Below are 144,179 nucleotides of genomic sequence, written 5' to 3'. Positions count from 1 at the left end.
GTTTCAACTGTATAAATTTTGATAAAAAACGACTTTTAGTAAAGAAATTGTTTTGCATCAGTCCAATGAAAGGTATCAATAATAAAACGAAGATTCTCTGTAGAAAAGCTCTTTCCAAAAAAACTCTATTATTGTCGTCCAGAGCCATCTTAAGGAAACAATGACTTCCTCCCCACCTAGGAAGCTACAACATTCAGGGAATGATCCAATGATACACTTTAAACTTAAAGAATAAGAGGTCTCATCACGAGCCGACTTATCATGATCATAGATATTATAGCTTGCTGACTTTGCCAATACTGCATACCACAACAGGGCAATGACTCAAGATTGTTGCAATCAAAAGACAAGGGGTATCATCACAAGCCAGCTTGTTCAGCAAAGTTATAAATCAGTGAATGACTGTGTCATAAATTGGCTATCAAACCAAGACATTGTTCTTTAAGGATAAAAAACAAAATGAAAGCGATAAGTGTGGATATGGATTTATCTTTGAAAATTGTAAATTTCTCTAAGTAGGATACAAGATCATTGCTGGGTAACAGGTAACCCTGTCGAGCCTATAAATGCTTGCTGGCAACAGAGGCTCTACCTACGACAAATGAGCATATTCAAAACTAATTTATAGAGAAGGCTTTGTTTTTATCTTTATAAACTAAGTAATAGCTGATGTAGATACAAGGACTAGCTTGAGGGAGTAAATAATCAAAGTTGAAAATAGAAGAAACAAAATATCATTGATAGGTAAAAGCATATTGCACTTTGTCTTTCTATAATAAAGTTTAATTTCCTGGAAAATTTTCTGTTTTGGAAGTTTAGAAAATTCAAAAGAAAAACAGAGATAACTGGTTCTTCCAAGTGAATCGCCAATTGTTGTGGCCAGCAACAACCCCCCTTCTTATTTGGTGTTATTACTAATACTAAATAAGTGGGGACCCTTAGTCAAAAATTTAAAACTCAACGAGTGCTTATATTTCCTTTTTCAATAAAAATTACCATCTTAAACTTAGGAGAAAACCCTTAAAAAATCAAAAAGCCTAAGTTTTATGGTAAAGTAGCATTATTCCTTGGGAAATATCGCATCGCAAAAGGATCATGAATACCCCCTTGCAAGCCAAATTCTAAAAATGTGAAATCGCGATATGGGACTACGGACATATATCGCATCGCATGCGTCAAACACCGCTTCCATTGAAAAACTTTAAACTGCTGATATGCGACGGTGCATATCACAAATCGCAGGAAATAGATTAATGAAAATTTTCATATGCCACGCTCCCGCGATATCGCGATATTGCGATATTGCGATAGAGAAATTCTGCGATATTGCAATAAAAGCGGGAATGCGATAGCACGATTATGCGATAAAGTGATATTGTAAGTTTGCGATATAGAAAGAAAGCGATGTCATGATTCTGCGATCTGTGATATTGCGAAGCTGTTAATGTCAGTCTTTGCAGCCTTCCTCCAGTGATCAAACATGCTCTTACAAAGTGATTTTGAAGTGTCAAGGTCAAATTTTGTCATTTCAGTGAGTCTTCAAGCAAAATTTGGTCACTAGGCATTAGGTCTAGGGTTTGCTTTTACTCCTTCCAAAGTTTCCCAAATGTCGGTCCATGTCACCATTCAGCTGAGTGTACCATCATTCAGAGGTTGTCATTATCATGTCAAGTTCCAATGGGTCATTTTACACCTTGTTCATGCTTCAGTTGCGCCTAGCTACGGTCATTTCCCTCTCCTAGGGTTTTGAAGGAAATTTCTCTTGGATGGTCAAATCATCAACAAAACTTGTATAGGGGAAGGTGTATGAACATCAGGATACAAGTTTTGTTGATGATTTGACCATCCAAGAGAAATTGCCTTCAAAACCCTAGGAGAGGGAAATGACCAGTTGGGTTGGAAAGTAAACGGGTAGGGCTTTCCAAAAATAACACTTGGGCTCAATTTGGACTTTAGGACGTGCCTCAAACTCAGCCTCAAAGTGGCACGACGCACAGAGAAATTGGCGCGGCGCACAGAGGATTTTTGCTCAATTTTTCACCTTCCAGCTCAGCAATTCGCCCAATTTTGACCAGTTTTGCTTCTTGAAGTTATTCTTGACTTTTCATGATGTAATTTGAAAACCATGATGTAATATTGGCACATTTTTACTTTTTCTAGAAGATTCATTCACCAAAAGGTGAAATGTGAGTGAATGAATCAGTTTCCTAGCATATAGGGGTAAGTTGTTTGACTACCTAGTTTTCAGTTCCTTGTTTAGAATTGGTTCAAACAACTCCTAGAATGATGAGCTCAACCCCTAGAGGCAAGGGAATGGGTTGGGCTAGTCTATATCATGTAATTTCTAAGTCATTTTCATGGTTGGACACTTGGGATTGCTTTGGCATATCATTGTACATTCTATCTCTGCATTTTTGGCTAAGGAAAGACCAGGGTTTTGCAGCACTATTTGGGATCCATGTGGCTTTATGTTTTGATGGTGTTCTTCTATAAGTAATTGTAAGTTCATTAGTGTTATGTGTATCATTTTCCTGTCTCTTCTTCTGAATTTGAACAAATGAGTGATTAAGGTGGAATCCATTAACTGTTATGCTCTGCCTTTGAATTTGTTTAAATTTCCATGTTTTCATCTGTTTAAGGAGAATTCTTGAGACTCTCTTGCTCTCCTTAGCTCCTCACCAGTCTGATATATTCATTCACTCAATTTAAAGCATCAAAACGATTGCCTTCCTTGCCCCAATCAGAACTCTGCAAAAACTGTGCCTCATCCCCGAGCCCAATTTGCTTTTCCCTGTTTCCAACACAAAACCCCCAAAAACTCAAATCAAATCCTTTGTACTTCCTACCTATCCTAAAATTAGTTTTTTACTCAGTCATCTCAAGCCCCGTTGATTATCTTTCGCTGAGATTGACCCGGAGAGAGCCCTCTCCTGTCCTCATAGGGCTAGCTACGAGGCTGAGCATGGTTTGATGTGGACCTAGAACCTTGTCTTTTCAACCTGAGGAAAATCTAGGCTCTAACAAAAGAAAATCACAAAATCGCTTCATTGTAGATCTTGTGGGCTCGTGGTTCAAAAAAGTAGTTTCCATAAACTGAGACCTAGTTGTGTGCTTTAATTCCAATTAATGAGGTAGTTGCCAGTAATTAATGGAATAAGGTTTCATGCTTATCAAAAAATTATTTCACGTAAGGTGGTGTATTTTATATGTCTTTGGCATTTAAAGCTTTCCCATCACCTTTCCTTATCATTATTCTCACTTCACTTGTAAATTACAGGAACGAAGAACAGAGAACGATACAAAGTAGTACACAGGATACTATGGGAAAGAAAGGCAAAGCCCCAAGCTCTGAAGAGAAGGAAATGGCGCCCTTGTATACAGACACCGCCTGCAACCAAGATGCTGGTATTGCTACCTGGGAAGGCATGTACAATCTACTTGAGGAAGAGAATCCCAGAATAATGGAGGTAGAGGCTACTACAGGTTCACATAGTTCCTCCGAAGCATCCCTTACAGAGCTAGCTTGTTCGTTCTTACACCGAATAGCGGCAAGGCCCAAAATTCCTCCATACACAGAATGGTTAAATGGATACTAGAGAGTGTGGATATCAGAAACAGACAGTTTAAGACTCAGGGTCAAGAGCTTGCAAAATCATGATTTTTACAAAAGCTTTATATCCCCTGAAAGAAAAAGCGCAAAAGGCGAAAAGCGCACCAAGGAAGCTCGGATCGAGAAATGGAGGCAGTTTCTGATGCGCGATTAGCACCTAGCGCTAATCGTGCATCGCTAAGAAAAACTTCTTGAAAAGGAAAGCTTCTAATTGCTCAGTCACCTACAAGCCCAAGAATTTGCAAGAAAGCAACGATAGAGGTAAAAAGTAAAACTTGAATCCTAGACCACTGGTATTTGTTAGAAATATCTTCAAAATGGTATAAACATAGGCACAGTAACTACAGACAGACTGGAGGCAGAAGGCTCAAGAAAAGGCAGAATCAATCCAAAGGTTAACCAAGTTGAATTGGGATTCTTACTGGATGTACTTGGTAAAACCACACAGCCAGTGGATGACTCTCAAGTGTATCATCAATTCTGCCGAGAAAATGGTGCCAGCGCTCACCAATTCTGTTTTCTCAGCACAGCTGAAATCGGAAGTCATCCAGCCGACTCTGCTCAAACAGATGTTGAACGCGTGCAATTTCAAGGATCAGATACACAGTTAGTTGGTAATTTTAGTATTTTTAGTTTTAATTTAGTTTTATTTTTCGCCCAAAGTAAGGACGATCATTTAAACCGCATCCTACATTTTTGTAATAAGTTATTTTTAGGTTTAGTTAAGTAGTATTTAAACCCTTCTCATGCATTTAGAGAAGGGCCCTGAAATTTGTCAAAAAATTATCCCCAAAACATGCACTTTTGTACCCTCTGAGGAGGTTTTGATGAACGAATGGAACAGGATTTATTGATATCTGCATTTAATATCTGCTACTGATGTTGCACTTCTGTACTCTTAGTGGATGTTGGATTAAGAAGAGATAAATCATTATCACTTGAAGCTCATGAGTAGGACTAGTTATAAATGGTACTTCTATCTCTTAACTATTTCTGCCTTTTGTGTTAAAAGTGATATTCAAGTTCAGTTGTTTATATATTGATGTGTGAATGCTTGAGTTATCATTTGGCACTTTTGTATGGTGATAGCTATTTATTTATGCTTAATGTATGAATAGCTTATTATGCAATATGTTTTTCACAACTGTTTCGTCTAACTTGTTATACGAAGTGGTTCATCTTTATTGAATTCTTTTCTCATAGTAGTTGAATGATCTTTATTACCAATTGTTATTTGAAATCATTTTAGATCGCATAACAGAAGGATTACACCCTGGGTTAGTGTAGAATTAGATGTTTCTATTTATTAGAATAAAATTTGCATGTTATTAGTTAGATTAGAATTAGAGCATCTCACTTAGGAACTTTTAGAAGGGAAATATCAATTCTTCACACACACACACACATAAATTGGGAAACTGGTCCCATATCCCCAGTCGGACCCACTACACCAAACGTAAAAGGAGCTGCTAACCAAGGTCCGGACCGGGTGGGTATCCCCCTTGTTGTAAACCCGATTTTTGGGGCTTCAACACGGTCTACCGAAGGCTTCTTCCCTTATGGGTTGCTTTCCTCTTCAGCTGCCCCAGGTTTCACAATCAGTCAACATGCTTTCATCAATTCCTCATGAATTGACTGATCCTTGGATCCTAACGGCTCCTTCAGACCTTGACACATTCGAAGACCAGATGCCACTGTCACCAGCTGAATCGGCCTACCAAGGCATTCAATCCACATCCACATCTCCGATCATGTTGGTTATCTCCAACAGTACCACTGCCCATCCCATAACTACTCCTCCTTTAGATCCGTTCAATCAACTCATAACTATGGACGAAGCCGTTCAAGAAATTATGAGTTTTGGAGAGCAACCTTGGGAGGATTGGCACCATCGTGTCCCGATATCTGATTCGGACATGACACCTCTTCAAATCCTGTCCTCTGAGTTACCAAAAATTGTTTCCTCACCATACGCAACCATCCAAACTTTGGATGGAGGAGGAAACATGGGCGACACTTCCAGGTCATTGCCCATAGATATTTCAGCCACAATAGGCATCGTGGAAAACACCCAGATGCGAGAAAATTGCAGCCCTGAGGAAATGGCGAGCTCCACCTGCCTATAGGAGGAATTCCACAATGAATTTGTTTGGTCTCACGAGGAAATTTCCGACTTTAATTCGTCATTCGTTGCGCATGAGATCCAACTTTACGACAAAGCAAAACAAATTGGGTGGCCAATCCCTTCCCTAGAAATAGCCGTTGAACCCATGCTCAACCCTTCTACCAAAGAAGAACGCCTACTATGCCTTAAACAGCTAGATAAAACCCATTGAGATGCCGATTTGGCACTCGCAGCTCATAAGGAGTGGGTACAATCCCAATTTGCGAAAGAAGTTAGGTTTTGTTCTTTCCAAGAGGGCGACTTCGTATCGCTCTATCATTCAAAAGATAACCTCTTGGAGGCATGCACATTTCAACCCATTTGGCTAGGTCCCTATGTCATAACGAAAGTCCTCCCCATGGGGGCATATGAACTATAGGACCGGGATGGAATCCCACTCAAGGAGCCTCGATATGGCCTCGATCTGAAAAAGTATTATGTCTAGTATTTCACTAGGCATGTACTTTATAATTTTATGTATTCATAAGTTTTGCTTCCCTTTTTTGATGTGATCGGATTGTTTTGTTATTTAGTGGAGTACTTGTCTCATGCATTCTTCTCGCAATGCAAATGTCGTCATTGCCCTTAGCATACGTAGGATATGTGGATGGTGCCAGTTGTCACACACGGCACATTGCATCAGCTGCTTGGGTCATCTACACACCCGAGTTGGAACTATTTTGCTCTGAGGGGGGTCTTTCTTGGTACCGCCACCAACAATATTGCCGAGTACATGTCTATCATTTCGCTTCTCACGGAAGTTTCGTCAAGGGGCATCTCCAATCTGGTGGTCAGGTTAGACTCCCAACTAGTCGTTATGCAATTGAAAAACCATTATCACGTTCGTAATCTAGCCTTGTTACGTAACTATCTAAGGGTGCGACTCTTGGAATGTCGATTTGAGATAATCACATATGAGCATGTTCCTAGAGAATTAAATACAATTGCTGATTCGTTAGCTAACTATGTATTGGATTGGCATTTGTCTCATTCTTTATAGCAACATGCATGAGAAGTAGAACATTTACTAAAGTTAAAAATTTGTTACAAAAAGAATTTAAAAACACATTTACACCACCAAAATACCAAAAATATCTGTATATATATATATATATATAGATATCAAAATCCAGTTTTTTTACATCAAAATATTCCAAAAGTTGGACGATTTAAGTACAAAATGGCTCAAAGCCCAGCTACAAGCACTCATATGGCTACGCCAAAACACCTGCTAAAAAGAGCCTATTGCTCCAGAAAAGCTAAAACAGCTCTAGCTACCCTCCGAAGAGGAACCAGAAACCGCTCAGGTACACCAACGGTGTGCCGCTGCATATGAGTGGGAATCTCCCTCATAGGAAGGGGGGGGGCACCCATAGTTAAACCCTCTAGGTTCCTCAGAACCTCGTGGAGACTATCGGTATTGGCCCCTCCAACAAGTAGTTGGCTGCCTCGTCGTACATGGCAAGGTTCACCTGCAAGTCGAACTGGCGCCACATCTGTGTTAAGAATAAAAGTTTCATGCCAGTTCTTATTTCACCTTTAAAAAACATTACATATACATTCAAAAGTGCAAAAATACTTAATTACTGTCAAAATTATTCTCACCTTGAGGACCACGTTGGTCCCAGGCAGTAGCATCAAGTCTGGGTCGCCAGTAAAGTCCATGCCTTCATAGGCATAGTCATCAACAATCACAATTTGGCCACGGAGCCACTGGAAGAAGTCTTCGTCAAAGAAATGTCAGAGTGATCCTCCTCCTGTGCAAGGATCGAGTGATGACTAGTGACCCTGCCTTGGCTCCCTCAGATCAAAGGGACCTAAGCTCATCCATGGGCACATGACAGGTACCCTCTCAAGGAAAAATGAGACTATGATAGTACCGTACCCAAAACTATGTTGGGTACGAGTCTTGCATGCTGTTAATTCTGCCTTCAATTGGCGAAGCACTGCTTCACACCAATTGAACATCTGTGGCTGGACACAGTCAACCGCAAGCAACAGTTGGGCCTTTGTCACTACGTGGGGACCTTTTGACCCTGCCAACCGCATAATCAACCATAAAACTGCCCTCATAGACCGAGATTGAATCCTATCTATAGGGACTCTGTTGCTGACTAGTCCACTCTCAGGGATGTAGTAGATCTGTACCAGCTTTGAGGTAGATCGTGGATCTGACCTGCCACTGGTGAGGTTTTCTTGTGCCCCACGGCATGAAAAACCAGTCAAAAAGTAAATGTCATCTTGGTCAATCGCCAGCACCTGATCTCCAATCCTGAACACTTGCTTGTATTCATCCCAGCGCTGGATGATCCATCTCAGTAAATCCTCATGTCCTTTCATCAGCACTAGCTTTGCATACTTCAATAAACCACAATAGCACAATGCAAGTATGCATGCTGGATAATTTCGCATCATCAATTCCTCATTGTCATGGGCCCGTTCTCTCCATAGGTGAGTCATTTTGGCCTGAAACCTACACAAAATAACCCTAAAAACAGTTAAAATGGGGAAAAAACACTTAAGGAATCCATGCATGAGGGTTTTAACTATGCCCTACAGCCCTAACGCTACCCTGGGTGCTGCACAAGGAGGATTAACGCCCTCCAGTGGCTTGTACAGAGTGTTTAATGCTCCCTACTAGCCACCTGGAGGGTGTTAGTGCGCAAATAAGGCTTTAGTGCACCTCAGATCTGCAAAATTCCACCAATAAAATTGCTAAGAAAGGTTTAGTAAGGCATAGAGCAAGGTTTTAGCTCTCACCTGGGACTGATAGCACGTCGAATGGTTGCCCGGATCTCCTGCAATGGTCCGCGGAAAATCTGCTCCTCTTTAGCTCCAGCAAGCTCTCACAAACTTCAAAATAGTGAAAATGATGCATGTGAAAGCTCAAAGCATCTCCTTATATAAATTTGAGAGACATGATTTTTTGAAAATCATTAAAGAGGAAGTAGTCCATTCTCCATGATTTTTTATCATGCATGAACCTAGATAATAGGAATTTCTACTTTTTTATACTTTTTACCACTTTTGATGAAAGTACTTTCAGGAATGAAAAGCAGTAAAAGCTGCATGCAATTCTCAATAGAGCACTTTTTGAGATATTTTATTGCTCTTTAAAAAATATAAACATCTCCGAGTTTTCATCGTTGCACTCGTTAAATCTGTACGACGATGGTTAGAGCACTTTTAGGGATATTTTATTGCTCTTTAAAAAATATAAACATCTCCGAGTTTTTATCATTGAGCTTGTTAAATCTATGCAATGATAGTCAGAGCAATTTTTGTGATATTTTATTGCTCTTTAAAAAATATAAATATCTCCGAGTTTTCATCGTTACGCTCATTAAATACATGTAACGATGCTCTGAGCAACTCTTTTTTGATCTTTTTCCAGCTCAAAAACTGAAAAAGACCAAAGGAGCATTCTTTTTAGGAACTTTTTTCTTTCGGCTCGTTAAACTCGATAAAGATGACCCGAGCATTCTTTTAGGTACTTTTTTGCTCATTAAAACTGAAAAATCCCGAGTTTTTGTTACTGGGCTCGTTAAAAATAGACGACAACAGCAAGAGCACTTTCTTTTTTGGGACCGTTTCTCGCTCTTAAATAGAAAAATACCCAAGTTTTTCCCCTCCTTCGAGCTCATAAAACTATGAAGAAAGGATGAGCTGTTCTTTTCCCTCTTTTTTTTGCTCATTAAACTGAAAAAGATACCCTAAGTTTTCTTCATCTAACTCATTAAACATTTTTGACGAAAGTATTGAGTTTGTCATCGCATGATTCATTAAAAATTAATGATGAAACATGAGTTTAGTCCATCGCCTCATACTCGTAACAAAATGAGGTAGACATCTATTGGAAAAATGTTTCTCTTTATCCGGGTTCAATAGATTAAAAGACGGAAAAGTAACTGATCCGGGTATACTATTAACCTTTTGTCACACCTGGTTAACAACTATGAAAAAGGGACCACCATGGAGTCTCTCTTTACGATCTTTTCAAACTCTCTAAATATGAAAAGACCACTAAGTTGTCTAGTTTGGACTCTTTAAATTACATAGACAAGATATAGAGTCGTTCTTTTTACGATACTTTTCAGACTCTTAAAACATGAAAAAATCGACGAGCTTGCTTGTCTGGACTCATTAAACTAATCAGATAGGGCAAAGAGTCATTCTTTTTGCGATCCTTTTCGAACTATTTAAAAATGAAAAGATCGATGAGTTTACCCATCTGGACTCATTAAATTAATCAGACAGGGAAAGTGGACAAAAAAATTGTATTCCATATTTGAAAGCTTGATTTAGCAGCAATCGTTCCCTTGAACATGGCACTCCCTCAGATAAACCTTCATTTTGATGGCCTCTCAACACTAACGCTCCCTGCACACTGCTAACCTACTTTATAAAGCTTGTTACCAAGCATAGAGGAGCATTAGTCACCCTACTAACTCAAGTTGTTAGACCAGGGGGAGCATTAGTGAAACTAGGAGATGTTCAGTGGGTCAAGCAAATGAATTTGCTCACAAATATCTAGATATTTATCCCTAACTTTGCCTAAGAAAAGTAGGGGAAAGTCCCAAAAATCGAATTATTTGGGGAAATTCCAATATGAGAATGAAGGAAAATGGGAAAAATCTTGAAAACAGGGCAGGTTCATGGCTTTTTCCCTAATGAACTCTAGGAGGAGCTTGGCAGCCCTAACTCGATTGCTACATAAGCAGGGAGAGGGCCATTGTGAAAGGGGTCAGAGCATTTGGAAGGATAGCCCATTAAGATGTTGTGAACTGTCATATACTTGAAGAAGTGAGATGAAAGAGAGAGAGAGAGAGGAAGAAGGGACAAGGGAAGGCCGATACAATGGATGGTTGTAATCACTCTTCCATTAAAAATACAAAACTGCAGTTGTGTTTCCTACTCCATAGTGTCGGTAACATTGTTCATTGAGTTGTTCATTTCGATATTTGTCGAGTTGAGTAGTTTAAGTTGTATACAAATATATGTTCATTGTGCATTCTTATATTAGTTTTCTAGATTATATGCTGTGATTTTGTTTGCCTTTCCTTTATGCAGGAATTGTCTTGGAGCCGGCTTTGGAGGAGTTCTACTTGGCTGCATTGAGATCTCAAAACAAATCTAGAAGGAGATTTTAGGTAAACAATCTTTCCATACTTGGTTAACTAATATTTGATAGATGAACATGTGTATAAATTGGTAGCTTCTGCAGATAATCTTACAGTCTGTCAAAGGTCTTGAAAAGGCTTTTGAGGGTAGTTTTCATTCTCCATACACCTTGAATTTTACCCCATAGCACTTACTTGAGTGGAACTACTTCTACCCATTTGGTAAAGTAATCGATAGCTGTAAGTATGTACTTATGTTGTTTAGAAGAGTGAGGAACGATCTCACCTATTATATCTAATCCCCATTGTTCAAATGGTTGATTGATGTTGACCGACTGTAATGGAAATGATGGTTTTCTCTGTCTTCTAGCAGCAGTTTGACAAATTTGACATCTTCTTACATAGCTATGTGCATCCTTAAATAATGTTGGCCAGTAGTAGCCTGCGCGCAAGATTTTGTGTGCTGTCACATCTCCTGCATAGTGTCTGCCCGCTGGTCCATCATGAAGTTCCTGCAATACTTTTTCAGCTTCAGATTTCTCAAGGCATCTAAGAAGAATAGAATCATAATTCATCCTAAAGAGTACATCATTTACAATTATATATTGTTTAGCTTTTAGCCTCAGGGCTCTTCTCTTTGTATGATTCAAATGTGAAGGAGCATATCCATTTTTTAAGTAAAACATGATATCCGCATATCTTGATTCAGTGTCATTTAGGCTTACCTCATACACTTGTACCTCACTATCTGGGGACTGTGTTTCTGATATGTGTGATGCTCCAGCCAACATCCTGCAAAAACCTTGACCTTTTACAATATTTTCTGGTTTGATTTCAGCGTCATATTCTTGCAGGGTTGTGACCCAATTTGCCCTCTTTTCACCCACGTCCTTCTGTACCAAAATATTTCTTACCGCTGGGAATGGTACTATTATTTTTGTATGAGTCTTGAGAAGGAAGGGTCTAAAGTGTTTGATTGCTTTGAATATAGCATAAGCCTGTTTCTCAACGTTGAAGTAATTTAATTTAGCTCCTTACAAGTTTGAACTGAAGAAGGCAATTGGGGCTTCGACTTTATCTTGATTGGCTTGTGTGAGTATTGCAGCATACGATTTCTCAGAGGCAAATGTATACAAAATGAAAGGATCGGAAAAGTTTGGAGTCGCTAGAGATGGGGCATTTATAATTTCTTGTTTTATCAGGTTGAACGCTTCATGTTCTATCTGACCCGAGTTTTTATTTATCATGGCTTGGAGAGATGACACGATTCTTGAGAATTCGGGGACAAATATTTTAATGAAATTGATCTAACCAAGGAAGGATTGCATCGCTTTTTTGTTATGGGGTAAGGATATCTCAGAAATATCCTTAATCCTATTTGGATCAATATGGGTCCCAGATTTAGACACTATGAATCCGAGAAGCTTTCCTTCACTTAATGCAAAAAAAGTCTTTTTTGGATTAAGTGAGATCCCATACTTTTGACATCATTGGAAGATTTGTTTTAAGTCTCTGAGGTGACTACTGCATTTTCTAGAATACACTGTTGTGTCATCCAAGTAAATCATCACTAACTTATTCACTAATCCTTTAAACGCAATGTCCATGGCCCTTTGAAACATGGCACTGACATTAATCAACCCAAATGACATCTTTTGATATGCATACGTGCCCCATTTCGTTCTAAATGTAGTCTTCAATTAATCATCTGGGTGGACTAATATTTGGTTATACCCTGAGAAGCCATGTAAAAAGGACATCATTTCAGACCCTACAACCAATTATAATATCTGTTCCATAGGGGGTAGTGGAAAATTATCCTTTTGGCAAGCCTTATTGAGATTTCAAAATTCAATACAAATCTGGATATCTCCGTTTTTCTTTCTGACTAGTACCAGGTTGGAAACCCATCTAGAATGTCTAACAAGAAAAATAGTTTTGGCTTTCAGTAATTTGTTCAACTCAGACTTAATCTAGTTTTCCAAATTAGGATGGATTTTCCTCAATTTCTGTTGGACTGCTTTTTCATTAGCGATTATCAGAATTGTATGCTGTAAGATTGAAGTGTCGTAAGTTTTGAGGTCATCGTAATTCCAGGTAAAGACATTTTTATATTGTTTCAACAGTCGAATGAAAGCTGATTTTTCCTCAAGAGTTAGACCAAGACCTAAGTTGATATTCTGTGGTTTTATGTCAGTCCCTAGATTCACTAATTCATATCTTAGAGTTGAACTCTGAAGTTTTGAATTGGTGGACCTTTTGAATCTGTCCTTTAAATCATATAGGTCTTCCAACTTGACTACAGATTTGGGTATAGCATTATTGCTGCTTCCTTGTTCCAGCTACTTGTCATGTTGGTCTTCATCAATTATCTGATTATTGTAAGAGCCTTCTGAAGTCAGAAAACTTACAATATCAGGGTCATCGTTGAAAACTCTCCAGTTGGTAACATTATCAGGAATGGAGGGTCTAAAGATTAATTCAATTGAGAATCTGTCTGGACTATAGTGTTCTGATGGAATGAGCTTGGAAGCTACATTAGCAAGGAGATCAACACTAGCATTTTGGAGTCTAGGAATAGATGAAATATTAAATGCTATAAAGTGTGAAGTCAGGTCTTGTACTAACGATTGATAATGCTTCAAGTGTCCTGATAGACAATGTATAGTATTTCTTACCTGCTTGATAACAATCTCAGAATCTCCAAATACTTGTAGATATTTGATATCAAGCCTGATTGCCTTGTATAACCCTTGAAGTAATGCTTCATATTCAGCAGTATTGTTTGTGCAATCGAACTCGAGTCTACAAGTTAGCATGGTTTTCTCTCCTTTTGGACTAATTAATATACAACCTGCTCCTACTCCATCATTAGACTTAGAACCATCAAAAAATAATTTCCAAAACAAAGATTTATTTATAGGTCTATCTACAAAATTAATGCATCTAGAAGTATCTGTTTGAGAAAAAATTTCTATCTGAGATAAAACTGAATTTTCTAAAAAAGGTGAAGTATGAGCATTGAAATTCCCTAAGAACAAATCAACAGAATAGTTTCCAATTATATTATTGTTGTACGCTATAGGTTCATTTTCTCCTTCTAACTCCGTTACTATATACTTTTGGTGTCTTTCTCGCTCAACCTTTATCTGATTTGGTTTACCGTTGTAAGGGAGCCACATATGAGACCAGTTGGTCGCAAAGTAACCGTGGAGCTTCTCTAACCAATCCCTGCTAAGAATTAGTCCATAAAATTCAGGAATATCTGCAACAAGTATATCAATGACTTGACATACCTTTGGATTTGATGAAAGCCTTATGGTCACTTGATTAAGCTCATCGATAACCTCGACTTGAGACCGATCTAGTTGTACTATGCGTACTGCAGATTTTTGAGGTTGGACATTTAACTTTGCGCAAACTGTCTTAGGCAAAATATTAGATGAAGCACCAGAATCTACCAGATAGTTATGCAAATTTTTATTGAAAACTTCAAAGGTAAGGAGAAATGGAGGAGTATGGGATTTTGACCTTCCTCCAATTAAAGCAATGTCATTTGGATCGACTTTATTTGACATACTAGTCGGAGGTCTTCCCATTTCATGAGTAGCTTGTGAGATTACAGTGGCAGGTAGAGGCGCAATAGGTACTGCATGCAACTCTTTCAAGAGCAGTTTTTGTTGATGCTTTAATTTTCTTAGCTCATGAAAAGTAATATTAGCCCTAGTCTTATTCATGTCTTCAACAATGTTATACTCCATTTCATCGGAGATGATAAGCATTTTAGATGGAGTTGTTGAATCAGACTGCACTAGGTTTGTCTCAGTAGCCTTTGGTGAGGATTTTTTACCTGCGATTTTATCCTTAGGAGCCGGGCTCGAAATTTTTTGTTTAGAACTGGATTGTGGAGGATCAAGTTGATTTCTACTTCTTGTAGCAACAGGCAATACATCTTGATCTTCTTCATCTGGAAGAATGAAGTCCCACATTCCTTGTAGTTCCACGACTTCATCATCATCAGTTTGTTCCTCATTCGAAACCTCCTCTTCTTCCCCTTCTGATTCTGCATTTGTTATAGCATTTTGAGGTTTCAGATCGGTTGAAGGATTCCTCCTGAAGGGTTTAAAAGGTTTCTTGGAAGAGGTTTCTGCTACTTGTTTCTTAATATCAACCATTTCGTTGGACATGGTTTTTAAAACTTTTTGTAACCCTTCCAGGTTGAATGGGTCCTTTGATTGTTTTTTCTTAGGATCATCTCTAAAAGTGACCTTTTTAGACTTTCTTTCATCTACATCGTTTTTCTTTTCTACGGCTAGGATACATTTTTCCATAGCTATTGCCTCTTTCATATTTTCAGCCAACGTTGGCTTGGCAGCCCTATCTACAAAGATGGTTGAATTTGAAGGCAAAGCGGAGATATACCATTCACTTTGGACTTCGTTGCTAGGCTTCGACGCTGCTAGTATTTTGTTTAATAATTTATTGAAGTGAGAATTGAAATCCTTAATTGGTTCTCTTGGTTCGGCTTTCAAATTGGAGAGGTCATTGATTAAAGTTGTTGTAGATCAGTCATCTCCAAATTTAGTTAAAAACTGATCTTGAAATGTGTCCCAACTATTAATGGAGCCTGATGGTAATGAAAAATACCATGATCTTGCTGCTCATTTTAAAGTATAAGGGAATAATCGTACAACTGCATCCTCTTCTGTTACTCCATTTAAATTGATGGACAACATGAAATTATTTATGTGCTCTTCAGCTGATAGGCCATTGTCAGGGTTGAACTTGGGGAGCCATTTTTCAGGATGAGCTGGTAATTGCGATAAGGGTGCGGGCATTCTCACAGCTCCTGGATTGGCCCATGGCCTTGGTGGAGGATTTCCTGCCATCGTTGGGGTATGAGTAGGAGGAGGTGTTGCAGTAATTGAAGGTGGTTGGGTAGAGGAGGATGTCGCTCCTGTACCAGTGTGAACCATGATCTGAAGTTGTGGGATGGATGAATGAACTTGTGATGATATGGATGGGATGGTAGATGAAGATGATGATAAAACCTCACTCTGAGATTCTACTGGTGTTTTCCTAGATTTCTTACGACTCAGTAAAGGAAACTTAACCAGTGGGATTCCTAACTTTTCACTTTGTGCTCTAGTCAGTCGTTGAGTTGGGGTCGAATGAGAAGAGACACTACCTTGGGAAAACTTAGATTCCTCTTTAGATAAAGAAATTCCCTGTAACTTATGAATTAAAGTTTGTCACTCAGGGGGTTCTGAAGAGGAATGATCTAGCTTGTTTGGGATTTCAGTAATGTGCTCTGTATTTTTCTTTTCAACTTCTGGTTCAGTGATGGAAGATTCGTAATGTGAACGAGAAGTTGAGGGTGATGGTGAGTGAGTTTTACTCTTAGAATGGTGTGAAGATGTAGATTTACTTGTCATTCATAGTCAAGCCCTCCTTCTAGCACCAAATATGTTGAAGGCTCAAAAATCAGGTCTACAACAAGGAGGATAACCACCTGGTCTTGACCTTAAAGTAGCTCCTTTTCCGTTTGGAATAGTGGCTCCGACTAGGGATGATGGGACCAGTATCCCAATCTTCTTATGATGGGAGTCCTAACGGGATGATGTTTTTCTTTTTGGGTTTATGGGGTGAATGCTTGTTCTAAATCTAGTCTATCTTTTAACTAACATATGTAATCTATTCTAATGAAAGAAAACATCTAACTTTAAACTGTCCTGGGAGTAACGTTTCACTTATGCAATCTAAAATAATTTCTAACAACAATTGATAATGAAAATCATTTAATCACTACGAGAAAAGAATCCATTAAAGATGATTGTTTCGTATAAAATGTTAGTTGAAACAATTATGAGAAACATATCACATAAGAGTTATTCATATACTCAACATAAAAAGTAAGTTATCACCATACAGAAGTGCAATAATGACAACTGAATATTCAGACTTTCATATATCAATAACTGAAAATAATTTATCACTTGGCACATAAGTAAAAATTATTAGGAGATAAAAATATCATTGGTAATAAGTTCTACTCATGAGCTGCAGCAATATAGATTTATCTTCAAATCACTCAACATCCACCAAGAGTACAAAAGTGCATTTCAGTAGCAGACATCAAACTCATATAAAAATAAATCTCGTTCCATTCATTTTATCAAAACCTCCTTAGTGGGGCACAAACTACACATTCTGAAGAATTGTTTTTTATAAAACTCTGGACCCCTCTCCAAATGCAATGAGAGGGGTTAAATACTACTCTATGAAATCTAAAAATAAATATTACAAAAATAGATGAGGAGGTTTAAATGACCTGCCTCATTTTAAGCAAAAATAAACTAAAAATAAAACTAAACTGTATCTATGATAAATCCTACATCTCCTCCTTTAAATTGAAAATATCCAACATCGGTTTCAAAAGCATCGGTTGGCTGACTTCAGCTTTTAACTGTCCTGCAAATACGGCATTGGCAAGAGCTGGCACTATCTTCTCGGCAGAGGTTATGAGGCATTTCAGGGTCATCCATTGGCTATGTGGCTTTACCAGGTACTGCCAGTATGTGTCCCAGTTTAACCTGTTTACCTGTTTAATCAACTCTGCCTTTTCTTCTGCTATTTGTTTCCACTTTGTTTGAAGTTGTTGTGCCTTTGGAAGGAAGCCCAGGGTAGTCTCTGATATCAAATTGGCCTTGTGCAGATTTTCATTTATGCACTCAATGACACTGTTTGTTGCTGTAGTTGCCTCTTCCATTGCCTGTTCTGCTTTTTTATGTTAGGAATCCCATTTCGCAAATAACATTTCTTTGTGTGATTCGTCGATTCTGGGCAATTCCACTCTTTTCCCTTCTTCTGATCTCTGCCAATTCAAGAAGTCTAAAATCTTCTTAAGAATTGAATCATAATCAAGTCATAAATCTACGACTTGATTTGTAATATTATCACTTATTTCACAATGGGAATTCCATTGCGAGATCTTCTGACAGAGTAATTCTTCCTGTTGCAAGAGCTGGGAATTAAGAGCGAGTGATTCTGTGATAAACTCCCCAATCTTAGGATCATTCTTATGCAGTTCTATCATAGCTTGTAACTGTTCTTCTTTATTGGCCAATTTTCTTTGATGATCCAATTGCATCTGCTGGAAGTCCTGTTGGAGTTTTGCCAATTGTATCTCTGCTTCTTGACTGATGCTGAGCTGCTGTAGTTGTTGTTCTAAAAACAAAATCCTATCCTCTTTCTCTTTTAGTAGCATTTGAACTTCTGTTGCTTTATCAATTATTTCCAAAGTGTACGCTCCTGCGATCTGAGAGAGCCTAGTTAGATTTTCCGATGGGTCTGTAGTTGGATCCTTCTAAAGAACATCCAGAGGTTCATCCTCTGGAGCAAGCATGTCATCTATTTTTCATTTCTTCCTTTGTCTCCTGACAATAGCCTTATGTTGAGGGCTATAAAATACATCTAGAGGAGGAATCTCCTCTATCTTTAGTACAATTTCAGATGACGGAGCAACAAGAATATGCTCTGTTTCCTAAGTATTGATAGTCCCTTCTACCACCATTTCTGTGGCTATCTCTCTTAGGTTTTTTAGTGGCTCTGCGCTCTGTTCCTCAGTGTTTATCAACTTATTAAAATTCTCCCATTCACCTTCTAGATCCACTACAAGTGACTTTGTTGACTTTGTAAGGGGAGTGGGAATTTCAGCTTGTTTCGGGGAAAAAACCTGCTGGTCATGCTTCTCTGTAGATTGAGTTGTGTCTCTAATTGACCCCTCACTTCTATTGTGTTTACTCTTGGACTGATCATCGAAATTTTTAGCTGATTATTTTTCATAATTTGATTTAGACTTCTCTTCTTTTGAACTACCACTTATGCTAACACTAGGAGTAGGCTCCCTTATTGGCTCAATGAGCAATTGGTCCAATGGGACCTTTGTTAACCTCTACTTTCTATAATTGTCAAACTTTTGGAGTTTTTCTTGGTCAAACTAAATTCGTGCCATATGTAGAACCTCTATAAAAGTGTTATTGTACAGAAAGAAATCGTCAAAGGGATCTTCTTCATTGGTAAACACTTTTATTTTAACCGTTGTAGTAAAATTACTTACAACACCAAAGGGATCATACTGCATCCCCAGGAACTTTGGTAGTTGTAAACATAGCATATTATCAACCTATTTAAAAGCATGGCCTATGTCAAATAATGCAAAAGCTCCACATACTATAGGAAATTGAAGTCAAATGGCCTTCTTAGAATCTTTCAGTACTTTGCTCATTCCCCCAACACCATAGGTTTGGTAGGCTATTTCCCTAGCCATTAGTTTGTCAGGGACATATAAAGGAAGCACGTGGGGTGAAGCAATGCTTCCAAACACCCTGATGTATGTGAACAACTCCTCCCCAAACCACCTTCCCACAGGGAGAATGTCAACTTCAGCTTCTGGGGAAAATCTTGGTGCGTCTCTGTTGTAGAGCATTTTATGGATAGGGAGCATAACTCCATGACAAATCTTGTAAAAATGTGGGATGAAATTGGATTCCCAATACTTTGTGATAAACCTGAATGGGAAGAGGGTTTTGCACTATGCACTTCCATCCCATGATAGGAAAATCGAAGACAAAACAAATGGCTTCCATGATGTAGGCACTTAAAAATAATGGGGGGTAAACCCTTGAAGTAAAACTTCTTTTAGTTCGATCTCCTAAAATAGTAGAGGCTAAATTATCTAATAAAATTTGGGCCCAATCCATTATGGTGGCATTGGTAGCCGCATCCAATATAGGCAACCACTCTAATGAAAACTTATTGATGTTTGGTCTCATAAATAGTCTACACAACATTGCAGCGGCAAAACAATAAGGAGAAGAAAGAGAGCCAATGGCGTACATACCATATTTATCCTTCTTCAATATTTCCTATTTTTTTAACCAATGCTTTGTGCAATCTACCAAGTCTTCGTTCTCCTTGGCAAATTTTTCTACAAACTGCTTGTTGTAGCTAGCCTGGGGTTCTAGCAAGTGATACATGCGTCTCAAATTGCTTGGGGTAAATGACCCCATGACTTGTTGACTGGCCGTCTTGAACTCTCTATCAGATATATCTGCGTGATCTATAACCCATTTCACCATATCAGTGTAGGGGAGTATCTTCGGCCTCACAACAATACAGTGTAGAAACGAGCATGCAAGCTTAGTTAGGGACACTTCAGAAGAGCTACGTCCATCTACTATAACTGTAACCTTCATAATCCTTGGGTTTTCCTCTTCTAACAATTGGTACATGGCTTCCCAAGTAGATATCCCTACGTCCCTAGTACAAGTGGTGTCTATGAATAATGGAGTCATTTCTGTTTTCTCAGATGTGGGTGCCTTGCCTTTCTTCCCCATTTCGTCGTGTATTACGTTCTATGTACATTTCCTGAAAATTGCAAGCAGAGAGTGAGAATATGATCAAGATGCTAGTGGATACAGGAAATATCAATAGAAAGACAAAAATAAGGTGACAGGAGAGCTTTAATTCTTAAATCATATCAAAGATATCACCTTGCGTCAAATGGTCCTTTACCCTGATCCGAACCATTTTTTAATAAATGACCACTAATGGACCATCAAGCTAAAATTTAATGTTCATAAATTTGCATTGAACGACGGAAAGTACTGTCATAGAACTCTGAGCCCTTAGATCTGCGATAAAAGTGATTTTGCGATTTGCTTCGCAATATCGTAGATCGCAATATCGCAAAACCTATTATCGTTAAAAACCATTGTTTCATCAAGATGCTGCGATATGCGATTTGCAAGAGGCTATCACATTTTGTGATATTTGGGTGTTTTATATAAAGTAGCATCGCGGAATTTGGAATTTGCGATGCGATAAGATTGTGAGACCTTGTGATCTCGCATTCTCACGAATCGCATTTTCAAGGAGTTATTTTTATACGAGATGCCCATTGTAATCTTTTGCGATGCGATAATATCGTTTTAAAAGTGGGTTTTTCAAAGCTTCTCTTAATATTCGAGACTTTCCGCTTATAAAGCTTTTCATAGGTCTCGTGATCATATAGCACTTTTTTATAAAGCAACACATTGTTTGTGATGTTTTATGTGCTTAGAGTATGGAAAAGGTAAATTTACATGTTTTAGCAAGTTCCACTTTGATATCTTGTTTTATTCTAAAAACAAAAAGGCAACATTAAACGCTAAGATTTGTTTTTTTTGGAAGGGTCCCCATTTATTAATGTTATTTCTAACACTAATAAAAAAAGGGGGGGTTGTTGATGGTCACAACAGAACCATGAAAATCAGAGAGAGGGACTAGGGTTTTAGGATATTGCTTTGGGGATGAAGGAATAAGGGATATGGAGGGATATGTAAGAGGGGTTAGGGTTTTGAGAATAGGTGAAAGGAGATATGGGAGGGTTAGAAAGGGTTTTTAGGATTGAGTGATGGGAGGTATAGAAAGGGTTAGGGTTTTAAGGCATAAGTAGAGGAAATTCTAGGGTTTCACATTTAGCATAGAAAATTAACCTCAAATGAATTAATTGAGTGCCAAGGGTGAAGTTCAGGGGCAACACTTACTTGTTTGAGGACCAAACTAAGCAAATTTGGTGTTTTTTGGTGGCAGGAGGGCGTTTTGGCCCTTGCTGGCCCTATGCGCAGCGCCACCTACAGGTGCATAGTGCCTCTTTCTATGCGCAGAGCCTTTTATTTTTGCACTGGGAAAACCTACTCTATGCACAACGCTCCCTTCCTACATGCAGCGCTCCAACCTCCGTGCGCAATGCCACCTACAACTGCCTTGTGGGTAGTGCCTTTTTGTAGGCCACTTTTGGAGGCTTTCCCGGTGTCCGAATTAAGCCCATGATAGCTCGTTGGAAATATATTCCTACCTACTTTCCATAGCATCTTGAATTTTTCAATTTGGAGCTCATTTTCCCTATCGAAATATCAATCTCCCAAGACTTGTCAAAATGTGCAGAATGGGGCTGCCAAAATGCAGAGTGCTGTACAAGTCAACTTTTTGAGGTCTTCCTCAACTCCAAATTGAGCTCACAATAGCTCATTGGAAATATCTCTGTGTCTAGTATCATTTGAATCATCAAGAAAGTCTTTTGGACATTCCATCTAGGAGAAAAATTGTTTTTCCCAAGGTCATTTCAGAAGTGCATCAACTCTCCTGAGGAAAATGATGTTTTGGACATTTCTCATAAACCATGAGACCTGTGTAAAAAATGAAGGATTTTGTTATTCTTTGGTCCATGATAGACAACAACCTCTCTCACTTTTTTCAAATTCATATTTTCTTGGTCAGAAACATCATTTGAATAAAAACTATCCCGATATGTGGAACAGGGGATTCGTAGAAATGAAGGGAAATGAGGGGATGAGGGGCTTCTAAATTCTTGAGAAAATTTTTCGGATGGATGTTAGGAAGCATGGGAAAGTGGAATTTCAAGGATTGAGTGAGGGGAAGGGGTCCAAAAGGGAAAAACAGAGGCCTAGCCTAGAAAAGTGTCAAATTGTAGCAATATGCTAGGTTTTGTGGGAAAATGATGAATTTGAGGTATATCAGTAATGGGAAGTGTTTAAGAAGGTATATTAAGGATAGGGGAAGGTGTATGAGCATCAGGATACAAGTTTTGTTGACGATTTGACCATCCAAGAAAAATTACCTTCAAAACCCTAGGAGAGGGAAACGAGCCTTACCTAAGCACAACTGAAGCATAAGCAAGGTGTAAAATGACCCATTGGAACCTAAAATAATGATGACAACTCTTTGAATGATGGTACACTCAGCCGAATGGTGACATGGACCAATACTTGGAAAACTTTGGAAGGAGTGAAAACAATCCTAGACCTAATACCTAGTGACCAAATTTTACTTGAATACTCATTCAAATGACGAAAATTTGACTTTGACACCCCAAGACCACTTTATAAGAGCATATTTTATCACTGGTGGAAGGCTACAAAGACTGACACTAACACATACAACGGATGTACCTGATATGAGGTCTCAATTAGACCTTACACTGTTTTATGTATGAGTCCCATCTGGAATACGACCTGACTGTTGTTTACTTAAATATATGCCTTGGCTTTAGCTGTCAGCACGAGTGTTATGAAACCAACTCACAAAAAGATAGAAAAGATAGATCAATGCCTTAGAATTCAACCTCTTCGAGGGGGCAACCTCCTTTACATTACACAAATGAACAATTCTTGAATCATCCAAATGAAAAAACCTCCTTTCTATATATAGGAGTCTAAGGAGTCACAATATAACCCAGCTAACCTAACAATAATAATATAAAGGCACAAAAATAAAAATAGAGGGATTCTATGGGGCACAGTAATAACAATATGGGGACAATAGGGGCACAACAATATTAATAAGGGATACAACTACAATACTAATGGGGTAATCACTAGTATTATAGGGACCTAACATGCCCCTCTCCTTCAAAAAAGTGTTGTCCTCAATGCTTGAGTAGTTCTAGATGCTTCTGTATAAAATTCTCATCCTCCCATGTGGAATCTTCAGTTGATAAGTTCTTCCACTTGATGAGATACTCTGAAATTGATCGATTTTGTAGTTGTCAAGTTCTTGTTTCTATGACTGCTTTCGGTTCCAATATAATTTCTCCTTCCTTGTGAAGTTCTGGCAATATTGTTTGAATTGGGAGCTTGTTGCCTATAACCTTCTTTAAACATGAAACATGGAAAACTGGGTGCACTCGAGAAGCTGCGGGAAGCTCCAATTTGTATGCCATAGTACCAATCTTTTGCAACACCTTGTATGGACCATAATACTTTGGTGATAATTTATTATCCTTCTTAGCTTGCTCGAGGGACATTTGTTTATATGGTTGTAGCCGTAGGAATACCCAATCACCAACATCAAAACTTCTTTCGCTGCAATGTTGATCTACCTGTTGTTTCATTCTATTCTACGCCAATGCGAGGTTATTCTTTAAGAGTTGGAGGACTTGTTGTTGATGCTCGATGTGATGTTCCACTGCTTGAACCTTAGAATTTTCTCTTAAATATGATGTGATGGATGGTGGCTGATATCCATAAAGTGCCATGAATGGGGTCAACTTTGTTGTTGTATGGAAGGAATTGTTATACCACCATTCAGCCAGAGGCAACCATTTGACCCATTGTGTCTATTTATCAAATACAAAGCAACAAAGATATCCTTCCAAACATTTGTTTACTATCTCAGTTTTCCCATCAGATTGAGGATGATAAGATGAGCTATGAGCTAACTGAGTACCGAGACAAGAAAATAATTATGTCCAAAAATTTCTAGTGAAAATGGGATCTCTGTCACTTACAATAATCTTTGGGTTTCCATGTGGATTTTGAATTGTTTCCATAAATGCAGTAGAAACTGTACTGGCTTTAAATGGATGTGATAATGCACAAAAGTGTGCATACTTGGTAGGTCTGTCAACTACCACCATGATGACACTCTTTCCCTTAGACTTGGGTAAACCTGTGATGAAATCCATTGAAACCTCCTCCCAGCGTTGGCTTGGAATGGATAAAGGTTGTAATAGACCCGGGGTCTTAATTGTTTCAACTTTATTTTGTTGGCAAACCAAACATTCCACCACAAAATTTTGAATATCTGATTTAAGGCCATCCCAAAAAAATTCCTTCTTAACCCTGTGGTAAGTTATTAAAAATTCTGAGTGCCCTCCTAAGGGAGAAGTGTGCAATTCCATAAGAATCTTTTGTTTGAGTTGGGAATTCTTACAGAGGTATAAGCGATCTTTATACCATAATGAATCATTTTGCCAGCTAAATGTATCCAATGTACTGGAATCTTGTTGTAACTTTCAAATAAGTGCCCACACTTATTCATCATTCTTCCATTCCTCCCTCGCTTCGTTTATCCAATCTGGTTGGATAATAGAAATGGCGCACAACAATGCTTCCACATCCTCATCCTTTCTTGAGAGTGCATCTGCCACCACATTTTGCTTCCCTTTTTTGTAGATAATTTCAAAGTCATAACCCAACATCTTTGTGATCCACTTTTGTTTCTCTTCAAAGGATAATCTTCTAAAAAGTATTTAAGGTTATCATGATCTGTTTTTACCTTGAAGTGTCTTCCCATTAGGTAGGGTTGCCATTTCTTAAGTGCATGTAGTATTGCCAACATTTCCTTCTCATAAATAGCTTTGTGTAAAAACTTTCTCTTGATTGGACGACTTTCAAAAGTAATGAGTCTTTCATCTTGCATTAAAACAACACCAATTCCATTTCCTAAAGCATCACATTCCACAATAAAGGTTTTTGTGAAGTCCGGTGTAGCTAAGACCAGTGCTTGGCACATTGCCTCTTTAAGATGTTCGAAGGCCTTTGTTGCTTCCAGAGTCCATGAAAATGCATCTTTCTTCAATAATGTTGTTATAGGTGCTGCTATTCTCCCATAATTCTTAACAAACTTGCAATAATACCCTGTCAACCCGAGAAATCCTCGCAGATGCTTTATGGATGTGGGGATTTTCCATTTCTTAATGGCTTTAATTTTGCTAGGGTCTACCTTAACTCCTTCATGAGATACAATATGACCCAGATATTCCACCTCTTGTACTCCAAAGAAACATTTAGATCTTTTTGCATATAATTGTTTCTCCTCCAATAGTTGTAGCACCCTGTCAACATGTTCAACATGATCCTTCCAAGACTTGCTGTAGATTAGTATATCATCAAAAAATACTAACACAAATTTTCTAAGGAAGTGTTTGAAAATGGAATTCATCAAACCTTGAAATGTAGAAGGTGCATTGATAAGGCCAAAAGGCATGACCAAAAATTCATAATGACCCTCATGAGTTCTAAATGTTGTTTTCAGAATGTCTTCAGTCTTCATTTTGATTTGATGATATCCTGAATGAAGATCCAACTTGGTGAAGTAAATTGATCCATGTAATTGATCCAATAATTCATCAATCACAGGAATGGGAAACTTATCTTTAATAGTGAGCTTGTTGAGCTCCCTATAATCCGGACACATGCACCATGATCCATCCTTCTTGTGCACCAATACTACTGGAGTAGAGAAAGAACTTTGACTAGGTTGAATAATACCAGCCTCTAGCATTTCTGCAACCATACGTTCAATTTCACTCTTTTGGGCATAGGGATATCTGTACGGCCTGATGTTTGGAGGAACACTTCCTGGAATCAAATGAATAGCATGATCATGATCACGAATAGGTGGGAGACCTTTTGGAGTCTCAAATACCTTGGAATGATTGTCCAAGACTTTTTGGAGATCTGGAGAAATAGATGATTTCGATGTGGAAACATCTAGCTAACATAATTGTGCAATTACACTTCTTTGTTCCTTTTTTAAAAGCTTTGTCATACCGTTAGAGTTGATTATCTTTCCCAGTTTCCCTGCAATACCCCTTAATTCAACTTCCTTTCCTTCTGCAAAAAATTGAATGAAAAGTCCTTAAAAACTGAAAGCTATTGTACCCAAGGATTGTAGCCATTAGACTCCTAGTACAACATCAGCAACTCCCATTTGAATGGAAAGCATTGGGCTAGTCAATACATATTCTCCCATGGATAGCTTAATATTATGGCAGTTTCCAGAGCAATTTATTGTTCCTCCATTTGCAACCATCACTTGACTGATCTGAATCAGATCCACAAAAGACTGTCAAGAACCTTGACTGTATCGAGTTGAACAAATCCTTGAAAATCCCAAAACAGTGATCGAAAACACCCTGAACCAGTGGCCATGGCAGCCGGCGTGGAACGATGAGGACCTCGGTCAAAGCGCACTGACCGAGGCCCATGGAGACTACACGGGATGCCAAAATAGCCCCTGGGAGCCCCGGATCGGGAAAAGGAGCTGATTTTTGATGCGCGATTACGAACAGGGCCAAAATGGGAAAGCCTGAGCACCCGATCACGTGGCGGGGGACCAAAGGACCGTGGGTGGAGAAACGAAAAGTGCCAACGTACAAAGGTGGGACCCATGACCTAGAAACTAGCGGTTTTGATCGAGGCGCCCTTGAACGGTAAGAGGTTTTGGAGGAGATTGGAGCAATCCCACTCAGCGATCGACGTGTGGCAGCGAAGGTGAGAGAAAAACCGCCGTGATCGCGCACTATCGGTCGAGCAAGTCAACTGCGCTCGACGTGTGTATGACGTTGGATCTGGAGGAGCCCAAATCGTACGGCTGAGATTGCGCCCGATGGAGGAAGCGGAATCGATCGGGAATTAAGCCGTAATTTAAGGGGATTTGGAATCCATTTGACCGCCATGATGGAGAAAGAACGTATCCACGACATAACCGAAGAAACGAATCGACGAGTGTCGAGTCGTAAAAAGGGTCTTTTTCACCTCTAATTACCTCACATTATCTTGTCAATCCAGGAACGATTTGTTATCTCAAAGAGTGTACTCAGTCTAAGGTGGTCATTTGTCAGAGTAATGCTAGTAGTATAGTGCTCAAGAAAATACAAGAGTAAACGGATGCTTAAAAGAAAATCTACTTACAACAAAATACCTTGAAGCCTAAATTATTCATTCAGAAAACTAAGCAATTTAACAGTCAAGGGTCCAGTAAAAATAACTCATCCCTTTGGAAACTGATGTAACTAAAAGTAATCAAGGAACAGATCATCACTCTGGGGACTAGACAGCAAATGCCAATGCCCACTACAGTTTCAGATCGTTCTACACACCGAAGCAATCAGTAACGCAAATAACCACAAATGGAACAACAACTAGAAAATATAACAGCAACTAAGTCTGAGGAATAGAAACACCTTAATCTACATAAATGAGTATAACAACCTTATCCTATAGGAATCAAATATCAATCTTTACTCAAAGGATAAATTGGACAGCAGATATAAATGGAACGGCAACCAAATACCAATGAATTATAGAATAACATATAGTACCAATCGTAGATACACGGTGCCGGAATAGACAATACACACAACACACAGAAATATTAGGGAAAACAGTAATCTGAGTCTGATACCACAAGTATTGATCTTAGCTATCAGGAATAACAATTGTAATTCGTAATGGAATGACAATGTCAATTGAATCGCAATCGCAATCAAATGTAAACCATATATGAATGCAACGATATAAATGTTACAACACAGTTACTCTGTAGTTGAACAGCAACAATATTCTGTAAAGACCAGCAATATCGTATCAACAATTAAAGGAACAACAATGCGTTATAGAGTCGATATGACGTTTCTGTATCGGAAAATGATATTACCCAGTCTAACATAAATCAAATGTAACAGAGCTGTAATGTAAAATAACAGAACATATCAGATTACCAGACAAAGCTGATAAGTAAAACCACGCACAAAACAAAACTAATAGTATAGGAGCAAGTGTTCCACCAGGGCCAGGCCCTTAGCCTCCAGGGATACACCGCTTGAGATTACTCCAGGATCAAGGATGAAACAGTAACCAAGTTTGTATTAATGCATTAAATAGAATTACAACAGATCACTTCTCAACGAGAGTCGATGATCAAAGTCTCAAATTCAAGAAAAGTTACATAGAAAGATGACCATCTATCCCCCAGGCTAACGGAGCTGCCCCTTTTTATAACAGCTAAGGCGGAGATGTCTAGAATTCAAAAATAGTTAAAGCAGTGATCCCTCAAGATCAAAGGATCCTGAGGGATTCGCCAAATCGTTAACTCTCATTTATCCATTTACTTTCTTGTGCCAAGTCGAGATCTCCATTTCCTTCCCCTGGCTGATATGCTTTAATTTGGATCGCCTTGTTTGCATATGGTTCCCCACGAAAGGGACAACAGTTAATTTGGCCCTGTCTGTTTCCTTGGAACGACAATTTTTTGTTTTTCCCTTTTTCTGCATGAAAGATGACAATTATTAGTATTTTCGTATTGCACCTTAATCTTACAGATTTTGTCATAATTTCCTATTATCTACCTAGTTCATGATACAAAGATGTTACGAGTTCTAAAGAAAGGATGACAAAATGATCAACAAAAACATACCTTCTTCAGTACTCCACACACCCCCCTGCTTACCCTTTTTCATGCCCTCATGAAAACATTGTAGTTGACGTGTAAGGCAGTGAGAGAGTAGGCTGGAGATGGGATTTCATTTGGTGGTCTACAGCCATGATGCCTAACTAGGTGTTCAAAAAAATGGCCGGTCTGACCCTCAGGCATCTCGTACAGGGCTTGGTACCCAGGTGCAGGGTGCCAAATAATTGGACTCCGGAACCTATATCCTAACCAAGATGGCCCTGCTCTCAGGATAAATTCGCCATAGAGGTGCAAGCGATCAGCGGCTAACTTAAATTTTTCATAGTTAAATGGTTCCCTGAGTTGGATATTTGGATTAGAGATCTAATATCGAAATTTAGCTACATCAATGGCAAGGTCTTTAATAGAGAGAAAGTATTATATTCCCTGCCGATTGATTTATGTATGAATGGGTCCTAATGCTTCAATCATGCCTGGAGTCCCCATGAGGTTCCTATGTTCCCTCCACAACTGCACTGGATTCCTAGGCTCAGCTCTTACCCATAAGTCTAATCCATTTTCTTGTCTTTGGAAAGCATTATAGGCTTTAAGCCACTTAATTTGATTAACCCCAAACGAAATAAATGCCTGCAATTGGATATCCCCAACAAAAGGGCCGAGGTTCTGCTCTGTCTCCTGGTCTAACACAAGGTTATGTAAATAGAATTCACACAGTAATCTTTGAACCTTTACCCCGTAGTGTTTACAACAATTTATAAAATCATCAATGGTATTAATTTGTATAGGGGCGCCTGCTCTGACAGCCTTTATTTTCAATTGCAAATATTGTTCCATTAAAAACAAGACGTAATTCTTAGTAGGGGCTCTACATGCTAGGACGTCAGTGTACAAAGAGCATAAGGTATCCATCTGCTTGATAACTATATCTAACCTACGAGTTACCTTTGCGACTTTTTCTTCTTCCTTTTGCCATCCTTCAAAGGCCTGGCTTTTGGATAAATTGACGTTCCTTAGCTATTGCTGTAATTCTTCATACCTTTCCCGAGGAACCGTTTGTTCTGCGAGTTTTTCTACTGCTTGCTGAGCTTGCATCAAACCCTCTCGTAGGGTTACTGTCCTCGGATCATTATCCCACATGGTAGTGGTGAGCGGGAGGTTCACTTGAATCTTCTTATTGCATCGTCTCGTGTTTGTGATTCGCATTCCTTCAGAGGGCTGTGCCTCTGTCTACATTTCTTTGTCACAGGCCAATATAGCATCTATTTGGACTTCAACATGGGTAACAGTTGAATGCTGTTCCTTTTGATTTTGAATAGCAGACTGCTCCTCAATGAGGTTTAGAACAACAGACTGCTCTTCAACCAAATTTTGAACGGCAAACTGCTCCTCCGCAAGGTTTGGAACAATAGACTGCTTCTCGACAGGGTTTGGAACAACAGGGTGCTCTTCAACAGGGTTTTGAACAACAGGATGGACTCGAGTCCTCCGAACCTTTTTCTTGAGGGGTCGTGCTAGAGTGGTTGCATGTCTCCCTCCCAAAGTCCTTTTTACCTTCTTCCTCATTTTCAAAATCCTGATCTGTTGTCGAAGTCGAACTATCACATTCAGTAGTCTTTGTTGTTCTTTCCATAATCTCTTAATTTCTTCCATTTCCTTAGAAGGAACAACTGTCTGTTTACTCGGGCCTGGACTGTGATCTCGGTCAATTCCCTGGTTTTCTCCTTGGGGTGCTCCTTCATTGCTCTGCTCGGGTTGCTCAGGGGCAAGAACCCTAGCTAGTTCTGTTATTTCCTGGGTGACTTCTTTTTCCACCTCCTCTTCTTCTTGGACTTCCTCCAGTGTAGTTTGGCTACGAACCGATTGTTCCTCCTCTATACCACTTTTCTCTCCTATCACACTTTCATCATGAACAGGCTGACTCCCTTTTTCTACCTCCTCGTCATGTAATTCTTCAAGTGCACTTTTATCCTGAGCAGAGTGTTCTTTTGGTTCCTCTTCAACATGGAGGTATGGTGGGCTGAGAGGTTGGGCATATTCACTCATATTGGCCAAAATTTTGGCCAATTCATCTTCATGCAATGGATTCTGCATGGGGCTGTCTTCACATTGCTCTGTTTCCTCCTCCTGCTCAGGTTGCTCGGTTTCTTCCTCCATTTCTCCTTCCTCATTTCCTTGCATTCCTTTCTCATTTTCTTCTCCTTTTAATTGTGGGGCTTGCTCATCCCCTGAATCGTTTATCTCTACTGGTTGGCTAGTATCCCCTTGGACATTCTCCAACCTCCCTTTAATCCGTGCTAATCGGACTAATTTCCTACGTTTCGGTGGCCATTCTAGTGTACTAGCGGCATGCTTACATTTTGGTGATGGCATAGTTGATCCTCCGTCTATCATGGCAATTAGCTCTTTGCAGCTGCTCTGCTGCTGGGTGAGGCTATGGCTAACTATTAACCATATCAATCCATGGTGACTTACAACTGATTCTACATGCTGTGCCTTTTTCATGCTTCGAGCAACATCATGAAGTAATGAATTTAAAAATGCAGGTAAGTTTACAGAGCATTTCTGCTTTAATATAGCTAAAAGTTTAAGGTGTCGTGTGTTGTGGGGAAAAGTATCCGACTCGGAATGACCCTATCCCTACTCTAAGGGTGATAGTTCCTTAGCAACAACTGAAAGTAAAGCTTTGATATTTTTCCTTTATGAAAGTACAGAGAAGGAAGAAAAGATTGACCAACCGGTGTCTTTCGCTTTTGTCGATCCTGTCTTCTCTCTTTGCCTCTTGTTCCCAGCTCCTTGCTCCTTTTGCCGGCCCAGCTACACAAAGATCCTGCAAAAACAAGAGAGGGAAACTACAAGAAACATGTACTCATAACTGATGCATGGATTAGAATGAATCAAATATACAGATAAAAACAATACATCATTGCAATACAAGTATATAGGAGAACATCAAAGCTTTATTGATAGAAGAAAAAGGTTCTGAGAAGGTTACAACCATAAATGGCTCCAATCCAGCAGCACCTCCCCAGGAGCAAGAAATCTCCTCTTCTCCTCTATAAAAGCAATCACCCAATAGCTCTAACTGTAAACCAACAGCACTTCCTTGCTTTGCACAAAATTCCAGCCCCCTTAGACCTCATAGAAGAGCTCTATATATAGGAGATTTGGAGAAAGGATGAGTCAGCTTGAGGCTGGCTTCAAGCTGACTAGTGTCCTCTCCCACTTCAGTTATACTTTAGTTCTTGAGTCCACTTGGAGATCCTTGCTTCCACTTGGAGTTTAAGAACCTCTTACTCATCACTGGGCGAATTCCCTGATCCAAGTGTCATTTTGGAAGCTTCCTGGGCATTGACACCTTGAGAAATGAGCCTGCCACTTGTCCAAACACGTTCAGCGCAGGTAGCTAGTGTTGGAGTTGACATTCAGCGCAGGTAGCCAGTGTAGCAGTTGACATTCAGTGCAGGTAGCCAGTGTAGCAGTTGAGATTCAGTGCAGGTAGCCAGTGTAGCAGTTGACATGATCCAGAATTGCCTTGTTTTTTAGCGTTTTCAGGTGGAGAACTGATTTGAAGTGCTGTGGTTTGCTGACCTTGTTCCTCTAGGGGTAAGAACAACATGTTTAGGGACTTTGGATCCCTTTGATTATGGACATTTCATGCTTCATGCTGTAAGGCACAAAAATGTCTATAACATCGTGGTCTTACCACGTCTTTCCTGCCTTCGCAGGTGATGTAGCTCTGAATGGTCTTCGCCAATTATGCCCATGGCTCTCCTAATGCTGCTGGTAGAACCCCCTTTCCTCTGACTGTTAGGTTTTGGCCTTCGTGCTGGAAGGTTTCTATGATCTTTTGCAGTCTCTCCTTCTTTAACGTCCACATAGGTCCAGCAGCTAGCAGTCCCGAGACCTCTGCAATTATGTCATCGGTAACTGCTATGTGTCTCCCCCTTACTGTGGAGTGATCTTCTTGCAAGTTCTGCAAGAATTCTATTGCTATGGTCTCATTGGACTCCTGTAAACGATTGAGATAAGTTAACCATCCTCCTCTTGCCAGGATTTCCCATGCAGCATCTGAGACTATCAATACCTGTGGTTCTCTTCAAATCGATCTTCCTCCCATGCTCTTGGTTTCCTTGTAAAATCTCAGAAATGGCAGTGGAACAACAAGCTGTTCAAACTGTTAGAACACAAAGAAACTAAGAAAACAGTAGGGCTCAATCAAATCCTAAAGAACTTTACTGATTGCCGCAGAGCATACTATGGAAGTGGCTTAGGAACAACAAGCCATGCAAAATGAATAATAAAAAAAATAATATACCATTGAGCCCTGCTATTCCCAAGTACACAATTTCCCGAATAGTAGTCTGACACGTATACCGGCGAATGATGAGGTTAACCTCCCCCCCGTAATGTGATAGGCCGTCCGCGGTCATCAAATAAGGGACCGACATGCCGATCGACCCTGGGACAGAGTCATAAAGGAACAGCATATGGAAACATGCCATGTTTACAAAAGTAGTAGGTTACCGAAATCGACGTGTATAGTCTAATCGCTTAACAAGTAAGAGACTGTTGTGATATGATGCAAGGTTTGGAGGATAGGACAGTTGTCGTGCACACAGGGTATAATGCGGTCATTGTCAACTTTTCTGTCATGATTGGTGATAATAGATTTACATGCGTTTAATGGTTCGGGAAATAATACACATAATCTTATGTGATTTATTACAAAGGTATAAGAGACCGAAGGGTGTGGATGATTACCTATTGGTGTATAAGTAATGTGACTTCAATACCATTAACAGAGCTCTGCGGCCGACAGGTGTCCATAACCTTGGCAGAGTTGTTTGTTTCACCCCTGGAACCATTATCCTTTGTGTATGCTTAGGAAGTGCTGTGGATGCCAAAATGTAGGCTATTATGCTGGTTTGGTGACCAGTTAGCCATAATGCCATTCACCAGGAAGGAGTGAAAGGTGGGCAGGCCGACTCGTGATGAGACCTCCTATTCCAAGGGCTCTTTATTTTTTTTGATGTACCTCTTGGACCATATCCCTGGTGTGGTGACCCTAGTGGGGATGCCACTTCTTTCTTCCTTATGATCATGGTAGGCTGGCTCTTGATGAGACCCCTTATCCTGCATTTGACAACTTATATAAACAAGTCATAAAAACATCATGTTTCTCTTCTTTCTTCTTTCTTTGTAAAGTACTTTGCCAATTATACACAAAGGGTGGTTCAACACTTCTTAAGAGCAGGAATGGCGGAAGAAGTATTAACATCTCAATAGAAAAATATGGACCCTTTGTTCTTATTCCTGAATAATAATCAAAGAAGATTATGAGAATTTAAAAGGAACCAACATGATAAAGATAACCAATCAGATCAGAATTAGTAGAATAATTATAGCAAAAATAATAGGTAACTGTGTCCTTCCCTCTTTCCTCTTACCAATTTAGAGAAATTCTTTGTAAAAATAGCGATTTTATATAATTCACTGATTTCAGTATGGTGTCGTTTTGTATTCATTGCATAAGTGCATAGCTGTGTTCCAAAAGACTTGAACTAACAGGGACAGCAGGCATCCTTAAATTGGAACAGCAAGGGGAACAAGCATAAGTATAAGGAATACGAGGATGTTGTTGTTTGAAAAAGGAAGGGCAAAGGAATTCAAGTGTTGTTCCATTGAAAAAGGAACAACAAAAATTGAAAGTTTCGTTCCTTTAAAAAAGGAACAGCAAAAACCGAACATGTCGTTCCTTTGAAAAAGGAACAGTAGAAACACAAGTGCTGAAAAAGTGTCGTTCCTTTGAAAAAGGAACAGCAAAAAACTCACGAGTGTTGTGCCTTTGGAAAAGGGACAGCAAAAATCACAAGTGTTGTTCCTTTGGAAAAAGGAACAGCAAAAATCACAAGTGTTGTTCCTTTGGAAAAGGAACAGCAAAAATCACAAGTGGTATTCCTTTGGAAAAGGAACAACAAAAATCGAAAGTGTTGTTCCTTTGGAAAAGGAACAGCGGAAATCAAAGGTGTTGTTCCTTTGGAAAAGGAACAACAAAACACTCAAATATTGTTCCTTTGGAAAAGGAACAACAGACCACGCAAATACTATTCCTTTAGAAAAGGAACAGCAAAGATCAAAAGTGTTGTTCCTTTGGAAGAGGAAAAGCAAAACACTCAAATGCCGTTCTTTTTAGAAAAGGAACAGCAAAATGAAAAAGAAAAAGAAATGGCTAAAACAAAGGTGCTGTTCTTTTGAAAAAGGAACAACAAACGAAAATGTTGTCTCTGTAGGGAAGGAACGGCAAAAGTGACAAAAGTGCACACAAATGGTGTTTCTTCAGAAAAAGAATAGCAGGAAAAACAATGGAAATACCAAAATATATACAGAACAAAGAAATTATGTACAAAGTATAAAAAGAGTGAATCACTTAATGAATCACAGGTGAGGAAGATTGCTCTTCCCCCTGTAGAATTTGCATATCGGAGTCCTCATGTAGCTGCTGACAGAAGGATTCTCGAGTAAGTGGTTTGCTGTATAATCGAACTCGGTGGCCATTTACTTTAAAGGTATGTCCAGATCTGTCAATAGTGACTAGAGTTAAGGTGCCATTATCATGTACCTTCTAGATTTCATATGGCCCCAACCAACGAGTCTGAAGTTTCCCAGGAAAATCCTGAAACCTGGAATCGTATAAGAGTGCCCAGTCCCCCTCATGGAAGACTTTGTTTTTAATGAGAGCGTCATGCCATTTAGCTTGCTGTTGTTGGATTAATGTAGTTTGTTGAAGGGCAGAGAGACTGATTTCATCTAACTCATTGATCTACTGTAGTCTATTAATCTGTGCCTCGTTTAGATCTAGGCCGACTTTTTGTGTTGTTTGTAGTGTTTGGATTTCGAATTCTATAGGGAAGATGGGTTCTTTTCCAAAGACCAATTGGTATGGTGAATAGCCAGTAGTGCTTCTCCATGTTGTTCTGTAAGCCCACAAGGCTTCTGATAGTCTTGCAGCCCAATCGCGTCTATGTGATGCAATGGTTTTTGTCAGGATTGCTTCTATTATTTTATTGCTGCTTTCTACTTGGCCATTTGCTTGTGGGTGGTATGGAGTAGTAATTTTATGCTGGATATGATAGTTTTTAAGTGTTGCAGCAATCTTATTACGAGCAAACTGTGGTCCACCGTTTGTAATTATGTCTCTTGGAAGGCCATATCGCACAAATATATGAAACGGGAATTGTATGACAAAATCCTCTGTAGCTCTCGATAATGCTTCTGCTTCAACCCATTTGGTGACATATTCTGTTGCCACCAAAATATAAGTTTCCTTGTTCGAGGATGGGTTAATTGGTCCAACGAAATCAAGGGCCCATCGCTCGAATGGTTCAATAACCAGTTGTGGGTTCAGGGGCATTTCATCGGCTTGACCAGGGCATCCTGCTCTTTGACAACTGTCACAAGCTTGAACGAACTTCTTTGCGTCTTTGAAGATCGTGGGCCAATAATACCCTATTTGCAGCACCTTATGTCCAGTTCTCTTATCGGCAAAGTGTCCGCCACATGGCCCGTCGTGACAAGCTTTCAAAATATCAAAAATTTCATCCTCCTGGACACATCTCCTGATGTGCATATCTGCTCTTGTATGGAACAGGTAGCCCCCAATCCAAGAAAATCGAGCACTTCTCTGGACAATCTGTTTTCGTTCATTGGGGGTCAGATGTCTTGGTAATTTACCTACTGCTAAGTAATTCGCAACATCAGCATACCAGGGTGTTTTAACAGTGACAGAAAACAAATTCTCATCTGGGAATTGATCTTCAACTGCTGCTGCATCCACTGGTTTTGTTATTTGTGAGAGAAAGTCATCTACAGGATTTTCTTTTCTGGGTCTATCCTTGATTGTAATATCAAATTCCTGCAACAAAATCAGCCATCTAGTTATTCTGCCAGTTGTGATTGGTTTATTTGCTAAATATTTTATGGCAGAGTGATCTGTATATAAAATAACAGGATATCCAGTAATGTAATGCCTGAACTTATTGATAGCATGTATTACAGCTAGAAATTCTTTTTCAGTAACAGTATAATTCAATTCAGCAGGGGATAAATTCTTACTAATGTAATAAATTACGTATGGTTTTTTGTCTTCTTCCTGCCCAAGGACTGCTCCAATAGCTGTATCTGAGGCATTTGACGAAATCTGGAATGGTAGGTTCCAATTTGGTCCATGAAGGACTGGAGCTGTGGAGACAAGATTCTTCAGATCTTGAAAAGCACGGTCACATTTTTCTATCCAAAGAAAGTCAACATTACCTGTTAGTGCATATAGAGGTGCAGCAATATGTGAATAATGTTCTATAAACCTTCTATAATAACCAGAGAATCCAAGAAAACTACGTACCTCTGTTTGAGTGGTAGGGGTGGGAATTAGCAAAATTATTTGAATTTTGGCTGGGTCTACTTGTATGCCAGCTGCTGAGATATAATGGCCTAGAATAAGTCCTTCAGTCATCATCATATAGCATTTTTCATGGCTTAAACAAAGCCTAGTGGCAATGCAGCGTTGCAGGACTTTTTCCAGTGTGTCCAATGCTGGATCAAAGTCATCTCCGTATGGTGTAAAATCATCCATATAGACTTCGAGCCCTTCATTTATTAGGTCTGAAAAAATGCTGAGGATAGCTCTTTGAAATGTGGCAGGAGCATTGCATAAGCCAAAAGGTAAAACTCTGTAGGAAAATGTTCCCCAAGGACAAGTAAAAGTAGTTTTGTCTTGGTCTTCAGGGGCAATCTGAATCTGATTGTATCCACTGAAACCATCTAAGAAAGAAAAGAATTTCTTTCCTACCAACGTGTCTAATACCTGATCGATGAATGGAAGGGGAAAGTGGTCTTTTTGTGTTGCTTTATTTAATTCTCTAAGGTCTACACAAATTCTCCACTTCCCATTCTTCTTCGGTACCACAACAAGTGGAGAGACCCATTTACTATTGGAAATAGGGTAGATGAAATTAACATCTAAAAGTTTTTGGAGTTCAGATTTTACAACGTCTTTTAGATGAGGATTAAGTCTCCTTTGTGGTTAGCGAACAGGTCTCGCATCCTTTTCTATATAAATGTGGTGTGTACATAACTGGGGATCAATTCCTTTCATATCAGGGTAGTCCCATCCAAATGCCTCTTTATGTTTCCTCAGTAACTGAATGAGTTTCTTTTCTTGTTCTAAAGTCAGGTTGGCATTGATGTTTAAAGTTTTTCCTGGCTCAATTTCCACAATTTTTCTATTTGAGACAGAGGTAGTAGGTATTGGCTGATCATGTGTGTCTTTAAGAAGGTCCTCTTCTAATTCATTATCAAATGCCGCTTCTATCATGTGACATTGTATGTGGGATCTGGGTTCGTCTTGGCTAATGAAATTATTAATGGCATCGTCTTCTGTTTGGTCCTTGAAATCGAGGGCCTCTTGTATGGTTAATGGAGATCTAATATTTTCTGTAAGGTATGATACGGGGTGCTTGTTAGATTTTATTATGGTGACACTTGGCTGCGCTGGGGGGTATAAAGCTAGATTCTTAATATTTGTCCCCCTAGAAATGGTCATATTTCCTTGTTGACATCGAATATAAGCATCGGCAGTTGTGAGCCAAGGTCTGCCTAAGACCAATGCGTGTCCATCAAGTCGGTTTTTGGGGTTTATTATCAGAAAATCGGTCAGATATTCCCAGGAATCAACAGATACCATGACATCATGTAGTGTGCCCTCTGGCCTAACTACAGATCGATCAGCTAGTTCTAATAAAGTGGAGGTTGGTTCTACTGAGGTAATGCCTAGTTTTTGGCAAGTACGGTTGTTAAGATGTTAATTGCAGCTCCTAGATCAACTAAGGCTTTTGAGAAGGTTTGGCCATAAATTTTCACTGTTACTATTGGATTTCCTGGGTCTTCGTATTTAACAGGTGTTTCTTTTCCTGATAGTAAGTCAGATAAAGTGCCAACTACTTGGACTCTTGGATTATTTGTTATATTCCTCCTGGATTTATTTATACATAGTTCTTTAATAGTTTTTGCATATATCGGGATGTCTTGAATGGCTTGGAGGAATGGAATTTTTATGTACAAGTTTTTTAATTCTCCCAGAATGTAAAAATCAGGATATTGTATAGGTCGAGGTATAATTAAGCATGCTGGCAATGGAGGAGAGGATGTGGTTGCTTGATCATGAATTTGTTGTCTGGGTGCGCCGTCTTCTTGTAATGGTTGTTCTATAGGTAACTGATTTTCAACTTGAACTATTTTATCTCCCTCTGTTTCAATAATACGCCCCGATCTTAATTGAAGGTCATCACACTCCTTTAGATCGGTTCCTGTCTCTGGTGTTTCTACTCTTTGGACAGATTGGACCGGTCTGTTATTTGGATTAGGGTTGGGTTGGGCTGGGAGTTGCGGCCTTAAATTAGACTGGAGATTTTATTTTAGAGTTGGCAGTGTAGGTTGAGGGAGCGAGATAGTTCCAACTGGCTAATTCAGAGGTCTTTGCCAGTTTGTCTGCCAGGCTTGACTTTGCGAGGTATAAGGGGTCCATTGTGCTGGATATAAATTGTTTTGCCAATATGGTGGGGTATAAGGAAAATTTGGCCAATTGGGTTGGCTTGGTTGATTCGGCCATGGAGATGATGAAGGGAATGACTGTTGTGACCAATTCGGGAATGGAGGTTGATTTTGCCACATTGTATTATATTGTTGAGCATGATATTGTGGAGGCTGAAAAGAAGAAGCCGGATCTGAAAACATACCTGATTGTCGTGGCTGCCATTGACGGCGTTGATTGAGTAAATACACTAATTCTGGCTCTTCTTCCGCTTCCTTATATACTACCTTCAATCCGGGAAGTGAGGGACAGCTTTCCGTAGCATGATCTTTCGTACAAATGGCGCAAACTTGGATTGCATCTAATGGACACTCCTTATGGCTGTGTTTCCTCCTACACCGGGGACAGAAGATTGCCAAATTATGTTCTGCCTCCACTTGCTTTTGTTTAGCCTGCATAATATCAAATTATGTTGTCAGTGTCCCTAATATATCAGTTTTGAAATTTTCTAATAAATTTCCAATTTCCACACACGCTAATCCTTCTGCCGAAATTCTATTATCTCTTACAAACCGATCATGTTCTGCCGGTTTTAGTCTTGTGCTGCCTCTAGAACTCCTGATACATAAATCAATAATGTCAGCAAAATTTTCTTGATAAATATCTCCTTTTCCCATAATGTTTAATGTCTCAATCCATTGTTCCTTCATTCCCCTAATTGGTGCTGTTTTTAATACATTATTGGGTAAATGTAATGATGCATAAGGAGATCTTTGAAGATTATACTAGAATCGTTCAACATACTCTTCCAATGTTTCATTTGGTTTAGCTACCATCTGAAATATTTCATCTTTTAATTCTCGAGACCTGCAATAGTCCTGATATTTTTTTAGAAAAGACTCTTTCATTTGATCCCAATTATTTATAACACCACCACCTAATCCCATAAACCATCTCAAAGCAGCTCCTTTTAATGTAGAAGGAAATAATTTCAGTCGTATCCTCTACACAGCACATTGAATTTGAACAGAAATGCATTCGGATCTTCTGATGTAAGGTCGTGGAATGTAGGGATATGCTGAAGAGGAATTGCTTTCATAGGTGCATTGGCTGCAGTGTCCACAATGGGGTATTGCAGAGTAGAGGTTTGGGTGTTAGGCTGATTCTGGGCCATTTGGTCAAATATGTGCCAATAGCCTTTTGGGATATCTAGGAGGGTATTCCTAGGTTGTCGAGAGGGAATGGCTCTAATGGGAATGGCCTTGATAGCACTTCCTTTATCTGGAATGATGAGAGTGCCTAATGTCTGAGGGGGTTCGGGTTCTTGAATTTCGTTATAAATGATTTTTGCAGCACTTCCCTTATCTGGGGTTCTTAATGGCTGAATTACCCTAAGAGGAGATTTTGGTTCTTCTGCTTCTCCTGTTTCTCCCCTTCCTTCACAAAGATTGCTAAGGTTCCCTTCTTGCAATGATTTTGGGCTAGAGTTTTCAATTTCTTGAAAATATTGCTCTTCGGTTTGACTATGCACCTCAGCAAAGGCTATAGATGGTGATCCTATGGCCTAAAGGGAACTAGTAGGCTGTCTAGAAATAACTTTTCTAGGTCCTACTGAAGGCTGAGATTCTACTTTCTTGAGGATTTCGTCTATAAAGGTCGATCAGCCAAGGGTCACCGGCCCCTTAGCTTTATCAGGCTTGGGTAGAAGTTTGGGATTCTTTTTTGGATTTTTCTGCTTAGTCATGCACACAAATCAACTGATAGGTTCTACCCAAACAAACAATAACAAATATGCAGGAAAGCGGGCAGGGGAGCAAGGATTTTACATGCTCCACACGTAGGTTCTTACCTTCCGTTTTTAAAACCCAATTCTTCCCTAGCAGGCTCTTACACTACTCTGAAAAAGAGACAAATGGCTACACTCTTCCCCGGCAACGGCGCCAAAATGTCGAGCCGTAAAAATGGTCTTTTCACCTCTAATTACCTCACATTATCTTGTCAATCCAGGAACGATTTGTTATCTCAAAGAGTGTACTTAGTCTGAGGTGGTCATTTTTCAGAGTAATGCTAGTAGTATAGTGCTCAAGAAAATACAAGAGTAAACGGATGCCTGAAAGAAAATCTACTTACAACAAAATACCTTGAAGCGTAAATCATTCATTCAGAAAACTAAGCAATTTATCAGTCAAGGGTCCAGTAACAATAACTCATCCCTTTGGAAACTGATGTAACTAAAAGTAATCAAGGAACAGATCATTAATCTGGGGACTAGACAGAAAATGCCAATGCCCACTACAGTTTCAGATCGTTCTACACACTGAAGCAATCAGTAACGCAAATAACCAGAAATGGAACAACAACTAAGAAATGGAATAGCAACTAGAAAATATAACAACAACTAAGTCTGAGGAACAACAACACCTTAATCTACAGAAATGAGTATAACAACCTTATCCTACAAGAATCAAATATCAATCTTTACTCAAAGGATAAATCGGACAGCAGATAGAAATAGAACGGAAACCAAATACCAATGAATTATAGAACAGCATATAGTACCAATTGTAGATACATGGTGTCGGAATAGACAATACACACAACACACAGAAATATTAGGGGAAACAATAATCTTAGTCTGATACCACAAGTATTGATCTTAGCTATCAGGAATAACAATTGTAATTTGTAATGGAACGACAATGTCAATTGAATTGCAATCGCAATCAAATGTAAACCATATATGAATGCAGCGATATAAATGTTACAACACAGTTACTCTGTAGTTGAATAGCAACAATATTTTGTAAAGAACAGCAATATCGTATCAACAATTAAAGGAACAGCAATGCATTATAGAGTCGATATGATGTTTCTGTATCGAAAAATGATATTACCCAGTCTAACATAAATCAAATGTAACAGAGCTGTAATGTAAAATAACAAAACATATCAGATTACCGGACAAAGCTGATAAGTAAAACCACGCACAAACCAAAACTAATAGTACAAGAGCAAGTGTTCCACCAGGGCCAGGCCCTTAGCCTCCAGGGATACACCACTTGAGATTACTCCAGGATCAAGGATGAAATAGTAACCAAGTTTGTATTAATGCATTAAACATAATTACAACAGATCACTTCTCAACGAGAGTCGATGATCAAAGTCTCAAATTCAAGAAAAGTTACATAGAAAGATGACCGTCTATCCCCCGGGCTAACGGAGTTGCCCCTTTTTATAACAGATAAGGCGGAGATGTCTAGAATGAAAAAATAGTTAAAGCATCGATCCCTCAGGATCAAAGGATCCTGAGGGATTTTCCAAACCGTTAACTCTCAGTTATCCATTTGCTTTCTTGCGCCAAGTCGAGATCTCCATTTCCTTCCCCTGGCTGATATGCTTTAATTTGGATCGTCTTGTTTATATATGGTTCCCCGCCTAAGGGATAGTAGTTAATTTGGCCTTATCTGTTTCCTTGGAATGACAGTTTTTTGTTTTTCCCTTTTTCTGCATGAAAGATGACAATTATTAGTATTTTCGTATTGCACCTTAATCTTACAGATTTTGTCATAATTTCCTATTATCTACCTAGTTCATGATACAAATATGTTACGAGTTCTAAAGAAAGGATGACAAAATGATCAACAAAAACATACCTTCTTCAGTACTGCACAACGAGCAGGCTGGCGCTATTCAGATGGGGACGCGTGGCTACTTCCCAAGCATTCATGCTGACGCCAAACAGGGAACTCCAAGCACACAGGCGGTAGGAGAAACAACATAGGCAGGAGAGGAACCGAATAGGCATAGGGATCGAATGACTAAAGCCATGAACAGAGATGGTCGAATCCAAATTCAAAAAGGAATAGACAGTTAGAAGAGAAGAGTTAATTGGAAACCCAAATTGAGAGGAGTCCAAGCAACTAAGAGAGACAGGAACACAGAGAGCAGTAAAGCCAAGTAGAGGAGACAGAGGGCCAAGCTGACCATAGGCAGCATCGAGCACTAGAGAGTTTGAAGATTCAAGCCTTCCCATAGAGTAATCTGTCCGGATTGAGAATCACATTTGGCTCTTTCCACTGTAGACCAAGGGTCACAGAGATGGTAGGAAGAAAAAGAGTCTGTGAACTCTGAGTGGCTTGGGGAATCCAAGAACCACCCTGCCAAGAAAAATCTGCTTCAGGAGAACTCATATTGAGTCCCTGTATTGTAATTTCTCTGTTGTAAGACACAACAAAACAAGGCCACCACTGAAGTTGGACCGGAGACATAGCCCTGGAGAATAGGGTGAACTCGTTATTAAAAATTGTTTTTGTCTTTGTGTTGCTTACTGTATTTCTCTGTTTTCTTTCCATTTAAATGTCTGTGTATTGGCAATCTAATCGATCTGTTGCTTAAATAACATAGAAAACACACTAGCACATGAGTCTGTAATACCTTTTTGTTTAATAAATCTTTAACTGAGGTCACTCATAAGGTGATTATCAGATCAACTGGTATCAGAGCTCTAGGCTGTAAGGTTATACAAGCTTGTGTTGGTTTAGCTGTGAATGCTCACTAGATCAAAGCTCAAATTAGGAGAAGGAGAGTTGGTGGAAACTAATCATGAAATTGGGAGAGTCTATTCTCGGAAGACAATGTCAGAAGAAGGTTCTATAAGGCCAGACCCTCAATTCATAGAAAGTTTCCTAGCTATAAAGTCTATGGTAGAAGAAATGTATAGGGACTTTAGAAAGCATAAGGATGGAGATTCACCAGGTTATAAACAAGATAAAGAAGAAGATGAGTCTCATTCCCATGACCACTCCAAAGGAAAGGGAAAGAGGAAAGCTTTCTCACACCTCCTAATAGCCCTGTGCATAGTAAGAAAGCATCTTTATTAAGTTAGATGTTAAATTTGATTTTCCTATATATGATGGAGAGCTAAATGCTGCAAAGTTGGACAATTGGATAAGACAAATTGATGTGTATTGCAGAGTACAAAATATCGACTCTGACAAGAGTAAGATTTAGTTGGCAAGCCTACGCCTAGGAGGCACTGCCTTAGTTTGGTGGGAAGGCAGAACCCAAGCTGATATGAAGAAACATGGTAAGACCATCTCTGTCTGGAGTGAATTTTTTGCTGCAATCAAAAAGTAATTCTATCCATTGGCCTACATGCAACAAGCCATGATGAGTTGGCAGACTCTTTAGCAGTTGAAAGGGAAAAGTGTACAAGGGTATACTCAAGAGTTCAGAAAGAGAGCATTAATGTTGGGTATCTCATTAGACTCACCGGAAACTCTTTTGAAGTACATTGGTGGTCTACACAGCTACATGAGGCATACCATCCTCATGTTTAATCCCACTAGTATAGATGAGGTATCTGTACAAGCTACTCATCTAAAAGCTAGAGGAAAGAATGGAAATCCAGAAGTTGGGGGACCATCCCAACCCACTGTAAGCAAGAGCAAGGAGAAAATAAAGCAAAAGTGGAAAGCAAGGAAGGCTAACACTGCACAAAAAGGTAAAGCTTCATGCACTCACTGCAAAAAGGAGGGGCATGATGATGAGCACTGTTGGATTCTGCATCTAGAGCTGAGACCTAAGAAGCCTGAGGGCAAGAAGAAGAAGACTGCTGCAGCTATTCAGAAAGATTTGGGGTCAGACTCAGGAGATGAAACAATCATTGTAGCCACAGGTATAAAAGGTAAGAATTCTGAAGCATCTACTAGTAATTCTGTTCAATCTGTTATTGATGAAGAACATGAGAGAAAAAGACATGAGCTTTTCCATATTCGAGTTGTTTCCAAAAATCAAAAGATTGATATTTTGTTTGATAGTGGCTCACAAGTAAATCTGATTTCTGAAGAAATTGTAAAGAAATTGGGATTAGCAACTACACCTCATAAGAAGCCATACCCATTAGGATGGTTGAATGATAAAGCACAACTACAAGTGACTAGACAATGCAAACTCAAGTTTTCTTTTGGGTCAGCATTTGTAGATGAGGTTGAGTTAGATATAATTCCTTTGAATATATGTGGAATTGTGTTAGGAAGTCCTTACTTGTATGATAGAAAGGCTATTTTCTATAGAGCTGAGAACAAGTATCTACTTGTTAAAGATGGAATCGAATACTTTGTAAGAGCTCATAAGCTCAAGAATAATTATACTCTCATAAACTCAAGACAGATGAAAAGAATGATAAATTCATGCAAATAGTTCTTACTGATGGTTGTAAAGGAAAAGACACCTGAAAAAACCAATGTATTTGAGGGCTGTAATGCTGATTAGCAAGCTGACATAGAAAATATTGTTTCAGAGTATGATGTCTTATTTCAAGAACCTAAAGGTCTGCCACCCAAAAATGGAATAGTACATGATATTATTTTGCAGCAAGATGTTCCTTTGCCTAACATTGGGATGTACAGGTTATATGCTTTAGAGAATGCTGAAATCAAGAAGCAGGTGCAGGAGTTGCTCGAGAAAGGGTTCATCGGGCCTAGCACATCACCATGTGGGTCACCAATTGTTTTGGTGAGAAAGAAAGATGGCTCGTGGAGAATGTGAATTGACTACCGAGCACTAAATAAGATAACAATCAAAAATCATTACCTCCTTCCTCGCATAGATGATCTTTTAGATCAATTGAAGGAAGCTGTTTATTTCACCAAGCTGGATTTGCATAGTGGATACCATAAGGTCAGAGTTGCAGAGCAAGATGCATGGAAGACTACTTTCAAAACAAAGCAGGGATTGTATGAATGGCTGGTTATGCCTTTTGGCCTAACTAATGCTCCTGCTACTTTCATGAGATTAATGAATGATGTACTCAGACCTTTTCTTGATGATTTTGTTATTGTGTATCTGGATGACATTTTGATTTTTAGTAAAACGTGGGAAGAACATTTAAAGCATGTTAAGCAGACATTAGATGTTTTGAGAAGAGAAAAACTTTATGTTAAACTCTTCAAATGTGAATTTGGCAAAACCTCTCTAAATTATTTGGGTCACATAGTAGGGGGAGGTGAATTGAAAATAGATCCCTCTAAAGTGGCAGTCATTGTAAACTGGCCTAAACCCCAGTCTGCTACAGAAGTACGAAGCTTCTTAGGAGTAGCACAATATTAGAGGAAGTTCATTTCTAATTTTTCCTCAATTGCAGCTCCCTTACATGCTTTGACAGAATTGAACAAGGTGTTGTGGGGAGGCAAACAGCATAAAGCCTTCGACACCTTGAAAGAAAAGATTAGTACAACACCTATACTAGCATTGCTAGACCTACAAAGACCATTTGAGATCCAAACTGATGCCAGTGACTATGCCATGGGAGCAGTGTTGACACAGCATGGTAAACCCATATGTTATCATTCTGAGACTTTTAATCCTGTAGTAGTTAACTATCCTACCTATGATAAAGAATTGTATGCATTAGTTCAGAGTGTGAAAAAATGGAAACATTACTTAATGGGCAAAGAAATAGTAATACACACTGATCGTCAGCCACTTCAATATCTACACTCCCAAACTAAGTTGCAACAATCAAGACATTACAGATGGATGGGTTTTCTACAACATTTTCATTTAGTCATCATATATAAAAAGGGCATACATAACAAGGTTGCAGATATGTTATCTAGACCCATTATAAATGCATCTACCATACTTAAGCATAATTCTGTGCTGCATGAAAGCTACATAGAACAATATGCTCAGGATATGGACTTTAAAGATGTATATGCAACTTTGAGTCAAGGCAAAAGAGTAGAGGAATTGGACTATCATGTGAAGGACTGACTCTTATATCATTGTGGGAAACTCTGCATTCCACAAACTGAGAGAGTAAAGATAATTAGGGAAGCACACACTTCTCTGATATCAGGTCACTTTGGGGTAAGTAAAACAGTTGCACAGCTGCAAAGGTTTTGCTATTGGCTGAAAATGAATGAAACAGTTTCTAGATATGTGAAGGGATGTGCTATGTGTGCTAAAGGCAAGCCCAGCAATAGAAAACTAGGCTTGTGCACTCCATTGCCAGTTCCTTCTCACCCTTGGGAAAGAATTTCCATGGATTTTGTTGGAGGACTGCCCAAATCTAGGAAAGGTCATGATTATCTGTATGTTTTTGTGGATAGGTTCAGCAAAATGTGTATTTTGATACCCTGTAGTAAACAGATTATAGCTGAACAAACTGTAAAATTATTCTTTGAACATGTATGGGTTCATTTTGGATTACCCACTTCTATTGTATCTGATCAAGACACCTGATTTGTGGGGAAGTTTTGGTCAAGTCTGTGGGAACTAATGGACACCAAGTTAAAGAAAAGCATAGCTTTTCATCCACAAACAGATGGCCAGACATAAGTAGTTAATAGGACGGTGATCCAGTTACTGAGAGGATATTGCAGCAAAAACCCTAAGCTTTGGGATGAACACTTATGTTATGTGCAGCATGCTTACAATAGAGCCAAACACTCTTCTACATAGAGATCTCCTTTTGAGACCTGCTTTGGTTTCATACCAAGGTCTTCTTTAGATTTTTTCTTTGGTAAAGATACCATGGTTGATAGACACTGTGATGTGGACAAGGCAACTAGGTTCATTGAATAGATCCAGGAGATCCACCAGGTAGTACAGGAACAGCTAGAAAAGAGCCAGGCCAAGTACAAGGCTAGGCATGATAAGCATCGGATGGAGCATAGTTTTCAAGTTGGAGACCAAGTCTGGCTGTATATCAGCAAGGACAGGATGCAAGGTGAAGGTAAAAAGCTAAAACCTATCAGGTATGGACCCTTCAGGATACTTGAGAAGATTGGTGAAAATGCTTTTTGCCTTGATCTACCAGCTTACATGCACATCTACTCAGTCGTGAACGCAGATTGCTTGAGGTTGTTTGAACCTTCAATGATTGAGGACCCCGAAGAGCAGAATCAATTACCTTCTGTTGATGACCTGATACCTAAATATCTTAATGAGTTACAGGAAGACATAGTGCTAGACAGGAAGGTAAGGATGACGCGCAGTGGACAGGTGGAATACCTTAGGATTGGGCTTAAAGGTTCAAAGTCGAGCAGTGCGAAGTGGATTGAGATTGGACAAGTGAGACAGCAGTTTCCTCACTTAGTCGATGCTTGAAGAAAACCAACTTTTGGTGGTCCAAAATCTTTTTCAGTAGGGAGGCCATGATCCGAATTGGATCCACAAAAGACTGTCAAGAACCTTGACTATATCGAGTTCAACAAATCCTTGAAAATTCCAAAACAACGATCGAAAACACCTTGAACCAGTGGCCATGGCAGCCGGCGTGGAACGACGAGGATCTCGGTCAAAGCACACTAACCGAGGCCCATGGAGACTGCGCGGGATGCCAAAATAGCCCCTGGGAGCCCCAGATCGGGAAAAGGAGCTGATTTTTGATGCACAATTACGAACAGGGAAAAAATGGGAAAGCCTAAGCACCTAGTCGCGTGGGGGGGACCAGAGGATCATGGGCAGAAAAACGAAAAGCACCAACGTACGAAGGTGGGACCCATGACCTGGAAACCGGTGGTTTTGATCAGGGCACCCTTGAAAGGTAAGAGGTTTTGGAGGAGAGCAGAGCGATCCCACTCAGCGATCGATGCGAGGCAGCGGAGGTGAGAGAAAAACCGTCGTGATTGCGCGCTATCGGTCGAGCAAGTCAACCGCACTCGACGTGTGTATGACATTGGATCTGAAGGAGCCCAGATCGGACGACTGAGATTGCGCCCGATGGTGGAAGTGGAATCAACAAGGAATTAAGCCGCGATTTAAGGGGATTTGGCATCTGTTTGGCCACCACGATGGAGAAAGAACATATCCACGACATAACCAAAGAAACGAATTGACGAGCAGGCTGGCACTATTCGGATGGGGACGCGTGGCTACTTCCCAAGCGTTCATGCTGACACTAAACAGGGAACTCCAACCATGTAGGCAGTAGGCGAATCGACATAGGCGGGAGAGGAACCGAACAGGCATAGGGATCGAATGACTAAAGCCATGAATAGAGATGGTCGAATCCAGATTCAAAAAGGAAGAGACAGTTAGAAGAGAAGAGTTAATTAGAAACCCGAATTGAGAGGAGTCCAAGCAACTAAGAGAGACAGGAACACAGAGAGAAGTAAATCCAAGCAGAGGAGACAGAGGGCTGAGCTGACCACAAGCAGCATCGAGCACTAGAGAGCTTGAAGATTCAAGCCTTCCCATAGAGGAATCTATCCGGATTGAGCATCACATTTGGCTCTTTCCACTGTAGACCAAGGGTCACAGAGCTGGTAGGAAGAAAAAGAGTCTGTGAACTCTGAGTGGCTTGGGGAATCCAAGAACCACCCTGCCAAGCAAAATCTGCTTCAGGAGAACTCATATTGAGTCCCTGTATTGTAATTTCTCTGCTGTAAGACACAATAAAACAAGGCCACCACTGAAGCTGGACCGGAGACGTAGCCCTGGAGAATAGGGTGAACTCCTTATTAAAAATTGTTTGTGTCTTTGTGTTGCTTACTGTATTTCTCTGTTGTCTTTCCATTTAAATGTCTTTGTATTGGCAATCTGATCGATCTGTTGCTTAAATAACACAGAACACACACCAGCACATGAGTCCTTAATAGCTTTTTGTTCAATAAATCTTTAACTGAGGTCACTCATAGGGTGATTATCATATCATTGACACTCTGGTGTTGGATATAGGAAGCAATTCAATTCTTTTGCTACCTTACAATGAATAAAATTGTGTGTACTTCCTGAATCAATCAACACTATTACCTTTTTTTTCTTTATTTGTCCTTCTATCTTGATGGTTTGAGGAGTGGTAATTCCAGCCAATGCATTACAAGATATGGTCGGATTCATTTCTTCTTTATCTAGGCTTTGTTCCTAGAGTATATCCTCTTCTTTTGACCTTTCTTGCTCCTTTTCTTCTTCCTCTTCACAATCTATGTAGAATAATTTCTTCTCAGCACACTTATGACCTTTAGTGTATTTGCTATCACAACTGTAACAAAGCCCTTTTGCTCTTTTTTCTTCCAATTGTTGTGGTGTCAACCTTATAGGTTGTGGAAGACTAGGGGCAACAACAATTCCATCTTTATAGTTGTGAGTGGTATGCTTCCTGGTTTCCATAATTTTGCTTTCCATTTTTCTTGCTAACCTGGATGCCTTCTCTAATGAATCAGGTTCCCAAAGGCAAACATCATGTTGGATATTATCCTTTAAAGTCCCTATGAACACATCAATCCTATGCTCCTTTGGAATATTTTTTACCCTTATGTTCAATTTTTGGAACTCCTCAATGTGCTCCATTATTGAACCCTTTTGTTTCAGACTTATCAATTGGCTAAAAAAGGTGTTGCTTTTTGTATCCTCATAATGTGCTGTCAATTCTTCCGTAAAAATTGGCCAAGTGATAATTTGTTTACGAGAGCAAAGCCATTGATACCATACAAAGTGATTTGGTTCCAAATATAAAGTTGCAATACGTACATTTTGTGTGTTTTTCACATTATTGAGATCGAAAAATTGCTCCATCTATAACATCCATGTTGCAGGATCCTTGCCATCAAACTTCCTCATATCGATTTTTGGAATATGGTGGGTCTTCAATCCAACATTAGAGTCTATGAAATCATGATTAACATTTCTTTTGTTCGCATCATGAGTTTCCTTTACTACCCTTTCACCATTAGTAAGTATTTCTTGTAGAAAATTTGTCAAACCTGCCTTCAAATCTATCTTCAAATCGTCAATCTTAGCTTCCATGCCATTTATCTTAGATTCCACGCCATTTATCTTAGCTTCTATTAGATTTTGTGAGAGTGAAAATTGTTGGACTTGGTCTTGTATTTTTGATATATCATGTAGCATTTCTTCCTCTTCTTCATGAGTCATGCTAGAGCTTTCGGGTTGCTTACTAGGTGTTTGCATTTTATTTCCTCGGGGCATCAGTTACCGATAATAATGTGCTACTATGCCCTTTGAATTCCTTCAAAATAATTTTTCAAACCAAGCTTAAGAAAAAATTTAAAAATCTACACACCTTTTTTCACTTTGTAGGAGCTTGATATTGCCTCTGATGTATCTCTGTAATTTTGGATCATCCAGTTCTATAATTGCGATCTGCAGTAGCCCTCTATTTCCTCTTCTAATGCCACCAGTCTGATCCCAATTGGATTCTCCAAGGAAGAATTATGCCACATCTCCCACAGTGACCTGATTATAGACTAGTTCAATATAGCGAACTTGTACGATGTTCCATGTGTCCCTATTTCAAGCTTTGGCTCTAAAAAATATATACAAGAAACTACAGTCCATCCTCTTTCTGTACCTTCTTACGAAATTTCAATCTGATGCTCAGAGAGAAAGTTATGATGATTTTCCTCAGGTCACCTATTTGGAATGTAATTCGGGACTTTGCAAAAAGACCAAATTCCTCAAATCATATCTCCGCAAATATAGTTTGAAAAGCTCTGAAATTCAGACCCGAGGTTTAGTGTGATTTCTTCTCAAATGGGTTCTCGAGGTTTAGTGCGATTTCTTCTCAAATGGGTTTTTTTGTCACTTCTGAAACGTCGCAGAAAAAAAGTTATAGTGAAAATGCCACGATGACCTATTTGGAGCAGAGAAACCCTAGAATCCAATGCTCTGATACCAAATGTTATGAAACCAGCTCACAAAAAGATGGAAAAGATAGATCAACAACTTAGAATTCAGCCTCTTTAAGGGGGAAACCTCCTTTACATTACACAAATGAACAATTCTTGGATCATCCAAATGACAAAACCTCCTTTCTATATATAGGAGTCTAAGGAGTCACAATATAACCCAGCCGACCTAACAATAATAATATAAAGGCACAAAAATAACAATAGAGGGATTCTATGGGGTGTTATATACATTTTTGTGCCTTACAGCATTGAGCATGAAATGTCCATAATCCAAGGGATCCAAAGTCCCTAAAAGTGTTGTTCCTGCCCCTAAAGGAACAAGGTCAACCAATGACAGCTTCTCCCAGAAGTTCTCCACCAAAAACTACTCAGAGCTAGTCAAATCAGGATCAATTCAGATGCTCCACTAGCTGCCTGCGTTGCAAAGCACCCCAGTACACTAGCTAGGTGTGTTGCAACGTAGGTGAATGCACTACCAAGGTGCGCTGAGCGGGAAATGACAAATGGCAGTGACATTCCGCGAGGTGGAAAGACAATGGAAGCTTCCAGAATCTTCTCCAATGACACTTGCCTCACTGAATTCGACCAGTGATGAGTAAGAGGTTCTCAGTCTCCAAGTGGAAGCAAGAACTGACAGAGAGAAGCCACAAGTCAAAACATAAGCTGACTCATCCTCTCTGCTTACATCTATATATGGATCCCTCATCCCAAAGATCCAGAGGCTGGAATTTTGTACTTTGTAGAGAATTGTTGTTGGTTTGAGATTGAGATTAGTGCATTGGGTGAATTATGCTTTGTTGGAGGTGAGGAAGGGATTCCTTTCCTGGGAGGTAGATGCTGGATCGGGACTCACTTGGTTGTATCTCCTCTTGGACTTTCTTATCATATCAATAAAACTATTTGAGTTTCTCCTATATGCTTGTATATCAATGATGCTTTGTTATATTTGCATGTTTAGCTTAAATCTGATCCTAAGCTATTTATGAATGTAAATCTATGTTTTTGGGTAGTTTTCCTCTTCTGTGATCTTGCAGGAACTTGGTGAAGCTGGGCCAATAAGGGAGCAGGCAGCGGGAAGCGAACAAAGAGGAGAGCGATTGGATCAACAAACTAGCGAAAGACACAGGTTAGTTACATCCTTCCTCTTCGTTTACATTTCATAAAGAAGAATACGAAAGTAGTTTTCCTTGTTTGTTGCTAAGGCACTGTCACACCTTAGAGTGGGATAGGGGCATTCTGAATAGATACTTTTCCCAACAACAAATTGGCGACTCCACTGGGGATCGCATCTAGTTAGTTTATTTGTGTTTCTATTGTTGTTCTTCTCATAAATTTAGGAGTGGCGAATCGAACTGCATTTGCCATTTACAAATGCAAAGTAGACATCTGCTACTCTAGTCCATTCACTGGGCCTGTTTATGATCTGAACAGTTGATCCACAAATGCTCTAATGACCCTTTGTGATAGCTCTTAGTCCTCCTTTAAATCATCCCTCTGATTGTACCTTATTAATAGCTTTTATCCGGCCAAAAACCGTAGATTAAACTGCAAACCGTGACCCAGAACCCAGAGACAATTCTCGTTTCTACTTCAGCGCAGGCTCTGTGAAGAGGTTCTGCATTTCAACGTAGGTACCGAGAGGGCTACCTGCGCTGCAATTCAGTTTCTCTGTGCAACAGGTGCGTTGATCAGCATTTGCCCTGTGCAGCTGTGGTTCTCTGCTTCATTTTGTTCAGTTTTATCTCTGATTTTTGCAGCCTGTTATCAGTGTGTGTACCTATCTGAAAACCCCTTTTCTTTGCCTTAATTCCGCCTCAGTTGTATAAAAGAAACTGTATTTGTTTTTTTGTATTTGTTACATCATTTGCAGTTTCCCATTACAAAAGTAAACTAGTCATACTGTCGCCCTTAGATCTAGACCTGTCATATGTGTCGTTTTGATCTTAGGAGTGAGTTTGTTTGCTGTTAACAGTTGATTACGCTTTTACTTTTGTCTTTTGGTTTGAATTTATGAATTTCTAGTGTCGAAACAAGTGTTCATTTCAAAATCATAAAGTGTCGTAATCGTCTCTACTTTGTTGATTTCGAAAAAGAAGCTTGTTTGTGTTTTTCACTTGAAATCGAATTCAAATTTGTACAACAACTTTCTTTTTAGGCATCAATATTAAGAAAGTGAAAACAAATACATGCATATGTGCATTTGCATTTTGACAGTTTGCATGATTTGATTTAGGAAAAGTGCATTTACAGTGTGCTCTATGCTCTTTGAGAAAAGATTGTGTCTTTCTTTTCCCCTTGTAGCTAGGATTTTCATTGTTGAAAAGAGATAAAAGCTTGCTTATCATCTTTAGGCTGCATTTAGGAATTGTATCTACATCTCGTGGTGATCCAAAAAGGCAAACTTCTAAGAAAGATCAACCTAAAATAAATTGAATGAACTTAACAACGCTTTGTAACTTAACGCACAACATAGAGGTCTAGGCTAGAGACGTGTTCCGGCGTCGTAAAACCTGGTAACTGTTGGCCTCACTGATGGATGGGTGATTCCTCCTGAGAGACGATAAGTGTCAGTACGGATTGTGCTCCCACGTACCGTCGAGTATATATTGGGATACCCCTATAGCATAAAACCTTTATCCATAGGAAGTCGTGTCGGCCGCCCTACTGATCGCAATGCACTGAACACAGCATTCGGGAAGATTGACCGCCCGTACCCTAAAAAGTATTCTGTGGTTTTGCGATTGGTTTGGCACACCCTCTACCTAGCACTCCAGAGCAGTCCCTTTCGTTCCTTTTCAGACTCCTTAACGGAAAAGGTCCATCTGAGCACTTGTCACTTCAGGCTCATTAAAAATCGAAGGAGACTAGAGTCATCTTTTGTTTTTTCTCGACTCTTTAAAATTGAAAAAACAAGTTGTGTCAAAGCGTGTTAAAATTTATTTTAAACGGAATATTCACACCCTTTTTCCTGCGTTGATCTTTTGGTTGAGAAAAATGGAGCCTACCAACCAAGGAATTCCCCTTGGTGGAAATCCTAGTCCCTTCTCCTCTTGGGGAGATGTTGGTGTGCCCCATATGGCCACATTGTCGCTTCCAGGACTGACAATTGGCTTGCCAGTCTGGCTCTTCTCAACCAATTTCGTTCAGAACACCACTATTCCTGAACAGTCGAATCAGCAATTAGACGAATCCAGAGTTTCCCACCCACCTTCTACTTCCTCTAATTCTTCCTCTCTTCCTTCCTCTTCGTCTGACGGGACTGGTAAAGCTAAAAACCAAGTTCCTAAGGAGAAGAAGGAAAAGAAGAAGAAAGAGAAAAAGAAGAAGGAGCCAAAGGCAAATAAGGGAAAACAAGTGTCGTCTAATGAAAATCCACACACAGCACTGACCAGGCCTAAATCGCCATGTGTCATCTGCAAGGGAGACCACTTTCACAGAGATTGTCCTTGCATCCCTCGGATACTAAGGGACTGGTCTCCCCGTTTGCACAATCCGGTGTCGTCAACCTCTGATGGCCATGTTGAAAGCACACCGTCAACTAGCGAAAGTGAAGCCCCAGGACAAAAAGGGAAAGCTAGATTTCCCTGTAGACTGTGCGAAGGCGATCATGCCCTCCACCGTTGTCCCTTCTTAGAGGAAGCTAAAAGAGTTTTGGATGATCGTCCGGTTTCACTGTTACGACTTCCTCCTGGATATAATAAACTCTTGCCAAGTCCTTCGTTAGTTGAGAATCCAGCTGGCTCACTCAGGTGGTCAGCTGAAGCATCTATCATTGAGGATGAACCATCTGAATCCATACCAGAAGAAAGTCAAAAGGTCGAGGCGACAGTTGACCCGGTATTGCCTTCAGAGGTTTTATCTTCGAATGATACAGTCACTGAAGAGAACAAGGATGACACCGTCCAAATTCTCTTCATCAACACAGACTCCGACGAACAAGGGGGCAATCTACCCATTCCTTTACCGCAGGAAGGAAGTTCATCAGAGCCGTACCCGATCGTCTACTCGGTCCCACCTCCAAGCAACCTAGTTGTATCCTTCGACTGGAACCAACTAGGCAGACCCCGTTTGCCAGCAAGCATACCATTCCGAATTATCGTTCAAATATACAGAATGGTCATGGCAGGCACCATCATAGATGAGGGGGCTTCTGTGAGTATCCTTTCCTCTACTGCTTGGAAAGCACTTGGTTCGCCATCGCTTTTGCCTGAGATGAGAAATCTGACAGGCTTTGATAAAGGAACCAGTCGACCTTTAGGGATCCTCCCCAATGTGCCCATAACATTGAAAGGGAAGACCGTTCAAATGAACGTGATGGTCGTTCAAGGACCCTTGGATTATAACCTACTCCTTGGACGAGACTATATATATTGCATGGGAGCCATCGTCTCCTCACTCTTTAGAGTAATGTGTTTTCCGCACGAAGGAAGAGTGGTCAAGCTCGTTGACCAACTTTCATTTCCCAGATCACGCATCGCAAATAGTCATATACCATCCCTAAATGGTCTCTTCATGCAAGAAATGTCTCAACCCACGGTCCGTCCTCCCGATGAGCGCGAGTAATTCGGAGGTATATGACTGGAACCCAGGCGGCATGCGTCCTGGTCTGCTTCGGCAGGAAAACTTTGGGTATATGGTAGGTTTCTGCAGGAGAATATTACTAGTCTGTACCCCACCCATGCTGGAAGAGGGTTATTCTAGAATAAGATTCTTTTGTCAAAGTTATGTAAGCTGGGTCGGCGCCGCTTACCTTTGTTTATCTCGGTAGACATTGCCGAAGAAGTGTTTTGTTTGCTGCGCAAATGAGACAATCTTTGGATAACCTGAAAGAGGTAGGCCTTTCCTGGTAGAACAAATGTTTTATCTGCAAATTGAGGGGTAACCTTGAAATCGTATTTTATACCTAGGGGCATGCAAACCTTTTGGAGTGCAAGCAAGGGGCGGCTATTTATTTTTTAAATTTTTAGGTCCTCCCTTTAAACCCGTAGGCTAACCCTTTAAACTCGTAGGATTAGTCGTTTCCGAACTTGCATAACGAAAGGATGTGGGGCAAAGCTTTGTAAGGCGCAAGCTCCATAAAAAATGGCATCTTATATGAGACATTCTTATCATATGACTGGATTATCGAGCAGTTTTAGCACATAGTTCATGCTCGTTAAAAAATAAACATAAGACCGAGCAAGTGTTTCAATCCGCGTTTAAGCTCGTTAAAAAATGAACTACCCTCCGGTAAATAACCACCGTGAATGAAACATTATCAGCCATTAAAGCCTTGGTCATGTTTGCACCGTCACCTCCACTTTTCATTTGGCCGATCATTCACCTCCATTTGATTGTTTACCCATTTTGAGGAACAGCTGCGAAGAGTGATTTCACTAGCCATCCTTGTGACACTGCCGTGCTTGGAAAATTCCAACCCTTACCTGGAATCAGCTGCTACCCGTTTTATCACTCGTTCCTCAAAAGACGAGTCTTCTTTAAGCTCTTTTCATCTGACTCGTAAAATATGAAAAGATTGCCGAGTTTTGGCCTTCCAGCTCGTTAAAGCGACCGGAAGCGCTATCCCTCCTCTAGATTTTAATCTTTTTGGACCTGAGGGATTATTGCACAAAAAGATCGAGCGCTTGTTTTGTTCGGCTCGTTAAAACTATCGAAAATTCATCCCTTCTGTATTGTTTTATACTTTTTCAGACTTAAGGGATTAGATGACGAAAAAGGAATTCTGGAGTTACCTTTACGTTCCTTTTCAGACTCTCTAAAAATGAAAAGGACCGAGTTATCTTTGTCGTTAAACTCGTTAAAAACATTAATAGCGACAAACTTGTCTTTAGACGAGAACAAGTTTCACTATCGCTAGGCTCGTTAAAACATAGCGATGGGTTTGCCCGAAGGGCAAATTATAGAACAAGCATATGTTATCCTCCTCAAGCTTGACAAAAATAAAGAGGTACTGGTCAGCAATGACTGGGGAAAAATTGGGAAGAAACTCAAAGAACCTTTATTGGTAGCAAGTCGCTCTTGAACATGACACTTCCACTCCGTGCCTGAGTCGGGTTGGGTTGTTCCATTCACCGGTCACATCACCATGGTCTCACCATACCATCCACCTTTGGGGTAAATTCTACCAATCCATCATACAAGTGTCGCTGATATGTTCAAGAGAAGTCATCCAGAGAAGTCACCTGTGTCCCATCCACTACCATACATTATACTTCATTCTTTCATGACCACCACCCTGAACCATATATCAACAGATCGTTTTCACCTCCATCAAAATCATTTGCTCCGTTCCATGTCATTGATGTGGGATACATCAAGGCCCTCCTTTGACGGATCACTTCTTGTCGACATCAGCTCATTATCCAAGAAGTTGATCTAGGAACACCCCTTCAGTACTTTGAAGCTTGCATGCCTCAATGGCAAGTTTCTCACTTCCGGCGACAGGTATACATCAATGACCTTCGACCGAAAGATTTTGCGTGGTGTTCGACGCCAAGTCCTTTATTCACACCACGTGAATTGTACTGCAGTACCTTGAGGGTCATTATCATTATCGGTTATTCCTCTCGCGCTTGTTAACAGTTTACATCATTGACTAGTAATCAAGCGATGTCTTTCCATGTTCGACTTCAGAACATTTCTCACATGGATCGACTTGTACTTAGAATGAAGATCGGACAAGATTGAAGACCCCAGATCTAGTTTCATCCATCCGGGCTGCGATATATATTCAGGAAAAATAAAGACATTGACATGTACAGCATTGCAGCACAGATAATCATCCTACCAAAAGGATGATGATTTCATCAAGATCATCAGTCTACCATCAGACGATTGTCTGTCCTATGTACATAAAAATGAATTTATAAAGCTGAGCATGGGAATGCCTGCCTCAGCTAGATCATAAAAATAGTATGAAAATGATGTATTGTATTGTATCTTGTTACAGGTCTCCTCCCAACATTGAAAGAACTTCGGATCCTCCTAATAAAGCATTTCACCCAATAAACGGCCTCATACTTTAGGGGGCAACTGTTATAGACATTTTTGTGCCTTACAGCATTGAGCATGAAATGTCCATAATCCAAGGGATCCAAAGTCCCTAAAAGTGTTGTTCCTGCCCCTAAAGGAACAAGGTCAACCAATGACAGCTTCTCCCAGAAGTTCTCCACCAAAAACTACTCAAAGCTAGTCAAATCAGGATCAATTCAGATGCTCCACTAGCTGCCTGCGTTGCAAAGCACCCCAGTACACTAGCTAGGTGTGTTGCAACGCAGGTGAATGCACTACCAAGGTGTGCTGAGCGGGAAATGACAAATGGCAGTGACATTCCGCGAGGTGGAAAGACAATGGAAGCTTCCAGAATCTTCTCCAATGACACTTGCCTCACTGAATTCGACCAGTGATGAGTAAGAGGCTCTCAGTCTCCAAGTGGAAGCAAGAACTGACAGAGAGAAGCCACAAGTCAAAACATAAGCTGACTCATCCTCTCTGCTTACATCTATATATGGATCCCTCATCCCAGAGATCCAGAGGCTGGAATTTTGTACTTTGCAGAGAATTGTTGTTGGTTTGAGATTGAGATTAGTGCATTGGGTGATTTGTGCTTTGTTGGAGGTGAGGAAGGGATTCCTTTGCTGGGAGGTAGATGCTGGATCGGGACTCACTTGGTTGTATCTCCTCTTGGACTTTCTTATCATATAAATAAAACTATTTGAGTTTCTCCTATATGCTTGTATATCAATGATGCTTTGTTATATTTGCATGTTTAGCTTAAATCTGATCCTAAGCTATTTATGAATGTAAATCTATGTTTTTGGGTAGTTTTCCTCTTCTGTGATCTTGCAGGAACTTGGTGAAGCTGGGCTAGTAAGGGAGCAGGCAGCGGGAAGCGAACAAAGAGGAGAGCGATTGGATCAACAAACTAGCACAAGACACAGGTTAGTTACATCCTTCCTCTTCGTTTACATTTCATAAAGAAGAATACGAAAATAGTTTTCCTTGTTTGTTGCTAAGGCACTGTCACACCTTAGAGTGGGATAGGGGCGTTCTAAATAGATACTTTTCCCAACAACATGGGGCACAGTAATAACAATATGGGGACAATAGGGGCACAAAAATATTAATAAGGGATACAACTACAATAGTAATGGGTTAATAACTAGTATTATAGGGACCTAACAACGAGAGAGAAGTGAGTATGTGCTTTTCAATGAGGAAGTGGGTGTGCCTTGTGACCATTCGATTGCAAATGTATCAAGGTGCTCTTACTGAAAGGGTGAAAATAAACTGAGCCTCAAAGAGATAAGTAATAGTAATACCCTAATGGAGATGCACATGAATAAGAAAGGTTTGTCTAATATCAAGTGAAATAGTTCACATAGATGCGATGATCATTATAAACATTACAACACAATTCCAACAAGTTCAGCACCGAAGTCACTGAAATAATTCAATTACTCTAGTATAGGTGAAAGAAAACATAAACCATAAGCATTCAAAGAATAGTCTTAGAAACATTCACAATCCATGTGTGAAAATGTGTTGGCCTAGAAGGCTTCAATATTAAGCAAAAGTTCCAATATACATAAATACAATGAACATCACTAGCTCTAATAGTGGATTGTTAGAGCCACTACTTGCTCCTCAAAAGTACTAACTATGTCTCTCTAATACCTTATGGGAGAATCTAAGGTTAAAAGTACTTTACACGAGAAATGAGGATCCTTTTATAATTTGAGACATGACCTTTCACATCTCCATGAATCTTGAATTTCCAATTCTTAATGACCCCTAGACTTCTACAACCTTTTGACTTCCAAATGACTTTTGATATTGCATTTTATTTTGGACTTCCATGACTCTTTTGTCCGTACATGACTCTTGGACTTCAACGTATTTGTCTTTACAATGATTACAACATTACATCATGACTTCCACATCATCATATAATGAAGACATGACATGTCACTATCTTTGATGACTAGGACTAACAATGACTAATGACATGGAATTTTTCAGTGGTGACATGGCTGCCACTTGTGTCTTCATTCTTCATGTAGCTTTTGGTCACTGATGCCTTCATGCTCCAAAGTGTCTTTGATCTAAGAGTCTTAAGGGTGCTTTAATCATCAAGATTTCAATGCATTCTTTGTTCTTCAATTATTCCTTTGTTTGTATTCTTTGCTCGATCTTCGTCATGCATGCTTCCATGCTATTCCTGAGATATATATAGCTGTAATCACTCATGACAAGTAACCATCAGCTTGCAAATATCCTAGTCTAAAATGATTTATGTAGACTTTTTGTTCCTTCCTTTTCAATGTGATTTGGAAAGAGAGGATAGATTCTGGGCACAAGGGTGCACTTTGAAAGGCTTAAGGGCTAAAGAAGGGAGGCTTTAGGGCTTCAACATGCACACATGAACTCAAGATGAAGAGACAATCAAGGGAGGGTGCATGGCTCAAGTCCAAATGATGAAGGGGAAGGCTTTAGGCTTCCCAAGTCTGTTGTGAACTCAAGGGAGAGAGGGAAGGCACAAGACACGCTCTTGAAGGCTGAAGGAGGAAGGCTTTAGGCCTTCAGGGTGCTCATGCACTTAAGAGGCCCATGAGGGTGCATGGTGCAAGTATGAAGGGTGAAGGGTGGAGATTCATGCCTTCAGAGTGCGATCATGCGCTCAAAGGGTAAGGAGGGTGCATGACATAGTGTGGAAGGTTGAAGGGTTGAGCTTAAGGCCTTTTGGGTGTGCTCATGCTCAAGGAGGGCACACTTCTTCGATTTGAAGGAGTGCACTCAAAGGAATAATTGGTTTCTTGAAGGGTGCAGTTCGGAAAAAGGAAGGGGAAGGGTTCAAGGAGTGTGCTTTGCCCTCTTGGAGGGCACACAGTGCACTTCTGAAAAATGCATGATTCTCGATCAAGGTTTAAGAGTGTGCTCATGCACTCTTGGCCTTAATGGGTTCACTTTGTAACCAAAATTTGTCAAAGTCTGGAAGAAAGGAAAAGGGGTGAACATGATGAGTTTTAGACATAAAATCATGTGTGACACATACCAACTCATTGAGAAAACTCAGACAAGATTTAAAAATGATAAGTATACATCAAAACTCCACTTTCCATGCATTCCCCAAGTACAATGGGTGAAGTGTGTGCAACTGCGACCAAAAAGTGTCATTTTACAACAACAAAGATGTTGCAACCATGAAATACACCAAAGATTTTTTAATCAATGCAGCAACACTTGAGAACACTCAAGAAAACTTGAAACATAGAGTATGACATGAAACGACACTTGATGAGTAAGGCGACCCTTGACGCGATGATAAAGTAGGATCCAAAATTTGAATGTAGTGAAATTTTTGGAGGATGTTGTAGCATCAACAACAGGTCCCAAATGTGGCACTAAGTCATCCCTACCCCCATTATTATCCTGTCATAAAGGATTTCCTTGATACTAGGGTCCCAATCCATCCTGAACATCGTGAAGCACCCCTTGCCCCACTCATTGTCCAACCTTGTACAATAACTCAAATCCCTCTACATACCATTAGTAAGTAGAGCATTATGATAACATAGAGTCTTGACTAATTCCTCGTGAAGTTTCTCTATTGAGTCACCCATATCATGCACTCCAAGGGTGGAATCCTGAAGATACAATCTGACCCCTATGGAGATTAATCCTCACCCACATGAGCTTCACCTAATTTCCTCCTATTAATCATCCCTCCATCCTAATGAAGTCCCTTATGCCAACAATGAATCAATAAAATCCAATGGAAGATCAGAATGATCTCCCACTATTAAAACCAACTCATCCCTAAGGATAGCTGAACTGTCAAGTACTTTGATGCCATGGTCCCATGCTTATCATAGTAAGAAACTATCTTGCTGACCTTGTGACACCCTGGTCATGATTGACTACCCAACATGCTCATACCAGAACCTCCTCTCCTGTAACTCTTAGCAATAATATATGTAATGATCAAGGTTATTCCCACCCTACTAAGGCAAATCAGCAATGTCAGGGCCTCTCGCTCCATGGTTAGGCCCAATCCTGACCAATAACCTTCCTCACCATATGAGGATGATTGAACTATCCCCCATTTGTATGTAGGTTTTAAACCTATACAGAAATTACCTGCAGATGAATTCTAAAAACAAAAAATAAATAATGACGAGAATATAAAACAAATACACAAATATTTTCCCCTGGATCCCAAAACCAGGACTACCAGATGCATCTTTCATTATTTTATTTTAAATGTTACAATACATACACATACATGCCGAAGCATTCATAAACCCCAATCCATTAACCCTGGATTAAAACATAATCGTAGTTCCCTTGACTGGCTCTACAAAATACCATGGGCTAAAAACCATCATGCCCAAAACCATGTGCAAAACCCATGCACAAAACCATAGGTAGGTCCACCCACCTAATATAGGCTCAAAAAAAAAAAAAATCATAGAGAGACCTCGTACAGGGGAGCTACTGCCCTCCTAAAACACCTTGACAAGGGGGGATATACCCCCTTGTGACCCCCCTACTGCGTCCGACATGTGTGACTAGTCGTGGAAAGAATATAAAACTCACCCAAAATTCTCCCACTTGTTGTTTTCTTTTCCACAAAAGGGGTCACAAGAGAGCTTAGTCATTGGTCTAGCCTTGCAACGCCCATTGTTTCTCTACACCATGAAAACTTCTCAATTCTCAAAGAATTCATCAATGCATCTACAGTATTCTTCAAAGTGTCCACCTTTACCAATGATATCTTTTTGTCCTCAACCATATCCCTTACAAAGTGATATTGAACATCAATATGCTTTGTCTTTGAATGATAAGAAGGGTTCTTTCCCAAGAAAATTTCACTTTTGTTGTCACAATCTATCCTTATAGCTTGTTGTACTAACCACATACTTGAATACAATATTTGCAACCAAACTGCTTCCTTGCTTGCATGAGTGGCTGCCATGTATTCTACCTCTCTAGTTGAAAGTGCCACTACATTATGTCTCTTACTCATCCAACTGATTGCTCCTCCAAACACATACCCACTTGTATATCTTCTCTGATCTAGATCTCCAGCCCAGTCTGCATCAACAAAGCCATGGATGTTCAAAACTTTGTACAATCCTGGTCTTCCTTCGTAGCATAGACCATAATCATTAGTTCCATGTAAATACCTGAAAATAAGCTTCACTATTGTCCAATGCTCCTTCCCTAGTTTTTACATAAACCTACTCAATACTCCCATTGCATGTGCAATGTCTGGTCTAGTACAGAACATTGCATACTTCAGGCTACTGACTACAATTGCATGTGGAACATGGGACATGTACTCTTCCTCTTCTTGTGTCTTGGGACATTGTTCAACAAATGACTTTACACCTACATGAATAGGAACCTTCACCGTTTTACTATACTTCATATTAAACCTCTACAATATTGTCTCGACATACTTCCTTTGGTTTAACCAAATCTTCCTCTTTTCCTGATCTTTTTTAATTTACATGCCCAAAATATAGTTTGTAGCGCCAAGATCCTTCATGTCAAATTTGGAGGACAATTGGGTCTTCAAATCTTGGATAATTACTTTGTTATTTCCAATTAGAAACATATCATCAACATACAAGACTAAATAAATAACATGGCCACCAATTAATTTAAAATACACACAGTGATCTTCTTTGCTTCTAGTGAAGCCAAGTCCCCATATATATGTATCAAATTTCTAATACGACCTCCTTGGTGACGATTTTAAACCATACAAAGAATTTTTTAACCTGCATACTAGTTCTTTCTTACCCTTCACCGCAAGGCTTTCAAGTTTCTTACTATATGTATGTTCTTCCAGATCCCCATGAAGAAATGTTGTCTTCACATCCATCTGTTCTACCTCAAAATCAAGAGCAACAACAAAAGATAAAAGTAATCTAATAGAATCTACCTTTGCAACAAGAGAATAAATATCACCAAAATCAATTCCCGACACCTCGGAATAACCTTTTTCTACCAACTAAGCTTTGTATTTCTCCATGTTGCCTTCCGCATTCATCTTTTTTAAACGCCCATTTGCTTCCAAAGGATTTCCTTCGAGCTGACAACTCCACTGGATCCCAAGCCTCATTTTTGTCCAAAGATGCCATTTCATCAACAATGGCATCTTTCCAGAGTTTTCCATCCTCTGAATCTATTGCGTCCCTAACAATTCTGGGATCATCATCAGTAATAGATAATAAAAAAAAAATTGAATAGAAAGCAAATGGACTATATCTTTCTGGCTGCATTCTTTCTCGAACTGATCCTCACAACTGGAGTTTGTGGCTCTTCATCTTATGATTCTTGTTTTGTTGTAGAGTATGATTCTTCCTCCTTTAGCTCAAACTCTATCTTCTCAGGTTCCTTTGGTAGGAATTCATGTTTAATAACATATTTCACCTCTCTAAACACCACATCTCAGCTATACACAACCTTCCTTGTTTCTGGGTTCCAAATATTATAACCTTTTAAACAATCCTTATACCCAATAAAGATGCACCTTTTAGATTTACTATCCAACTTGGTTCTTTCTCCTTTGGAACATGTACATATGAATCAAAGCCAAATACCCTCAGATGTGAAAGAGAGGGTTTCTTACCAATCCATACCTCATGTGGAGTCTTATCCTCCAATGTTGATGAAGGTGATCTATTAACCAGGTAGCATGCAATCTCCACTGCCTCTACCCAAAATTCTTGTCCTAACCTGACACTACTGAGCATGCTTCTTGATTTTTCCATAAACCACTTATCCATTCTTTCTGAAAATTTGTTTTGCTGATGTGCGTATGGAGTAGTATTTTGTTGTGATATACCACACTTCTTACAGAAATCTCCACCATTATCTATCCTCAACACCTTTATCTTCTTCTCTGTCTGGTTTTCCACCAAAGCCTTAAATTCTTTAAACCGATCAAAGACTTCAGATTTATTCCTGAGGAAATATATCCATGTATTCATTGAGAAGTCATCTATAAATGATACATAGTACATAGACTTACCCAATGATGGAATTGACACAGGTCCAAACTCATCACTATGCACAAGCTCTAATATCCCTTTCACCCTCTTAGCAATATAGGGGAAAATCGCCTGATTCTCCTTCCCATATACAAAATGTTCAGGGCAATCGAAATCCAAAGAGAAATTAGAAATACCTTCAATAATACTATTACCATGAAGTATTTGAAGGCCCTTCTCTCCAATATGTCCATGACTTTGATGCCATAGCATGGTATTTTCTCCACAAACCATTAGATTTTTAGTTCCACTCCAATAACAGTGCTACCTAGAAGCTTGTACAGAGTTCCAATCCAAAGTCCCTGCATCAATACCAGTGCTCCCATAACCATCTTGCAAATATATTTCTCGAACACCATTTTTACCATGAAGTATTCGAAGGCCCTTCTTTCCAATATGTCCATGACTTTGATGCCATAGCATGGTATTTTCTCCACAAACCATTAGATTTTTAGTTCCACTCCAATAACAGTGCTACCTAGAAGCTTGTAGAAAGTTCCAATCCAAAGTCCCACACATCAATACCAATGCTCCCATAACCATCTTGCAGATATATTTCTCGAACACCGTTTTTACACCTTTATCATCCATCTTGTGTACAAAAATAAAATTTTTGGCCAATGCAGGAATACGCATAACACCCGAAAGTGTTATAATCCTTCCACCTTGCAACTTCAGCTTGACTTTTCCATGTCTGAATATTCTAGCCTTCCTGTCATCCCCTAATAAGCAATCACCACCATCATATTTCTCATACTCGTAGAACAACTCCCTATGGGGAGTGAAGTGAAAGGATGCTCCTGATTCAATCAACCGTGCCTCATTATCTACATGTGTATGTGAAGAAGAAGCCATGTACACATCCCCACCTTCATTTGTGCTGGTTTTCACTTGTGTAGAAGGAGCATCATCAAATCCATTTCCTTTCTCAAGAGATTTAGATCTACAATCCTTTTTGAAGTGCCCTTCCTTTCTGCATTTCCAACACACCTTTACAAGATTTCTTGGAGATTTAGATTTCCCACCTGTTAGAGTCGGTCTAGTCAGCCCTCCGTCAGAGATCAAAACTCTTTGTGCATTTCAATTTTAGGTGTCCCACTCCATTCACTCAGCTGCATTTTGCTAGGGGCATGCCATGATCTGACGGAGAAAGTCATGCTAATCATTTCCCCTCATGTCTGGCTCCTGCTGGCTCAGGTCTTTTGCCAATAATCACCAAAGTCCATGATAGTCAAGGTCTGGTCCTTTACAGGACAAAGTCATTTTCTAGGTTTGGGTCTAGGAATTCATCAATTTGGTCTTTAAAACATGTCCAGTAAAGCCATGCAGGTTAGAGGGATGCCCTTACACAGCTATGGTTCAGAGAGCTTCATTGTCACATGGATACACTTCGACTCTTCTTCAAAACTCTGTTTTGAAGAAAAGTCAAACAAGGTCATTTATGACAAAATTTTCCAAAAAAATCGCCAGTTGACTTTTCAGATGCAGTCATGGCTTCCGTGGCCAAATGCTTTGTCATACATTCCCTACAAAGATGTGCTGAAAATTTCATCATTTGAGCCAAAATGTCAAAGGGAAACTGAAAATCAGTGTGTTTTAAAGTCAGTGAAAAAGTTCAAAACACAACATAAGAAAAATGGGTTTTCAAAGAAGCAAAAATTAAACCCATCTCTTCCAAGGCTATATATACATGTTTTTACCCAAATCAAAGGCATTGTTCTACTACAAGACTTGGAGAAGACATTGCAAAGGTGTGAGTGTGAGATTCGATCGTTTGAATGAGTGGGAGCAAGTTTTAGAGGGCGCGGCGCACATACCCAGGAGCGCGGTGCACTCACCGGGCATGGTGCACACGCATCCAACCCGCAGTTGAAGGTTTACACAGGCACGGCGCATACCCAGCGTGTGGCGCACTGGGATTTGCGCACGACGCACATAGACCAGGGGCCGAAAAACGTTGCCAAAGCACTCCAAATTTTGGTGAATGCTATCAAATCAAGAGGTAGGCCTTATGACATCACCGGTTCATCAAATTTTATCAATGATATGGTGTTTATAGAGATGTTTGAATGTCACCCAAATGCATAAGGTCAACCATAAGAAATCACCAAGAAAGGATGGCTAGGGTTGTTAAAATGTGTTGTTAGTGCCAAGGTTTCACCCCACTCACCTTTTTCCCCTCACCTATCATTTTTCCCATCTCCCCTGGATCATTTTTCCTAAAACCCCACCCTAAATCACTACCAAACCCTCTCCCTATTGCTCCACTATTTGGTCAACTCAAAATCACCATAAGACCAGCTCAATGTGCAAGCAAGGTTGTGGAAGAAAGGTGCATGGTCGAAGAGTTGAAGAGTCAAACGATTAGGAGTGATTTAGGGTGATTTCAAAGCTCGCGGCGCACTCATTGGGTGCGGCACACACAGAGCCCGTCCACTATGTAAATCCGCCACTGGCACGGCGCACTCAGTGTGCACGGTGCACTAGGCATTGCGCGTGGCGCACAGGGATATAAAGCCCAAAAGCCAACCAATTCGCCCAAAAAAAATTTTGGATGCTCATCAAATTTAAAAAGAAGGCAACCTACCTCCACTCTTGCATCAAACTTGAAAGGAATAGAATGGTTTTAGGAGTATAAATCAAATGCAAAATTTTTATAAAGCAAACAAAAGAAGACACAAAGAAACCATGATCCTAGAGTTTGTGCTACAGTAACAGTGCTCCCAAGGTGTTTCAAACCCTACCCCATCAACACTATACCCAAACTACTCCCAAGTCCCTGACAAATCTCTCCCTTTAACCCCTATTCCCATTACATCATTCCCTTCCTAATATTCCCTGTTTTATTGTCCCCTTGGTGGCAGATTGTCGAAGCAACTACCAGCCTCATTAGAATCAAAGGGCAGCATAAAACTCAGCGTACCAAACAGCAACCATGGCATCCGAGGTTTCATCATAATATGAGGAGGGGACCCACAGTGACACAGCTTCAGGAGAAAGGGCCCACAGGAGACATCACCGGAGTGGCAGACATCTTAGAGATGAGCCAAACACCCTCACCGAGTTGCAGGCATGCCCTCTTTCTATGTCTTGTTTCCAGCACTTAGCATGTTTTGAATTTTGTCAGAGGGTGGAAAATATCAGAGTTCATCATGAGTTGGCCCATCTTTTTGTGCTTCACCTACATGGAGGACAGTCTATCTTGGTTGGGGTCACTTTCACATTGACACCCGAAACCATATCAGTGGCAACAGGCATACCAAACATTGGAGAGCAGTGGCATAAGAAGAAGAAGCTAGAGAGGCATCATTATGAACCTTACATCAAAGACAGCTATTTTAGCCACCTCACGAGAGTTTTTCCATTCAGATTTTTGAAAGATGAGTATGCCTCTCTCATGAAATTGATCATGAAGTACTTCAGTTGCGAGGGGAGGTTTTCTCGCCTTTATGCCTATCACATCAGGTTTCTCATGCACTTTACCAGGGTGCGGATGATGAGCCTCCCATTTTTCATTTGCAGAAACATAGAGAGGATGAGAAATTTCATGAAGCACAAGACCCCTCCACAACAGCTCAACAGTGTTTATCACTTTGCCCTTATCCAGATTTTGGTGGACCATCAGTTGGGATTGCAGGGTATTTCTTGGGAGGACTTCATCTCCCGTGACTTCTTCAGCGCTCCATAGGTGGTATCAAAGGCAGAGCATGAGATAGGTGGCCCATATCATCAGTATGAGTGACATGAGACTGCTACTATGCCAGTATACATCACCTATCAGAAAGGTAGTAGACCTTTGTTTGCAGCAGCAAAGCGAGTGTTATCTCCACCTGGGGTGGAAGGGGCCTCGCTTCCGACATCAACATCATAGGAGCAGGGCAGAGGTGAGGAGCCAGTGCATGATGAGGGCCTTCAGGGCAGAGGTGAGGAGCCAGTGCATGATGCAGAACCTACAAATGCAGAGCTTGCAGAGATCATCCAAGAGCAGCAATCGCTGATTGAGAACTTATCCCTTGACTTGGAGAGGGCCAAGTGGAACATGAAGTATCTAGAGTAGAGGAACAAACAACTTGAGGATCGGCTAGCTGAGATAGAGTTGCAACTGATCAAGGAAAACCGGCAACACATCATGGCAGCACAAGGTAGACCTATGGAGCAAAGAGATGAGGACCAGGGGTATGTTTTAGAGAAATTGAACGTCCACTTGGATGTAGCGGTTTGATAAGGCTAACATGGAAAAAGACATTTTGAGGCGCATGACTCACCATTACATGGCCCGAAACATGAGCTCCAAAGAAAGAATCAGGAGCCTAAAGGCGAAATTGAGCAAAGCAACAAAAGATGCAAAAGAGCAAGATCGGCTTCGAATCTTGGCTGAGGCTTCCTTGGAACAGCATAGCACTTCATAGGGGACCCCCAACCCAAATTTCAAAAAACTTGGGGAAATTTTGGTCACTTGGTAATTTTTTGGGTAAAAAACAGGGATTTTCTCCCTGTGTGCCGTGCCACTGGCGCGACGCTAAAATTATAGAGCTCAAAATGAGGAATGGCTTGCAGTTTTGGATTCAGCATGGAAAATTACGACTACTAGTGTCTGGACAAGAAATTTGGGCAAGATCTGTGTCTCCTAAAGGTCAAAAAACACCCAAAAATGGCCTCTCTCCCACTTTTTTGACACACAGAAAGCAGCCTTGGGAGAAGGGAGATTTGGAGTGGCAAATGAGCACCAAATTTGAAAATTCTAGTTTGGTTAGAAAGTAGACAGGACAGGCTTTCCAGCAAGCCCACTTGGGCACATTTTGGACACCTTCAAGTGCCCCAAAACAGGCCCTAAAGTAGCGCGACGCACAGAGAAAATGGCGTGGCGCACAAAGGAAAAAATTGCCAATTTGCTTCCATTTCACGAAATTTCGGTTCGCGACTTCTCCAAGTGGGCACACTCATCTACACTTCGGTTTTTTGGCACCAAAGGCGGCATTTAAAGAGTTTTTTTCTCCAAATTGGCTTCTATCCAAGTGGTGAAGGAAAGCAAACAATCACCCAAAGCCAAATGTCATGTTCGTAGCGCTGCACCTGTAGCTGATGGTTGGCTCTCCATCTCCATTTCGCAATGATTCGAGTAACTCCCCAACCTTTGGGTGTTCTATCTCTTCCTCACACATTCTATATATTGTATGCAAGTTATTTGCAAAGGGTTGGTTGGCTTGTAACTTCTAGGAGACTGTGGGAAAGAAACTTTGTTTCTTCACTATGTATTTTTGACAGAGAAATAATGAAAGGTAGCGGCTCTGTTTCATGAGATTATTGTGGTTGTGAGTGTAGCAAATGTGTTTCTTATGTTTTCACATGTATTTCGTTATGTTTCATAATTCAATTCATGCTCATTTCCAGAATTTTTCTAAATGAGATTAGGTAGAATTCAATTTTATTGCTCTGCCTATGGGAAAATTTCATGTTCAGTGTTATTCTTCTGTTGAAAAGGATTCATGTCACTATGCCCTTTTCACTTTCTTCAGCAATCTATTCATGCCGTGGTACCTCAAACTAAATTGTTACATTTTCTGCCTACCTTGCCTCACGGAATAATCTATCCCTTTGTATTAAACTCTCTGTTCTTTGTTGAGCGCTGGTCCCATAACATCCCAGAAGCTCGGTCATTCATGAAAATTGTTTCCAGAATCCCTATTCACTTACTAGCCTAAGGTAAATATTGCATTGTAAGTCATCTCAGACTGTTTTCGATCATCTATTCACTGAGCATGACTCGGAGAGAGCCCTCTCCTGTTCTGGTAGGGCTAGCTACTAGACTGAGCGTGGTTTGTGGTTACCCTAATTTTTGCCTTCCTTCAGCCTAAGGCAGATTTAGGTGCTAACATAGTGGCGACTCCACTGGGGAAGAAAACTGAAATCAAATCCCCTTGTTTCATAATAATTCTAAGCTTCCGGATGATGAGCTTAGGACTGGAAAGGCTGAGTAAGTTGGTTATGTCCTGTGATTTTTCTCAATAGCACGTTGGCTTCTAGACGATATACCAGAGCCAATCCAGACTCGGACCCTCCTCACATCTACGAAAATCCCAACTTGATTCCAAGACTCCTTCGTCAAGAAAGCACCATAACTCCCGTGTTCAAGTCTCATTCATGCCCTGATATTTTTGAGTACCTTGAAGAACTTGAGTTTGACGAATGGTTTGAGATATCATTGTTTGAGTCTAAATCCGAAAGGGTTGTTGATTATACTGTCCCTAATCCACAATTTATTGTAAACCTCGAAACCAAAAGAGATAATAGGTTAATTGATAATTACATTACAACACAGCCCCAAACTCCAATTGCTAGCCCCTTGCAAACTGTGCACACTCCTCCAACACCTCCAAGGCCAAATCCACCGAGAATGATGGTTGCCCGTTTTGCACCCCTTGTTCTACCCCAAGTTCTAGATGATATGCTAACGGATTATCAAAGTAAAATCCCATTTTTTGATGGCACTCCTAACAGCATTACTGCTCAGCAACATGTAGACAAAATGGTAGACTAATATGAACTTCATGAGATTGATGCAGAGAACGTGGCAATGAGGCTCTCTGTACAGACATTTGCAAGTGATGTGAGGAAATGGTTCAGAGGTTTGACGGAAGCAAGTATCACTACCTTGGCTGAACTACAAAGACAATTTTTGAACCGATGGGAAGTGAAAAAGAATCCCCTTCAAATTCTGGCCGAATATGAACAAATCAAACGGAATGCCGGTGAGTCGGTCCAAGATTATTGTGTTAGATTTAATGCAGTCTATAACGAAATTCCAGATCATCTAAAGCCACCTGTGGGACTAGCAATGATGAAGTTTCCAAATGGTTTTGATGCTGATATGGCATACCAATTAAGAGAGAGAGCACTGGCCACAATGGAAGATATGTAGAAAATTGCGGTTAGCGTTGAAGCAAATCTGCTGTCCAAAAGAGCTAGAGCGAAAGCGGAAAATAAAATCACAGTAAAAGAAGAGTCTTCTTCAATGGATCAACTACTCAAAAAGGTAGAGCAGATGCTTGAAAGGGTAAAACTTGACAATCCTAAGCCACAAGTTAGGAATCCTAACTTCCATGGCCAGTAGCAGCCACAATATAGAATAAGACAAAGAGATCAGCGAACTCAAGAGCAGACAGCACAACAGCCGGTACAAACACCTTTGCAAATGGACCGGAGTCAGATGAGGATGGGAATGTAATAACCGAATAAAACCACCTCTTTACTCTAGATGAGCTGCCTACTTACATTACCGAAGAAGAAGAATGTGCCGTGAATTCAGTTGCACACCAAGACACTGATTTTATTCTAGCTAGCAACACTGTGTTGGAAGAAGAATCAGAAGAATATCAAAGGGGATATATGAATGCTCTGTCCACACAACAACAGCGATATTCACTTAGAAACAGAGATGTGCCGGCCAAACCAATTCAGAAAAAGAAGGAGGTTGAAGCAGAAAAGAACGATTTATCAGCTACACAAAGAAAAGGAAAGGGGGCGGTTGGTCCAGAGAGCAACAAATCAAAATCAGCAAAACAATCACAGTAGCAAGCTACATCAAAGGAAAAGGAAAGGAAAGAGATCCCAGTCAAAGAGGTAGAAAAGACTCCCACTTTTAGCTTAGAGAATGAGATTTCTAAGTTAAAGGTATCCATCCCCTTGACTGAAATAATGAAGAACAACAGTTATAAAGGATAGATTTCTAAAATGTTAAATTTGGACCCAATGTCCGACATGGTAAAAGTAGAAGATGATCAGCCTGAAATGATTTTTGGACCAGCATCGAATGGTGAGTCTCCTGATAGCGATGTACCACCCTTCTATATCAGTTTACGATTGCATGATTTTGTGTTACACAATGCCATGTTCGATTCCGGAGCTTCTCACAATCTCATGCCCAAGGCTATCATGGACAAGCTTGGTCTGGACATCACCCGGCAAAATCATGATCTCTATTCATTTGATTCCAGCAGAGTAAGATGTATAGGACTCATCAAAGACATGGTTGTGAGTTTGGATCAGCTTCCTATGAAAAATGTCTTGATGGATGTGGTGGTAGCAGATATTCCTCCAAGGTTTGGCATGCTTCTTTCCAGGTCTTGGGTAGCGAAATTGAAAGGGACACTACAGCTGGATTTCTCCTATGCAACAATCTTGGTGTTTGGACAAATGAGGAAGTTATATCGGAAACAAAAGATGAAATATATGATCACAAGCAAGGAGAAATCTATAAATCATCCTATTAACTATGTACATACAGATTTAGAGTCTTTTGTTTTGTTTTCAGATAGTTTAAATGATATAGATAGTCAGATAGTAGAAGCAGATGACATTCCGGAAATAACAGAAAATTTCAGAGAAATTTTGAAGAAAGAAGGACAAGAAAAGTAGAAAAATATTGGGCAATCAGCTGAAAGTAATGGACAACAAGCAGACAAGGCACGACAAACATATTTCCAACACTTACAAGAGGAATAAGAAGGCTTGTGGACCATGGATTTCGATGGAGTAGTAGGAAATGATGGCGCTGGAATTGGAATTTGGGTACACAGTCCTTTCTCCGCCCCAAACAAAGTGCCTAGCAGTGTGAGGGTTTGCTCTTACAAGCTGGCCTTTGAGTGTTCAAACAATGAAGCTGAGTATGAAGCTCTGATTTCTAGCCTGAAGATTCTTAGAAAGCTGAACGCTGAAAGGATTTCGGTATATGGCGACTCCGAATTGGTAATAAAGCAGGTTAGAGGTGAGTATCAAGCAAAACATCCTAGGATGCGGGCCTATCGTAATGCAGTTTTAGACATCTTGAAGTTATTTTCAGAATACACCTTGACATGTGTGCCTCGTATACAAAATAGTATTGCTGATGCTCTTGCCAAGGCAGCAAGCAGTTTGAAGATCCCCATGAACTCCAGCAATAAATTTGAAATCCATGTCAACCATCGTCCAACCATTCCAGACAATCAGCGATATTGGAAAGTGTTTCAAGATGATGAGGAGATTAAGGATTTTCTGCTAAACAAAGGCAAGTTCAAAGAAACCTCAATTGATGTAGAAAACGATGAGGGCAAAGGGAATGGTACAAATGAAGTGCAGATAAATGAAATGGACGTATTGCAGCTAAAGAATAACATCATTCCTAAAGGATTGATACCTCTAGAGGAACTTTTTGATCAGGATGATGTAGCCCGCAAGCCAACATTGCAGCCAACAAAGTGTTGGAAATAATACTGAGAGGGGGGGTGAATCAGTATTATCAGATTAATCAAACTTTTCAAATGCTCAGAAACATATACGCTACTTCAGTTAAGTGAACCAGCGTGTACACGCTACTGTGACGAAGTAAAACAGCGTATAAGAAGAAAACTCACAATTTAGTTAGCTTATTCTTCAATTAAGTGCATCAGGACATTATTCACCACATTAACAGTAAACATGTGCAGTATAACAGAACGGATAAAAAGCCACACACATGAACACCAAGATATAAGGTGGAAACCCAATGTGGGTGAAAACCACCTGCTGCAAGTTGTCTCTATCTTTCTTTAATATGAAACTTCAGTTTACAATCTTTTGTACTGGTGCAGCCTTATACCAGTACGCAGGCTACAACCTGCAGAAGGCTACAACCTTCTCTCGTTCTCCAAACTTCCTTGGAAGGGAGCTCCAACCCCCTTTGCTCTTGTACTAGCCAAGATACTAGTACGTAGGTGCTGACCTACAATCTTCCTTCTTTCAGATATCACTTTTCATACATTTTCAGACTTGGATATTCCTGAAGCACAACATTACAATCTGAAGACCACAAATCATTCAATTTCCACAACAGATCATTGAAGCATAAAACAACCAAAATTTGAATCACTGAACCACTGAACCCTGTCAATCACCAGTTACCAGAACACAGAGCAGACTACAGAACTCTGCAATAACAGTCAGACCCCACTGTAAACCCAAAATCAAGCTTCAAAAGATATACGCTACTTCAATGAGCAAAACCCGCGTATACACGCTCTTTTACCGAAGCCAACCTGCGTACAGATCTAAAAATAAACTTTCTCAATTTGCAGCTGTACCAGACATTAGTTAGATCCAAAACGTAACATTGCGACAATATGCAGATCTAGAAATACGCATAATCAACCATATCATGATAGTGCATTTCAAACCATTAGATCCCGATCTATCCTTAGATCTAGTCTTCCATCAACCGATGTGATCTCTCCTTGGCTTAGATCAAGCAACCCAGAACCTGCATATCAGATCTCTTTCTCTCTTAGATATTCAAGCCTTGTCGAAAGATGATTTTGCCTAATGATCTTCTTCTCCTTATATAGTCTTAGGCCTAGCTCAATACCAAGAGCCAAAACCATAGTAACACAATACCATCAACTTCAAAACTAGGGATCGACACGCCCGTCGAGACACAATGGTCCGAAATCATAGGCACAACTTCCAAGGACTAACCACCATGGACCAAAGGAACCTTTCCACATACACGCGCTTTTTATGAATCGAACTAGCGTGTACACGTGACTTGGGCTTAACGAAACGGCGTGTATGAGCTTCCTTGGCATGCTGTACTGAGATCTGTCTTCTGATTAAGTTGCCATCACCTGTACCAACCTCTGAGCACCTGTACCATCCTCTGAGTGAGTTGCCATCAAGGACAACACTTGAATCATAATGCCAACAATCTCCCCCTTTGGACTTGATGGCAACCACCACACCAAGTCACTCTCCCCCTTTGACATCAAGGGCAAAGGGCTGTGCTCCCCCTGAGGACATGCTGATACCTCTGCTTGGCTGTGCTGACTCGTGCTCCCCCTGACAGTAGGCCAGATCTGAAAAAGATGTTCTTCAACAAGAACCAAGATTTATACACCATAAGGGACCTTCCTATCACCAAAAGACTCAATACATACATCCATACTCCCTACCAAGAGGGGACATATCAGAAACAACCAATTATATTACAGCATTCATCCCAGGCATAGTGGGGAAACCAACATAGGCCGTTACATGACCTTGACACCATAAAAGAGATATGACAAGAGAGATACATGACATAGAGACAACAGATCTAGACCAAGACTTAGGAAAGACACCAGCAGCATCTGATCAACCAGAATTTCTTTCTGAGCTCCTTCTCCTGAAACCAACAACCAAAACATCTGAATGCCAACAATGCTTTATGAGACTTTTAAGCTGCTCCCCCTGAACCTGTGCCTGTTGCACTCCCTGAAACTGTGCCTGAAGAATTCTGACATTCCCATTGCTGTTCAGAACTTCAGAGTTTTCCCTTGCTGTTCAGAACTTCATATACGCGGTTTATCCTGTATAAAACAGCGTATGTACGCGGATATTCTTTCTGCAACAAGCGTCCAGAATACACGCGACTTTCCCAGCATGAATCCGCGTATATACGCGTATATCCCTTCCGTAACCTGCGTATACCAACTTTTTGTAGAACAAACAAACTTCAACAACAGGATGAAGCATCAACTACTCCCAGCTTTTGTCTGAGATATTCAAAAGTTTCCCTGGGCAGTGGTTTTGTGAGAATATCAGCAACTTGCTCCTTAGAAGGAACATACTCCAACTTGACCTTCTGCTCAAGCACTTGTTCCCGAAGAAAATGGTACTTGATTGGTATGTGCTTGGTCTTTGAGTGCATGACTGGATTCTTTGAAATGCTGATTGCACTTGTATTATCACATAAGATAGAGACAGGTGGAGTGCAAGTGATTTGAAAGTCCTGCAAGGTCTGCATCATCCAAAGAAGTTGTGTGCAACAAGATGCTGCAGCCACATATTCTGCTTCAGCTGTAGATAAGGCAATCGAACTTTGTTTCTTGCTGAACCAAGATACTAATCTGGAACCCATGAAGAAAGCACCTCCACTTGTGCTTTTCCTATCATCCACACTTCCAGCCCAATCTGCATCTGTGTAAGCATGAAGAGTGAGATTAGTATTTCTAGGATACCATAAGCCATAGTTTTGGGTCCCTTGAAGATATTTGAAGATTCTTTTGACTGCCTGAAGATGAGTTTCCTTTGGGTTGGCTTGAAATCTTCCAACCATTCCTACTGCATGTGTAATATCTGGTCGAGTACCTGTCAAATAAAGCAAACTCCCAATCATGGATCTATAAGTGGGTTGGTGAACTGCTGCTGATTCATCATTTGCACTGAGGCTGCATCCTGTAACCATGGGTGTACATACTGGCTTTGACTCTTCCATGCCATACTTCTTCAAGATCTGCTTGAGGTATTTGGTTTGAGACAAGAAGATACCTCCTTCATTTTGTTGGATTTGCAATCCAAGAAAATATGTCAATTCTCCAAGAAGTGACATTTCGAATTCTTTCTGCATAACCAAGGCAAAGTTTTGACTCATGTCTCTTCATTGCTGCCAAAAATAATATCATCTACATAAACAACAAGAATTAGCAATTTGTTATTTTCAACTTTTATATAGAGATTGCTATCTGCTGATCCTTTTGAAAAGCCTTGTTGGTGAAGATATTTGTCCAACCGATAGTACCAAGCCCTTGGAGCTTGTTTGAGCCCATAGAGTGCCTTTTTCAATCTGCATACAAGGTTTGGATCATTTCCAAGAATGAACCCATCTGGCTGCTCAATATATACTTCTTCTTCTAAGTCTCCATTCAGGAAGGCTGATTTCACGTCCATTTGAAATACCTTGAAGTTTTGAAAGCTTGAGAGAGCAAGGAACATTCGGATGGCCTCTAGTCTTGCCACAGGAGCAAAGGTCTCTTCAAAATCTATTCCTTCTTGCTGTGCATACCCTTTACAAACAAGTCTGGCCTTGTTTCTAATTACTTCTCCATTTTCATTTAACTTATTCTTGAAGACCCATTTTGTTCCTATTACATTCTTATCTTTTGGTCTAGGAACTAATTCCCAAGTGTTGTTCCTTTCGATTTGCTCAAGTTCTTCATCCATTGCTTTGACCCAACATTCATCTTTGCATGCTTCTTTCACATTTTGTGGTTCAATGGAGGAGAGTAGAGCCAAGTAGCTTGAAGCTTCTGCAAGTGTCCTTCTTGTTTGTACTCCTGCTTCTTTCTGCCCCACAATCTGAGTTTCTGGATGATTCTTTTGGACATATCTGGATGGAGTCTTCTCTTCTATTCTTGTCTGCTCCTCTGGTTCTTCTTGAGATTCTTCTTCTTCTTGAGGTTCTTCTTCTTCATCATTTCGCCTTTGAGAGTAACCTTCATCTTCTTCAATGTCTTCATGATGAACTTGCCTAGGAATATATCCCTTCTCATCAACCACTATATCAATACTGTCAACAATTCTGCCAAGTCTTTTATTGTAGCACTTGTATGCTTTGCTATGTGGAGAATAACCAAGAAGAATGCCCTCATCTGCTCTAGGTTCAAGTTTGCCAAGTTGCTCATCAGTATTCTTAATATAACATTTGCTCCCAAAGATTTTGAAATGCTTCACGGAAGGAGTTTTACCACTCCAAAGCTCATGAGGTGTTTGAGTGCTGTTTACTCGGACATTTGTTTTGTTAAGAATGATAACAGCAGCATGTGCAGCTTCACCCCAGAAGGTTGCAGGAGTACCTGATTCATCGAGCATAGCACGAGCCATTTGTTGGATAGTTCTGTTCATTCTTTCCACAACCCCATTTTGCTGAGGAGTTCTAGCTGTAGAGAATTCTCTTCTTATCCCATGTTCATCGCAGAAATCGAAAAATTCATTTGATGTGAACTCCCCACCTCTGTCAGATCTGAGGCACTTAATTTTGTGTCCTGATTCATTTTCAGCCAATGCTTTGAAGGATTTGAATTTTTCGAATGCTTCATCTTTGTGCTTCATAAGCCCTAACCAAACAAACCTTGAGAAATCATCAATGAATAATATCAGATATTCTTCTCCTCGAGGTGTCCTTTTCCTAAATGGACCACATACATCTGTATGGACTAGCTCAAGAGGCAAGCTAGCTGATCCTTCCTTTTCTGGAAAGTTAGTTCTGGTTTGCTTTCCAAACTGACAAGATTTGCATATAGTGTTGTCTGGAATTTTGATATCTGGAAGATCGCGAACTGCCTGATATTTGCATGCTTTTCTTATTTGTGAGAAGCTTAGATGTCCCAACCTTCGATGCCATAACCAGTGCTCTTCATCCTTGCTAAGATAGCATTGTTGTTGTCCTTCTTCAAATATGTACAGATTATTTGGAGTTCTTTTGCCTTTGAGAACTGTTTTACCTGTATCAAGATCACGAACAAGACATCCATTCGATCTGAAAATAACCTCGGTTTTTTGATCACACATCTGACTGACACTTAGAAGATTATGCTTCAATCCATCAACATACAAAACATTTCCAGCCTTGACCTTTTCTTTCAAAGGAGCAATACCTTTTCCTTTTATAGTTGCAGGAGTATCATTTCCAAAAGAAACTTTCTTTCCCTTTTCTAAAGTAGAATAAGATTCAAGTTTTTCTTTATCACCTGTCATATGTTTCGAACATCCACTGTCAATGTACCATAGATTTTCCTGTCCTTCTGCATAAAACGCTATCCCACATCTTTCTGTCTGAGGTTCTTTTATTCTCCATTTTTTGGTGCTCGTGGCTTGTTCCTTTTTCTCCTGAAACCTGCTCCTGCATTCAGATTCTTTATGACCAAAATTATTGCAAATAGAACATTCAACTTCATTTTCAAGAACCGAAAAGTTGTTATAGGTCCTCTTTGTAATCCCTGTCATACTTCTTTGTTTTTGAGCTTCCCTAGTCATGATTGTTTTATATGCAACACATTGAGCTGCTTTGTGACCAAAGTTATGGCAAGAAAAGCATTGTCCATTGAAGAAGCTTCTGCGGTTATTGAATCTACCAGCCAACTGATTGTAATTTCTATTTTCATCTATTCTTGTGCCAAACTGAGAAGATTTTACCTGTGGTTGGTTGTAGCTTTTGTTCACCCTTAAGAAGGATTGTCCCTGATAGTTTCTGTTTGTAATTCGTCCCTGCTTTACCTGATTATCTTCATTGTTCTTCTGCTCATTTCTTCTTGCTGCATCAAGATAACTTTTTGAGGTGGATGCTTGAGAGGTTTCTCCATTATAGCCCAAACCTGTCTTGTTTAGAGGAGACCGCTGCACATTGATAATCTCATCCAAAGTTTCAGATCCTTTGACAAACTTAAGATTAATAGCTTTTGTTTTCTCAATTTCTTTTCTGAGACCAACAATTTCACCTTCTAGTTTTTCAAGATGTTTTTCCTTTTCATCAATTTGAAATTGCAAAGTATCAATGATCACACTCTTTTCTTCTATGCATCTCTTGAGTCTAGTGATTTCATTATAGAGATTATCCACATCTACAGCATCCTCATAATCATCATCTTCAAATGCCATTAATAGCTTATATTTATTACCTTGTTCATCTTCATCACTGTTTGATAAGCCATCACTATCTTCATGGGTGTAGTAGCTTTTCTTATTTGCACTTTGTTTCTTATTCCATCTAGCAGGTTCTTTTCCTTTATCCTTATTAGGACATTTTGCAGCATAATGACCTACTCTTCCACAAGCAAAGCATTTGAAAGGTAGCTTACCTCTGAACCTTCCAGCACCCCTTTGAAGATTTCTGACAAAATTTGATTCTTCTTCCTCTTCTTCTGGAACATGGCTTGCTTCATAGTAATCTTCTTTTCTTGATGCCTTAAAAGCAGCTTCCCTTCTGTCTGATGGACCTCCCTTTCTCATTTCATAAGCAGTTAGAATTCCATGTAGCTGAGACATAGTGAGAACTTTGAGATTTTCCTTTTCTTCTATTGCAGATACTTTAGATTCAAACTTGGGGGATAATGATCTTAGAATCTTTTGAACTACTATAGTCTCTTTTATTTCTTCACCCAAATTTTTCATACAATTAACAATCTCATCTACCCGAAGAAAATAATTAGCCACACTTTCATCATTATACATCTTGAGGGTCTCATATTGAATCCTGAGAGTTTGAAGTTTAGCTTGCTTTACCTGTTCATCTCCTTCATAGCTAGTGATCATTTTGTCCCATATCTCTTTTGCTGATTTGAAGTGCATGACCTTCATGAATTCTGTTTGAGATATACTTCCTAATAGAGTACTGACTGCTTTTGCATTTGTTTCATATGCCTTTTTCTCAGCTGGATCTGTAGGAGTAGCTGAAGGAAAAGCATAGCCTGTTTCTACAATGTCCCAAACTTCTGTACCAAGAGATTGAAGATATGCAGTAACTCTTACCTTCCAATAATTGAAATTTGTTCCATCAAAAACCGGTGGCCTGATTGATGCTTCTTTCTCGTAGTTGCTCATGATGAATGATCTTCCTTCAAGCGATCAAGCTTCTCTGAAGGACCTGCTCTGATACCAATTGTTGGAAATAATACTGAGAGGGGGGGTGAATCAGTATTATCAGATTAATCAAACTTTTCAAATGCTCAGAAACATATACGCTACTTCAGTTAAGTGAACCAGCGTGTACACGCTACTGTGACGAAGTAAAACAGCGTATAAGAAGAAAACTCACAATTTAGTTAGCTTATTCTTCAATTAAGTGCATCAGGACATTATTCACCACATTAACAGTAAACATGTGCAGTATAACAGAACGATAAAAAGCCACACACATGAACACCAAGATATAAGGTGGAAACCCAATGTGGGTGAAAACCACCTGCTGCAAGTTGTCTCTATCTTTCTTTAATATGAAACTTCAGTTTACAATCTTTTGTACTGGTGCAGCCTTATACCAGTACGCAGGCTACAACCTGCAGAAGGCTACAACCTTCTCTCGTTCTCCAAACTTCCTTGGAAGGGAGCTCCAACCCCCTTTGCTCTTGTACTAGCCAAGATACTAGTACGTAGGTGCTGACCTACAATCTTCCTTCTTTCAGATATCACTTTTCATACATTTTCAGACTTGGATATTCCTGAAGCACAACATTACAATCTGAAGACCACAAATCATTCAATTTCCACAACAGATCATTGAAGCATAAAACAACCAAACTTTGAATCACTGAACCACTGAACCCTGTCAATCACCAGTTACCAGAACACAGAGCAGACTACAGAACTCTGCAATAACAGTCAGACCCCACTGTAAACCCAAAATCAAGCTTCAAAAGATATACGCTACTTCAATGAGCAAAACCCGCGTATACACGCTCTTTTACCGAAGCCAACCTGCGTACAGATCTAAAAATAAACTTTCTCAATTTGCAGCTGTACCAGACATTAGTTAGATCCAAAACGTAACATTGCGACAATATGCAGATCTAGAAATACGCATAATCAACCATATCATGATAGTGCATTTCAAACCATTAGATCCCGATCTATCCTTAGATCTAGTCTTCCATCAACCGATGTGATCTCTCCTTGGCTTAGATCAAGCAACCCAGAACCTGCATATCAGATCTCTTTCTCTCTTAGATATTCAAGCCTTGTCGAAAGATGATTTTGCCTAATGATCTTCTTCTCCTTATATAGTCTTAGGCCTAGCTCAATACCAAGAGCCAAAACCATAGTAACACAATACCATCAACTTCAAAACTAGGGATCGACACGCCCGTCGAGACACAATGGTCCGAAATCATAGGCACAACTTCCAAGGACTAACCACCATGGACCAAAGGAACCTTTCCACATACACGCGCTTTTTATGAATCGAACTAGCGTGTACACGCGACTTGGGCTTAACGAAACGGCGTGTATGAGCTTCCTTGGCATGCTGTACTGAGATCTGTCTTCTGATTAAGTTGCCATCACCTGTACCAACCTCTGAGCACCTGTACCATCCTCTGAGTGAGTTGCCATCAAGGACAACACTTGAATCATAATGCCAACACAAAGAAGGGTGTAGAAGAAGTCAACATTGGTACAGCTGCCAATCCAAAGTTGGTAAAATTGTCCAAAGCATTACCGCCAAAGATCAAGGACAAATACATCAGTTTGATGGCTTCATTTGTAGATGTGTTTGCTTGGGACTATTCTGATTTAAAGACCTATGATACAAATATTATTCAGCACACAATACCCATCAAGCCCAATCAAAAACCATTTAGACAGAAGCTGAGAAGGATAAATCCAAAGTTGCTGCCATCTATCGAAAAGGAGGTAAACAGGTTGTACAAGTCAGGTATCATTTTGCCCATCAGATTTTCAGATTGGATATCTAACTTAGTGCCTGTACGCAAGAAGACCGGTGAGATCCTCCTATGCATTGATTTCAGAAATCTAAATAAAGTCTCATTGAAGGACAACTACCCACTGTCCAAGATGGACCATATACTTCAGCGAGTAGTGGGGGCATCTCGTATGTCACTGCTTGATGTTTATTCCGGATATAACCAAATTTCTGTCCATGAAGATGATAGAGACAAGGCAGCATTCACCACTTCATGGGGAACCTTTCACTACGCCAAAATGCCCTTCGGTTTAAAGAATGCAGGTGCCACATTTCAGCGGGCAATGGACTTGGCTTTTGAAAATGAGAAGGATGTGTTTTTGGTGGTGTACTTGGATGATTTGACGGTATTTTCCAAATCTGATGAAGAGCACATGCATCACCTAAAAATTGTCTTTCAAAAGTGCAGGAAATATGGTCTATCGCTGAATCCCAAGAAGAGCTTGTTTGCCATGGAGGAAGGCAAATTACTTGGACACATCATTTCAAAGGATGGCATTCGTATAGACCCAGCACGTGTGCAAGCAATTCAGCAAATCGATCTACCTAGGAACAAAAAAGAGATACAATCATTCAATGGTAAGATGAATTTTCTATGTCGCTTTGTGCCTAATCTTGCTGAACATTTGAGAGAGATGACTAACATGCTCAAGAAGGACAGCCAAGTGAAATGGAAAGAGGAGGCTGTAAAATCTTTCAACTTGGTCACATTGGCCCTTTCTTCAGCTCCAGTTCTAGTCAGCTCGGACTACACTCAGGATTTCATATTGTTTTCATTTGCTTCTGAGCACACTATGGCAACGGTATTACTACAGAAGAGAGGTGATCATGAAAGACCCATTTCATTCTTCAGCAGGGCTATAAGGGATGCAGCTTTAAAGTACAACATCATTGAGAAGCAAGCCCTGGCATTGGTGAAGGCATTGAAGGATTTCTGGGTATATATCCTACATTCTCACATTCTGGCCTATGTTCCTAATACTGCTATAAAAGATGTTTTAGTGCAGACCGATCCGGAAGGAAGAAGAGGCAAATGGATTGCAGCCCTGCTGGAATATGATGTGGAAATAAAGCCCACAAAGCTGGTCAAACGACAGGGGTTGGTGAAGCTAATGGCCGAATCAAACTTGCATGCTTTGGACATAAATCTGATTGCTGCCATGTCCGATGAGAATGAGGAAGGAATGTCAATTCAGGTATCTGAAATGTTTGTTTTGTCCCCATGGTATTCAGATATAATATATGTGCTGAAAAATCTGTCACCATCGCTCGGCATGACTAGAAACAAAGCGAGAACACTCAAATTGAAGGCTGCCAAGTTTTGTATTTTGAATTCTGCACTGTATTGGAAAGATCCTGGTGGCATTTTGTTAAATTGTTTGGTGGAAGAGGAGGCAAAGAAAGTCATGGAGGATTTCCACGGAGAGTGTGGTGGTCACCTTTTTTGGAAGTCAACAGCGAACAAAATTTTGAGAGCAGGGTACTACTGGCCTACTTTGTTTGTTGATGTGTATAAGATGGTCAAGCGCTATCATAAATGTCAGATTTTCGAAGGACAACAAAAATTACAGCCTTTGCCACTTAAGCCTATTGAGGTGAGCACACCCTTCCAGCAGTGGGGGTTGGATTTCATTGGGGAAATTCATCCCGCCTCTTCTGGACAGCATAGATGGATCCTTACAACGATAGACTATTTCACAAAATGGATTGAGGCAGCTCCCACCAGACAAGCTACAGACACGATAATCATTTCATTCCTCGAAAATAACATCTTGTCCCGCTTTGGTTGTCCAAACAAATTAATCACCGATAATGCAATAGCTTTCAAATCGAAAAGGATGGTAGAATTTTGTCATAAATATCACATCATTTTGGGTCATTCAACTGCCTATCATCCGCAAGGCAATGGGTTGGCAGAATCTTCGAATAAATCATTGGTCAAAATCATCAAGAAGCTGCTGGAAATAAATAAAAAGAGATGGAATAAGAGGTTGGTCCATGCGCTTTGGGCAGATCGGATTAGTCAGAAAAGGTCCATTGGTATGTCACCGTTTGAGCTTGTTTATGGAGTTGACACAGTATTCCCCGCCTCTCTTGCTACCCCGGTGGTCAGACTTCTTCAGGAGGCCGGCAGTGAAGAAGATCCCATGCAGAGAAGGTTGAATCAAATGATCCACTTGCAGCAAACAAGAGAAGAAGTTTTCAAGAACACATCCAAATTGCAGGAGAAAATAAAGAAAATATATGATAGAAAAGCAAAAGAAGATAAATTTCAGTTGGATGATGTGGTGCTGAAGTGGGATGCAAGGAATGAAGAGAAAGGCAAGCACGGAAAGTTCGAAAATCTTTGGAAAGGTCCTTTCAAGATTGCAGCATATAGGGGTCAGAACGCCTTTCTTCTGAAGGAAATGAACAGGGAAGATTGTCCTGGAGGGCTGATCAATGGTCGGCTGCTCAAGCGGTACCACTGCTGATTTAGTAACACTGCTTCCACTGTCATTGTAAATACCATTTTTATTTCAGTTTGGTTTCAGTCTGTAAAGTTAGTTTTTGAGTTATTTCAATGTCAAGTTTGAGTCAAATTCTTGGTCATTTCAGTTTCGTAAATAAGTCAGAGTCATATGTTGTTTATCGAAATGATGACTCCATAGCCCAATGGACAAAAGGCATTGTCTAGCTCCTCCAAAGATCTGCTGTTCTTGGCACCTCCAAGGAGCTACCATCCCCCATTGGAGCCAATGTTAGAGTCGTCCTGGTCAGCCCTCCGTCAGAGATCAAAACTCTTTGTGCATTTCAATTTTAGGTGTCCCGCTCAATTCACTCAGCTACATTTCGCTAGGGGCATGCCATGATCTGACGGAGAAATTCATGCTAATCATTTCCCCTCATGTCTGGCTCCTGTTGGCTCAGGTCTTTTTCCTATAATCACCAAAGTCCATGACAGTCAAGGTCTGGTCCTTTACAGGACAAAGTCATTTTCTAGGTTTGGGTCTAGGAATTCATCAATTTGGTCTTTGAAACATGTCTAGTAAAGCCATGCAGGCTAGAGGGAGGCCCTTACACAGCTATGGTTCAGAGAGCTTCATTGTCACATGGATACACTTCGACTCTTCTTCAAAATTCTGTTTTGAAGAAAAGTCAAACAAGGTCATTTATCACAAAATTTTCCAAAAAAATCGCCAGTTGACTTTTCAGATGCAGTCATGCCTTCCGTGGCCAAATGCTCTGTCATACATTCCCTGCAAAGATGTGCCGAAAATTTCATCATTTGAGCCAAAATGTCAAAGGGAAAGTGAAAATCAGTGTGTTTTAAAGTCAGTGAAAAAGTGCAAAACACAACATAAGAAAAATGGGTTTTCAAAGAAGCAAAAATTAAACCCATCTCTTCCAAGGCTATATATACATGTTTTTACCCAAATCAAAGGCATTGTGCTACTACAAGACTTGGAGAAGACATTGCAAAGGTGTGAGTGTGAGATTGGAGCGTTTGAGTGAGTGGGAGCAGGTTTTAGAGGGCGCGGTGCACATACCCAGGAGCGCGGCGCACTCACTGGGCGCGGCGCACATGCAGCCAGCCTGCAGTTGAAGGTTTACATAGGCGCGGTGCATACCCAGCACGCGGTGCACTGGGATTTGCGCGCGACGCACACAGACCAGGGGCCGAAAAACGTTGCCAAAGCACTCCAAATTTTGGTGAATGCTATCAAATCAAGAGGTAGGCCTTATGACATCACTGATTCATCAAATTTTATCAATGATATGGTGTTTATAGAGATGTTTGAATGTCACCCAAATGCATAAGGTCAACCATAAGAAATCACCAAGAAAGGATGGCTAGGGTTGTTAAAATGTGTTGTTAGTGCCAAGGTTTCACCCCACTCACCTTTTTCCCCTCACCTATCATTTTTCCCATCTCCCCTGGATCATTTTTCCTAAAACCCCACCCTAAATCACTACCAAACCCTCTCCCTATTCCTCCACTATTTGGTCAACTCAAAATCACCATAAGACCAGCTCATTGTGCAAGCAAGGCTGTGGAAGAAAGGTGCATGGTCGAAGAGTTGAAGATTCAAACGATTAGGAGTGATTTAGGGTGATTTTAGAGCGCGCGGCGCACACACAAAGGAGCGCGGCACACTCATTGGGCGCAGCGCACACAGAGCCCGTCCACTGTGTAAATCCGCCACTGGTGCGGCACACTCAGCGCGCGTGGCATATTGGGCATTGCTCGCAGCGCACAAGGATATAAAGCCCAGAAGCCAACCAATTCGCCCAAAAAATTTTGTGGATGCTCATCAAATTTGAAAAGAAGGCAACCTACCTCCACTCTTGCATCAAACTTGAAAGGAATAGAATGGTTTTAGAAGTATAAATCAAATGCAAAATTTTTATAAAGCAAACAAAAGAAGACACAAAGAAACCATGATCCTAGAGTTTGTGCTACAATAACAGTGCTGCCAAGGTGTTTCAAACCCTACCCCATCAACACTATACCCAAACTACTCCCAAGTCCCTGACAAATCTCTCCCTTTAACCCCTATTCCCATTACATCATTCCCTTCCTAATATTCCCTGTTTTATTGTCCCCTTGGTGGCAGATTGTCGGAGCAACTACCAGCCTCATTGGAATCAAAGGGCATCATAAAACTCAGGGTACCAAATAGTAGCCATGGCATCCGAGGTTTCATCAGAATATGAGGAGGGGACCCACAATGACACAGCTTCAGGAGAAAGGGCCCACAGGAGACATCGCCGGAGTGGCAGACATCTTAGAGATGAGCCAAACACCCTCACCGAGTTGCAGGCATGCCCTCTTTCTATGTCTTGTTTCCAACACTTAGCATGTTTTGAATTTTGTCAGAGGGTGGAAAATATCAAAGTTCATCATGAGTTGGCCTGTCTTTTTGCGCTTCACCTACATGGAGGACAGTCTATCTTGGCTGGGGTCACTTTCACATTGACACCCAAAACCATATCAGTGGCAACAGGCATACCAAACATTGGAGAGCAGTGGCATAAGAAGAAGAAGATAGAGAGGCATCATTATGAACCTTACATCAAAGACAGCTATTTGAGCCACCTCACGAGAGTTTTTCCATTCAGATTTTTGAAAGATGAGTATGCCCTGCTCATGAAATTGATCATGAAGTACTTCAGTTGCGAGGGGAGGTTTTCTCGCCTTTATGCCTATCACATCAGGTTGCTCATGCACTTTACCAAGGTGCGGATGATGAGCCTCCCATTTTTCATTTGCGGGAACATAGAGAGGATGAGAAATTTCATGCAGCACAAGACCCCTCGACAGCAGCTCAACAGTGTTTATCACTTTGCCCTTATCCGGATTTTGGTGGACCATCAGTTGGGATTGTAGGGTATTGCTTGGGAGGACTTCATCTCCCGTGACTTCTTCACCGTTCCACAAGTGGTATCAGAGGCATAACATGAGATAGGTGGCCCATCTCATTAGTATGAGCGACATGAGACTGCTACTATGCCAGTATACATCACCTATCAGAAAGGCAGTAGACCTTTGTTTGCAGTAGCAAAGCGAGTGTTATCTCCACCTGGGGTGGAAGGGGCCTCGCTTCCAACATCAGCATCACAGGAGCAGGGCAGAGGTGAGGAGCCAGTACATGATGATGGGCCTTCAGGTGAGCCATCAGGTGAACGAGGGATATAATGCGTTCTCCTTAAGGATGATGAGACAAATGCAGAACCTACAAATGCAGAGCTTAGAGAGATCATCCAGGAGCAGCAATCGGTGATTGAGAACTTATCCCTTGACTTGGAGAGGGCCAAGTGGAACATGAAGTATCTGGAGCAGAGGAACAAACAACTTGAGGATCAGCTAGCTGAGATATAGTTGCAACTGATCAAGGAAAATCGGAAACACATCATGGCAGCACAAGGTAGACCTATGGACCAAAGAGATGAGGACCGGGAGTATGTTTTAGAGAAAGTGAACGTCCTCTTGGAGCAGTGGTTGGATAAGGCTAACAAGGAAAAATACATGTTGAGGCGCATGACTCACCATTACATGGCCCGAAACATGAGCTCCAAAGCAAGAATCAGGAGCCTAAAGGCGAAATTGAGCAAAGCAACAAAAGAGGCAAAAGAGGCAAAAGAGCAAGATCGGCTTCAAATCTTGGCTGCGACTTCCTTGGAAAAACATACCACTTCATAAAGGACCCCCAACCCAAATTTCAAAAAATTTGGGGAAATTTTGGTCACTTGATAATTTTTTGGGTAAAAAACAGGGATTTTCTCCCTGTGTGCCACGCCACTGGCGCGACGCTAAAATTCTAGAGCTCCAAATGAGGAATGGCTTCCAGTTTTGCATTTACCATGGAAAATTATGACGACTGGTGTCCAGGCAAGAAATTTGGGCAAGATCTGGGTCTCCTAAAGGTCAAAAAACACCCAAAAATGGCCTCTCCGCCACTTTTTTGACACACAGAAAGCAGTCTTGGGAGAATGGAGATTTGGAGGGGCAAATGAGCACCAAATTTGAAAATTCCTGTTGGGTTAGAAAGTAGATAGGAAACGCTTTCCAGCAAGCCCACTTGGGCACATTTTGGACACCTGAAAGAGCCCAAAAATAGGCCCCAAAGTAGCGCGAGGCACAGAGAAAATGGCATGGCACACAGAGGAAAAAATTGCCAATTTGCTTCCATTTCGCGAAATTTCGGTTCACGACTTCTCCAAGTGGGCCCACTCATCTACACTTCGGTTTTTTGGCACCAAAGGCGGAATTTAAAGAGTTTTTTCTCCAGATTGGCTTCTATCCAAGTGGCGAAGGAAGGCAAACAGTCACCCAAAGCGAAATGTCATGTTCGTAGCGCTGCACCTGTAGCTGATGGTTGGCTCTCCATCTCCATTTCGCAATGATTTGAGTAACTCCCCAACCCTTGGGTGTTCTATCTCTTCCTCACACATTCTATATATTGTATGCAAGTTATTTGCAAAGGGTTGGTTGGCTTGTAACTTCCGGGAGACTGTGGGAAAGAAACTTTGTTTCTTCAATGTGTATTTTTGACAGAGAATTAATGAAAGGCAGCGGCTCTGTTTCATGAGATTCTTGGGGTTGTGAGTGTAGAAAATGTGTTTCTTATGTTTTCATATGTATTTTGTTATGTTTCATAATTCAATTCATGCTCATTTCCAGTGAAATTTTCCGAGTGAGATTAGGTAGAATTCAATTTTATTGCTCTACCTGTGGGAAAATTTCATGTTCAGTGTTATTCTTCTGTTGAAAAGGATTCATGTCACTATGCCCTTTTCACTTTCTTCAGCAATCTATTCACGCTACGGTACCTCAAACTAAATTGTTACATTTTCCACCTACCTTGTCTCACGGAATAATCTGTGCCTTTGTATTAAACTCTCTGTTCTTTGCTGAGCGCCGGTCCCATAACATCCCAGAAGCTCGGTCATTCATGAAAATTGTTTCCAGAATCCCTATTCACTTACTATCCTAAGGTAAATATTGCATTGTAAGTCATCTCAGACCGTTTTCGATCATCTATTCACTAAGCGTGACTCAGAGAGAGCCCTCTCCTGTTCTGGTAGGGCTAGCTAGCAGACTGAGCGTGGTTTGTGGTTACCCTAATTTTTTCCTTCGTTTAGCCTAAGGCAGATTTAGGTGCTAAGACCACCCTAGGAATTATTTTTGTTTATGTTTTGGGACCATCCTCATATAGACAAGGAATCTCCATTCTCGCCCTCCATATTTTTCCGTCTCATCTCCTCCAAAAGTAAGGATGAGACTATTTCATTAAACTTCAAGGTAGTTGTATTCTACCTATTGCAACAACTAGAGTATCCCACAAATCTGGTAGAGAACACAAAAAAATGATGCACTTATCTTCATCTAAAATTTTAATATCAACAGATAACAACTGGATTACCACAATATTGAATGTGTTCAAATGTTTTGTCATCGAGTCTCCATCCTTTATTCTCAAGTTATAGAATTTTCTTCGTAGGAACAATTCATTCAACAAACGCTTATATTGGTACAAAGTCCCTATATTATCCCACAAAACCTCCATTGTAGCTTCCATTGAGACATTCAAAAATACTGAATTTGAGATACACAATCGTATTATGCTCTTTTCTTTTTGATCCAACTTCACCCAATCTTCATCTGACATTGTCGTTGGTTTAGTACCTAGATCTATCACAATCCACCGTTCTTTATCCACCAACAGATCCCCCATCTTGAGCTTCTACAACTCAAAACTCGAACAATTAAATTTCTTGATCTCTATCTTTCCACTGCTCGCCATCTTCTTTCACCGCAAGAATCGATCCTGCAGATATCCCATTGAACAGGGTCTACCACAGGCCTGAGAAAAAACTCTCAGCTACAAAGGCATCCCCTTGAAGTCGAAACAACTCTGATACCAAAGGTAGGTTTTAACCCTATACATAAATTAACTGTAGATGAATTCTAAAAATAGAAAATAAATAATGACAAGAATATAAAACAAATACATAGAGGTTTTCCCCTAGATCCAAAAATTGGGACTACCAGATTGATTTTTCATTATTTTCCTTTCAATGTTACAATACATATATATACATGATGAAACATTCATAAACAACAATCCATTAACCTTAGATTAGAACATAATCATAGTTCCCTTGACTGGATCTATAAAATACCATGGACAAAAAACCATCATGCCCAAAACCCATGCACAAAACCATAGGTAGGTTTGCCCACATAATATAGTGTCCAAAAAAAATTTCACAAGGTGCTACCCCAAACCCCATGCAAGGGGGCTACCACCCCCTTGAAAGCCCCCAACTATGGGGGCTACACCTAGTGCAATGAACATGGGGTTTTGTCGCCCCCTTGTGACCCCCCATGCATATGGCTAATAGTCAAAAGAATATAACACACGCCCAATAGTGTCAACCTGAGGATGAACTGGATCATCTGTATCCTGATCGTACCCACTAAGAAGTGGAGTGTCCCACTAATCAACCAAATCCCATAGCTAGACTAGAGGTCCACGATCCCTAATCCTCATTGCATGTTGTTGTGACATGTCGCTAACTATTGGGACTCCTCTGTGCCTCATATGTTTACCCTATATGTATTCCATATGTGGGCACTAAGCATCAAGAATTTGTCCCGCATATGACAAACTTCTCTGTATAGTGTTGTATTAATCACTTTTAATTAAATAATATTGTAACCATTTAATTGTCAACCAGGATAGGTTTATTATTTCAAAGGAGTCTGCACTATCTATGACGATACACCACAGTCAAAAATGAAAATGGAAAACAGTAAAGAATGTGGTTGAATCAATTGCAGAAATTAACATTCATGTAGAAATAAAAAACAATCTACAAGAATGGAATCACACTTCACATCTACTAGAAAAAAGGTGCACCACACACTGTACTGATAACTACACCAGCTGGTCAACTACCATACTTCTGGCCAAATCTGTGTAACAAAGTATCATAAATCTAGAGTTGAAGCAGATCTATTCTACAAATTATACAGCGACAGAAGAAACCATGCATATACTAAAAGAAATGAATAATAATATACAACTACTCTACCACTGCAGTCCCTACTAAAGAGGAGGGCCCTTCCTCCCTAGCAGGGCACAGGAATGAACACGAACGTAGTTAAGAATTCAACTCAGAGCCACTACCAGCATCACCACAGTGTCTTGATATTAAAAATAATTAAGAATTACAAGATCAAAATAACACAACCCCACAAAAACGAACAAAGATGTCTTCATACAAGAAGCCTGAAACAACCTGCTCTGTGGCTCTAGTTAGCTCTTTTGCCTTGACCCATTTTGTGACATAGTCCGTGCGAACCAAGATGTATGACTTCTCAACGACATCTCATCTGGTTGTAGCGGTTGGCCCATCCTCTGGCAACTATCGCACCCTTTCACAAACTTCTTAGCTAATCTGAATTTGAAACTTCTTGTAAATTGTTTGCAAGGTATTCAATTCAGAAATATACATGTTTAAAAGATTTCTATGTCTTGCAGAAAGAAAACAAATGAAATTTTCAGCTGTTCATGACCCATTTAAGCATAGCAGATTTATTTCCTTTTACTGTTTAACACACTAAAACGAATTTTTTCTGCAAAATAAATCAACCACAGATGCAAAAGAAGTTGATAAAGCAGTTCACCCCTCCTGGGCTACGTCTGCTGGGTCCAAAGCTCCCAAATGGGCTTGTCCTTGTTTTCATTAAATGCTCAAATTGAATATACAGCTAAATAGAAGCATCTACAGGTGGAATAGATGGTAAAAATGGATTCAGAACACTTGAATCCTTCAGGATTGACTACTGGTTCAGCTCCAATGGATACTTGCAACCCTATACAGTCTTCACAATACTGGGCCCTGGTGGCTCCTAGAGCTTTCACGGCTCCAACACCTCTGCAAATGACCTCAGATGGCTGTAAGACCTACACCAATGGCTTCAGAAGGTCGAAAATACCCAAAATCAAAAAACAATTCATCCAAAACCGCCTTTCCTAGCCAAAGTTATGGCCAATTAAAGTTTTCCTCCAGTTATGCCTAGAAACACTCCAGCTAACTTTAGTTGGAGTCCAGTTAGGCCAGCCAAATATGGCAGGCCCGCCAATTTTAGCGCTCCTGCTAGAATCTCCGCCAAACGAGCTGCAGTTACATTAAATGCTTATGCATGGAGGGCGGTTTATCTCGGATTTCGTGCCCGGCGGTTAGGGGGTTGAGCCCACGGTTATGGGCCCATGGTCATATGGGATGGGGGGCTGGCCCCTTTGGGCCCCGCCCAACAGACAATTCAAAATTTAAAAGACCTTTTTTTCCATCAATATGACAGATCCGCTCCCGTGGCCTAACGGTAAGGCGTTGTATTGTTACATTGGAGGTCGCGGTTTCAAAACTTGCTAGTGCCAAAAACATTTCATATGCGCCCATTTGGATATGCTGACGTCATCCTTGGGCCACGTGGTGGCCTCCGGGCCTGCCATGTGGCATCCTATGATTGGCTATGCAAAGGGAATATTCCCTGGAATATTCCAAAGAATATTCTGCAGAATATTCCTTTTTTTTTTTTGAAAAATTAAAATTTTCAATGTTATTGACAAATTCTTCTTTTTGCCATAACTTCCTCATACAGCGACCGTTTTTCAAACCATTTGTGGTGCCAGAATCAGGAAGAAGAGCACTTTCCAGTCGTTCAACTTTGAACCAATTCTAAGCATTTTAAATTTTGAGCATTTTACGACACTTAGGACATGAGCACCTGATCATGCCTCCCCATTGGAAAGCTTTTGGACCCCAAAAGCCTTCAACTACCTGTTAAATAGGTGAGGGTACAACTCCCTCACTCTGTCCACCTCCATCCACTTTGCCTTGTTCGGTTTGCTGCCTTTGAAACCAACCCGAACATAATCTACACTGCCCCTCCTTGAAGTGCGTGTCCTTCTGTCAAGGATTGTATCTTCTTTCAGCTCATCTAAGAATTCTGGCGAGAAATCTTCTATAGATGGTAGGTGAACAGCACTTTCATGATCAGCAATCAAAGGAGGTTCATACAAACGTAAGTTCTCCACATTGACAACAGAATACATTTGCATGTAGGAAGGCAAATCTAATTGAAAAGCATTATTTCCAACCTTCTTGAGGATTTTGAATGGACCATAACGAATAAGCTTCAGCTTTTTACCTTCTCCTTGCATCCTTTCCTTACTAATGTACAGCCATACCTCATCCCCTTCTTGAAACTTGTGATCGACTCTATGCTTGTCGTGTCTTTCCTTGTACTTGCCTTGACTCTTCTCAAGCTGTTCTTGAATTTGCTGATGTATTTGTTGAATTCTTTCAATGAATGAACGAGCTTTGTCAATATCACTATGTCCCTCAATGGCAACATCTTTCTCAAGAATGAAATCAAGAGGTGATTTTGGCAAGTAACCAAAACAAGCTTCAAACGGTGAGGTGTTTGTGGAAGAGTGCTTGGAACGATTGTAAGCATGCTATATGTAGTGCAAATGTTCATCCCATAGCTTGGGATGCTTGCTGCAATATCCTCTCAAGAGGTGCACAATAGTTTTGTTCACAACTTCTGTTTGTCCATCTGTTTGCGGATGGAAAGCAGTACTTTTCTTCAACTTTGTGTCCATCATCTCCCATAGGTTGGACCAAAAATTCCCCACAAGTCTGGAATCCCTGTCACTAATAATGGAAGTAGGCAAACCAAAGTGAATCCATACATGATGAAAAAATAATTCAACAGTTTGTTCAGCAGTTATAGTTTTCTTACAAGGCATAAGTATACACATTTTGCTGAAACGATCAACTACTACATATAAATAATCATGCTGCTTTCTAGATTTTGGAAAACCTCCTACAAAATCCATAGAAATGCTCTCCCATGGTCTAGAAGGTACCGGCAAAGGAGTATACAAACCAAGCTTCCTATTACTAGGCTTGCTTGTAGCACATAATGAACATCCTCTTATGAACCTTGAAACAGAATCTACCATGCGAGGCCAATAGCAATACCTCTGTAGATGTGCAACTGTTTTGCTTACACCAAAATGGCCAGCAATAAGAGAATAATGAGCTTCTCTTATGACATTTATCCTCTCCCCCTGTGGTATACACAACTTGCCCAAATGAAACAGCAAATTGTTATGCATGTGATAGTCATTTTCCTCTACATGATTCCCTTTACTCAAGTTAGCATACACATCTTTAAAGTCATCATTAGATGCATATTGTTCTATGTAACTATCATGTACAATGGAATCATTCTTAAGTAAAGTAACAGCACCAATAATAGGCCTTGAAAGCATATCAGCAACCTTATTCAAAGTACCTTTCTTGTACCTTATTACCAAATGGAACTGTTGCAAGTAGCCCATCCATCTGAAGTGTCGTGACTGTTGTAACTTGCTTTGTGATTGCAAGTACTGTAAGGGCTGATGGTCGGTATGTATAACAGTTTCTTTGCCCATCAAATAGTGTTTCCACTTTTTGACGCTTTATACCAATGCATACAACTCCTTATCATATGTAGGATAATTTACAACAGCCCCATTAAAAGTTTCAGAATGAAAAGCAATAGGCTTACCATGCTGTAGAAGAACTGCACCCATGGCATAATCACTAGCATCGGTTTGTATCTCAAATGGCTGTCTCAAATCCGGTAATGCAAGGACCAGAGCTGAACTAATCTTCTCTTTCAAAGATTCGAAAGCTTTATGCTGCTTGCCTCCCCATTGGAAAGCATGCTTCACACTTGTCACTGCATGCATAGGAGCTGCTATAGAAGAGAAGTTAGAGATGAACTTCCTCCAATATTGAGCTGCACCCAAAAAACTTCTTACCTCTGTTATGGATTTGGGAGTAGGCCAATTCACAATAGCCTCTATTTTAGTAGGATCTATTCTCAAAGCACCTCCTCCTACTATGTGTCCCAAATAAACCAAAGAAGTCTTTCCAAATTCACACTTTGACATTTTAAGAAATAACTGATTCTTCTTCAAAACATCAAGTACTTTCCTAACATGCATGACATGATCTTCTCTAGACTTGCTGAAAATTAAGATGTCATCTAAGTAGACAATAACGAAATCATCAAGAAAAGGACGCAAGACATCATCCATTACCCGCATGAAAGTTGCAGGTGCATTGCACAAACCAAACGGCATCACAAGCCACTCAAAGAGTCCTTGTTTGGTTTTAAAGGTTGTCTTCCAAATGTCACTTTCTTCAATTCTTACTTGATGATATCCACTGCGCAAGTCTAGCTTAGTGAAATATCGAGCATCTTTCAGCTGGTCTAGCAAATCATCTATCCTTGGGAGTGGGTAACGATTCTTTACCGTTATCTTGTTCAAGGCCCTGAAATCAACACACATACGCCAAGTGCCATCTTTCTTTGGAATCAATACAATCGGTGACCCACATGGCGAAGTACTTGGCCTTATGAAACCCTTGTCCAACAAGTCCTTGATTTGCTTCTTTATTTCAGCATTCTCCATAATACACATGCGGTACATGCCTATGTTTGGAAGAGGACAATCTGGATGCAAATGGATTTCATGCTGAATCTCCCTCTTAGGAGGCAAACTTGTTGGCTCCTGAAACATCTCATGACATGCATCAACTACATCATACAGTTCTGACTTAAGTTTTGGATCACAATTGTCAAATGACTCATGATTCACATCAACCTTGGGCTTAATCATAAGAAGAACAAAATTCTTACTTGAATTGACCAGCCTTTTTACCTGTCCTGCATTCACCATCGCTATATTTGTCTTCTTGCGATGAGCTCTAACAATGAACTTCTTGCCATCTTTGAAAAGATGATATTTGTTTTCATGGAAATGAAAGATAGCTTTCCTGTCAAACAAGTAAGGACTTCCCAAAACAATTCCTGCTATATCAAAAGGTACCACATCAAGTTCAACTGTGTCAATAAAATGTGCAGTAATTGCAAAGCGCAATGTGCACTTTCTTGAAACTTGTAAATTTGCATCCTTGCAAATCCATCCAAGTGGATATGGCTTCGGATGTGGAACGGTCTCAAGTTTAAGCTGCTGGACCAAGTCCTCTGATATAAGGTTTGCTTGTGACCCACTATCAAAAAGTGTGTCAATTTTAGTATGTTTTGAAATCACCCTCACATGAAACAGTTCAATTCTTTCTTCCTCATTAGGAGCTTGTACATGGCAGTTTGAGGTACTAGTGTTGGCTTGAGTTTCAATTTCTTTTCCCTTCAAGTTTTTCAAACCCATGGCTGCAATTTTGGTTTCATCACCTGAATCATCCCCTAAATCTTGTGGTGTAGATGTAGTAGTAGCAGTTTTCTGTTTCCCTTTGGATTTGTTAAATTGAGGTCTTTTTTCAAGATATAATTTCCAACAGTTTTTCTCCTCATGGCCTGGTTTAGAACAGTGTTTACAGATCACTTTCTCACTCTCCTGTTTGACAAATGCATTCTTTTTGCCCTTTCCCTTGGAGGTTTTCTCTTTGTTTTTCCCCTTCGGGGGCTTGTTTCTACCCTATTCAAATGTTTTTTTTCCCCTTGCCTCTAAATGGGTAGCTTGGACACAAACCTCGTCCAGGCTAGTAGGGTTAAACATCAAGATGGTCTGTCTAAGGTAGCTATGCAAGCCACCAATGTATTTCAGCAAGGTTTCTTGGGTCTGTAAATCTACCCCTAACAAGAGAGCTCTTCTCCTGAATTCTTGGGTGTAGTCTTGGACACTCTGACCCTTAAGTTGTCTGAAATTTTGCCAATTCATAATGGCTTTCTGCATGTGAGCAAGAGGATAAAACTGTTTTTTAATGGCTAACAGAAATTCAGGCCATGTTAAGGTAACCTTACCAAATTTCTTGATCTCCTCTTTAGTTTTGGCGTCCCACCAGACCAATGCTACTCCATCCATTCTCAAAGAAGCCAACTGAATCTTTGTGGCATCATCATGCATATTCTGGATCCTCAAGTAAACTTCCAACTGCCTAATCCAGTTGTCAAGCTTTTCTGCATTCACTTCACCATTAAACATAGGTAATTCGAATTTTACATCAAGCTTCAAAAAAGGACTTTTTCCAGAGGATCTATGCTTATGCACAGAAGAAGAAGACGAGGATGAAGAGGAAGAAGGTGATGATGGGGGTGGTGGATCACCATTTCCTCCATGTCCTTTCTTGGAATGATCATCATCCTTCTTACCTCCTGAATAGCCCTCTCCTTCATGTGGATGTTTGGACCCTTCTCCAGCCAATTTTTCATTTCTTTCTTGGTACAATATCCTCACCATTTCAGTGAGGTCCAAGAAAGCCTTTCTGAAGACTCTTTCTTCTTCTTTTGGATCCATGTCTGCAGGAATTTCTCCTTCATGTGCAGACATTCTTGAAGCTTCTGTTGAGACTCTTGAGGGTGAAATTGAAGGTGGAGGTGATGGCTCTCTGGCCTTCCTTGACTGAGGATTCTCTCGTTCTCTAGTCAACTGTCCTTCCCCTCTTTTAAGTTTCAACCTGGTAAGCATCAATACTTGCAAGACAGTTAGAAGATCTTTGCACAAAACCTAGCTCTGATACCAACTTGATCTGAATTTGAAACTACTTGTAAATTGTTTGCAAGGTATTCAATTCAGAAATATACATGTTTAAAAGATTTCCATGTCTTGCAGAAAGAAAACAAATGAAATTTTCAGCTGTTCATGACCCATTTAAGCATAGCAGATTTATTTCCTTTTACTGTTTAACACACTAAAACGAATTTGTTCTGCAAAATAAATCAACCACAGATGCAAAAGAAGTTGATAAAGCAGTTCACCCCTCCTGGGCTACGTCTGCTGGGTCCAAAGCTCCCAAATGGGCTTGTCCTTGTTTTCATTAAATGCTCAAATTGAATATATAGCTGAATAGAAGCATCTACAGGTGGAATAGATGGTAAAAATGGATTCAAAACACTTGAATCCTTCAGGATTGACTACTGGTTCACCTCCAATGGATACCTGCAACCCTATACAGTCTTCACAATACTGGGCCCTAGTGGCTCCTAGAACTTTCACGGCTCCAAAACCTCTGCAAATGACCTCAGATGGCTGTAAGACCTACACCAATGGCTTCAGAAGGTCGAAAATACCCAAAATAAAAAAACAATTCGTCCAAAACTGCCTTTCCTAGCCAAAGTTATGGCCAATTAAAGTTTTCCTCCAGTTATGCCTAGAAACACTCCAGCTAACTTTAGTTGGAGTCCAGTTAGGCCCGCCAAATATGGAGGGCCCACCAATTTTGGCGCTCCTGCCAGAATCTCCGCCAAACAAGCTGCATTTACATTAAATTCTTATGCATGGAGGGCGGTTTATCTCGGATTTCGTGCCCGGCGGTTAGGGGGTTGAGCCCACGGTTATGGGCCCATGGTCATATGGGATGGGGGGCTGGCCCTTAGGGGCTGGCCCCCTTCGGGCCCCACCCAATAGACAGTTCAAAATTTAAAAGACCTTTTTTTCCGCCAATATGACAGATCCGCTCCCGTGGCCTAACGGTAAGGCGTTGTATTGTTACATTGGAGGTCGCAGGTTCAAAACTTGCTAGTGCCAAAAAAATTTCATATGCGCCCATTTGGATATGCTGACGTCATCCTTGGGCCACGTGGCGGCCTCCGGGCCTGCCACGTGGCATCCTGTGATTGGCTATGCAAAGAGAATATTCCCTGGAATATTCCAAGGAATATTCTGCAGAATATTCCTTTTTTAATTTTTTTTTTTTGAAAAATTAAAATTTTCAATGTTATTTACAAATTCTTCTTTTTGCCATAACTTCCTCATATGGCGACCGTTTTTTGAACCGTTTGTGGCACCTGAATCAAGAAGACAAGCACTTTCCAATCGTTCAACTTTGAACTAGTTCTAAGCATTTTAAATTTTGAGCATTTTACGACACTTAGGACATGAGCACCTGATCATTAGCATCCTGAAATATTGTTGTCCAATAATATCATATTGAGAGGACTTTGTATAATGTTCGCTTGTCTACGAAGTTCCCTCCAAAAGGTTCCTCATGACAAGATTTAAGGATATAAAAAATCTCATCTTCCCTGACACATCGTCTGATATGAAAATACGGTCTAGTGTGATAGAGATTCCCCTCTATCTAGGAATAAGTAGCACTCTCCTATATGATATTTCTCTTTTCCCTGGAGGATAAGTATTGTGGGAAATTTCCTGCAGCAAGATAATTGGCTATGTTTGGATACTGTGGTGAGTGAGTAGAAATAGAAAAAAGATACTCATCAAGAAAAGAATCCTCAGTAGGAATGCAATTGTCATCAATAGTTAAACTAGAAAGCAAATCATCTACTACATTATATTTTCCAGGTTTGTCTAGGATTGTGATATCAAATTCATGTAGCAAAAATAACCAACGTGTAACCCTACCATTGGTAATTGGCTTATTCATTAAAAAATGAATGGCAGAGTGGTCAATGTGTACAAATACTTGATACCCGATGATGTAATGTCGAAACTTGTTGGTGGCATGGACTACTGCTAGGAATTATTTCTCAATCACTATATAGTTGATCTCATCTAGAGTCAAGTTCTTGCTTATGTAATAAATAGCGTAGGGTTTCCTATCCTCCAGCTGGCCCAAAAAAACACCCACAGCAAAGTCAGACGCATCTGTAGCTATGTGAAATGAAAGTTTCCAATTTGGTCCACATAAAATAAGGGTTGTTGATACACAACTTTTCAACTTCAAGAAGACGTGCTCGCACTTTCCTATCCACACAAATTCCACATCTTTCATAAGGAGAACAGAGGTGATACAATTTTTGAATAAATCTCTATAAACCTCCTATAATACCTTGCATGCCCCAAGAAACTACATACCTCTTTTTGTGTCTTGGGAGTTGGGATTTTCACAACTACTTCTATCTTAGCAGGGTCTACCTTAATCCCACCATAAAAAATGAGGTGTCCCAACACGATCCCTTCATTCATCATCATGTGAAAATTTTCAGTGCTAAAATAAACACTTTTTCTAGATTAACTAATGTTTTTTCAAAGGCATCACCATAAGGTGTAAAGTCGTCCATGAATATTTCAAGACAGTCACTCAACAGATCCGAGAAGATTCCCAGTATTTCCCTCTGGAAAGTTGTTGGTGCATTGTAGAGTCCAAAAGGGATAACTCGGTATGTGAAAGTTCCCCAAGGGCAAGTAAAGGTCGTTTTTGTCCTGATCCTCTAAGGAAATTTGTATCTGATTGTAACCACTAAACCCATCTAAGAACGAAAAAAATTCTTCCCAGAGAGGGTGTCAAGGACCTGATCTATAAACGGTAGAGGAAAATGGTCCTTTTGAGTGGATTTATTAAGTTCTCTACAATACACATAGACTCTCCACTTGCCATTCTTCTTAGGGACGATGACAAGCAGAGACATACACTGAATATCAGATATCGGATAAATGAAGTTAGAATTTAGGATTTTCTGCAATTCTTATTTCACTACCTCCTTTAGTGGAGGGTTCATGCAGGGTTGTGGTTGTCTAACTTTATTGCAGCCATCTTTCAAATAAATGTGGTGAGTGCACATTCTAGGATGAATCCCTTTCATATCTGTGTAGTCCCATGCAAATGCATTTTTGTATTTATGTAACAACTATAACAACAATTTATTTTTCTCAGCAGTCAGGTTGGGATTGATATTCAAATACTTCCCTAGTTCTATTTCAACTGGACTGCTATCAGTATGTGAAGTGGTTCTCATTTGTTCAAATTTTACATCATCTACCTCATCTTCCTCCCTTAAGTCTTCAATAGAAGTGATAGAAAGTGAATTACTAATAAAGTCATTAATGATATATTAATATTATATTAATATTATATTAATATTATTTAGATGTTAGATTAAATAAATATTAATATTATATTAATTTTATATAGTTTTTAGGATTTATAATATCATTCTAATACATATTTTAGATTTTAATATTAATATAAAAATTTTATGTTATATATAAAGTATTATGATATTAATATTTATTTTAGTTTTAGAGTCTAATATAGATATGAGGCTTTATTGAGTTTAATTCTATTATATATATTTTAAATTATACATATATAGATTTTAGGTTATTCAATTATAAAGCTTTATATTAATCATATTACACAAATATAAAGTTATATATAAAAATTTTAAAGTTATATATTAGGGTTTGTTATCAATATTAACTTATATTTTAGTTTTAGATATCCCTATCTTTTAATATTAATATATATATTAGTTTTTAATATTAATATTAACTTAGATTTTAGTTTAAAGTTTTCATTTTATAAATATTAATTAAATGATATTAAATTAAAAATAAAAATTAGGTTTCATTTTAAATCTCTTTGGCCGACCTGCGCTGTTCCTTGAACTTTCATCCCTCATGAGTATTTATTTCCTTCATCTGGCTCTTCTTTTTATCATCTTTCTCTGATCATCTTTCTCTATTCCCTGATGATGGATCCCATTTGGGATTCGAAACGTCGGTGTATAAATTCTTCAACTGTGGATTCTCCGGTCAAAAATACAAAAAGCTCAAACCACAGATCTCTGAAATCCAATGATATCATCGTCTGTCTCATCCTTAAAATACTGGGATTTTACAGGGGTAAGGAGCGGTAGGGAAAGGTCTGATTCGGGATCAAATCCATCCCACCAGGGATTGTTCAAATCCATATTTGGTTTTGCTGGGGGGTCAAGATTAAGGTTCTTTGTAGCCTGGCCTTCTGAAATTATCATAGATCCAGATCTGCACCCTATAAAGGCATATGTAGTGGCCAACCAAGGTCTCCTTAAAATCAAAGGATGTCCCCCCAGGTTGGATTTGGCTTGCAAGATAAGAAAGTCAATCAGATACCTCGAGGAAGTTACTGTGATTACTATATCCTCCAATACCCCGTCAGGTTTAACACGAGACCTATCTGCTAATTCAAACATGGTAGGTGTATATCTAAGCCCATGCAACCCCATGGTGGTAAAAAGGTCCTTTTTCATTATGTTAATGGCCACCCCTAGATCAATCAGTGTATTAGTTATGGGTTTTCCATCAATATAAATAGTAATCATTAGATTCCCTGGATCATTATACTTGGTTAAGAGAGGTTGATCAATCATCAGTTCGGACAGTTTTCCCATCACATGTAGAGTAGCAGGGTCCTTAAGCTTCCTTCCAGGTTTCTTAATGCACATGACTCGTATTGTTTTAGCATAGATAGGCACTTCTTTAAGAGCTTGTAGAAGAGGAATCCCTACGTGAAAATTTTTCGACTCCCTAAGAAAATCAGATTCAGTTTGTGAAGTCGTTCTAGTATTCATTAATCTTTGGGGATACGAAGGATCCTGAGTCGTAACAGATGAATCGACTGTTACTAGTGTATCAACTTTACTCGAGTTGGCTATTACAGGAGCAAAATTTCTTCTCGGGTTGGCTATTACAGGTGTAACAGTCCATCTTGCATCAGTTGTTACATGTATAACAGCCGCCTCAAGATCTACCGTACCTTCTCTGGAAGACTCACATTCCTCCTTGGTGAGGATACGGGAGCGGTTTGGTTTACTCACCTCACCTGACCGTATTTGAATTTCATTAAGTCCAATGGAAGTGATAAGATAATTCTAGAAGGTAGTCAGAGCCTCTATGCTAGGCTACCTTATTATTTGGGTTATTGTTAGATTGTATAGGTAATTGGGGTCCCACAAGTGGTGTAGGAGCAAGAGTTGAGAGAGGAGGCAATTGTGACTGTTGCTGCATTGACAATGTAGAGAGGGCTAGACTTTTGGCATTCCCCCTCTAATTTTGACTCCAATGATATGGTTGAGATGGAGGATACTGAATAGGTGGAGAGGGATACCACTGGTTACATGGCAAAGGAAGCTTTGCTGGAGAAGGAGTAGAGTACTGCCCTGGATATTTCTAAGCTTTATATGCATTATTCCATGAATTAAAAGAAGAGAAATCTTGAGACATTACTTGGGGCCATGGTTCCCATGGTCTCTTGGGTCTAATGAAATAGGAAGACTAAACTTCTTCACTCGACTGTCTAAGCACCACTTTCAGTCTTGGAAGCTCCGGAAATTGACCTATAGGATGTTCCAGTTCACAAATATTGCACAAGATGATGTTGTTCATTTCACAATCCCTCAGGGGATGTTTCTTTCTGCACTTCTAACAGAACATAGCTAAAGTTGTATCAGCTTCCCCTTTTGCCTTCTTGATTTGTGTTGTCATTATTTGAGAAGATAAAGTACTAAGGAGGTTGTTTTTAAAATTTTAAAATAAATTCCCAATCTATTCTCTGGTTACTCCTCCACTTGCAGATTTTTGTATTTGGGCAGAGGCATATCGTATCATGCTTCTCCCCTCCGACGATCCTCTAGTTCATCTCAAACAAAGAATTATTATCTCAGTGAATGGTTCCTAAGATATGTCCCCCTTCCCTAATAGATTCAGGGTATCAACGTAGTAATCCCTCATTCCCCTTATGAATATGGTCTTCAAGATCTCTTGATCTTAGTCACTATGTTTAGATCTCTGGAAATTGTAATGGAATCACTCCACATGATCCTCCAAGCTCTCATCCTCCTTTTATGTCATCATAAATATTTCTTCCCTCAAGTCCCTGGTTATACAATAATATTGATACTTACATAAAAATGTATCTTTCATGTCACCCCATGTTTGAATGGAAACAGAGACTAATCCCATGAACCATCTCAAGGATGCTCCTTTTAGAGTAGCAGTAAATAATTTCAGTTTCTGAGCATCTGAAACATAATCATAACTCCTATAAAAGACATCAAATTCAAACAAGAAGGTGTCAGGATCTTCTACAGTCATTCCTTGAAAAGATGGAAGAGATGATAAAGGAATGTTTTTCATGGGAGCCTCGCCTCTGATATCCCCTATTGGAAACTCAAAGGTGGTGATGGTAGCATCTGTTTTAGTGTTGTTGTTATTGTTGTCCCCCATTTTTGACCCTCCTGATCCTTGTTGTAATAAGTCTTCTTCAGATTGTTCTAGTGATTGTCTTATGGGTGAAATTGATAGCTCAGGTTGCTTCAGGGCTAGTTGTTCTACTATGCTGCCCGAATCCGGATATTGATAAAATAATAAATGTTCTCCCGTTTCAGGCTTCTGGTGCACCCCTCAATTTCCCCTTGTCCCTTGATCCTAATGTCCTGATCACTATCTCCCCCCCGCTACTCCTGATTTGGATGCTTAGCCTTGGGAGTGTTCACACTAGTTTTAGAATGATATGGTCCAGAGACAGAGGAATTGGATGCTTATATTCTTATGATGGGAGTAACAAATTTTTGTGTCCTTGTTTTCCTTCTCTCCCTCTGAGAATTTGACTGCTCTTTTTCTGCTTTTGAGATTAGCTCATGAATAAATTTTTTCCTCCCCAAATATACACTCTTCTTTTCCTTTTTACGACTCGTTTTTCCTACGACTAATTAGAGTGGGGGTGTTTTTGGTATCTCTACTATTCTTACAATTGCACAGATGGACCCTATGTATATTGATTCACACCCTAAGTGTCTCAATTTCTACAGTGGTGAGCCCACCTAGATATGTCAAAGCGATGCCTAGGTTCTTACCTCTCGTCTTACCGCCCAGCAACTGAAGAGCTGAAGACATGTCCTTTAAGAAAAAACCAAAATGCCACACTCTAAGTTCCCTAGCAATCACAGTGGCAAGCCCACCCAGGTATTTTAGAGTGATGTGCAGGTTCTTACCTCTCGTCTTACCACCTAGCAACTATGGACTAGCAACATTCTATCATCAAACAAATAGCTTGACTGACTGTATCGTCAACTACCTTCCCCTACAACGACGCCAAAATGTAGTGATGTATTAATCACTTTTAATTGACTAAGACTGCAACCATTTAATTGTCAACCAAGATAGGTCTTTTATTTCAAAGGTGTCTACACTATATGTGCCGATACACCACAACCAGGAATGAAAATGGAAAACAACAAAGAATTCATTGAATCAATTGCAGAAATTAACATTCATGCAGAAATAGAAAAAAAAAACTCTACAAGAATGCAATCACACTTCACATCTACCAGAAAAAAAGTGCACCACACACTGTAATGATAACTACGCCAGTTGGTAAACTACCATAATTCTGGCCAAATCTATGTAATAATGTATCACAAATATGGAGTTGAAATAGATCTATTCTACAAATTATACAATGATAACAGAAATTGTGCATATACTAAAAGAAAGGAATAATAATATACAACTACTCTACCACTACAGTCCCTGCTAAAGAGGAGGACCGTTCCTCCCTAGTAGGGTGCAAGAATGAACACAAAACTTAGTTAAGGATTCAACTCAAAGCGGGTAACAACATCACCACAGTGTCTTTGTTATGCAACCAACTCACAAAATATAATAAAAAGATAGATCAATGGCTTAAAACACAGCCTCTTCGAGGGGGAAACCTCCTTCACATTACACAAATGAACAATTCTTGGATGATAAAAATGACAAGACATCCTTTCTATATATAGGAGTCTAAGGCGTCACAATATAATCAGAGTTGACATGACAATAATATTGTAAGGGCACAACAATAACAATAGTGGGCTTCTATGGGGCACAATAATAACAATATGGGGACAAGATGGGCACAACAATAACAATAAGGGGTACACTGAAAATAATAATAAGGGAATACACTAGTATTATGGGGACCTAACATGACCCTCTCTTTCAAAAAAGTGTTGTCCTCAATGCTTGAGTAGTTTTAGATGTTTCTGTATAAAATTCTCATCCTCCCGTGTGGAATATTTAGCGAGTAAGTTCTTCCACTTGATGAGATACTCTGAAATTGATTGATTTCATAGCTGTTGAGTTCTTGTTTCTATGACTGCTTTAGGTTCCAATATGATTTTTCCTTTCTCATCAAGTTCTGGAAATATTGTTTGCACTGGGATCTTGTCACCTATAACCTTCTTTAAACATGAAACATGGAAAACTGGGTGCACTTAGGAAGATGAAGGAATTTCTAATTTGTATGCCATAGTACCAATCATTTGCAACACCTTGTATGGACCATAATACTTTGGTGATAATTTATTATTCTTCTTAGCTTGCTTGAGGGACATTTATTTGTATGGTTGTAGCCGTAGAAATACCGAATCACCTACATCAAAACTTATTTTGCTGCAATGTTGATCTTCCTGTTGTTTCATTCTATTTTGCGCTAAAGTGATGTTATCCTTTAAGAGTTGGAGAACTTTTGTTGATGCTTGATGTGATCTTCCACTGCTTGAACCTTAGAATTTTCTCTTAAGTATGTTGTGATGGATGATGGATGATATCTAGAAAGCACCATAAATGATATCCATAAATCACCATTTAGTGAGAGGAAACCATTTGAACCATTGTGTCTGTTTATCAGATACAAAGAAACATAGATATCCTTCAAAAAAATTGTTCACTATCTCACTTTTCCCATCAGATTGAGGATGATAAGATGAGCTATGAGCTAACTGAGTACCCAGACAAGAAAATAATTCTATCCAAAAATTTCCAGTGAAAATAGGATCTCTGACACTTACAATAATCTTTAGGTTTCCATGTAGCTTTTGAATTGTTTCCATAAATGCAGTAGCAACTGTACTAGATTTAAATGGATGAGATAATGCACAAAAGTGTGCATACTTGGTAAGTCTATCAACTACCACTATGATGACAATCTTTCCTTCAGACGTGGGTAAACCTGCGATAAAATCCATCGAAACCTCCTCCCAATGTTGACTTGGAATGGATAAAGGTTGTGACCTAAGGGATTAATTGTCTCAACTTTATTTTGTTGGAAAACCAAACATTCCGCCACAAGATTTTGAATATCAGATTTAAGGCCATCCCAAAAAAGTCCTTCTTAACCCTACGGTAAGTTTTTAAGGGAGATGTGTGCAATTCCATAAGAATCTTTTGTGTGAGTTGGGATTTCTTACAGAGGTATAAGCAATCTTTGTACCATAACAAATCATTTTTCTAGCTAAATGTATCAGATGTACTGGGATCTTACTGCAAATTTTGAACGAGTGCCCACACTTCCTCATCATTCTTCCATTCATCCTGTGCTTCGTTTATCGAATTTGGTTGGATAATAGAAATGGAACAAAGCAATGCTTCCACATCCTCATCCTTTCTTGAGAGTGCATCTACAACAACATTTTGCTTCCCTTTTTTGTAGATGATTTCAAAGTCATAACCTAAGATATTTGTGACCCATTCTTGTTGTTCTTCTAAAGATAATTTTTTTTCTAAAAAATATTTAAGACTATCATGATCTGTTTTTACCTTGAAGTGTCTTCCCATTAGCTAAGGTTTCCATTTCTTAAGTTCATGTACCATTTCCGACATTTCCTTCTCATAAATAGCTTTGTGTAAATATTTTCCTTTGATTGGATGAATTTCGAAAGCAATGGGTCTTTATTCTTACATTAAAGCACCAATTCCATTTCCTGAGGAATCATATGCCACAATAAAGGTTTTTGTGAAGTTTGGCATAGCCAAGACTGGTGCTTGGCACACTTCATCTTTAAGATGTTCAAAGGCCTTCGTTGCTTTTGGATTCCAAGAAAATGCATCTTTCTTCAGTAATGTTGTTAGAGATTCCACTATTCTCCCATAATTCTTAACAAACTTACGATAATACCCTGTCAACCCAAGAAATCTTTGCATATGCTTTATGGATGTGGGCATTTTCCATTCTTTAATGGTTTTATTTTTTCTAAGGTCTACCTTAACACCTTCATGAGATACAATATGACCCAAATATTCCACCTCTTGTACTCCAAAGAAACATTTGGAGATTTTTGAATATAATTTTTTCTCCTCCAATAGTTTGAGCACTTTGTCAACATGTTGAACATGATCCTTCCAAGACTTGTTGTGGATTAGTATATCATCAAAAAATAGTAACACAAATTTTCTAAGGAAGTGTTTGAAAATGGAATTCATCAAACCTTGAAATATAGAAGCTGCATTGGTAAGGCCAAAAGGCATGACCAAAAATTCATAATGACCCTCATGAGTTCTAAATGTTGTTTTCAGAACATCTTCTATCTTCATTCTGATTTAATGATATCCTAAACGAATGTCTAACTTGGTGAAGTAAATTGCTCCATGCAATTAATCCAATAATTCATCAATGACAAGAATGGGAAATTTATCTTTAATAGTGAGCTTGTTGAGCTCCCTAAAATCCAAACACATGCACCATGATCCATCCTTCTTGTGCACTAATACTACTGGAGCAAAGAAAGAACCTTCACTAGGTTGAATTATACCAACCTCTAGCATTTCTACAACCATACGTTCAATTTCACTCTTTTGGGCATAGGGATATCTGTAAGGCCTGATTTTTTTAGGAACACTTCTTGGAATCAAATGAATAGCATGCTTATGATCACGAATAAGTGGGAGGCCTTTGGGAGTCTCAAATACCCTGGAATGATTGTCCAAGACATTTTGGATATTTGGAGAAATAGATGATTCCAACGTGGGAACCTATAGCAAACATAATTGTGCAATTACACCTCGTTGTTATTTATTTATAAGATTTGTCATGCCGTTAGAGCTGATTATATTTCCTGGTTACCCTGTGATACCCCTTAATTCAACTTCCTTTCCTTCTGAAACAAATTTCAAGAAAAATTCTTGAAAATTAAAAGCTGTCGTACCGAAAGATTGTAGCCATTGGACTCCTAGTATAAAATCAACGCCACCCATTCGAATGGAATTATTTGGACTATTCAACACATATTATCCCATGGATAGCTTGATATTATGGCACTTTCTAGGGAAATTTATGGTTCCTCCATTTGCAACCATCACTTGACACTCTGGTGCTAGATATAGGAATCAATTCAATTCCTTGGCCATCTTAAAATGACTAAAATTAATGGTACTGCCCAAATCAATCAACACTATTACCTTTTTCTTCTTGATATGTCCTTCTATCTTGATAGTTTTAGGAGTGGTAATTCTGGCCAATGCAATACAAGATATGGTTGGATTCATTTCTTCTTTCTCTAGGGTTTGCTCGTTGTGTGTATCCTCTTCCTTTTATGTTTCTTGTTCCTTTTCTTCCTCCGCTTCAAAATCTATGTAAAATAATTTATTCTCAGCACACTTATGAACTTTAGTGTATTTTCTATCGCAACTGTAACAAAGCGCTTTTGCTCTTTTTTCTTCTAATTTTTGTGGTGTCAACCTTGTAGGTTGTGGAAGGCTAGGGGAAACAACACTTGCATCTTTATAGTTGTGAGTGGTAGGCTTCCTTCTTGTGATAATTTTGCTTTTTCTTGCCAACCCGAATGCCTTCTCCAATGAATCAGGTTCCCAAAGGCGAACCTCATGTTGGATGTTATCCTTTAAAGTCCCTATGAACACATCAACCCTATGCTCCTATGGAATATCTTTTACCCTTATATTCAAATTTTGGAAGTCCTCAATTTTCTCCACCATTGAACCCTTTTGTTTGAGATTTATCAATTAGCTAAAAAAAGTGTTGCTTTTTGTATCCTCAAAATGTGTTATCATTTCTTCTGTAAAAATTTCGTAAGTGAAATTTTGTTTACGAGAGAAAGGTCGTCGATACCATAAAAACTGATTGAGTTCCAAATATAAATTTGCAATGCGTACCTGTTGTGTGTTTTTCACATTATGGAGATCGAAATATTGCTCCATCTGTAGTATCTATGTTACACGATCCTTGCCATTAAACTTCCTCATATCAATCTTTGGAACATGGTGGGTCTTCAATCCAACGTTAGAGTCTATGAAATCATTACTAACATTTCTTTTGTTCTCATCACGAGTTTCCTTTACTACCCTTTTCCATTAGTAAGCATTTCTTGTAGCAACTTTGTCAAATCTATCTTCAAATATTTCCTGTTGCCTTTAATTTTTTTTTCTATACCATCCATCATAGCTTCCATGCCATCCATATTAGCTTCCATTTCATTCTTTAACCCAGCCATCTTAGCTTCAGTTACGTTTTGTAAGAGCGAAATTTGTTGCACTTGGTCTCGTAATTTTGATATGTCATGTTGCATTTCTTCCTCTTCTTCATGTGTCAAAGTAGAGATTTATGGTTCCTTACTAGGTGCTTCCATTTTATTTCTTCGGGTCATCAATGAATGATAATTATGCTTCACAATTCCCTTTGAATTACTTCAAACTACTTTCTCAAACAAGACTTATGCAAATTTTAAAAAATACACACCTTTTTTTTCCGCTTTGTATAAGCTCGATCTTGAAATGACTATAATTCTATAATTTTGGATATCCAAGTTCTAAAATTGTGGCCTGTGATATTCCTTTGAGTATTATTTCCAACCCCATGTGTCTTATTGCAATTGTATTCCCGAAGAAAGAGTTATGCCCAATCTCCCGCACTGACCTAATTATAGACTGGTTCAGTAGAGGTAACTTATATGACATGCCACATGTCACTGTTTCGACCTTAGGTTCTGAAAATGATACCCAAAAAACTATTGTCCTCCTTCTTTCTTTCACTTCTTACGAAATTGTAATCAGATGCTCAGAGAGAACGTTATGAGGATTTTCCCAACATGACCTGTTTGAGATCGAATTCGAGAGCCTTCCAAAACCCTAACTTCCTCTATTCATATCTCTAAAAATATAGCAAGAAAATATTTGAAGTTTCGTCACGAGGTTCAGCACGATTTCATCTCAAATTTCTTTTAATTTCCGCTTCTTACGCTTCGTAGAAAAAATGTTATAGCGCAAATGCCACGATGGCCTGTTTGAAGCAGCGAAACCCTAAAATCCAAATCTCTGATACCAATTGTTATGCAACTAGCTCACAAAATAGAAGAAAAAGATAGATCAATGACTTAAAACGTAGCCTCTTCAATGGGGAAACCTCCTTTATATTACACAAATGAACAATTCTTGGATGATACACATGAAAAGACCTCCTTTCTATATATAGGAATCTAAGGGGTCACAATATAACCAGACCCGACATAACAATAATAATATAAGGGTAGAACAATAACAATAATGGGCTTCTATGGGGCAAATAATAACAATGTGGGGACAAAATGGGCACAACAATAACAATAAGGGGTATAATGACAATAATAATAAGGGAATACACTAGTATTATAGGGACCTAATAGTCTTGATATTAAAAATAATTAAGAATTACAGGATCATAATAACAGTACTCTCTATGCCATCCCCCGTGCCCAAGGGATTGAGTTTCTCTTATAGAAATTACATAACCAAAAATCAGGAACATATTAGTCATGAGAATCTCATGATTTTCATGATGATCAGTAAAATAGAAATTGTTATAAAAAGTTCCTAAATACAAGTTTTATTCAAATACATTAGTTGGAATCATAACCTCTTAGATCTATCACTTTCTAAATGGACAATTCATAACTCCCCAACAACTGTCACTTGGAATAGTACCCACAGCTTGAAAGCTATGGTGTAACAATATCCTGTGGTAAAACAACAATTTGGGATGTAACAACAACATTTGGTAGCAAAAATGACTTGTAACGACACCTGGAATATTACTACAGCAATTTGTAACAACAACGCAATGTAAAAGTAAAGTATGTGACAACACACGGAGTGTAACAACAATCTGTTTAATCAAGCTCATAGATCAGTCGGCATGGTTGTCCATTTCATAACCTCGTTCTCATGGGTAGCACCTAAAAAAGAGGAAAGGAACCAAAAGAATTCTCCGACATTTGCCCCAATTAGCCGTAAAAAGGAATATTGCATCATTATATCTAGTAAAAATGGCAAATAACATGATAGAAAAATATGTTGTTCATAATAAAGAAAGAGGCAGTTAATATCTAAACAATTGTAGTTTCGAAGGGAAAAGTGTTATGGAACCAACTCTCAAAAAGATAGAAAAGATAGATCAATGCCTTAGAATTTAGCCTCTTCGAGGGGGTAACCTCCTTTACATTACACAAATGAACAATTCTTGGATGATACAAATGACAAGACCTCCTTTCTATATATAGGAGTCTAAGGGGTCATAATATAATCAGAGCTGACATAACAATAATAATGTTAGGGCACAATAATAACAATAGTGGACTTCTATGGGGCACAATAATAAAAATATGGGGACTACATGGGCACAACAATATAATAAGGGGGTTGTACTAATAACAATAAGGGGTTACACTAGTAGTATAGGGACATAACATGCCCCTCTCCTTCAAAACGTGTTGTCCTCAACACTTGAGTAGTTCTTGATGCTTCTATATAAATTCTTGTCCTCCCATGTGGAATCTTTAGCAAGTAAGTTCTTCCACTTGATGAGGTACTCTGAAATTGATCGATTTCCTAGCTATCGGGTTCTTGTTTCTGTGACTGCTCCAGATTCCAATATGATTTTTCCTTCCTCTTCAAGTTTTGGAAATATTGTTTGAATTGGGATATTCTGTAACTTTTGAATGAATGGCCACACTTCTTTGTCCTTCTTCCATTCATCCCTTTCTTCGTTAATCCAATCTGGTTGGATAATAGAAATAGCACAAAACAATGCTTCCACATCCTCATCCTTTCTTGAGAGTGCATCTACAACAAAAAATTTCTTCCCTTTTCTGTAGATGATGTCAAAGTCATAACCCAACATATTTGTGACCCATTTTTTATGTTCTTCTAAAGATAATATTTGTTCTAAAACGTATTTAAGACTATCATGATCCATTTTTACCTTGAAGTGTCTTCCCATTGGGTAAGGTCGCCATTTCTTAAGTGCATGTAGTATTGCCAACATTTCCTTCTCATAAATAGCTTGCTTGAGATGTAGCCGTAAAAATACCTAATCACCTACATCTAAAAAAATTTCACTGCGATGTTGATCTACCTGTTGTTTCATTCGATTCTGCACCAAAGTGGCATTATCCTTTAAAAGTTGAAGAACTTGTTGTTGATGCTCAATGTGATCTTTAACTGCTTGAGCCTTTTTCTTCTTGATATGTCCTTCTATCTTGAGAGTTTGAGGAGTGGTAATTTCTTCCAATGCTTTACAAGATATGGTCGGATTCATTTCTTCTTTCTCAATGCCACTAGTCTGATCGAATTTAGATTCTCCAAGAAATAGTTATGCACAATCTCCCAAGATGACCTAATTATATACCTTTTAAGAAGAGTGAACTTGTATCAAGTGCCACGTGTCACTATTTTGACCTTAGGATCTGAAAAATATATATAGGAAACTAAAGTTTGTGCTCTTTCTATAAATTCTTACGAAATTTCAATTTGATGCTCAAAACAAAAGTTATGACTATTTTCCCCAAGTCACCTATTTGGAATGAAATTCAGGAGCCTACAAAAAGGCCAACTTCCTCAGATCATATCCCCACAAATATAGCGCAAAAGGATTGAATTTTGGACCCGAGGTCAGAACGATTTCAACCCAAATGGGTTTTTTTTTAGTGTCTGAAACATCGCAGCAAAAATTTATAGCGCAAATGCCACGATGACCTGTTTGGAGCAGCAAAACCCTAGAATCCAAAGCTCTGATACCAAATTTTATGGAACTAACTCACAAAAGATAGAAAATATAGATCAACGCCTTAGAATTCAGCCTCTTCAAGGGGGAAACCTCCTTTACATTACACAAATGAACAATTCTTGGATGATACAAATGACAAGACCTCATTTCTATATATAGGAGTCTAAGGGGTCATAATATAATCAGAGCTGACATAACAATAATAATTTTAGGGCACAATAATAACAATAGTGGGCTTCTATGGGGCACAATAATAACAATATGGGGACTACATGGGCACAACAATATAATAAGGGGGTTGTACTAATAACAATAAGGGGTTACACTAGTAGTATAGGGACTTAACAAAAAGGGTCAAAAATAGGGAAAGAAAGTATAGAAGATAGGTACAAAAACTACACCCAACACTCTGCTCCTACTAGACCACACAATGAAATATACTATCTCAACTCTTGATGGTGTACTCAAATACTTCCTAGAGCCTAAGCATCCTCCTGCCAACAAGGACTACCGTCCATTGTACCTCATTCTCACATAAGGCCTCAGGTTTTCATGCTGAAAGTGCACCCTGCAGCTCACTCACAGTCACTTCCCTATGTGTGAAATCACGGGTGGAACATACTCTACCTATGCACCAAACCACACACTCCCCAAGGCTATACATGTAAACTCATGCCCTAACCAAATTCCCCCACTGAGAAGTCCCTCTCTAGATACTTTGCTTCCCATTCAACTGTCTTGAGTGGGCCTCCAACGTCCTGCTACTTGCGACAAATTCTTCAAGGGGAAAAATCCAACTCCTCTGCACCTGCAAGTAATGTGGAGGAGAGACAAGCATGTAAATCCCTATGGATATCCTCAAATGATGCTCATATGTATCCCCATCGATCCTGGGTAAGCTAAACCTAACTGCATTCTTGTCTTCCCTATAAGGCGGTCTCCTTGGAGGTATCGCTCCAAAATCCCATGGGCGAGCCACACACACCACTACATATGACCAAATATCCATGTGCTCCTCTACATACAAACATGCACCTATGTGCCCCTTGGCACATGACATCACCTAGTTGCAACCTTTGTGCATTGCTGGACACCACTACTAGTTTCCATATCATCCTGAATCAACTGGCATCCCTCTTGTGACGAAGTAGCTATCACTCCATGCGGAAAGTCAAGGTGGTGTGAATCGCTCCTCCTACTCCACAGTGCAATCTCACATATCAACACACTCCATCATACACCTATGTGCTCTTCTGTAGGTCACTAGTCATTGTTGCATACCCCTACACACCATTGTATGCATTGGTCTAAGGATGAGGTAGTATGCATTAGTCCACACCCTTCCAGTATCACCACCTCCACACCCTTCCGATATCACCACCTACACTATCGTGTCACCATACCCTATCATGCATGGATATCCCCTCCAAATTCCCCTTGAGAGACCCAAGAGGTGAACCTCTCTATGTACTAGTGGCGATGCCATCACTTGTTGCTCATCGATGATCAATGTGTCCCAACTAACTACGGAGAATCCTTGGCCCCAAACAAGGCACTTTCTGGTGGTCTGATGATGCCACCACATCCCGCAAACTACTACAAGTTTGTTTATCATCCTACAATCCCATGTATGCCCAATATTCTCGGATAACTCATGGAGTTTGTCTGCTCCCATGTCAATCGAACCTGTCACTAGTGTTGATGAAGATATGAAAGTGTGTGGGTGATCGGTCACTAGATCCATCGCACTGCTAATACCACCACTAACCAAGCCCATGTTGTGGCGAGGTATCCCACCTGTATCCCAACAACAATTTGTCCTTCAGGATTCTCTGGTAACCCAAGGTCCTTGCAGGACTATTATCCTAGCCAAGGATATATCTAAGCACCTAGCCTAATCCACTAGATATCAACTCAATACCTCTCTCCATCCAACCCTGAGAGAGGGATTGAATGCACAAACACCCATACACGGAACAAGCCCTCCATCCAGCAAATGTTGCACCATGCGCAACTCATGTCGCCTCGTCTCGCTAGTCTAGTCAACACATAATCTGCCTAGGTAATGCGACCTATCTCTTACTAATATACAGAGGCAAATCAATAATGTTTCAAGCCCCATCAATGTATTCCTAAAGAGGGTTTCTATGGCACTCCAATGTACACCCATCTAGCTGCATTATTATGGATTTCAACCATTCCCCAATGCAAATTAGCTTGGCCACTAACATGGTACAAACCACTCTCATATCCTCTAGTTCATCATTTGTCTATAGAATGGCCTCTGAGACTATCTTAACCTTCTTCCCCAACACAAAAAGGTTGACCCTAAGTCGTTGAATCTACTATGGGTGGATATCGTCAAAAATATATGTCACAACTCTAGATCCCTCTATACCTATCGACACCTCATCAATGGATATGTCTCCTGGCACCTCATCAATGGTGGATATGTCTCCTGACACCTTACCAATCTACTATGGGCTGTAATCACCTAAAAATTTGAACACAAACCTATACACCTCATCAATGGATACCTAAACAATAGATGGAACCTCATCAATGGTGGACATCTTTGTGTGTCTTGGCACCTCATCAATGGACGAACCTATGTGTTTATTCTCTAGTCTCTCCCCCAAGGTGTCAGTTGGAGCTATCAAAGGAATCTACAACAAGGGTGTCTCCTATGTCACTCTGGGTATATCTACATGCTCCTCCTACATGCCATCAACCTCATGCTCAATCTCGTCCTCATACTCCTGATCTAAATCCAATTCTCCATTAGAAGAAGCACATCCTAGTATCACCCTCTAAATTTCCATGTCATGTACACTCCTTTCGAGGAGGTATGGTGCCCTGGTTCTGTTGAATTTCCCCACTTGGTGTAAATGGATTCACCCTCGTGAAATATGCACCCTTAATGCCTCTGTCATAAGGGAGAATATGGAACTGGTCCATCATATTCCTTAACTAAGTCAAAATATCATCATTCATACGAATATCATCCTGAATTTCTTGTATACTCCCTCGCATCATTGGTTTGTCTATTGATCCACTCATCACTTTGCATGCATGCCCAACTCTTCCCTGATCTTCTGGCTCCCCCACAACTGGCCAAGATCATGCTCTGATACCATTGTAATATTCCAAATTTAAATTTAAAGAAAATAATAGAGACATACAAGGAAACAACAACCACAAATTAAATACTACATATAGACATCAAAACACCAGGAAAATAGAGTTGAACAACTGGGCCATTAATAATGATGCATCTGAGTACATAAGTTGGTAGGAAACATTACTAATGCTACTGGAATTAGTATGGAATTTCTACCTTCATGAGTACTTAGAAAATTCTTCAAAATAAATCCTAAACTCCTCTCACAAGACCCACAAAAACCTAGAAAGGGTTCGAGTTGAATCCATCGACCCCTAGTGACCCAAATAAGTGCGTGTGGATCCAACAGCCAGCTAGTGCAAGCTAGGGGAGAAATAATATTGAATAATGCTCCAAAAATATCTATTCAAATGATCTCTCCAATTCTTGTATAAACTCCTTTGGGAAACCCTTATTTATCCTAGCCCAACTCCCCTCAACTTATGTCCTCTCTTTGCCTACGCAGCCTCTCTAGTGAACCCCTATGCATGCCAAAAATGGAGTACTCCAACCATCTGAAATGCCTCTCTCCCAACCCTACAATAACAGTGCAAAACCTATGACTAGAACAACAAGAAATCCTTATAAATCCTTTGGTTTTCTACTCCTTGGTAGCCAATCTCCACACAAGAAATTATAACTACTTCTGCATCCTGGGTGAAGCACACACCAACTAAAGATGATTTGCAATTTTGGGTCAATCAAAGCCCAGGATGGACTTTCCAATTTATCTCCTAGGGTGACACTCAAAGGTCACTGAACGTAGAGGTGGAATTCCAGCTTGTAAATTCATTGTGTTCAACAACACGGGTTTTCTTTGTTAAGCCATTTAAGAGAACTAATGTTGAATTGTAAAATGACCAAATATCCCAAGAGTGAGGCCCTCAAGCTCTATTTATAATTTTCTTCCCTATCCTCTCATTTGTGGTTCCCACTCTCTTGTGTACTACTTCGCACCACTTCTCTCTTGTTGGCCCCTCTCTCTCTCCAAATTTTCACCTCTTCTCTCTCCTTATCTTCTCACTAGTATGAGTTACCTCCTTTGGGTCAAACTCGCTCTCCTTGTGGCCCCACATTCCACTGAGGCTGTGATTTTACATTTTGATCCTAAGTCCCAATGCCATAAATGTATATTCTTTCCAAAAATCATCTCTAATGTAGAAAATTAAAATTGGGGACATTACACTCTTAGATATTTGTTTCATCACATTTTCAAACTGGATCCTGAAGCACATTTATTTAGTTCATGCACGGAAAAAAACATTTAATTTAGATATCCTTCCTTTATTTTATTTCTATACAACAACCTTCTCTTTCTAGTTCACTAACAGTCTTCCATCATGTTGCATAACACAACTCTCTATTCTTTACTCTTTATTGGCTCACATTTTTCACTTCACAAAAGTACACACTCCATTTACGTATGTGTTCTATTGGATCTACCAATGCACACACATTGTGCTTTTGGTCCAATGTCATATAAAACCAGATCTCTGTAGTTCTCTTCGGCTATCAAATAGCTTTGTAGTCTATTTGTTAGATGTTTTGGAGGGTTTTCTTGCACCTTTTCTAGTCAAATTTTCCTAGAATCTAGCTGGAATCACCAGTTTGAGTTGTGAATTCTCCATTATCGAAGTGCCCCATAATTTTTTCAAGATGATGATTCCTCAAAATCCAATTAAAACAATAAATATGAAAATTTGACAATTTTTTCACCAAATTGCAATAAAAAACTCTAAAACCAACTCCAAAACATCTCATAGATAGATCTCTAAATATCTTTCCCACATCGAAAATCGAAGTGTAGACAATGACAGACAAGACAACCAACTACTTTAGAAGGTAAAGACAAAAGTTAAGAAAAGAGGGCAGTGATAGAAAGAAGGTAAATTCAAAAGTGAATGATAAAGACGTTGGTAGAAAAGACAACCAAGATGGTAAAGATAAAGAACTGGTGGTAAAGATCATTCAAACAAGATTGTGCTGATATTGATTGTTGTTCCAACTTTTGTCAATGTGTTTGGTGGTTTAGTTTGAGCTTACCACAATGTTGTGGTGTGGTTTAGTTAGTTTATTTATTTATTTTTAAATAAAGTTGATCCTATGTTATTCATATTTTTACAAATTATTATGCTTAAAGATGTTTATTGTTAATATTTTACGTTGATTTTAATAAATTATATTTTATTAATTAAAATAGTTTTATATTTTCTAAATTATATAATTATTTTTATAAAATAACATTATAGAAAATATTGTATCAATAAATTTACATAATAACATTTTTATTTATTTTGTGATATGTATTTTAATTTATTTTTTATTTTATAGTATTTTTGTATAAATAATTTGATTTATTTCTAATTTTTATTTATATTTTTATGTTTGAAAAGACAAAAGAAAGTGTTTTAAATTATTATATATTTGATAACTTAAAAATTATTGTAATAAATATTTTGAAATTCTGATTTAATGAGATGATGATTAATTTCCACAAATACCTATATGGTCTATTGAACCTTAAAAAGGCAAGATATTAATTAGAATTCTTTAACATTTTATTTTTATGTTAAAAAAGTAAGAGAAGATCACCATAGTTTAGTTGAGTTAAAAGGTCAAGAAGATTGGAAATGTGACAAATATCTTGAAAATTAGATCGAATGTGAGTATAAGATGGAAAATATAAGAGAAAGTGATTTACGTATTCAACCCTCCTATGATTGCACAAATGACAAACTCGTTCATTCCATGGTGTTTTTGGAATTGACCAATGCCTAGTTTCACTATGAAGCTCACAAGAATTAGTTTTATTCTTGGCTATGTTCCTTTTCTTCTTAGCAACACTTAAGATAGAGAGATATTTTGTTTTTTTGAGATTGGATTGATCACCTCTATTGGAATTAAGATTATACTGAGAAGGGGGAGACGAATCAGTATAATACACTTTTTATCAATTTAATCAATTATTAAACAAAACCATTCATTAATAAATCTACACAAACAATGAACACAACATATATATGGAAACAAATTCAGGAGAAAAAAAAAAAAACTAGTTTTCATTAGATGTATTTGCAAACACCAACTTCAATTACATCAATATTTGTAGGCACCAACCTACAAGAGACACCAATCCCCACTTATTTGCAAACAAATACCAACTAGAGACAAAAATCTCCACTGTTTTGCAACAATCAACCTACATGAGACACCAATCCCCATGAGTTTGCAAGAACCAACCTGCAGGAGACACCAATCTCCGTATGTATTGATCCAATCAAATTTTCATCTCAGATCTCTATTTCATCACATTTTTCAGACTAGATCCAGAAGCAACTTTTTTTTAATTCTTTCACAAACAACTACTTTTAATTCACATATCCTTCCTTTCTTTTCTTTTCTCTGCAACAACCTTCTATTTTTACTTCATTGGAAGTGTTCCATCACACTACACAATAGAGCACTTTGTTCTTTACTCCTTGTTGGCCCAGATATCAGACTTCACAATAAGACACACTCAATTTACATGTGTGTTCTTTTAGATCTCCCAATGCATATGCACTGTGCTTTCTATCTCGTCTCTTATAGAACCAAATCTCTATAATTCTCTTCTGTTCTCACAAACTTCTCTCACACACATTACACTTATGCTCTCCACACACATATTCTCTCCTTAAGCATGTGCTTCCCTCTCTCATGCTCATGATGGCACATGTGTTTTTTAATATTCTCTGATCCCCCCATTACACTTCACTTACCAATTAATCATATATAGATATGAAGCGAGAAATTTTAGCTCATTTTCTCAGCTCATTTCCTTACCCATGCCTTTACTCACCTTCAACACCCTTCCTCATCACCATGCGCTAAGACCATGAGTTTAATTCGCTTATTGCAATGAATCCAATATCTAGGAATTTGTAATGGTGAATACTTTTCAAACTAATTAGATAATTTGATGCCTAGATTTCCCTCTTATTGGCCTTTGGTTTGGCGTGCTAAGCACTAGCCCTTCGGGACTTCAGGTAGGGACCACATTATTAAGTCACCTTTGTAATGTATTAGAAATATGGCTCTTTGTTAACCACCCAAACTGTGTACATGGACAAATCATTGGATTCTTGAATAACATTTTCTCTACATAGAGCCTCAACCCAAATGGAACCTTAACTAATATTCTTTGCTTCACTTGAACATGGGATCCTAGTTCTTAGCTAACGAGCACACTTACTTCACACTTGGCTGGTCAGATACTTGAATGACTTTATTTCCTCCACAGGGAACCTTGTTGTTGGAACCTTGACTTAACTACCTTCACTTTTATCTAGATGTGGGTTATTTTCTCACAACCATGCTTTGGTTCTCATATAGATCACTAGATGATTGGATGACTCTATCTACTCTTAGATGGAAAGATAGCCTAGTAAGGCCCCACTCGAGTTAGTATACTAATTTTGGTGCAATTACCTTGTTCATTGGATATTTTTGAAAAACCAAAAGACAAAAGAAACCTTCCCCAAAATTCTACCCTGTCTCAAATCATGAGACATTAGAGATTTTCACATCAATACATCGTGGACCAATCAGGACCTGTTGTGTGGTCCTCTTGCCAAGTCATCTCTAACAATCAAAACACTACTAGGTGGTGATCCTAGCTACTACCACATGTTCAGATACCTGCCACACATCACCTGCCACTTGTCCAAATTTCTACGAAAAAATGCCAAAAATGAGTGCCACATGTCATCTACTCATGCTTCCACATCTTCAGTCCTATCACCTAGCATCCACATCATCTAGACTACCTATCCTACCACATCATCTCAAGAAATTAGTGATTCTTAGTGGCTTTGAAAAAGGTCAATTCTCCCAAGGTTCGATGGGTTCTTATCCCATGAGCATTATTTGATTGGCCCTATGTGACCAAGGGCGATGATCAAGGGCTTACCTCCTCGGCCTTCTTGGCCTTCAGCCATCTCACCCATCTCATTGTTTAGCATGAAACCCATCTTGAGATTTATACCTTTGCTTCTTGACCTGATGTGTTGGGGATTTGATTGAGCCGATATGACTGGCCATCTACTAACAAGTTGCTTCTCCTTCAATTCACAAGAGGAAACTTAAGTATTAAAATTTTGCACCAATTTACCATCATATCTAAATTTTTGGTATTACCTCATTTTTCTCATTCACACGCTTATGCACTCTTTCATCCTTTTACCGTTGAAATCAATGCCAATATTTCCAAGAATTGCCCCCTTCGGCATTGATGGAAACCTTTAACATTTGGGGCTCTAGTAACCCATAACATCCATGGAGTTTGCTCTAACAACCTCTCAAATTTTTCCAATTGCAATTCCAAACCAATTTTCAAGATTTGCACTAATTTCTAAATTTTCCCTAATTTCGACTTCTGCAATTTTTATTTTATGTGACCTGTGGCAAGAGAGGCTCACTGGGAAGGAATATTGCACAGTTGGCTAAGGAAAGCTACAAAAGATCAAGTCACTTTTTCAGGAGGATTCTCATTGCACTATGAATGAAGGAGGACCCTTTGCATGGCTTAATTTTCTTTTGCAAGGGGATGGAAGAGGTCCTTGCTATCAGATTAATTGATCTATGCAATATGCAAGATAGAGATGATCACAGATTAGTGAAGTGAGTTAGTATAAGAAACAATGGTTAGCTTACCATGCTTAGAAGGTTCTCAATGTGTAGTGATAGGATATGAACTTAAGAAATACTCAGTGCACAAGTATAGGAGGGAAATATTGCATTAATGAGGCCCGTGGATAAGCAGTGCTCATCACCTGGTGAAAGATTGATGCATTCATAACTTGCACTGGGCAGGAGGACCAAGAAGAGATCCAAAATTTCTAAGTGTGGGACCAATAGAGTAAGAGTAGGAAAAGCATCCGAACAAAACTGAAACCCATATCACACAAATCAATGCCATCAATACGAGCCATGGAAATTCATAGGACTCATGAAAAATAATCACACCTTGAAATGACAACAAATCACCACTTATTTCTAAGTGCGACATTTGAAACACCACATTGTGACACTTAAAATACAAGTTGCAACATAAGTGACGACCATGAGCATAAAGTGCGCTAAGTTGTAGGAATGTGTCCAGCGTGTTTGCTTATGGTATGTAAGACCTTTGGTAATATGTAAAGGTGCAACACATATAGGAGTGAAAACAAATTAGAAGCGACACTTGCAACAGTAAGAAAATATGAAAATGACACTTGCAAAAGCTAAAGAAATTGAAAGTGACACATGTTAGAGCAAGCATAACCTAAAAACTCCACTTGTTAAACTGAAAAAGAAAAAAAAAAAAAGGCATACCACCAGAATGGAGTAGTTTTTGCAACTAATGTCTACTCGGGAAAAAATATTTTTCTTTTTAATCAATGCATATTGGAAGAGACTAGGATAAAGGCTAAGGATGACACTGAATCAAATGAGAAGTCTCAATAATTTATTGAAAATTCCAAGAATAAGAAGAAAGGAAAGTTTTGAAAGTCCAAAGGAAAACAAGATATGTCCAAAATTCAATACTTTAGATGCAATTAGTATGGAAATTTTAATAGGGATTGTCCAAATAAGAAGAATAACACAAGAAAGGAAAGGAGTGAAGCTCACATAGGTGAATAAAAGGGAGAACCTGAGAACTATCTGAAAGGAGAAGATATCTTTACTATTGAAGGAAGCTCCATCCCTATTAGGTTCATTTGCAATTTGTCTTTCTTTTCATTAGAAAGTAGAAAGTAGAATAGAATACATAATTGCATTCTCTAGAAGAATCTGATTCCTGTAAAGCATGACATCATAGAAAGAATCATACTATAGTAGAAGAATTAGAGTCTACATGATTAGATTTTTTTGATAAGAATCGTCTAGCTTAAAGGAATAAGAGGATTGAAACCATATTGCATATTATGGTTCATCCAAGCATTTTCTAACATATTGTTAGAGGTAGTCATTTTTAAAAAAGGATCATTAAATATCCTACCATAAGATTCATCACCTACGAATGTTCTTGGAATACGCATTATAACTAATATGTTTTCCATCTATTATGGAAACAATAGTCTTGAAGGACGAAGGCATGCAAATGGTTGAATGATAGTTTGGAAGACAAAATTGAAGTATTTCTACTCTTAAGAAAGAAAAGTGTATCGTTAATAAGTTGACCACATTATTAAGTCATCTTTGTAATGTATTTGAAATATGGGTCTTTGTTAACCACCTAAATTGTGTACATGGACAAATCATTGGATGCTCGAATAACATTTTCTCTACATAGAGCCTCAACCCAAATGGAACCTTAACTAATATTCTTTGCTTCACTTGAACATGGGATCCTAGTTCTTAGCTAACGAGCACACTTACTTCACACTTGGCTGGTCAGATACTTGAATGACTTTATTTCCTCCACAGGGAACCTTGTTGCTGGAACCTTGACATAACTACCTTCACTTTTATATAGATGTGGGTTATTTTCTCACAACCATGCTTTGGTTCTCATATAGATCACTAGATGATTGGATGACTCTATCTACTCTTAGATGGAAAGATAGCCTAGTAAGGCCCCACTCGAGTTAGTATACTAATTTTGGTGCAATTACCTTGTTCATTGGATATTTTTGAAAAACCAAAAGACAAAGGAAACCTTCCCCAAAATTCTACCCTAGCTCAAATCATGAGACATTAGAGATTGTCACATCAATACATCGTGGACCAATCAGGACCTGCTGTGTGGTCCTCTTGCCAAGTCATCTCTAACAATCAAAACACTACTAGGTGGTGATCCTAGCTACTACCACATGTTTAGATACCTGCCACACGTCACCTGCCACTTGTCCAAATTTCTACGAAAAAATGCCAAAAATGAGTGCCACATGTCATCTACTCATGCTTCCACATCTTCAGTCCTATCACCTAGCATCCACATCATCTATACTACCTATCCTACCACATCATCTCAAGAAATTAGTGATTCTTAGTGGCTTTGAAAAAGGTCAATTCTCCCAAGGTTCGATGGGTTCATATCCCATGAGCATTATTTGATTGGCCCTATGTGACCAAGGGCGATGATCAAGGGCTTACCTCCTCGGCCTTCTTGGCCTTCAGCCATCTCACCCATCTCATTTTTTAGCATGAAACCCATCTTGAGATTTATACCTTTGCTTCTTGACCTGATGTGTTGGGGATTTGATTGAGCCGATATGACTGGCCATCTACTAACAAGTTGCTTCTCCTTCAATTCACAAGAGGAAACTTAAGTATTAAAAGTTTGCACCAATTTACCATCATATCTAAATTTTTGGTATTACTTCATTTTTCTTATTCACACGCTTATGCACTCTTACATCCTTTTACCATTGAAATCAATGCCAATATTTCCAAGAATCGCCCCCTTCGGTATTGATGGAAACCTTTAACATTTGGGGCTCTAGTAACCCATAACATCCATGGAGTTTGCTCTAACAACCTCTCAAATTTTTCCAATTGCAATTCCAAACCAATTTTCAAGATCTGCACTAATTTCTAAATTTTCCCTAATTTCGACTTCTGCAATTTTTATTTTATGTGACCCATGGCAAGAGAGGCTCACTGGGAAGGAATATTGCACAGTTGGCTAAGGAAAGCTACAAAAGATCAAGTCACTTTTTCAGGAGGATTCTCATTGCACTATGAATGAAGGAGGACCCTTTGCATGGCTTAATTTTCTTTTGCAAGGGGATGGAAGAGGTCCTTGCTATCAGATTAATTGATCTATGCAATATGCAAGATAGAGATGACCACGGATTAGTGAAGTGAGTTAGTATAAGAAACAATGGTTAGGTTACCATGCTTAGAAGGTTCTCAATGTGTAGTGATAGGATATGAACTTAAGAAATACTCAGTGCACAAGTATAGGAGGGAAATATTGCATTAATGAGGCTCGTGGATAAGCAGTGCTCATCACCTGGTGAAAGATTGATGCATTCATAACTTGCACTGGGTAGGAGGACCAAGAAGAGATCCAAAATTTCTAAGTGTGGGACCAATAGAGTAAGAGTAGGAAAAGCATCCGAACAAAACTGAAACCCATATCACACACATCAATACCATCAATACGAGCCATGGAAATTCATAGGACTCATGAAAAATAATCACACCTTGAAATGACAACAAATCACCACTTATTTCTAAGTGCGACATTTGAAACACCACATTATGACACTTAAAATACAAGTTGCAACATAAGTGACGACCATGAGCATAAAGTGCACTAAGTTGTAGGAATGTGTCCAACGTGTTTGCTTATGGTATGTAAGACCTCTGGTAATGTGTAAAGGTGCGACACATATAGGAGTGAAAACAAATTAGAAGTGACACTTGCAATAGTAAGAAAATATGAAAATGACACTTGCAAAAGCTAAAGAAATTGAAAGTGACACATGTTAGAGCAAGCATAACCTAAAAACTCCACTTGTTAAACTGAAAAACTGAAAAATAAAAAATAAAAATAAAAATAAAAGGCATACCACGAGAGAGGAGTAGTTTTTGCAACTAATGTCTACTCGGGAAATAATATATTTCTTTTTAATCAATGCATATTGGAAGAGACTAGGAAAAAGGCTAAGGATGACATTGAATCAAATGAGAAGTCTCAATTATTTATTGAAAATTCCAAGAATAAGAAGAAAGGAAAGTTTTGAAAGTCCAAAGGAAAACAAGAAATGTCCAAAATTCAATACTTTAGATGCAATTAGTATGCAAATTTTAATAGGGATTGTCCAAATAAGAAGAATAACACAAGAAAGGAAAGGTGTGAAGCTCACATAGGTGAATAAAAGGGAGAACCTGAGAACTATCTGAAAGGAGAAGATATCTTTACTATTGAAGGAAGCTCCATCCCTATTAGGTTCATTTGAAATTTGTCTTTCTTTTCATTAGACAGTAGAAAGTAGAATAGAATACATAATTGCATTCTCTAGAAGAATCTGATTCCTGTAAAGCATGGCATCATAGAAAGAATCATACTATAGTAGAATAATTAGAGTCTACATGATTAGATTTCTTTGATAAGAATCGTCTAGCTTAAAGGAATAAGAGGATTGGAACCATATTGCATATTATAGTTCATCCAAGCATTTTCTAACATATTGTTAGAGGTAGTCATTTTAAAAAAAGGATCATTAAATATCCTACCATAAGATTCATCATCTAGGAAGGTTCTTGGAATACGCATTATAACTAATATGTTTTCCATCTATTATGGAAACAATAGTCTTGAAGGACGAAGGCATGCAAATGGTTGAAGGATAGTTTGGAAGACAAAATTGAAGTATTTCTACTCTTAAGAAAGAAAAGTGTATCGTTAATAAGTTGACCACATTATTAAGTCACCTTTGTAATGTATTCGAAATATGGGTCTTTGTTAACCACCCAAACTGTGTACATGGACAAATCATTGGATTCTCGAATAACATTTTATCTACATAGAGCCTCAACCCAAATGGAACCTTAACTAATATTCTTTGCTTCACTTGAACATGGGATCCTAGTTCTTAGCTAACGAGCACACTTACTTCACACTTGGCTGGTCAGATACTTGAATGACTTTATTTCCTCCATAGGGAACCTTGTTGCTAGAACATTGACTTAACTACCTTCACTTTTATCTAGATGTGGGTTATTTTCTCACAACCATGGTTTGGTTCTCATATAGATCACTAGATGATTGGAGGACTCTATCTACTCTTAGATGGAAAGATAGCCTGGTAAGGCCCCACTCGAGTTAGTATACTAATTTTGGTGCAATTACCTTGTTCATTGGATATTTTTGAAAAACCAAAAGACAAAGGAAACCTTCCCCAAAATTCTACCCTAGCTCAAATCATGAGACATTAGAGATTTTCACATCAATACATCGTGGACCAATCAGGACCTGTTGTGTGGTCCTCTTGCCAAGTCATCTCTAACAATCAAAACACTACTAGGTGGTGATCCTAGCTACTACCACATGTTCAGATACCTGCCACTTGTCCAAATTTCTACGAAAAAATGCCAAAAATGAGTGCCACATGTCATCTACTCATGCTTCCACATCTTCAGTCCTATCACCTAGCATCCACATCATCTATACTACCGATCCTACCACATCATCTCAAGAAATTAGTGATTCTTAGTGGCTTTGAAAAAGGTCAATTCTCCCAAGGTTCGATGGGTTCTTATCCCATGAGCATTATTTGATTGGCCCTATGTGACCAAGGGCGATGATCAAGGGCTTACCTCCTCAGCCTTCTTGGCCTTCAGCCATCTCACCCATCTCATTGTTTAGCATGAAACCCATCTTGAGATTTATACCTTTGCTTCTTGACCTGATGTGTTGGGGATTTGATTGAGCCGATATGACTGGTCATCTACTAACAAGTTGCTTCTCCTTCAATTCACAAGAGGAAACTTAAGTATTAAAAGTTTGCACCAATTTACCATCATATCTAAATTTTTGGTATTACCTCATTTTTCTCATTCACACGCTTATGCACTCTTTCATCCTTTTACCATTGAAATCAATGCCAATATTTCCAAGAATCGCCCCCTTCGGCATTGATGGAAACCTTTAACATTTGGGACTCTAGTAACCCATAACATCCATGGAGTTTGCTCTAACAACCTCTCAAATTTTTCCAATTGCAATTCCAAACCAATTTTCAAGATTTGCACTAATTTCTAAATTTTCCCTAATTTCGACTTCTGCAATTTTTATTCTATGTGACCCGTGGCAAGAGAGGCTCACTGGGAAGGAATATTGCACAGTTGGCTAAGGAAAGCTACAAAAGATCAAGTCACTTTTTCAGGAGGATTCTCATTGCACTATGAATGAAGGAGGACCCTTTGCATGGCTTAATTTGCTTTTGCAAGGGGATGGAAGAGGTCCTTGCTATCAGATTAATTGATCTATGCAATATGCAAGATAGAGATGATCACGACTTAGTGAAGTGAGTTAGTATCAGCAACAATGGTTAGGTTACCATGCTTAGAAGGTTCTCAATGTGTAGTGATAGGATATGAACTTAAGAAATACTCAGTGCACAAGTATAGGAGGGAAATATTACATCAATGAGGCCCGTGGATAAGCAGTGCTCATCACCTGGTGAAAGATTGATGCATTCATAACTTGCACTGGGCAGGAGGACCAAGAAGAGATCCAAAATTTCTAAGTGTGGGACCAATAGAGTAAGAGTAGGAAAAGCATCCGAACAAAACTGAAACCCATATCACACACATCAATGCCATCAATACGAGCCATGGAAATTCATAGGACTCATTAAAAATAATCACACCTTGAAATGACAACAAATCACCACTTATTTCTAAGTGTGACATTTGAAACACCACATTGTGACACTTAAAATACAAGTTGCAACATAAGTGACGACCATGAGCATAAAGTGCGCTAAGCTGTAGGAATGTGCCCAACGTGTTTACTTATGGTATGTAAGACCTCTGGTAATGTGTAAAGGTGCGACACATATAGGAGTGAAAACAAATTAGAAGCGACACTTGCAACAATAAGAAAATATGAAAATGACACTTGCAAAAGCTAAAGAAATTGAAAGTGACACATGTTAGAGCAAGCATAACCTAAAAACTCCACTTGTTAAACTGAAAAAGAAAAAAAGAAAAAGGCATACCACCAGAATGGAGTAGTTTTTGCAACTAATGTCTACTCGGGAAAAAATATTTTTCTTTTTAATCAATGCATATTGGAAGAGACTAGGATAAAGGCTAAGGATGACACTGAATCAAATGAGAAGTCTCAATAATTTATTGAAAATTCGAAGAATAAGAAGAAAGGAAAGTTTTGAAAGTCCAAAGGAAAACAAGAAATGTCCAAAATTCAATACTTTAGATGCAATTAGTATGGAAATTTTAATAGGGATTGTCCAAATAAGAAGAATAACACAAGAAAGGAAAGGAGTGAAGCTCACATAGGTGAATAAAAGGGAGAACCTGAGAACTATCTAAAAGGAGAAGATATATTTACTATTGAAGGAAGCTCCATCCCTATTAGGTTCATTTGCAATTTGTCTTTCTTTTCATTAGAAAGTAGAAAGTAGAATAGAATACATAATTTCATTCTCTAGAAGAATCTGATTCCTGTAAAGCATGACATCATAGAAAGAATCATACTATAGTAGAAGAATTAGAGTCTACATCATTAGATTTCTTTGATAAGAATCGTCTAGCTTAAAGGAATAAGAGGATTGGAACCATATTGCATATTATGGTTCACCCAAGCATTTTCTAACATATTGTTAGAGGTAGTCATTTTTAAAAAAGGATCATTAAATATCCTACCATAAGATTCATCATCTAGGAAGGTTCTTGTAATACGCATTATAACTAATATGTTTTCCATCTATTATGGAAACAATAGTCTTGAAGGACGAAAGCATGCAAATGGTTGAATGATAGTTTGGAAGACAAAATTGAAGTATTTCTACTCTTAAGAAAGAAAAGTGTATCGTTAATAAGTTGACCACATTATTAAGTCACCTTTGTAATGTATTTGAAATATGGGTGTTTGTTAACCACCCAAATTGTGTACATGCACAAATCATTGGATGCTCGAATAACATTTTCTCTACATAGAGCCTCAACCCAAATGGAACCTTAACTAATATTCTTTGCTTCACTTGAACATGGGATCCTAGTTCTTAGCTAAGGAGCACACTTACTTCACACTTGGCTGGTCGGATACTTGAATGACTTTATTTCCTCCACAGGGAACCTTGTTGCTGGAACCTTGACATAACTACCTTCACTTTTATCTAGATGTGGGTTATTTTCTCACAACCATGCTTTGGTTCTCATATAGATCACTAGATGATTGGATGACTCTATCTACTCTTAGATGGAAAGATAGCCTAGTAAGGCCCCACTCGAGTTAGTATACTAATTTTGGTGCAATTACCTTGTTCATTGGATATTTTTGAAAAACCAAAAGACAAAGGAAACCTTCCCCAAAATTCTACCCTAGCTCAAATCATAAGACATTAGAGATTGTCACATCAATACATCGTGGACCAATCAGGACCTGCTGTGTGGTCCTCTTTCCAAGTCATCTCTAACAATCAAAACACTACTAGGTGGTGATCCTAGCTACTACCACATGTTCAGATACCTGCCACACGTCACCTGCCACTTGTCCAAATTTCTACGAAAAAATGCCAAAAATGAGTGCCACATGTCATCTACTCATGCTTCCACATCTTCAGTCCTATCACCTAGCATCCACATCATCTAGACTACCTATCCTACCACATCATCTCAAGAAATTAGTGATTCTTAGTGGCTTTGAAAAAGGTCAATTCTCCCAAGGTTCGATGGGTTCTTATCCCATGAGCATTATTTGATTGGCCCTATGTGACCAAGGGCGATGATCAAGGGCTTACCTCCTCGGCCTTCTTGGCCTTCAGCCATCTCACCCATCTCATTTTTTAGCATGAAACCCATCTTGAGATTTATACCTTTTCTTCTTGACCTGATGTGTTGGGGATTTGATTGAGCTGATATGACTAGCCATCTACTAACAAGTTGCTTCTCCTTCAATTCACAAGAGGAAACTTAAGTATTAAAAGTTTGCACCAATTTACCATCATATCTAAATTTTTGGTATTACCTCATTTTTCTCATTCACAAGCTTATGCACTCTTTCATCCTTTTACCATTGAAATCAATGCCAATATTTCCAAGAATCGCCCCCTTCGGCATTGATGGAAACCTTTAACATTTGGGGCTCTAGTAACCCATAACATCCATGGAGTTTGCTCTAGCAACCTCTCAAATTTTTCCAATTGCAATTCCAAAGCAATTTTCAAGATCTGCACTAATTTCTAAATTTTCCCTAATTTCGACTTCTGCAATTTTTATTTTATGTGACCCGTGGCAAGAGAGGCTCACTGGGAAGGAATATTGCACAGTTGGCTAAGGAAAGCTACAAAAGATCAAGTCACTTTTTCAGGAGGATTCTCATTGCACTATGAATGAAGGAGGACCCTTTGCATGGCTTAATTTGCTTTTGCAAGGGGATGGAAGAGGTCCTTGCTATTAGATTAATTGATCTATGCAATATGCAAGATAGAGATGATCACGGCTTAGTGAAGTGAGTTAGTATAAGCAAAAATGGTTAGGTTACCATGCTTAGAAGGTTCTCAATGTGCAATGATAGGATATGAACTTAAGAAATACTCAGTGCACAAGTATAGGAGGGAAATATTGCATTAATGAGGCCCGTGGATAAGCAGTGCTCATCACCTGGTGAAAGATTGATGCATTCATAACTTGCACTGGGTAGGAGGACCAAGAAGAGATCCAAAATTTCTAAGTGTGGGACCAATAGAGTAAGAGTAGGAAAAGCATCCGAACAAAACTGAAACCCATATCACACACATCAATGCCATCAATACGAGCCATGGAAATTCATAGGACTCATGAAAAATAATCACACCTTGAAATGACAACAAATCACCACTTATTTCTAAGTGCGACATTTGAAACACCACATTGTGACACTTAAAATACAAGTTGCAACATAAGTGATGACCATGAGCATAAAGTGCGCTAAGTTGTAGGAATGTGTCCAGCGTGTTTGCTTATGGTATATAAGACCTCTGGTAATGTGTAATGGTGCGACACCTATAGGAGTGAAAACAAATTAGAAGCGACACTTGCAACAGTAAGAAAATATGAAAATGACACTTGCAAAAGCTAAAGAAATTGAAAGTGACACATGTTAGAGCAAGCATAACCTAAAAACTCCACTTGTTAAACTGAAAAACTGAAAAATAAAAAATAAAAAAAGACATACCACCAGAGTGGAGTAGTTTTTGCAACTAATGTCTACTCGGGAAAAAATATTTTTCTTTTTAATCAATGCATATTGGAAGAGACTAGGAAAAAGGTTAAGGATGACACTGAATCAAATGAGAAGTCTCAATAATTTATTGAAAATTCCAAGAATAAGAAGAAAGGAAAGTTTTGAAAGTCCAAAGGAAAACAAGAAATGTCCAAAATTCAATACTTTAGATGCAATTAGTATGGAAATTTTAATAGGGATTGTCCAATTAAGAAGAATAACACAAGAAAGGAAAGGAGTGAAGCTCACATAGGTGAATAAAAGGGAGAACCTGAGAACTATCTGAAAGGAGAAGATATCTTTACTATTGAAGGAAGCTCCATCCCTATTAGGTTCATTTGAAATTTGTCTTTCTTTTCATTAGAAAGTAGAAAGTAGAATAGAATACATAATTGCATTCTCTAGAAGAATCTGATTCCTGTAAAGCATGACATCATAGAAAGAATCATACTATAGTAGAAGAATTAGAGTCTACATGATTAGATTTCTTTGATAAGAATCGTCTAGCTTAAAGGAATAAGAGGATTGGAACCTGTTGATGCCCCGAAAATCGTTGTATCAACATTGGGGGATAACCACCTGGTCCGGACCTTAATACAGCTCCTTTTCCGTTTGGGATGGTGGCTCCAACTGGGGATAATGGGACCAGTTTCCCAATAATGAATAAAAGGGGTGGATGAATGATTGATTGTCTAATCTAATGATAGGCGAATAACTTAATCTATCACAAAATAAGAGAACTACTACTAATCCCGGGAACTATCGTACTTTGAAGTGTAGCGCTTGTTGATCTGTGTCTATTGACAGGCATATTGATGACTCCATCTAATAGACACGGACATTTATTCATTCAAGGATTACTTTGCTTAAATAGTTAAACAAAGTGATTAACGCAATATTGCTACAATTATCATTTATATCATTGATACATATATGATCAAAAGAAAAGCATACCATAAACATCCAATAGTGGAGGGAATAAAGAAATGTTGTTAAAACACATACATATATTCGATAATAGCAAAGGCGATCAAATAACAATTCATATGAAAATAATGAATTCAGACATAGATAATAGTACCATATGAGCTGCTAGTCACTCCCAATATTAATCGCTATTTGAGATTCTTCTTCCAACGCAAAAATACTTTCAAACAAAGACAGTAGTGCACATTTGCATAAAAGCTTCCTTGTCAAAATTAGAATAACTGGTCCAGTTTTATAAAAGAATATGTCTGAAGTACAGTAGTGCAACTTCAGGCTTTAAGTCATGTACAAAACTTTACGACCCTTTCCAAAACAATGAAAGGGTCTATAAATACTAAATTAAGCTAACTATCTATGAAACTGAAATGCTACTTAATTGGTATCAATTGATCTCGAATATCTCCTTCCAGCGATCTGGCAGTCGGCGGCATGAATCATCATGTAGGCTGTTTGCCTTTAAACCTGAGCTGACATATCGCAAGCATTGGCTCCACTTCGGGCGGTCTGTTGAGGTGAGAGTTGAGCTGGGCGGCATAGGTGGCATCCTGAATGTCGGGAATAATATACCCGATTGCATCTGTAAGGCATTTGAGGGCGGCTCTTTGGCTGTGAGGTTTTACTAAGAAGAACCAATAGGCATCCCATGTCAAATTGTTAATTCCTGAGATTAATCTCCCATTTTTCTCTAGTTCCGGATAACATGACTGCTCCAATGTTTTCGCCACTGTCAATTTACCTGGAGTGCATTGGGAAATCATGTTAGACAAGTAGAGAGTATTATTAACCAATTCAACCAAATTACTTGTGGTTGATTTGCATCTTGAAATTGCCCTCTCTGCTTTCATTAACTGGGACTGCCATTCTGTGAATAATATCTCCTTGTGTGATTCTAAAATCTTTGGTAAATTAGCCGCCTGTCCTTGATCGGTATCTTGCCACTCAAGAAAATTAGTTAATGTTTCTTCAGCTTGATCCAAGTCTGTTCTAGCTTTGTCTGATTTTTCACTTATTGATGTCGTCAAATCGCATAATGGTTCCGCCTGGGCGATTTGTTGACATAAAAGCTTAATCTGTGCTATTAATTCCTTATTTATCTGTAATGCCTCTACTTTGAATTCGGCTAGCTGTGGAAGATTCTTTGTCTTTTCTAGCTGGGCTGATAGTTGAGCAATCTGCTCATCTTTAGACTTCAGCATTTGTTCATTTGCCGCCTAGCGCTGTGATCAATCCTCTGTTTCTCCTCCTGCAATTGTTGAGTTAATTGATTATTTATTTGCTGTTGTGTTAACAATTGTCGTTCTGCCTGCTCCGTCTTTTACCGTGCTTCTGATAGCTGCGCTTGCAATGAGAAGATCTCCTGGTCTTTTGTTTTTAATAAAAGACTCACCTCTGATGCCTTATCTATTGTTGCTGCCGAATAGGCTCCAGCAAATTGTGATAGTTTTGTTAGGTCGTCAGAGGGATCAAATTCCTCCTTCCAAACTACATTGCCTGTCACCGTTTGTTCTGGTAATAGGGAAGGTTGATCAGTCCTTCTCCTCTTCCTCTGTCGTTTTACCACAGCTTTTTGTTTTGGGCTATAGAAGACATCCAAGGGACGAATTTCTTCTATCTGCAAAATAATTTGATCGAAGGGATCTTTTGGGATTATCTCTACTTCTTTTGAACTGGGTAGGCCGCTGGTTCCACTTGGAACCTGTTTTGAAGTGGTCTCCTGTGTATGTGCTGCTTTTGATGTCTCGGCATCTTTAGAGCATTCAAGATTACTGATAATTGAATCGAATTGCTGCCATTCCTGGAGAAATTTCGCGTTAATTTGAGTATCTTCATTCACCTCTATGCTGCTCTGTTCTTGCTCTTTAGTCTGGGTTTCCTCTCGCACCTTCTCCTGTTCTTTTGTTGAAACCGGAGATCCCTTAATATGTTGCTGTTTAGGCTCGCTTGATCCTGTTGCTGGGGTTGTCGCTAACAGATCCAGAGGCAGAGTTTGCAACCTCTGTTCTCTGAGTCTGTTGAATTCAACTAACCCTTCATCTTTGTATTCCATTATGGCCAGCCATCTAACTTGATACATTGATTCAGCTGAGGAGAACAAGTCATCAAACTTATCTTCTTTATGATCAAACTTTGTCAGTTTGGCCTGTTCAAGTGCATTATAGGCGACTTTGTTGGGATCAAATTGCCTATTAGGGAGAGTTGCTAGAGTTAATGACTTTATCTTTGTCGCTTCTTTCTCTGCATGTTTGAAATCATGCAACGTGTAGACACCACATCTCAGAGGAAAAGAGGGCCAGACCTGTTTCTTTTTATTCTTCAGAGTCTGTGTAACTCCTTCGGATGTAATCTGATAGGCTACCTCCCTGGCTAACAGTTTATCAGGTATGTACAAAGGGAGGACATGAGGTCTGGCTTGGCTGCCGAAAATTCTTATATAAGTAAATCTTTCCTCTCCGAACCATCTTCCTATTGATGTCAAATCAATCCCTGCTTGGTAAGAAATTTTGGGAGCAGGTTTATTAAAAATAGAGTAATGAATGGGTAACATGAAACCATTGCAGACTTGGTATAAATGGTGCTTATAGGAAGTTTTCCACAATTTCTGATGGTATATATGAATAGGCGTGGGGTCTTGTGCAGTCCACCTCCAGCCGAGCACGGGAAATTCAGAGTTAAAACACAGGGTGTCTAGTATATAGGCACTGTAGTAGAATGGGGGAATAAGCCTTTAACACATATTTCATTAAATTTGGAATTAAACAATGGATCTATAATTTCAAAATAACCAAAAAAAATCAATTCTAGTGATGTCCTTGTAGTAAAATTTTTCTATTTTTAATGAAATATGTGTTCTTTCGGTGACGCGGGTTTTAGTTCTAAAATCAAGAACTGTTGTTGCTAGCTTATCTGACAGTATAGTTGCCCAATCCATTATCTCACTATTACACGCCGCTTCCATCAAGGGAACCATTTCTATAGTGAAATTAGAGGAATCGTGCAACCCCCATAATCTACACATCATTATCCCAGCATAACAATAAGGAGAACATAGGGAATCAACAGAATACTTACCGGAAGTTTCATGCTTGTGTTTCGCCGGATTTTGCCTCCAATCCCGAATGGGTTCGGATTCAGTTTCGTTCTCACTTCGGAATTTCTCCAGGAATGCCTTGTTTTACTTCTTCTCTGGCTCAGGCAAATGATACATTTGCCTCAAATCATTAGCTTTGAATGAACCGAAGATCCTCCCATCTCTGGTGCAGAAGGTTCTGTCTATGATTGGGATTTCCTCAATTGCCCACCTTACTACATCCATATATGGGAGAATTTGTTCCCGAGCCGCTATCCGATGAAGGAAGGAGTCGGCTAAGTCCTTTAAAGTACCATCAGATTTTTGATTGGTATCCGCTGTGGCTTGTACTACTGTCACCTTTGGTTCTTCGGCCTCAATCAAATTATAAGTACTTTTCCAAGTAGTTTTGTCGAGTCCTGAACATGTAGTATCAGATATCAATCCTTTCTTTTTATTTCCTGGATCAGCGACGACTTGTCCAATGGCTGGTGAAGCGGAGGCGATTGCAGTTTTCTTAGACTTCTTCCCCATTCTGCTTGAATTTACCGTTTCGGAAGAATTCTGCGCAGGAATGAAAATAAGCGTACCACAGAGAATTGGTAGCGAAAACGAAATACGAGTGAGATATATTGATTAATGCACGATGAAGGATTAACTTAAAGTGGCCGCGGATACAATCTGTGAAAAGATTTTTTTAAACTTATTATTTCATTAAATGGTTGTTAAAACCTGTCAATCCTTTAAATGCCCATCATATCATTAATCGGCCGAATGATTTGTTTAAGCGTGCCTTGGATGTTTTGGTAGTTGAGCGTAGGTAAATCACTGTTTGAAAGATAAGGCCTGTAATACAAATTAATCGTAATATCCCTGTTTTAACAATTTTTGAAGTTTGTGATTTTGGCTTTATCGCAATCGGGCATCGGGGGAAAACTTAAATCATTATATTGGTTCCTTTTGCGATCCCCGATCGCCGATAGCAATATCGCATCGCATCGGGAGTATTAACTATGGCACTTTAAAAAGCATGCATGGTATATCGCCAATCGCCGACAGCGATATCGCATCACATCGGAGCGAACGGGAGTTTATCACATCGCATCGGAGTGAAAGGCACTTTAATTATGGGAAATTATGATTGCCGATGTCCGATAGGCTATTGCATGTTATCGCGTCGGAGCAAACCAATGGGTTTTTAAGTTATGCCTCCTTTGTCATTGCGATATGCGATCTTGCGATCGCTTTATCGCAATGATAAAAGATTAATCATTTATATTATAAGACCAAAATTGGTTTGTCAAAAAGGTTTTTTGTAATGTTTTCATTTTTTTTTTCGGACCTTTTTGAATAATACAAAGTTGATACCAATCAAAACTAAAAGGGACCCATTTCATATGATAGTTTTGTGAATAAAAATGATATGAAATGGGGGGTTGTTGTAGAGCACAACAGAACCATATTGCATATTATAGTTCATCCAAGCATTTTCTAACATATTGTTAGAGGTAGTCATTTTTAAAAAAGGATCATTAAATATCCTACCATAAGATTCATCATCTAGGAAGGTTCTTGGAATACGCATTATAACTAATATGTTTTCCATCTATTATGGAAACAATAGTCTTGAAGGACGAATGCATGCAAATGGTTGAAGGATAGTTTGGAAGACAAAATTGAAGTATTTCTACTCTTAAGAAAGAAAAGTGTATCGTTAATAAGTTGACCACATTATTAAGTCACCTTTGTAATGTATTCGAAATATGGGTCTTTGTTAACCACCCAAACTGTGTACATGGACAAATCATTGGATGCTCGAATAACATTTTCTCTACATAGAGCCTCAACCCAAATGGAACCTTAACTAATATTCTTTACTTCACTTGAACATGGGATCCTAGTTCTTAGCTAGCGAGCACACATACTTCACACTTGGTTGGTCGGATACTTGAATGACTTTATTTCCTCCACAGGGAACCTTGTTGCTGGAACCTTGACTTAACTACATTCACTTTTATCTAGATGTGGGTTATTTTCTCACAACCATGCTTTGGTTCTCATATAGATCACTAGATGATTGGATGACTCTATCTACTCTTAGATGGAAAGATAGCCTAGTAAGGCCCCGCTCGAGTTAGTATACTAATTTTGGTGCAATTACCTTATTCATTGGATATTTTTGAAAAACCAAAAGACAAAGGAAACCTTCCCCAAAATTCTACCCTAGCTCAAATCGTGAGACATTAGAGATTGTCACATCAATACATCGTGGACCAATCAGGACCTGTTGTGTGGTCCTCTTGCCAAGTCATCTCTAACAATCAAAACACTACTAGGTGGTTATCCTAGCTACTACCACATGTTTAGATCCCTACCACACGTCACCTACCACTTGTCCAAATTTCTACGAAAAAATGCCAAAAATGAGTGCCACATGTCATCTACTCATGCTTCCACATCTTCAGTCCTATCACCTAGCATCCACATCATCTAGACTACCTATCCTACCACATCATCTCAAGAAATTAGTGATTCTTAGTGGCTTTGAAAAAGGTCAATTCTCCCAAGGTTCGATGGGTTCTTATCCCATGAGCACTATTTGATTGGCCCTATGTGACCAAGGGCGATGATCAAGGGCTTACCTCCTCGGCCTTCTTGGCCTTCAGCCATCTCACCCATCTCATTTTTTAGCATGAAACCCATCTTGAGATTTATGCCTTTGCTTCTTGACCTGATGTGTTGGGGATTTGATTGAGCTGATATGACTAGCCATCTACTAACAAGTTGCTTCTCCTTCAATTCACAAGAGGAAACTTAAGTATTAAAAGTTTGCACCAATTTACCATCATATCTAAATTTTTGGTATTACCTCATTTTTCTCATTCACACGCTTATGCACTCTTTCATCCTTTTACCATTGAAATCAATGCCAATATTTCCAAGAATCGCACCCTTCGGCATTGATGGAAACCTTTAACATTTGGGGCTCTAGTAACCCATAACATCCATGGAGTTTGCTCTAAAAACCTCTCAAATTTTTCCAATTGCAATTCCAAACCAATTTTCAAGATCTGCACTAATTTCTAAATTTTCCCTAATTTCGACTTTTGCAATTTTTATTTTATGTGACCCGTGGCAAGAGAGGCTCACTGGGAAGGAATATTGCATAGTTGGCTAAGGAAAGCTACAAAAGATCAAGTCACTTTTTCAGGAGGATTCTCATTGCACTATGAATGAAGGAGGACCCTTTGCATGGCTTAATTTGCTTTTGCAAGGGGATGGAAGAGGTCCTTGCTATCAGATTAATTGATCTATGCAATATGCAAGATAGAGATGATCACAGCTTAGTGAAGTGAGTTAGTATAAGCAACAATGGTTAGGTTACCATGCTTAGAAGGTTCTCAATGTGTAGTGATAGGATATGAACTTAAGAAATACTCAGTGCACAAGTATAGGAGGGAAATATTGCATTAATGAGGCCCGTGGATAAGCAGTGCTCATCACCTGGTGAAATATTGATGCATTCATAACTTGCACTGGGCAGGAGGACCAAGAAGAGGTCCAAAATTTCTAAGTGTGGGACCAATAGAGTAAGAGTAGGAAAAGCATCCGAACAAAACTGAAACCCATATCACACACATCAATGCCATCAATACGAGCCATGGAAATTCATAGGACTCATGAAAAATAATCACACCTTGAAATGACAACAAATCACCACTTATTTCTAAGTGCGACATTTGAAACACCACATTGTGACACTTAAAATACAAGTTGCAACATAAGTGACGACCATGAGCATAAAGTGTGCTAAGTTGTAGGAATGTGTCCAGCATGTTTGCTTATGGTATGTAAGACCTCTGGTAATGTGTAAAGGTGCGACACATATAGGAGTGAAAACAAATTAGAAGCGACACTTGCAACAGTAAGAAAATATGAAAATGACACTTGCAAAAGCTAAAGAAATTGAAAGTGACACATGTTAGAGCAAGCATAACCTGAAAACTCCACTTGTTAAACTGAAAAAGAAAAAAAAAGAAAAAAAAGGAATACCACCAGAATGGAGTATTTTTTGCAACTAATGTCTACTCGGGAAAAAATATTTTTCTTTTTAATCAATGCATATTGGAAGAGACTAGGATAAAGGCTAAGGATGACACTGAATCAAATGATAAGTCTCAATAATTTATTGAAAATTCCAAGAATAAGAAGAAAGGAAAGTTTTGAAAGTCCAAAGGAAAACAGGAAATGTCCAAAATTCAATACTTTAGATGCAATTAGTATGGAAATTTTAATAGGGATTGTCCAAATAAGAAGAATAACACAATAAAGGAAAGGAGTGAAGCTCACATAGGTGAATAAAAGGGAGAACCTGAGAACTATCTGAAAGGAGAAGATATCTTTACTATTGAAGGAAGCTCCATCCCTATTAGGTTCATTTGCAATTTGT

Source organism: Pinus tabuliformis, chromosome 8 (genome assembly GCF_031772625.1).
Source record: "Pinus tabuliformis cultivar Carrire ecotype Pingquan chromosome 8, CPIR1, whole genome shotgun sequence".
Taxonomy (NCBI): Eukaryota; Viridiplantae; Streptophyta; class Pinopsida; order Pinales; family Pinaceae; genus Pinus; species Pinus tabuliformis.
Note: the sequence above shows the minus strand (reverse complement) of the source record.